We start from the raw sequence: 144,179 nt of genomic DNA, 5'->3' as shown, positions 1-144,179 counted from the left end.
AGGTGTAACACACTTGCATCAGATCACAGAGCAAATGGTTGGGGTCTTCACACTCTGCTGCTTAGCTCAACTCTTCTTCCTGCTCTGTCTGGCACCACAACTGATGTTAACACTGCTGAAACTGCTGCTCTGTATCTTCACAGCTGACTGACAGTGCAGAAGCCCTCTGGACTGAGGGGCTTCTCCACGAGCCTGTGCTAACAACTGGCACAGAGCAGCTGTGGAGTGGTGTTCTGGCTGGGAGCAATATGTACATGTCAAAAAGACTCACAGAATTGGAAGAGGCAGTCAAAGGGAATTTGGGAATTCAGCTTGTTTCCCAGAATTTGAGGTGGGTCTGATGGGCTGATGATGCCCAACCCATCACACCCCATAGGAAGGTGCACAGTCTAGCAGGATCCATTGGAGTATCAAGCTGAGCAGGATTAGCTTTCAAAATGCTTAATGTGGGGAGAAAGTTTCTATTTTGTTAAAATAATAATAGTTGCAGTAGGATACAGCCAGTCTATAGAGACAAAGAATCATGAATTGTTAAATCTGCAATGAATAGTTCATCCAAACACAGTGAAAAGTAAATCTCCTCTGTAAGCAAGACCCCTCAACCTTTCTTTTCCTATCTGAAAAAATAAAAGTTGGTCTTCTAACATTTACCATAATAATGTATCTGTCAGCAAACATTTGGAAAACTCTTAGTACGTGACATGTCATGAGTTTTATCTGTGCATTTTGTTTCGTAAGTTGTTTTGTCACGGAGGTTTTGAAGCACATAGCTGATCTGTCAACTCCAAATGGCTGCTGGCTACTAGGGATGTAAAATTCTGCTTGTGTATTAAAATTTTTACTTCCTACTCAAAAGTCTGCTCCATCATTAATGCTACTGAAATGGCTGTTTAGAATCTGGCTCTTGTGTAAGTTAATGATACAAAAAATAGCTGTTGACATTTAAATAGCCATAATATGCACTTATTACCGAGCAGAGAGACAGAAATGTTTATGTTTGTTAATTATATGGAGCCGCCTTGTCAATTTTTAAAAGATTAATCTCTCTCTAGAAAGGTCCTATAATATTTCTTATTTTATACTCCATTTGTGAGTAGTGTAGCTGAATTGTGATATTGAGTGTCTTGGAGTATCAAGAGCACTATCATATTTGAGAAACCTTTTATTAAAAATTTTTAGAGGGTTTGGCAAATTATCTCTACCATAATGGGGCAAACAAGACTTTAATGATCATCTCCATCCCTCCAGGCCTGGATCTTTTACAGATTTACTAAACAAGTCTGATAAGCCCCATGTTTATAGCTTTTGAATTAGACTAGGTAGATTGACCTTCATACTGTCTGTTGCATTATCACTGCAATAATATGAGATTGTGAGAAGATGCCTCCTTTCTTGTGCTTCTTACCCATTCCCCACCAACAGAAAATTCAAACAAGACCACTTTAATGAACATAGTTATTTGAATAAAAATGTAATAATTTTCCTCTAAAATGATTGTTACTCAGCTAATAAAAAATTGACACAGACCCTAAGAATGTAAACCTCTGGTTATTTTGAAGATGATACCAAGACTCAGAACACATGTCAAGCTTGAAGGAGAGCAGTGTTGTGATTTTTCAGGTGAAGACTTCCCTCATCCTAGAATGCAAACTAAACATTTGCATACCCAAATATTAATTTTACAGATGTATTCTTTCTAGGAGTGATAAAACAAGAAGTGATGAGACACACTTTAAAATACTAATGAGCTTAAGCAGACAGCTTGACACTGGACTGAGTGCAGAATTACTTGCTTTTCTTGGAGCCTCAAATCCATAATTTATTTATTATTTAATCAGATACACTCAAACTCTGAAGAGGAGATTGACTTGTAATATTATCATGCCTTCAAAATACAACATTTCATTACAAAAGAGACTACTGTCAGGGAATATGGAAATTTTTCTCCTCTACTAATCCTAGCAGTTCTCCTTCTTCCTCTTTACCTTTCTAGTCCATTTTGAAAGTGACAGATAACGAAATTATTGCATACTCTTGAACTAAATTCCTCTACATGAGTCCATAAACTTCTGTACTCCATGCATCAACCTCTCTCTACTTGCCTTCATCTCCTCCTTTGATGCCAGAACTTTTGCTTGTTTAATATCCCCACTTTCTCACTGAGCTGTTCCTCTCCTTCTCTTCTGGGACACTCATTTTCTCCATGGCAGATTGGTCTCTGAATTCAGTATAGCTCTTATAAAAGTCATTCATTGCACAGGAGGTCTCCTGTGCAGTGGTCTCACTCTCTGCATCCAGACCTGCCTGTGTGTCCTCACTCTCCCAATCCTGTCCTGCAGTATTCCTTTTCCATTCTTTGTAGTTAATGGAAATTATTTGAGGTTTCTCTAGCTTTAAATTTTAATAGGAAGTAAAGATTGGGCAGGCACAGGAGTTTTGTTTTTTCCCAGAGGTTCATGAACCACAGTCCACTACTTCTTTGGTCAGAAATTAGAGAGGAGGGTGAACCTAGGTACTTTTTCATTGCTTTTCCTCCCCATTTATTTCTTTAATGTTTGCATCTGTCACCAAAAAATCCACTCTGTGATGCCATGAAAACACCATGAAATTTCAGAGTGGATTAGCTACAGCATCCAGCATTTATCATGGTACAAAGAAATGCCAGACAGTTGAATGTGAAACATTACCTCAGTCACCCAAAAGGATGGACATTGCTTTGTTCTCTGGAAGCCTTCCATTAAGGTCATTTGTCTTTGGCTAGCCTGACTCTAGGGGAATATTAAAAGCATACTTTGTGTCTGCAAAGACTGATTGTTATGTGTGTAGATGACATATGTATTGGTGAAAAATCTAGAGTCACCTTTCCCATAACATTTATGGTTCTGCTAAATTAATGTAAGTTAATTTCAAGAGATATGATGAATGATAACAAACTGCAAGTCATGTGTTGATAAAGGTCTCATCCAGTCTGACCTATCTTTGCTAAAACTGTAATTCAAATGAAAGCTTCAAATTTGCTTTACCTATTTATAAAATAAATTAGAGGATAGATGATTAGTGCAAGGTAAACAGAGCTTAAAGATTTAGCAGGTTTATCAATTCTAAATCTTAGCTGGGGGAGTTTTTGTAGGTTATTAAAATGACATCTTCTTATTTAATTAAATACCTGTCAGTAATGAGTGCTTCTCAGTTAGCTTTGTGTGCGTACTGTTCTCATAAAGGCTGCTTTTCTTTTTTTTTTGAAATCCATGGATTATAAGAAAAAACATTAAAAATGTTCAAACCTATTGTTTCCCCTAACAGTTATAATGCAGCCCTCTGAGTATAAATTTTTTTTCTATTTCTGTATTAATGATACATTACCAGTCATAACCACATGTGGTCAAGGGGTGTTAGAACAAACAGTGTCATTGTAGTAGCTGTGAAAAATAAATGCAGTACTAATAAGATAAAAACAACTTCATTCAATGGCAGATTTTGTTTGCAACAGATGAAAGAATGCCTTCATATCTGAAAGAATAGCAAGCCGTACACCAGGTTAGCTGGACTATTAAGGATTACAGGTTCAACTTTTTTTTTTATTTATTTTTTGTCTTGAATGCAGGTCTTTTTGTCATGTGCATTTTTCTCAACTTTGCCTGGATCTTCTATCATAAAACCATGTACAAAAACCAATTCCTGTATACACTTTCTCTAGAACCATAGCATAGACTTCCCCATGTGTCACATGTCAAAAGATTTTTAAGTTTATGGAGGTTTTTCACAAGTTGGCTAAATTTGCGCATTTTATTAAACATTTGATACAGAAAAGTAAAAAAGTGCCAACAACAGCTGAGAATACAAAGCAGCAAAGTGATGTTAATATATAAACAATCTCCAGTGGGTTATATAAAGTTTTAGTGATGTGTTTGGCTACAATATTTGCTTCATAATAGCATTTAGTCTTAGAGTACTTCCAAAATTTACCACTTGTTCTGCCAAAAAGAATCCCCAAAAAAACCATAAATAGATTCTTGTGGTTTAGTTATATCTAGTCACTTTGTCATAATTAATCCTCTAGAAGTTTCTGTTCAATGTTAGACAATATGGATTGCCTTTAAGGTATCTTCAATAACTCAAAAGCTTTTACTTGTTGGAATTACAGTGGAATAGGATACTTCCTAACATGGAACATGAACTCTTGAGTATCAGCATTCTTCTAAAATTTTTCAAGAAGTTTTACAAATTCTAATAAAAGTTCTCAGCTGATAGTCAACTGACACATGTCAACCTAGCAAATGATTCTTGGCAAGTTTTATGACAAAAGAGCACTGGATTGGCAGTGGTCTCCTTTACAGCTGTTTCCAAAAGAATAATATTTCAATACTCTGTTTTAAGCAGAACTGAATATACTGAAAACACAGACATCTGGTTGGTTGCTTTCTTCAAGGGCATCAGTGGATTTAACCATATGTGACCTGTTGGGGACGAGAAATCCATAACAGCATCTTGAGCTACCAGAAACTGATGGGCTATCAAATATTTTGTTAAGTCTTTGTGTGGGGTACACAAGATGTGTTTCAGGTGGGTGGCGCAGCTGCTTTAAGGCACAGTCAGTGAGAAGAGAACAGTTACCTGAGACACCTGGGGATCACCCGGTATTGGAAACCTGTCTGATATACAGGTTTTTTCTCTGTCAATATTACAACCTTGGCTACCTAAACAATAGCAAAATTTCACTTGAAACAATACAGCACTACATCCAGAGAACTTAATCCATGTATTTGATTTGTTTAACTTCAAATAAGTGTCTTTCTAGCAGCTGAACATCTGTTGGCACACAGCCTTGTTACGCGTCCCTCATGGCTTGGAAGTTAAAAGCCAGATGCAAAGCTTTTTCTATTGCTTTTCCTCTTTCAGAAGATCAGGCTTACAGTACCAAGGGATGAGAAATTGATTTACCTGCTCCATTTCTAGTGCATTTATCATTAAGTCTAACCACTAAAATACAGCTCGTGTCTCAGTGTTTTGAACAACTAAACATTATATAAGGAGTGATTTCTACCAAAAAATCTCTTCTGGCTATGTACAAGGCAAGTTCAAGGGAGGAGTTACAAATTTTATATCCTTTTGCTAATAGCTATTAAATAATTACAACGCCTCCCTTTTCAGAATTTTTGCTAGTGGAGTATCTATTTGGGTTTGGATTTTGAAGCCCGTTTATTTCATTGTATTCATCATTCAGGCTGATCCAGTGGCTCAGCAACATACTACAATTCTCCTAGTTGAGGGTTGTTTTTATGGCACTTGGAAAAGGAGGGAAAAAAACAACTTTGTTTGCTAGTACTTTTTTTATTTATTTTTATTTTTTATTTTATTTATTCCAGATTCTTGATTTGGTTTGTATATGCATCCTTGCCATTGGCAGTTTAAGACCTAATTTGCTTTGAGCCACCTGGTCTAGTGAAAGTTGTTCTTGCCTGGGGAGTCAGACCAGATGACCTTTAAAGGTCCCTTCCCACACAAAGCATTCTATGATTTTATGATAAGAGCACTCAGTTTGGGGGATTCTACTATTTTGCTTAGTTAGAAAGAAAATAAGTTTCTGAATTTCAAACTGATTACCAGAATTTAAATAGGGAAGTTGAAGGGGAAAATAAGAACTTGGAAGCATTAAATTTTAAAGGCAACGTATTGCAAGCTGATATAAAAATCACTCAGAGGATGAGGTGTTTGATCAAGAATGCACAATGGAGATAACAATATAATCTGAGAGGGACAGTGCTTCTAGTCTGTGACCTGTTATTTATAAGGAGAAAACATGGTCAGTGTGCAGTCCTCAGTTTCCTAGTAGAAACTACAGCTTCTTTGTTACACAATAAGGACTAAATTGGGTGTTCAAGCTGTGAACAGGGAGCAGGATGTGGCTTGCCTGTTCCAAGAATAAACCCAAGAACTAGACTGTGTTTTGAGGTTCTTACTTTTTTCTGTTTTCTTTTTTGTTCTTTTTTTTTTTAAAGTGTTCTGAGACTCCCTTAGTTTCACATCTTGTGAAATAGAGAAATAGAGAGTGTTTCTTTCTGTGGTATAGCAAATGAGGCTGAAGGCAGATGTGCTATTGTCTCTGTAATTCTAAATCCTCTAAAATGGATGCAGTCCTGCCATGAAGGTGTATCTGTGCATCCAGTTTCTCCAGGTTGGACAGGGGTACAAAGGATAAAAGGATTTCCTCACAGGGCTTTCAGAGTGAGACAAATAATTATAATTGGGAGAAGTAATTTTTTATACAAAAGGCATTTTTTCTCCTAAAAATAATTTGTATTGCATTAGTTACAAGAATTGTGACATCTCAAAGGCCATCTAGAAGAATATTTTAAACTTGTATTAAGTGTTATTTTATCTCTTCCTATCAGAAACTACAAACTGGCCAGTTCAGATATCTTTGCCAGGTATAGCTCCTGTCCAGATTTGTTTTCTTCCTTATTTTAAAGATACACAAAACAAACTTTGACAAGGCTTTGATGTGTGTTTTCAGATTGACTGTCATTGAGCATCAAGGCAACAATACTGGAAGAATTTTATAGGGAGTTTGATAAAGTAGATGCTTCTGGGGTGCAAAATTATGTGTCATATAACAGAAGCCAATGTTGAAAGGAAAATCAGATAAAATATTAGTGCAAGTTAAAAAGCAGAAAAATTGAAATTTAAGTGGAAACACTTCCCTCTTGAACAAATACAACGAAAAAATCTTTGTGAAGAAATTTTAGATATCTTACCAGAGAATGTCTCACTTTCCAAAAGTGTAACCTTTCAGTTTGTTTCAATGTGTTGTGACCTATATAAAGAAAACAGTAAGAAAGAATAATTTTGTCACTTTTGACATCCAGTTATTACAAGAAAAAGCAGAAGTTCATCTCTGCTTCTGTGTAACTACAGAAAAGAACCATGACAAAAAAGCTTGCATTAGGCTAGAGTTTGAAAGCATAAAGGAAGCTGATATGAGCTAAACAATTATGATGTATTCAAACTAAAAAATGTTAAAGCTTTCACTTTAACTTCTGTTATAGTTGGAGGTATTTACATCCATCAGTTTCCGTCCCCACCTTTTTCTAGAGAAATGGAATATTCTAATGGCATACTTTAATGTTAGATTGAAGATGAAGAAGGAAAGTATGGCAAATTTGATGTTAAAATCCTTTCTCTTAAAATAACCATTAGATCTTACAGCAAGTGTAACCCTCCACTTAAATGAAATTTTTGTTATGCACATTGTTTCTTTGCTTGCCACCACACTAAATTCTAGGTTTCATTTCTTCTTTTGCCTTTCCCCCATCTTTCTAAAATCACCATATACTTTTCAAGTCTGTCTCATACTTCACAATTCTTTCATTTGCTTTTGCTGAATTTCCCTTCTCTTATTTAATAGATTACTTCTACCTTTTTTTCCCAGTGATTTCCTTCTTCTGATTCAGTTCAATATATCAGGACAATCTTTTTCTAGGCAAAGAAAAAAACCGTAATGAAGGAGTGATAGGATGTTATATGGCCAATAGCTCTGCTGACTTTCTGATTTTGGGAAAATGAAGCTGGAAGAAATGGTGCAAAATAGGGGCATAAACATATATATATATAAAATTTGAGTACTAGAAAGGTACAAATAGCATGGCAAAGGCAATTCTGAGGGCATATCATAATTATAAGCTTATTAAAGTGACTCAGCTTTGAGTCCAAGGCCACTGTTTCAAGCATTGCCATTGGAAGAAAGTCATGTTCCCACTCTCAGAACATCCCTTGAAAACACTTTCTTTATTTTTGCTTTAACAACTGCAAAGTCACAAGAGAAACTTGCAAACACTAAGACAGACTTGAGATTTGAAAAATAATACCCAAATTGCCTCTAACTAGGACTGCCAAAGGAAATAACAGGTCCTGTTGTCTCACTGCCTAGTAAGTGAAAACTCCCTTCGGGAAAGATGCAGAAAGACTAGCAGCTGGTACCTGGACCTGAATTTGGTTGCAACAGCCAGAGAGAAAGGCAGTACTCCAAGGGAAATTTATTATAGCAAAATTCAATCATGGGGCAAAGGAAAGATCACAGTTTTTTTTGTGTTTCCAGATGCATACCTGGAATAGTTTAAAGAGCTGGAGATAAGAGGAGAGAATCCAAGAAAAGGAATCCATCCTGTGTCTTAAGAGACTAAAAATCAATGTCTACTAAAAAGCAGAAATTCAATACTATGAAAAAGATACAGCAGATAATCCAAACAACCAGTAAGGACTGAGCACTACTAGATGAATCAGGGCATCCTGTTGGCAAATGGCGTGTTGAGTCTTTGATCACAGGAATTAAAGGTGTGCAGGAGTCAGTTAAATCAAGAATTAAACCATCTCTTCAGAAAGAGTTTTGAAAGGTCCTTTGGATCCTCTGGACTCAGATGCATAAAGCGTGTTATGATCTCAGTTATCAGCAGCCCTACATCAGAACAAGAGGAAAGAATGATAAACTCAGGGTGAATGCAAGAGTCTTCATCCTTTCTGAAGAGGTAGATCAGGAATTAGAGAATTCTTATAATTATACTTGCATTAATATTCTGTAGCAACACTATCCTCCTTAAAAAGAAAGGGCTTTTTTTTTTTTTTTTTTTAATGGAGAAATTATGTCAACAGTGTATTTTGGTTTTGTAATAGGCCTGGGTGTCTTTTTGCTAAACAAATTGGTAAGAGAAAGTCCTAATTATTGAGTTTATAATCTAAATGGATGTGTGAAAGAGGCAATGACAAAAGTATTATCTTTCTTTAGCAGGTGATACAAACTGATCAACTGGCTCGTCCACAATTAATAAGCAGTCTGTGGCAGAGCTTTACCACAGATTGTTTTTCCTGAGTATCAAGACAGTGAGTTTGAAGAGAAACTCCAGGCAAACATGGCTGCTCTGTGTGGGAGAACAACTCAGCATGGGAAAAGAGAATTCATAGGCAGAAAAACTAAAACTATTGGATAGAAAATATATCTACATTTTTCTTTTCAGAGTTTGCTAAATTGGGGAGCATCATTCCTAAACCATGACATGGAGCAACCCCAACAATCAACCCCTGATCAAATGCAGAGATTAAGCACACTGTGTATTCACAGAGGAATATTCAGACTTGGTTCAGGGTGGTCCCAAACAGTCTGCCTGGGAGGAAGCATTGAACACTTGTGCTTTTTAGTGCAGAGAAGTGCAAAAGTAATGATAAATGCAAATATGTTTATTGGGATGAAAGGGCTTAAATGAGGAGGTCTTAATTGAGATGGGTTTTGACCTTTCAATAGCAACAGGGAAAGAAGAAAGAAAAAACCCAAAAGAATGAAACCTGGAGCAGATATCAACTAGTTATGAACTGAACTCAGAAGTTAAGACAGAACAACATGAAAGAGACTTGGATTTTAGAATATGAGGAACTAAAATTGTTCAAGATCTATCCTAAATGAGATGGCAAGGGAAGAGTTAATGAAAAAACAATACGAAGAAATAGAAAACTGTCTGCAGAAAAGGTCATGAAGGTGATTGTGGTGGCCACTTTGAGACCTTTTATAAATGTGGTATGACAAGAAGACAGGGTCTGTTTATGCAGGAGCACATCATGTAGGAGAAAACATATTGCCTGTCTCTACAAGTTTGTTGGGAATTTGAGCTGAACTAGTATTATTTTTAGTATTTCAAATACCAAAGATATATGCAGTCTGAGAAAAAAGAACAAAAGCTATTAACTTGATGTCAGGATGGATAACCAAGCAATTGAAACCTTGTTTGGTTAAGTGACTATTGGGATGCTTATTACATTATAATGTTTCAAAGATATTGTGAAGGCTGAAACCCTAAACAAACAGGAGGAATCGCATAGAATGGTACCAGTGATGTAAAGGAAGGGGAAAAATATAGGGTGTGTTTAGACTGAGTTTCCAACTGGAAGATGTTAGGCCAAGCAATGGTTTCTCAGAGCAGAGGAATATAAAAAATAAAAGTTGTAAATTGACTTAATGGAACAAATTCTGGTTTTATGGAGGGGAACTCAAGTTGTATTTTTATTTAATGCATAACATCCTGCTGCTGAATATTATCTCTTGTCCCACAACACATTCAAAATCAATTCAAGTATTTCCAGTTTGTTTGAAACAGTCCTGCATCTCTGCAAGTTGAAGTCTGGCAACAGCTGTTTCGTGGCAAGACAGCTTTCTGCAATTTCAGTCAGTCAGCTGTACTGTGGTTTTTTTACATCTTCAGTTGGTGGTCAGCTTTCTGTCACATTTGTGATTATTTTTCTAATCCCTATTGTGCAGTCCCAGAAAACTCTCTCCAGTTTTCTAAGGCATCTGGTGATGCAGCTGGGCTTCACTCAAGAAAAATTTAAATCTTCTGCAGAGTTACAGTTCTCAAACAGAAGTTGCCAATTGTCTGAATGGAGATATGTTTGGTTGCAATCTTTTTGGGTCAGCCCCATTTTTAGAATTCATGAGTTCCTTCAGTGTAGTTCTTTAGACACCAGATCTATACTTTACTCTCTCCATACTGGTCCTGTTTCTGTTTTCTTGGCAGGATTCTGAGAGCGGCTGAATCTCAGACTAAATTAGCTCCCCTACAATACTGATTCTGGGGATGAAGGAAGCTCTCTATGTTGTTATCAAATTAATGATTTTTGATGCAATAATTTAATTTTCAACTCGGAAAGTGACACACAAGCTGTCCACTCAGATAGGCTCCTCATGCCAGGTATATTGACTTGGTTATTTATGTCAGTCATTAGCAGCACAGTTCGAGTTCAGTAAACAATTTTGTTGACTTTGCCATTACTGCAGATTGTTCCACAGCCAGGTGCAAAATGATGAGGTTTATGACTGAGACTTTGTCAGGCAGACCATTTGCTGGTATTTTGCTGCACAGTACAGTTTAAGCAAGGATGCAGCAGCACAAGATGTCATTGGCTGCTGAGAGATCTACAGACTCAGAATCATAGCACATGTACTCATCCAATGCTTCCTGTTAGAGTCCATACACTCTGCTAAATATCTGACACAACACAATCTGCCAACAGATAAAAGTAAGCTGTTGCTTCTTCAGGGTATGGAAAGTGCATGATCTTACCATAAATGTACAAAGTGGCATATTTTAAATGACTGAGAACGTGACTTGTGAAACCTTACTAAAGAAGAAACATTTTCACTTTGTGACCTTTAACCGTATATTGCCCTTTTTTTAGAATAAGCAAATGCTGCTTTGTGATGCACTAAGTGGTTAATCACTGATTCCAATCGATCTTCATAACATTTTTTTAATGCCTTGAATCTCAGATCTTCCTTCTGCATGCTCTGCATGCCAAGACAGTGGTGATTTATAAAAATACTCAGCTCATTTGAGTGCGAAGTCAATAGAAGATCACTCCCTAACTGCCCCACTATGGGTGTACAGAATGCCAGATTTAATTCCTTAGCATAAACTGCTGCTAGAAAAATCCAGTGCTGTTTGTAATGCCAGACACAGCCACAACACAGTTTGTGTTAGACATAGGAGCATTGATCTTTCAGAAGATTTGCTGTCTGCCCTTGTTTTAGTTTTATGTGTGCTCTGCTCTGCTAGACCAAGAATTTCAGTGCCAACTAAGATATTTCTTTCCCATTGTTACCCATGGAATGAAAACAACAGGACTCAGATAAAGCTTGGATGCCTGCTTTACAATAAGCAGCCATTCTGGACCACTTGGCTACAGATTGATTAGCAGGGCAAGAAAATGAGAAAACAAGAAGCTGTCCTCTTCATCCACAGGTTTCTGTTGTTCAGAGCACTGAAGGGGGAGAGCACAGAGCTCTGCATGGGAGAAAAGGTCCAAAAATGATCCATATTCGTTTTCTTGTTGCTTCAGTGATGCCACTCGAGGAACTAATATAGCTTCCTTATTCATTTAGATACTGTCATCTATCAAGATGCTCTCTTCACAGTTTACTTTCTGAAACACTGCTGAAAGAAGAAAACACTGAAGGCCAGACTGAAATGGGAATAGATAATGAATAAGGAAGACCTTTTGGAATAACTTAGCTTTCACTGCAAACAATTAAGGATGTTTGAAGACCTTTTGGAATAACTTAGATTTCACTGCAAACAATTAGGGATGTTTGAAGACCTTTTGGAATAACTTAGCTTTCACTGTGAACAATTAGGGATGTTTTTTCATGCAGTAGCAAATCAAAATGAAGAACCGGGTTTTGAGATGGCAAAAATGAGCAGTGTATTTCCAAACCCTTCAGATACACTGGAATAAAAATGGAATTTGGATTTAAAATAGTTTAAGTTTAAAATTTTTGCAAAAATAAGACCTAAATAATAAGGTGCTACACAACTTACATCAAAAGCCATCTGACTGTAGCTTTGGCTCAATCAAGTTTCATGACTGCCACATATACATGCATGTCTTAGACAATTTGGCCTTTCCATGCTTAATATATTTTTCTTTTTTTTAAATTTAGAATAAAGGACCAGTATATTTAATTTTGTATAGCGTTTTGAAGAAGGAATGCTATACAGATTAATTATTTTCATATGCATAATCTTTTTAAAAATCATACTGACATGAGCAATACAATTGTTATCTAGAAAGTGGAACAAAGTGGAAAATCATACTGAATTCAGTCTTAGATTAGAATTCAAATAGCATTATTGAAATTCTTCTTTACACCTACCTTTAAATACTATAACTTCCTGCTTGGTAACAAAAATTTAATTCAGACTTTTTTAGGTGTGGAAAAACCCACATACTATATTAAGCACAACATGAAGTAATGTAAATAAGCCTTGTTGGTTTTTTTTTTTCCTATACAATACATTTTTGAGTTATATTCAGACAATAAAAGTAATTGATTTTTACACAAGAACTAGGGTTTGCTCTTGTGAAATCCAGTAGCAAATGTTTTTGAGTTGGAAACATTTCCTGCTATCATTTTAACACTAATAAGAAAGTGGCAAGACCCTATTAATGTACATTGTTACAGAGAAAATACAAATAGGTTATATGTGAGGGTGAATTTCAATCAACAGTTTCATCAGTGTGATGGATATTCTATTAACAGTCTCATTTTCATCTCACTAGTTTTCCAACAGAAAGAATTTACTGACCCTGCATGTACTTGGTTGTAATGAAGCTTCATTTATATTTTCACCATCAAAATACCAGCATGATTAAATTTTAAAATGGAAGGGGAACAAGGTCATTTCTATCAGTAAAGAAAACCTTTAAAAGGAAACAATTTGATCCCACAGAAGTGACTGCAAACTTTTCTTTCTTTCTTTCTTTCTTTCTCTTTCTTTCTTTCTTTCTCTTTCTTTCTTTCTCTCTCTCTCTCTTTCCCTTCCTTCCTTCCTTCCTTCCTTCCTTCCTTCCTTCCTTCCTTCCTTCCTTCCTTCCTTCCTTCCTTCCTTCCTTCCTTCCTTCCTTCCTTCCTTCCTTCCTTCCTTCCTTCCTTCCTTCCTTCCTTCCTTCCTTCCTTCCTTCCTTCCTTCCTTCCTTCCTTCCTTCCTTCCTTCCTTCCTTCCTTCCGAATTCCTTCCTTCCTTCCGAATTCCTTCCTTCCGAATTCCTTCCTTCCGAATTCCTTCCTTCCTTCCTTCCTTTCTTCCGAATTCCTTCCGAATTCCTTCCGAATTCCTTCCTTCCGAATTCCTTCCTTCTGAATTCCTTCCTTCCTTCCTCTCATCCTCTCATCCTCTCTTTCACTTTCTCTTTCCCTCTTTCTCTCTTTCACTTTCTCTTTCCCTCTTTCTCTCTTTTTCTCTTTCTTTCTTTCTCTCTCTCTCTCTCTCTTTAAACCTGCAGTACAGTGCTGTCAAAAGCAAGGAATTGAATACTGGAGCAATGGGATAACATTTTGGGGGACAAGAGTCATCTATTTATCTGTATAAAATCTAGTCTGCCCATTTGTAGTGTTTCTGTTCTGCTTCTCCTGGACAGACGAACAAATTTGCATTAGTAAGTTGTAAACTGCACTTGTGTGCCATCTCTAGGAAGCCTGTTTCAGTGTCTGACCACTGAGCTTTGGTCAGCTGTAGAATGATCAGGCAGCTGGGCTAGTGCCTGCCAACTAGAACTATTCCATGCTATGCTGTGATAAATAAGTATGTGTGAAAGCCATTGAACCAAATGAAACCAGAAATTCAAAACTTTCTGTCCCTGCTGGAGTCCTGGGAAGGCATAGCTGAGGCCTCAGTGACTGGCCTGAAACACTAAAAGTGGAGCACAAGACACAGGGGGATGCAGGGGGCAGTTGTTCTGCAGCAGCCTCAGGCACATGTGCCAAATGCCATGGGTGAGGATGGCCCATTGTGATCTCACACAGTGCTGGATTTTGGTGCCAGACCCAACACCTAGTGTTGGTCTAACAGACCCAACCACCTAGTGAAGCATTATGATGTCTCATAGCTGTGGTGGTTGTCTGGGAGGGGAAACCTTACCCTGAGAAGCTGGGAAGGTTTCCTTCCTGGGGGACCTGAGCGTTTCTTCCACCTGTCCCCAGGCCAGCCAACAACCGTGGCCTCTCTCCCTCTGCTTGCTTGACATCCGCAGCTGCAGCTCTAATGAGAAGGAGCAGCTCAACATCCCAAGCCAGCCCTTCTGCCATACAACTTCCAGCACCTTCCACGTGTCCCTTGGCAGGACATGGCGAGCGGTGCCAAAGAGAGCCCAGGGGAGAGCGGCTCTGCTCCGCTGAAGGCAGCGGTGCGCTCCGAGTGCCCCATCTGCCTGGGAGCCATGAGGAAGCCGGCCTACGTGGCCTACTGCATGCACCAGTTCTGCTTTAGGTGCATCCGGCACTGGGCCCAGGGCAGGGAGGGGTGCCCCGTGTGCCGCCAGGCCCTGGAGCAGGTGCTGCACTCCGTGCGAGGCGACGACGACTACGAGCTGTTTGTGGTGGGCCTGCCCGCCCGCCTGCGCAGGAGGATGGCCATGGACAGGGCCCGCAGACGCTTCCCGCAGCGCCGCTACGACCTGCGCAGGCGGCCGGCCCCCGAGCCTCCCGCGGCTGGCAGGAACGAGCCCATGGGCACTGGCAGCTCCCAGGAGCAGGGAACAGCTCCAGGACCATCCAGGGTCCCAGCCCAAACGGCTCCTGCAACTTGCACTTCTCAGGAGCCAACCTGTGGGACTGGCCCTGATGCTCCTCCGGACCCACGCAATGGCAGAGAGTAGCTGTGGTGTCTCTACGGTTTCAATGAACAGTTTGGTGAATGAAAAGAAATGGGTGACTGTGGCCTCTCTCTCCCCCAGCCCAAAAATCCAGACTTCTTGACCTGTTGAGCAAAGTTGTATATATTAGTCTGAATAAATTCAGATAGCTGTCCTACAAAGGTGAAGCAACATACCCCTGAAAAAACTTCTTAATAAACTATATAATAGCCATGTTCAAAATTCATGTGATTAAGAGAAGAGAAAATAGAAGATGTCTATTCATACCTTGATTTATACGTCATAAATCAAAAGAAAGGCATGATGCTTTTTTTCAGTATTTAGGCCATATTATCCTTTTTAAAAATTGAATCAGAATGTCAAGGAAAAACACATTAGCATAAAAGCAGGGCCGAAAACAAGTGTCAGGAAACACACTTTATATTTGTCTGAATCTGAAAACTAGAAGACATACATATGACATCTAATCTGCATTGAACCACTTGATTTACAGTATGACTCAGATAACACATGATATTTCCTTACTATCAGAATAAAGTCTACCAAGAAATTAGAAAATGTCTTTTGTTTTTTTATGTCTCTCAGTAATAATAACATTGAGCGCTCTGTTTGTTAAGTGCAATTAGTACAGAGTGGAGTTTTAGACAGTAGTAAGTGGTAATATAATTACAGAGGCAAACTGTCTCCTAACACATAGTTAAGTCAAATTTCATATGCAGAAGAGTTTGTATTTTGGTAGATACATATTCATAAGCAGACACACTTGATGTCATCTCTCAGCTAAAAACTAAAGAAACACTAACTGTGCACATCCTTCACAATTACTTAAACTTGCCATGAATCCAAATTGGATATTTGTAGTCCTTTTTTCCAGACTAATAGAACTGTGATCCTTTTAATTCCATGACTGAAGATAGACATCTCTCCATTTTAGTGATTTAAGGTCATTATATATAGCCAAGCTGAAAAGAATTTGTTTTATGAATAACATTGCAAGCAGAGATACATTACATGAGAGAGACTGGTGAAGAACTTGGAAGATCCATTGCAGCCTAGACAAAATAGGTAAACTGCACTGGGGTCAGTTTACCTGGAGCTGTTACTTAGCACCTGGGACAGTATTAGGGCCAGTATCAAGGATGCTTGCCCCACTCTCCAGATATTGGCCAATGGCTGCTGTTCCTACTGATAGTTCTGTCCCTGTTGTCTTCTTCTCATTCTACCTAATTTTATTCTCCAAAAATAAAATAAAAGTGAACAAGAAAAATCCAGGTCAGTTAGGAGATAGCTGATGAAAAAAAGGGAGAAGTGTAAGAGGATAATTAATAAGATGGGAGGGTAACGACAGGTTTTTCTACCTTGACATCTCTTTTCAAAACATCATAAAAATTTATTACATAGGCTAGTTTAAGGGGTGGTGCTGAAAATGAGCAGAAAAAATTCCCTAGTACGTAACTGAGAAAGCAGGGTACAACTGGGACTTACCTTGTCTCTGCTGGTAAATATATCCTTGGGTTTTTGGAGTATATACACAATGAATATGTATGATCAGTGTATGACAGACACATCTATATTACAATAGGAATAGAGAGAAAATTTGATTGTATAGATGGCTAAAGATATTTCTTCTTAGGAGGACAAATCCAATAGGTAGATCTCTTTTGCAGTTTGGGAAACTAACCCCAAAAATAGCAGCTTGGAGGCAGGCAATTTTCTACATTTAAATTCATGCAATGCTTAAAAAGCAATAACAATGCTTAGATTTGTAGGACTCCTTTCTTCATGCTGCCAATGCACTTTTGCCAGAGAACTTTGTTCTGCAGGCATTTGAGCAGCTGAATTCCACATAGCAAATATTTGAAGATTCCTTGTTTCAAGGTAGAACTGGCAAAGAAATAACAGGCATTGATTCTACATCTGTCTGGCTATTCAGATCAAAAATGCTTCTGGGATCATCCTGTTAAAGAAGAAAAGCATTAGCAGAAGATATACCTGCCAACCACAGTTATTCAGCAGTGAGTCAGATCTGTCAGACTGCATCAGATCAGGAGACTTTTTTCTTTGAATTGTTTTACCTTAGTTTTTAAGACTACAGATAATATCATTACACCACTTAACTTGATTGCATGTGATCCATATTATAGGCTGATTTATAGGCTGTTTCAAGGAGAGGTGAATCTAAACCTGAGAGCAGGTTCTCAGGCTAGGACACAAATGGAGATCCTTTTCAAAAGCAATTTGCTTTTTCTTAGTGCAAACATGGTAGGTCAAATTTAGAAACAAAATAAAACTTCAGAAAAGATACCCTAAAAACAGTAAAAGACTTAAAACCAGTGAAAGTAATAAAAGGGATGTTTACAGATCTCACAGAAAAGGTTGTGGAAATACAGCCATGCAAAGACGTAAAATCAAACACAAATAACTGATCTTATTATGATTAGCCCCAATAACATTGTGACAAGCTTTAATATGGCATCTTCTATCCTTGTTTCAGTCTTCTGTTACATCCAACATAGCTACTCCAGCACATGCCCATTTCCCTATCTGTTCATCAGTAGCTCTACTTTTGGGACAGATATTCCACAGTTAGATTAACGTTATAGCTCAGCACAGCATGGCTTGATGCACAACCAGCTTGTGACCCATGCCATGAAGTCTTTGAGCTGGCACATGGCACACACATAACACGTAAGAGCCCCAAGAGCTCCTGAGACTCTTAAAATCTTTCTCTGGAGAGCTAAATGTAACTTCTCATCAACTCTGTGAGCACAAACTTCTAGGGCAGCTATAGTTAAAAGTACAGCAGAAACTTTTTCTTTCACTCTAGGTAAAATTTAAGTACAAATGAATCCTGCATCCTATTAATAGCTATCATGATCTAAGGCAAAACTGTTTCAGGCCAAAGCTCAGCTACAATTACAGCAGCAGAATACACCTGTCTGCTTTGTGCTTAGAAAGCTGCAAATGTCTAAAGACTTTACTGTCCTTTATTGTTTGTATCATCACAAGTGTGGTGCCTGGGACCAAAAATTGAGGTGTTATGAAAACAAAAGGTAAACTTAGTAGTTGACAAAATGGTAAACAAAAAGAGATGTGATGTGTTGGTCATGTGTTAGGAGGAGAGTTGTGAAAGAAAGTTATGTCTCATAAGTCGTCTAGCTGGGGGAGAAATAAAAGGAAGCCTCCAGAGAGAGCCAAATTCTGTCTTTGATGCCCTGTGGTAAGCAGGGGAGGCCAGAGGGCTGGACAGCAGTGCAGGAGTGTGAGGGCATCCTGTAGGACTTAATCTATGGGCTGGAGGACAACCATGAAAGTGTTTTAAACAACCTAAACTAAAGAGAAAGAAGAGAGATAAGAGGAAACTTCTTCTCACAGACAATATGAATTATCAGCAGTTAGATAGGAAGCAAAGAGTAGAAATGATGGTTCAGTTGTTGTAATAGAGAGAAATTACTTACCATGGGGAAAATTGCTCTTACACTGCTGTTTCTCAGCATTCTCCTGAAAAATCCAGAAAGTGGAGACATGCACAGGATATCAAGGTTTGCTAATGATATAATATTACTCAAAGTTGTCAAAACTAAATTGACTGCAAAGAGTTACAGAAGGTTTTTGATTGAGACATAAAGCATCTGATGAAATTTCTATTTAATAAGTGCAAAGTCATGCACACAGGGAAAACACAGACCTAACTTTATACACAAACAGATGATGATAAGCTTGAAATGAAATATTACCAGTTAGGAGTCATTGTAGATAATTCTCTGAAAACAGAGCAAACAAATGCAGAAAAATAGTAGAGCCTTTCTGCTGAATCTTAGGGACAAGGACCACCCTTCAAGAATGAAAAAATTTGTTCACTAAACCTGTGCTAACGAAGACTTAAAAATTCACTTGTATATTCATTTTAATTTATGATAAACCTAGTAAAAAATCATCTGAAATCACAGTTCATGTTCTGGGTAAATGATTGAGTAGTTTAAATTCATGTCTGTGTTGCTTGGGAAATTCAGGAAAAGTATCAAGGAAAAAACTTTATTTCAGTCTAACCTGATAGTGTGAGGTAAGGTGAACCCTGAAGACTCATGAAAAGACCCAAAAAACCAGTGGGCAGGTTGATTGAGAGGGCTCCATACTGGGACATATGGTAGGGCAAAAACTGATGGAAGCTTATTTGACTCTGTTCCTCTGACAAGGCATGCCAGCCAGAGATGCATCTTAAATTCTTTCCTATCAGTTCTTTCACACAGAGCAGTACAAATCTAAATAAATGACCATAATAACTCACTTTAGAAAAAGAAGGGCTGTTTTCTCAAGAACCCTCCCCCATCTTACGAGCACAACACATGCAAGCACATTTTGATTGCTCAAAGTCCAGTCATCTCTTTTTCCATGCGCAGCGTAGAGATACTCCTGTGTACACACTTTGTCCTTGCTCTCTCTCAAACACTGAGCAGAAGCTTGGAGTGCCTGGAATTGTACCTGCATTATTCTTCATCAGGATAAACTAGAGCTTCTGTCCAGTGAGCACAAGTTTTTGCCTATAGAGGTAAAAAAAATAAAAATACATGACTTCATACAGATTTTGGCAGTACCAAAGGCTACCAGAGTTGAATGTTTTTGCATTCATACAAATGCCATTTTGGCTTAAAATAGACTAGCAAAACAAATCCTTCAAACTGATCTCAAATCTGATCTCCATGGTACAACAGGGTCCCATGGAAGAGCAATCAATTCAGAACAAACCTGTTCAGTCCACTCTTGTGGACTGAAGTGAGTGAGTACAAGTGAGGCAAGCGAGTACACAACTTTGGCTAACACAGCTAAGTACTTCCTCTGTGGAGTGATCCTAGATACATTTCTTTTAGCTAAGGAGAAATATGGATCAGAGTCACAATTGGATATGCTGGGCACTACATTGGAAAAATAAGTTAGCTACAATCTGATTTTGAGAAAAGCTACTAAAAACTCTAAAGGTACTCCTAAAAAGCAGGTACTGCAGTGCTTTGGGGGAGATATTGAACTGTGCTTAGCAGTCAGAGCATCAGCAGGAGATACACACCAAAATAACACCTGAGCAGGATCCATTAACACAGCAAGTGAGCTTTCCATACAACCAGGCGATTGACTACCTTGAGAATAGACACAAACCACCACAGCCAGCTCTGTCTTGCTGTCCACTTCCCTTGCCTCTGCCAAGTGGATCCCATGTTCCAGCCCTCACCTGAACCAGGTCTCAATGTTTACCAATAGTTAGATGGACAAATGGGGAGGATGGGGGTGATATCAGAGTTGAGAGTGATTAAGGAATATTGAAAACACCTTTTTTTTGCTGGAGCTGACCAGTATTTCTGAAAAAGGCAGATGCAGCTGAAAATTGGGCTCAAGCACTTATAAGCACAAGTAGCTACAGGCACAGACAGGTAACTAAAATATTAAATGGGAAAAAAAGGAAATATTAGTTTAAATCAGAATCAACAGGCAAGCCAAACAGCATCAGTCCAAATACCACTCAGAAAAAGCTAGAAGCTAAACCAGGCTATCCACTCCAAGTATTAATAGAAATGTTATGTCTTGCCTTTACCTTTGGGCAGAAGAGAAAGCATAAATACAAGCTCTTGATAGCCTGTGACAGCCTGACCCCATCAAAGCCAAGTAACACATACAGCAATTGTACTGCAGGCAGAGCACTTATTTCTGTTGAAACCTGTGTTCAAAACACAGGCCATTACATGCCTGTGGATCACAAAGGTTTTTTTTTGTCAGGCTATAACTGATCTGTTTACGAGTGTATGAATCTGAAACATTCCCTTGCAGGGAAAGACAGGTGTGGGTTTGGGGGAGATCCAGTGGATGGCTGTAAACCAGCAGGCTTTTCAATTCTGTTCTTCACTTTTTGGGTAAGAACATATGGATACCTTGTCTATGTCAGCTGTGCTTTTGTAATTTTACATGCAATATATTTTGCAAACATTTTTAATAATAAAGATTTAATGCTTTTGTGATGCATTTGAACCCAGTCTTCACCTTTCTGCCCTTAGTTACTGCTTTACCCCAGGAGACCAAAGTTTTGTTGCTAGAAAATCATTGTGCAATCAAAATAAAACTTTTCCTTTGAAAATAAAACATTCCTATTAGAAGAGACTTTTACAATTTATTTTATTCAGTACCTGGCTTCCAGAAAATGCCTTTCTACCCTATACTGCTTCCCATGAACTGGTTCTGGCATATCAGACATGCCCACCACTGAGTTGCTCATGAGAGCTAACAAACACAGGATCCATGCAAGCCCTATTGGACACTGAACCTCTCCCTGCAAGAAATTCCTCAGGATGCGAACACTCTAAAAAATGTGATAAAGTGTGGCTTTAAAGTGTTATACCTGTGTTATCTACATGATTATTCCTTACTGAGCATTAATGGTGACATTGTATTCCTTCACTGCAAGATCTGTCTACAATACCTAAGTCTACCTCTCCCACATTTTAAAGAACTTTTTATTGAAAAATTAAGAAAACTCACAGCATCATAATCTGTCGTAAGATTGTCAGAGTTCTCCAACCTGCATTTTTCTCTAAAGAAAAAGCCCCAACCGTTATCTTTTAATTGATGTCATTAGAATTTGTAAAGTCACTACTCAGTTTAAACTGTGTAATTTTGCATTTTCAGTACTTAAAAATTATGACTTTGTGTATTGTTTTTGGTGCAAAATCACTTTCCAATTTCTCAAAGAAATAACTCAAGGACTTTGCAGTCTAAATAAAGAGCATTTCAAATGCTCTTTAAATGCATCTATAAACTTCTTTCTTCATGGACCTTATGCTAAATACACATAAAATCCATGTGGGAATAAATGAGAATTTAAGAGCACTAAGTAGAAGCCATAGCATATAACTACCTCAAATGAAGTAAGAGTATTATACGTGTATTTTCTCTTGCTGTCAGACAAGATGGGAACTCACCTAGCTCAATTTCGCCCTGGAGTTCACAGCCTTATTTTATCTGATTACAGTACCTGCTCAAGGATCATAAAATAATTTGTTGGGGAAAAAAAACCAATCCCCTTACACATGTTGCTGGTGCACGATATCAATAACAAGAACATTTCCAGCTCTCCATGCTGACCCCTCAGAGGCTGCTCTCCAGATTCCCTGCCATACCCAAAGTCACCAGTGTGCAAATCACACCCTGTCCTGCTATGGTCCACCATAGCCTTATGTCTCAACATGGCAGGAGAATGTTGAAGGCAATTGCTAACCTCTAAGTTTTATTTCTGCAGTTAGTTAAAGGGAGTCTGTTTTAGAGCTGGTACAACTAGCATGGGCTCAAATATGGCATTGATGTGGAGGTGGATAAAGCAAGACAACAGTGAGAGTGTTTTCATTGACATATGGACATTTCCATATGTCCTTTTCCCAGGATAAGACTATCTTTCAGATGCTCAGAGATTTGGGGATGACCATTGCCATGCTGTAGAAGCAGCAAATATAAAGATAAGGCCATAATTATATATATAAACTGTAGTGCACTGCTCCATGGAAACTGTCAGTAGGTTTCCAAGGCAGCCAAATCAAGCAAAAAACAAGGTTTTAACAGAGTGAAGTACAAAGAACAGCAGCTAACAGCTTGATGCACTAGGAGGTAAATTCTGGGAAGTGCTTAAGCCCCATTGGAAGTCAATGGCAGTTGTACTCTTAAATCACTGAGGACTTTCTGAAAAGCCCAGCCAGAAGCACTGGGCCTTGATGTGTGTGTCTGATTATTCATTGTCCAACACAGGTCTCCTGTAGCTGCACTTTCATTCTACCCTGTGCTCCGCTCTCCAGCTGCTTCCCTGTCTTCTCTCTCCACAGATGCTGTGCTTCAGGGGACTGTTATTCCTCCTCATCCTCCTCTTCCTCTCCCCAGCCTTCATATCCATCTCCCCAGCTTTATATCCACCAAACAGCCCAACAACTGTATGGCCTTTCTAACAGCTGGGAGTGCGATGCCAAAGCAGTGCCTGCCCTAAGGGCCAATCACCAAAGAAGGTTTGGGCTGGCAGGGAACAGCAGCTTTGATCCACTCCTATCTCACAGATATTTCTGCATATCAGCCTGAGTTGGCAACGAGAGGAGGGAGAACCATGCTGATAAGCTCAGCTAATGTGGTGCCTAACAAGGGCTCTGAGGAAGTCAAGATGCAGAACTCTTTTTTTTCCTGAAAGAAACAATTCAAGTTTGGTAGCTGGTCCTACCAAACTGAACTGACCTTGAGCACTGCATTGCTTTCCAAGCTTTCAGCCTTTCCATTTACATTAGTAGAAAAGAAAACACTGCAGTGTGCCAGGGTACATGACATCTCAGTAGAAGCTGCAAGCAGCCTGAAGGCTCTGGTATTTTTTGGCAAAACAATTGGAAAATGCCAAAGCAATAAGAAGTTTTCTTGAAAAAAGTACAAACCAAGATATAAGTTTAATATGCAGTTAAATCATCTTTGTAACATAAACATGCCCTAGGTGAGATTTATAAGATTATTATACTCTAAAGCAGAAAACAACCCCCAAAATACAACAGTTATTTCATTCATACATGTGGAAGCCTATAAACTATGCAATAGCAATTCTCTTCAAGCCACTTTTTAAGACTTTGGCAATGAAATACAAAAAATAATGCTAAGACAATACATAATCAATTATATGAAGTCTTTTTTACCCACTTTCTGTGTCTGGAAATTTCCAGGCAGTGAAATCTCCTCAGAGATCAAAACGTGATGAGTCTTTTATGGCAGTTGCCAAAGAAAAGTGCAGACCCAACATATTAACTGAAAGTCTTTTGAGCATGGATAGGAAAATTTCCCCTTCCACCTGGAACAGAACTGGAGTTTGGTTTTCAGTGCATTTGCCACTCTAGGTGTAGTCTGAAAACAATGAATATAACCATTTTAAAACTAAATGCTCCCAATAACTATTAAGGAAATAAACATGTCATGTGTTCCTTTAATTTAAAGTATAACTAAGATTTAGTGATTTATGTAGTTGATTTATAGTGAAGTCTTCCAGCTATGAAGAGACTTTTTTTTACTGAGAAAGATAAATATATATTTATATTCTCTGCTTCAGCTGAAAATTGATCTCTCTCTTCACAAAGTTCGTGTGAAGAGAGAATCCTCCTTCAGGAGACTGACCCAGTGAAATCCCCAAGAGAGGCTTTAACTACAGAGACACCATGCAGATTATCTTTCTGTTCTCAGATACGAAGTTCTAAGAATTTAATTAAAATTAATGCAGAAAGTAGCTAAAATTAAGAGGCTTGACTGGGTATCAGTGAGGGACAGTGGCTTCTCTTGTTGCTTTTAGTAGTGAGATTTGCCCTGAACTCTTATTTCAAAAGGATTCAGCCTATTTCCACAGCAGTATTTTCTGAAGCTTTTCTGGGGGAGGGGCTATGCTTCACACATTTATTTCACTGTTACTGAGAGGTTTCTGAGGCAAGTTTTTAGAAAAAAGTCAACAGATACTATTTGGATTTTTATTAATGTTAAAATAATAATGAAACAAGCAGCATCATAAAAACTTGTAGTTAAATCCCATATCTCTAACCCAGGATGATTGTGGCAATGGCTTGTACATCTTTGCAACCTGCTGCACTTTCAGGTCAAGATGATCTGACAAACACATCCACAGTACCAGTGTGTGGAATTCAGCATGCCTGAAAACTCCCTGCACTCTACAGGATCAATGAAACAATCATTTATGTCATAAACTCAGATCATTCCTATCTTTCACAAGGCAGAAATTTTCAGAAGCCGTGTATCCACCACAGCTTTTGTTGCATGGGTGTCAGATTTTCTGGGGACAGAAGGAGGAGGGAAGGGCAGAGACATGGAGGAAGGCGAATCCCCCGTGAGGAAATAGTGGAGCTCCTTGGGACATGCCAAGGGCTGCTGATCCCAGATAGTGGGCAGCAAAGTCCACAGTATTGGAAACCAACAGAATCCTGTCCCCCATTTTAGATACGCAACATTGCCCTCCTGTACCTGTCTGAATGAAAAAGTGTTACCAGACCAAGGGCAGGAAAGCATCCAGACAGCAATGAATGGGAAAAATGGCACTGAGACTACAAGGATGATTTTTCTCCAAAGATGTTGAATGAGATCTCTGTTTATATGATGATTGACCACTGGGCTCCAAGGAAGAAAGGCTTGGACCACCGGAAAGACCAGGCTATGGGTCACCATCCCAGGGGGCCATTCAAATGAGGCAAAGGAGGTGCAGTCCTGAGGGAGTGGGCCAAAGGAGCCTGGTAAAATATGGGCTCCTTTATCACTTCTAAGTCACTCTGGAACAGGCTGTACTTTTCATACCTCTATGTTTCTTTAGGGACTTGACTAATGACATCCTAAAGGTCTTAACACGTGAATAATCCCCAGTCTGGCTTTCTGTGAAGGTCATACTCCCTGTTTTCACACGTTACCCTTGAAGTCTGATAAACTGCAGTGGTCAAGTAAAACTTATTTATGAATCTACTTGTTATTTAAAGTTGTAACTCCCACCAGGCTTTAGCTCACTTTTTATTTTCAATTCCTTGCCCATCTTCAGACATTATCTTTGAGATGTGATGAATTTGCCTGGCAAAGAAAATAGTTTTGTCTAAATTTTTAATACAGTTATTCTGACCTTTTTCTTCAAGCACAGATAAGGCACTTAGAGTTATCTCTTCTGTCATACATTATCATCTTTTCAGAGAAGTAGTTTTGAGAAGCTGTGATAGATGTTTTAGTTTGCATTTTCTTTAATCTATTGAGTATGAGGTGAGGGAATTAGGCCCACTGTAAATGTATACTGAACTATGTAGAAGCTTCATACAGAAAACAAAAATTTGAAAATAGAAGGCTATCAGCCATTATAAAAGAGTCACAAAAGCCAGAAAAAATTGTTGATTTCCAATGTCTCATTAATTTTAGCTCCCTGGCACTTTAGGATAATTTTCAATGGAAATTACAGCTTTTAAAGTGGATTTCTTTTCTATTAATTTTAAAAGAAATAACTAGGGAGGATTTTTAGATTTGTTGAGAACATAATCCACTCCTTTTTCTTCTCAAACTATTTCAACCATTTATCATCTGACTTTTCTCCACGTGCATTGAATTAATTATTTTTTTCACTGCTTTCAGTACATCTGAAAGTCCTGCATCACATTTGTTCTCCTTCATTAAATTCCTCCAAGTGTTGTTGGTTCCTCACTCCTTTCACTCTCACTGTGATCAAAGAAATATCTACATTTGAAACAATATATACACAATATATATTGAATATATATTGAATACAATATACACCACAATAAAATCTCTGATTTTTTTTCCCAACACACAACATTTTCATGTGTTGCTCTCCCTCTTTGGAAACATCCAAAGCAGACTGAGTGCACGCAAGAGAGCAGAAATAGGAATAATATATCCATAAGAAAGCAAAGGGAATCCAGGGAGGCAATCACTTAAATTTACCTTGGTTGTGGTGGCAAAGAAAAAACTACATTTGAAATATACACTGAATAAAGAGGCAAACCCTATTTACTTGGTATAATACAAAATCATGTTGTGTCACTATATTAGGAGTAGGTTGGAGCAGGACTCTGTTCCTGTGGCACTTGTGGGTCCCCCAGGATATCTTTGCTTCTGCCTGCCAGCCTGATCTGACCCTGCTTATTCCCTGGCCCTTCCCCACTGGCAGTGTGCCTGCAAGCAGGATGCTCTGAAAAATTAATTACCTGCTGAAAGAATCAGCTTTGGAAACATGACAGATATAATTCACTTGGAAAACAGGTGGACTGCTACAGCAGGGTTCAGGTCCTTGCTCAGGCAGGGAAGGATCTCAGTTTCATTGCCTACCATCATCATTATGAGGTGGATACCAGGTACTCTGGCTAAGGAGTGTATTGGAAATCTAAAAATAAAAAGTATTTATTTTCTGTAAATTTAAATGGGCAACAGAATATATTTTGTAATTTTGGAGGTATTTGATCTATCAGTGTACAAAGTCTATGACAACCAGATAAATATGCTGGGCGGTGCAACATAAAAATAGATGCTTAAACATACGAATGGATGGATTTTTCCAAAGATTGCATATATTATAATAAAATCAAATATTTCAGCTGTTTAATTTAAAGTTGGATCATTTACATTCTCAGAGGAATAATTAATTTGGAAAATACTCAAATATTCCACCATCAAATGAAGGCTAATATTTTTTCCATAATTGTCATAATGACAGCTGACTTGAAGTATTTTACTTATTTCCCTATATATAACTTTAAGCTGTGGAAGAAATACACTGCATGTAATGTGTCTTGGTTTATAAAATAATTACACCATATTGGAATCAGGACTGAATCTGCTGCAACAGCTTGCAAAGCCTCATTTGGTGTGCAGGGTCTTCTTTGGCTCCTAGAACCTCACCACATTCTTGGGATAAATCCCCGTGGTCTCCAATGCACCACCTAACTCAAGGGCTATATTGCATCATGACTGAAGCATTATTCTCAGGTGGGCAGAATCTGATGGACCCATTACAGCACCAGACTTCTCCCAACACAGCTCATGACCTTTTTCTCAGAAGTTGCCACCTCAAATGTGCTGTATATATGGAGGGACATGGGGAGAGTAAAAAGTTACGAAACAGACACAACAAGCTGCAACGTCCATGTGCTGCAGCAGAAGCAGAAAGCTCATATCTTGCAGAGTGCAACTTCCTGCCAGATGAGCCCACTCACAGTAGGCCCAGATAATCTGACACCTGAAGAGACCCCTTACTTAAGGTCTTTCAAGTTACCAGATGAGCCACAAGAACTGAAGGCTCAGCACAGAAGGACCCAGCTCATGGAAACCTTCATGGGCTTCCTGAGAGGAACACAATTTCCCTCATGAAATCGCAGTGCCGACTGCATGGTTGACAACTACTGTGACCCAGGATGCCCTCAGCACACATAAATGTAGCTACTAATATTGGTAATTTCCACTATTATTAGAGAATATTCTGTTCCATATTTGTCACCCATGGCACCTAGTAAGAGTCTGAGACAAGTGGTTGGGCAGGATGGGCAGTTAGAATTTACTGTGGGGCACTAAGGGGAAGTTCCAGCCTCTTGAGAGAACTTGATATAAATTGTCTTAGTATTTCAAAAATGCCTTCAAACCTCCTCAGCAACAGACTCGTCCAAAATTCCCGTTTGCTACCGATTATTGCAGCCTGCTGGCTGGAAAAAGCTATAGACTCTCAATTACCATATTGTAAAAGGAAAAGGAAGAAACCCAAGAACAGGCATCACTGTCACGAGCAGCTGCTACTTTGCATGAATATTTCCTCCTCTATGTGATGAATAATAAAAATAATGAAAAAATGTGACTCATAAGGGTAAGTCAAAAATGTGTGACATGGCATGTCTGTAATGGCTGTGCTGGCCCAGGAAAGACTGGTCTTCTGGCTTGTCCTTGCATTGAAACCAAACACACCCCAGTCCTAGAAATTCTGGACTTGAAACAAATTAATACACCCAAATATTAAGACATGTTAAAATATATACATATTTTTTTTACTTTGGAGAGAAATGGCTAGAGGGAAAAAATCTTACTGAGTGACTAAAGGAAGACAGCCAAAGGTTGTACTGAAAAGCAATGTCATAGTCATGTAATGTTTTGCTGAAATTTCAGTTCTGACTTCATTTATTGCTTTTCTAAAATGAGAGTAGGAAAATACTTTTGTTTGCTATGTTGATTATCAACTTTTCCATATCTTCTGACTCTGTTCATTGAAACATTTTGCTCCTCTCCATCACTTTTCCCTATCTTGTACAGATCTATCCTTACCTTACCCCCAGCCTGAGCTTAGGAAGGAAAGAAATATTTTTCCTAAGTATAAGTAATCCTGGCAAAAGTAGGTAAGGTGACTAGCAAACCATAAAATAAGTTTATTGTGCTTAGTAAAATGACCATCCTCCACTCATATTCTTATTTCCATTCCTGCAATGTGTTACCTTGAACACAGACCAATTGAATTTCAGAGTATTTTGGTTCTGAAGCTCATGGGACAATTTGTTCTGAATTTTTACAGACTGACTCAGCATACAGCTCAGCAGAGTAAGGACAAAAACTTGTGGTGTTGAATTCATTCAACAAGTTAATTAGATGAAAAAGAGGGATGCTGACTGTTATTCCAGCAGCCTAGAGATAACTATTACGTTTTAAAAAAGCTACCTGCTGTGGTCAATGGTACTGCATTTACCAGCAGAAATTTGGTCTACCCAAGTAATATTCTAGCACATTTTAGTTCAGTCACCTATTTCAAATCTGCATTAGTGCCACTTGCTGAACACTGAATCCCTGCTGCTCCCACCATAGACAGAGGAGGTAAATACAGGCCACAAGTTAAACAAGAAAGGACATAATTTATATTGGCCCAAGGACAGCTACAGTGGCCATGAAAATAGGGAAAGTGCTCTGTTCATATGCAATGCATAAAAACATTTCCTATTTTCCGTGGACACTTGAGGGAGTCAAAGATTTTCATATAGACTTTTGTTGTTTGAATAGCAAAGATTTTTTAAAAATTACTTTTACTTTTCAGTTCATTCCCTCAAGGTTCAGCTGCATCATTGCTGGGACTGCTATCCACTGTGTTAATGAGAATTTCTATTGGCATTGGAAAGCAGTGCTCAGCAGTGCTGTCTGTCTGCCATTGGCATTGTTCTTGCTTGGATATCCACTGCCTGGAACTTACACCTGTCTGATCTCACTAGTTCAACACAGCAGCCACCCAGTTTGGGCTAAAACTTTAATGCATTCAGCTTAGAGCATCTCCAGGGCAGGGCTTGTCTCATTACTTGTTAATTGAGTCTCCTTTGCCGTAATATACGACCTAACAGCAACAGCAAATCTCAAACCTCAGCTTGGTTAATGAATACAGAGTAAACTAAATTGCTTTTTTGTGTTTAATCACCACCAGGAAGTTTTTGGTCCTGTGATATGAAGGCAGCTTCCCTGTTGACTTAACTCCCGGTTGGTTGTGAGGTACCTCACCCTTTTACTTAACCTTGCTAATTATGGAAGCCCTAATGTGCCTCTTTTTCCCCCCTGCAGAGTAGAAATTCCTTTGAACTTGAGCATACTGTTGCAGGAAACAAGCTCTTTTATGGTACCTCTACTCTTTCCCCTGACATCTCATGTTGGAATCACATCTGGAGGTCAAGATGAAGAAAGTCTTAGAGGAGACTCAATTAGCTAGTGCCAAATGGTTTCTCATGATACCAAAGCCTCCACTCTCAAGTAGTAATTTAAAGAACCTGCTTTTCACTCTGTCCAAAGTTATAACTCTAAAACCAGTTGACTTTAATGATATTCCTGCAGCTTTGTTAGCAAATTGTAAGATTTCTGTTTATTTTTGTTCTGGAAGTTTTGAAAACAGGAAAAAATTTTGTATGATATACTCAAATAGAAGTATAATCTATATTTTTTGCTGTGATTTGAAACATTCAGAATGACAGACCACTCTGTCCACCTTTAAACAGGTTGTGTTCTACTTTGTGCTACTCTTCCTCCTCCCTCCTTGAATCTCATACATGGATGAGGAAGAATTTACTAAATTAACATTTCATAGGCTGGGGTAAATGCTAGCTTGGGTTTTAGGAGAGATTGATAAAGAGGATAGATTTAAAAATCTTCTCGGTATAAATAGAGAATATTTTTAGTTTCAGAGCATACACCAGGGGGATTAATTTCATCTTGTGCTACTATATTTTCAGCAAAAATTTAGTATTGTGGTGCACCAGGTGCTGACATTAAATTTACAGAATCTATATTCAGCCAGTGAAAGCCATCTCGAGCTGATAAATATTTACAACCACTTACTCAAAAACTAAGTACAAGAAGTTATATTGTCTTCAACTTTAATTTCAAAGATTTGATCTGGATAAGAACACTCCCTGTGTGTACTTCTCCTTACAAAAGTACATGCAGTATTACATGCAAAAACCCCGAAATGAATTATAGGAAAAATGAGTATTTTTACTCAGTCTGGCAGCTATCTGTGGTGATAAGAGGAGTGAAAAGAGCTTCCTCCTTCCCTGGGAACCTCACCTGGGATGTAGCTCCTGGTCAGTGATGGTCCATGACCAAGTGTCTACCCTTCGTCAGGCAGCTCATCTACTCAGTTTAGCAGAATGCAGGGCAAGGAGCCTAATTCAGTAGCCTTTGTACAGAGGTGTGAAGTTGAGGCAAAAAGACACACTGATACTTTCCACCTTACCCAGAGTAAAAGGCAGATGCAGGTAAATGATGTTATTCCTTTTCTTGTTCGGGCAATGACTCCCTGTGAGCGGTGACACGTTGGCCATTCACAAAACAAAGAGCAATAATGTGTTTCCCTAGTTTGACCATACTCCTTTTCCCAACAGCAATTCAAATGCCATCTGCCAGCTTCTGTTGCCACAAAGTTGTACAAGTCCAAGGTACAGGAATAGGGGAAAGAAAACAGAAACTAGAACGCCACCTCCTACCTCCATGTCTGCTCAGCCTGAACTGTCAGCAGTGGACTTTACAAAGGAAAGAGCTAGCTCAATAAGAGATTAAAAGGTTAAACGATCAGCTTAAATAAAGAGAATGAAACAATCTTTTTTTTTTGTTAATTGAAAAAGCATTGAGTTTCAAGTGTTGCAACTCACTTACAGAAACTCTAGTATTTTAAATGAAATAAGTGAAAATTTAGCAAACACACTTGTCCTTGGCTTTTTTCCAAGACATCTTAGCTGTTGCAGTGAATTTAAAATGTGAAATGAATCACAAATATGAGAATAGATCTTTCATAAGTTATTATTTTCTTCTTTAAATAATGAACAAAACTCCAACTTATCCTGGGAAAATGTTCCATTTTTTCATACAACTTTTAGGAGCCAGCTGTGTCTCCCAGCACAAAAGCCTCCAGCTTTCCAGGTTCAAGTACTCAGCTTTAATTTAGAAATATCTGGACCATGAATGTTCTAGGTGTAAAGGAACAAAATAGGAAGGCTCGAGAAAATGAGGCACTTGAAGAAGCTACCTTCATTTGCAGGCTTGTCTGGGATATTCTCTGCATTAGGCACTGACTGTTGCTGTTTTTGCATGGATACAAAAAATATGTGTTTGGAAAAGTAGACTACATGCATTTGGATCTTTCATTGATGAGGTGATCAATTAATGAAGTATGAAGAGAAATTATTTAGTTTCTTCATTAATTTTTTCACTCCATGTTTTTCAAAGGATGAAGTGAGCACCACAGTGATCAAGAAACCTTTTCCACTACGGTAAACTCAAGCAACAATTGCTGTGCAAAATCAAAAGTTAAATCAGAAGAGGATAAAACCCACAAGGATAAAAAAAGAGATTCTATATGTACTGCCAGACAAATGCTCTCCAAATGAGATAACACAGCATTAAAAATACTTAGTTTTTAGTATGCCCAGGGTTCAGGCTATGTGCATTGTCCAGCATGAAAGTTTATTGAAAACAAATCTTGTTTAAGTCATGGAAATGCTCTGAAACTTCTCTGTGAAGGGATAATAAAAATTGCGCGTATATTGTACCCTAGGGGCAGTTTCAAACTTCATCCCCAGCTTTTGTTGTAGAAAATGTCCTTCCTGCTTTACTAAACTAATTTCAACAAGCCCAAAAGGTATTTAGATATGAGGTCATGAGAGCTGGGAGCCTCAGTAGAGAAAATGATAGATCATGAGGTTGATTTTAAATCAATTGAAAAAACCCAAAACCAAAGCTTACCAACCAACAACAAAAAAAAAAGGACATGTTCTTTAGAGCATCTTCAGAAATTAAATTTTACAATGTGAAAAATATCTAATTTTTTGTTGAACTAAGAAAAGCTTAATTCCAAGATAATTTGTGCTCTACAATCTCATTTATGTCCTTGTTATTATATTTATTAAAGCAGACTGCATCCCATTTTTATATATATACACACAAAACACTAAACACTAATAGGAATTTAACTGATTACAGTAATATTCCTACTCTCTTGTATCTTGGCAAAACTATTTTTCTCTTTCATTGCCTCAGCGTCTCTTCACGGTTGCTGCAGTAACAAAGTAATTTTCTGATAAATTCATCAGGAAAAGTGCACTACAGAGAACATGTACAACTCTAAACCTGTCAGACCATCACAATTGTAAGGCAGTTATTCTCCTGGGGAAAAAAAGGAAAATTACATCATGTAATTGCTCAGAGTGAAAGATAAGTTATCATAATTTTGTGCTACCAAACCCAACCTTTTAGACGTGCTCAGCTTGGGGAGATGCTCCCGTATGGACAATATAGATCATCTCAAGCAATATCAACCACAGTGTCAACTAGGCTGACAAATTAAGATTTCTGGAGCACTTGAACCACTAAAGATTATGGATGAAGGAAAAGTTTTACAATAATGTTCATCTTCCAAGTTGTAGTGAACATTTTGCTGGGCAAAATTAAATACCACAATTTCCTTAACTCAATTATTTCAGGGGTACTCAAAATCTATAGTGTAATTGAAAGTGTAATCACTGTAGTTAAGCTTGATTTATCCTGTCAAACATGAAATCTATAAAACATGAAATTTATAGCAAATCCTGGATAATGGGAATAAGAAAGTGCATTTTAAACATTTTATATGAACCTTCCTTTACTTGTTTAAGGAAATACAGAACATGTTGAAGAATTCTGCAAATACTGATTTCTAGACTGCCTTTCATTGCATCCTCTTCTTCCCCCAATACCATGAGAGGTTCCTAAAATGTCTTTTGGAGTAAATATAGAATAAGTAGTTTTGATTTTCTAAACAAAGAAATACCCACAGGATCTCATATTTTCTGTAAAAAACCAGCATTATCCCTTATTTTGGCATTACATTCTACACAGCTTAGCTGTGTATAAATCTGATCTTTGTGATTTTTTTACATTTGACTGTTTGGTTTACAATTTTTAATTATGATCCAAGACTTTTAAAAGAAATTATTTGTTTAGGATCTCCTGTTCTTAAATAAAAAAGACCTTCTGTATAGTTCAAGACAAGAACTATTTCTCTCAACAGAGAAATCTATTGATGTACTGAAAGTAGATAATTGCACTGAATATTTTATCTGCCAAAGAAAGAAGGTGGCATAAGATATGAGTTTTTCACAATACTAAAGGGGCACTGATTTCATAACATGAAAAAAAAAAAGAGAGAAATTGAGATAGCTGTAGTCAGGTCAGAAGTCCTCTCCCAAGTGTACAAGGATCTTTCTGGCAGTCGTTTGCATGAGACTGAAAGTTTATAATGAATCTGCCTGTGTGGAAGATTGGCACCACATCTGATCTGATGAACCAGCTTTTGACAGTCTTTAACACAGTGTGATGGAAAGTGCCTTAAATTAGGAAAAGCCGCTAGGTGCCTCATAGATTTACTCAACACAAATAGAATTTTCCAGTCAGAGGGGAAAAAAATGGTTGTCCCAAATGTTTATTCTGATTTGATAATTTCACAAGGTCTTCTATCCATATTTCATACTGGTTTTGTGTTTATCCTCAAAGGCATATTTTTTCCATACAAACTGAGACAGAAGGCTTGTCAACACTGCATGTCTTAGTGGAAAAGCATATATTAAAAATTTTGACATGACTTCCTTTACGTCAGTGTCACATTAGTTCTAGATTTCTTCTCTCTGTGTATTGGTTTGTATAGATTCAACAAAATATTAGTTGGAGGAACAAAGACACTTTGGTATTAAATTGTGATTTAATACCAAGTCCTTGCCTCACAAAGATTACTGCTACATTTTAACTTCCTCATTTAAAAAGTTGTCAAATAATCACAACTAAAATTGTTGCATATTCCTGAATTCCCATCTGTATGGTCAATTTCCATAATTTACTTCAGTTTGTTTTAGAAAATACTGTGCTGCAGTGTTAGGCTTTAGATGGAAATTGTATCAAAGTGCTGTTCACTAGTCAATGACCATCTGGAATTTCCAGTACATTGAGAACTGGTGGGTCTTCTGTCTTGCATCAATTGCATCTTCAGGATTTGGATTCTGGCAAAGATTTTGCTTTCTCTTTGGGAGATGTTCAATGCAGTAGAAGTGTAGATGCATCATGTCCATCTATACGGACATGCTTTCATGGACAAACAACATGAAATACCAGTGTGGCAACTGGTCTTCATTCCAAGGATATATTGACACTAGGCAGCTACCTCAATGATGCAAACCTTTCTAACAATCATCCTCAAATAATAGATGCAGGCATTCATACCAGGAATAGGTCTGGGGTTATGCATGCAGTATCTTGTGGTTGACATGTGTTAGCTTCAGTAGGACCTCATCACTTCACATTAGCTGCTCTTCCTTAGAAACAACATTCCTGGAAGACGATAAAGGGGAATGAGTCATGGAATAGTAATTTCAAGATATATACACCTGTCAGTGTTTGAGGAAGGTTTTGGATGCAAGTATGAATATTTGACTTGCAATTCAGATTTGGACTGATTCATTAACAACTTCTGCATATTCTGATGTACTATTTTGACACTTGTGCTGAGCTCTTCACTCACTCACCTCTTCCATCAGTGTCTATGAGACACAATGTTCCAAATGTATCTTATAAATAAAGTATCATCTAAGTGCTGTTCCAATTTGCAAGTCATTAAATGCTTTTCGAGCTCTTCAACTTAGAGGCATCAGCTTCTCACCTGCGGGAGAGTTTAGTGGGAGATGAGCTACCAGCTGTGTCCTGCTCATCTGATTTGAGGAAAGGAAAAGGAGGAATGTAATCAAGAAATGCTCTTGTCACTCCTGCCTGCTCCAGTAGGCTGATTTACTCCAGCCTTGGAGAGGATTAGCCCTTTTGCAAGCCACATCTTATCAACCTCTAAAATTAGGAGACTGAGTGGGAATCTTGAGTTTTAGCAGAAAGTCTCTAGACATCATGTTTGTGGAGTAAAGCTCAAAACTGTGAAGCAAAAACCTCCTAAAAGCTCACAGACCAAAGGCAGCTTACCTCAATAAATAGCTTTTCACTGCCTGAGATTAGCAATACATGTTAGAAACTAGTGATAAAAGATACTGGCGGTGTTATTAGGGAGCACTCCTCTATGAGAAACATTTTTATTTCAGTCAGTCGTGCTTCTGCTCATATCTCTCAGTTTCTGTTAATGTCATTTTGAGAAACACCATTTTTAGAGAGACTGTTTCTGTGGCTGATAACTGTGTGTGGCAAATATCAGATCCTGACCCATATTTAGGTCAGTTTTGGAAATACCACTGGTCTGTAAGGGCTACTGCACTCCAGTGATGAACAAAATGACTTCTCTCTTATTAAAGGAATAATTATCCAAATATGTCAAGGAAGAGGCTGGGTGATAAAAACTTTTCGGAATTCTCCTACAAGCTACAAGACTATGATTCTGAGATATGCTCTAACTTTCTGTTATTAAAGGTAGGATTCATTTGAGTGTTGCTTTTCAGATAACAGTGACATGCTCAGTGAAAACCTATATTTAAAGTAAAAGGAATGTAAGAGAAATGCAAGCATCCTTTTCCAATACCCGTAAGTTCTGATCATACTTGTGCCAGCATAAACACAACTTCAAATATCAACCACAGGCTCTGTTGCTTCTCTGTTACAGACTCAGTAGAAACTACAGCAAATGGTCCCAGAAAATACCTCTGGGTAGCATATGAATTTTTGCTTAATCTTGAACAGAACCTTGGCTTATTTTGTATTATAAACTGCCATAAACTGCACTCAGTTTAGCTAAACTGAAAGTACAATTTGCCATCCAAAATTCGAAAAAGGGATATTAAGGTTAAGAAAGTTAATGAAGTTAGAAATTTGGCAAAATAGAAATACCTGTGCAATGTAATCAATGTTGTTGAGCATTCATGTTTTGAGCTGCTTCATATCCCCCATTAAGAGTGACTGTAGAGAAATGTTAGCACATCTGTATAGATGGATACTGAGTGACATCACTAAAAGTTAGTAATGCCTAGGTGTATTTCCACCATTAAGTTCTGATCCATCAGCTATGCTTCAGCTTGACTCCTTCCACCACATAAGGAATTGAGTATTTAATTAGTATTTAGTTTTGATCATCTGTGATAACTTTACTCAAGATGGAATCACTCTATATCTAAAACAGTGTCCTGGAAATCCCAAGAAATAGGAAAAACAGTGTCATGTCAAGCCTTTCCACGACAAGCAGAAGTATTGGGATGAACATCTGAAGGAACAGAGAAAGGAAAATATGAACAGTACATGGTTATGTCAGCACTCCTAACAGTTCAGAACAGATTGAGAAGAAACAAAGGAGAAATTACTGTAGCACATCTTGCAACCTATTTTGCTCTCTGTGCGTGTTCATGCAGAGCATTTGTTCACTGTGGTAGAGATCTAGATGATACATCTTCAGAATGACAAACTATTCCACTGTTATTCTGTAAAAAAGTGATGCTTCCTTCACTTCCTTTCTCTTCTCTCTTCTTGGATGTCTTTAGAAGTAAAAGTGCTCCAAAGCAGAGTCTGGAACATTAAGGTTTCTGCAGGAAGTTTGTTTAAAAATATTGCAATATGTTTTTCAGTGCTTGAATATTGACAAGCTCAGGTTTCTAACATATAGCTATTTCTGCACAACTTCTTTTGTGATTGAGAAGTCCCATATACTTTAAAAAATGAACACGTGTAACACATCACAGTATGATTTGCAGTAACCTCAAATAAAGAGTGGGATGTACACATTGCAGCTACAGAGTGGGAGTAATGAGGAGGGAAAAGAAAAATAATTGTGTTTGTAGCCTCTTCTTTTCCTTGTATTTATTATTATCACAGTTTTATGTTTTGCACTGATTTAATGCAAGTTCCTTGTCCCTCTGCAACCAAATTCAGGCTATTTAATGTTTATTAAATAGACCATATCAAAGAAATACACAGATTCTGCAGTACTTTAGTATCTTTTATCAAATCTCTTAATTCTGACTATCAGGATGAATAGTCCCGGGTCCAGGACTGTTTTTTTAAAGTCTTGTCTTCTACCCTCTATTCTTGGTGATTGTGGGAGATTGAGGACATGAGACATGCAGAGAATTAATTCTATTCACCTTGTCCTGTGAGCTAAGGAAAAATGTCTTGATCCTTTTTAATCCTTGAAAATGACATTTCCATAAAAGCCAATTCATACAAATCCCAGTAACCGAGTTTACTAATTACAGCCATAGGATATTCACACTTTCAAGAACGTAACTGAAAACCAGGAGAATGTCTGTTTGTTTTTTGTTTAAACAAACTAAACAACCCCCTCTCAGCCTCAGTTGTCTCTAAGGTTTCAGAGAATCAGAGCAGAAAACCAGCAGCACACCAAGTTTTGTTTCCTAGGTGGCTAATTTTCATTCAGCTTGAAAGTAGCCTGGATATGGAATACAGGTATTTTAGTCAATAAAGTACTGACAAGAATCTCAAGAGAAAGCTGAGAAAGAATTACTCCCTATTGCCAAGCAATAAAATCAAATGTGTGTTGTGCTCTTTTTTTGAAGTTGCAAGTGGTATCTCAAAAGATAACATCCTGTCTCTCAAAGAAAGACGTTTCCTTCATGTTTCCAGAATTTGCTCATATCTTCTCTCTTCAAATTAAATTGCTGTCTTTGAACATCCAACGCAAGAGATTGAATGTTGTGCTACTAGAAGACTATGCCTTTAAGTCTTCTAAAGCTACACTAGAATGTCAAAACAACACTTATGAAAAATATGTACAAGTTTTATTTTTGATTGTAGTTAACTTTTGGCCTTCTGATGCTTAAAAGAAATCTAGCAGAAAACACAGAAACCACTATAATATAAAAAACCTGCCAATAAGCCTAATTTCTCCTTCCAGCCCTTCTCCTTCACTCAGGAAAACAAGTAGAAAGTGAAACTTTTGCATGTACTTCCCTGAGCATGCTCTGTTGCTGGTTTGATTCACCTGTTTCAGCATTCTCAGGCTGGGGTGATCAGGCCACTTGTTGAGGTCTGGCAGGAGCCATTTTGGTTTTGAAAGCCACAATGCACACTTATTATGAAAACCATAATTCATCCAAAAAATATGACCGGAGGCATTTAACATTACATTTTTTGTTCAGATGTTTCAATCACATGTCCCAGACATCTTTAGTTACTGTGCTTCTGGTAGCATCACGGAGCAGTTTTAGAGCAGGAGAACTGGGTGATTTTTGGATGACACTAAACCAGGAAATCTGCCTCAAGTTTGCAATTTTCTGCAAACTTCTACTCAGTGCCTGGGAACAGACTGGAGCTAATCTGAAGTAATGCCCCTAAGCCCATACAGCATGGGACACTGGGTTTTCAGCTTCAGATTTTCTCCTAATGCACCCTGCTGGCTGTTAACACACACTTGGTCATTGTGGGGCTCTTGCTCAGTTGCCATCTTGCTCCCACAGAAATCTGGAATCACACCATAATTTCTCGCTGGGCACCCAACAGCTCTCTTTCAGCTCAGCAGGTGGTTGTGGCACCACCTGTTTTCCTTGGCAAACTGAGCTACAGTGCACAGAGAACAGTGATAGTCAGGAAAGTTCAGGATATATGACTTGTGAAGAAAGACTGAAAAAGTGTGCTGCTGAGCCTAGAGCGAAGGAAAGTAAACCAGGGAAACTGTGACAGTCTTAAATACCTGAAAAGAAGACTGCTGAGAATATCTAATACAGAGAAAAACTTTTACTCTGTGTCCATTTTGAATTAGACAAAAAGAATCTCCCAATTTCTGGAAGGAGAGATTTAGGATAAACATTAGAATGACTTTATAATTTTAAGAATAGGGAAGCTTTGGAGAAAGTTATTTGAAGAAATCATGAAATCCTACCCCAAAGTCTTTTAAAAGTAGGTCAGACAGATATCTGACAGGTATGGTTAGTCACATTGTGGGGAAAGGTGCTGGGCAAGAAAACCTTTGAAGCTGCTGTCATCCTCTCTGACATATCAGAAAGACTTCATTTTATAAGAGTGAGTAACTTGGTACCCACTGAGCTTTCTGAGGTCATGGAGAAGTAGAAAATGGATATTGAATGGATAAGGTGTGGCCATAAGTGTGATAAATCTTTAGGAGCTCTTCACTTAGGATGAAGTCAGTGGGAGGCTTACTGGTTAATGAGAGCAAGAAGGGCTCTTTGGTTCAGTATGAATATATTTGTGTGTATGGTCAAAACTTGATGAAACTGGCAAGTCCCAAAAGCAGTGATTGAAAAAGGAGAGGTACAAGTGATACCCTCCACAGGTAACTCTGGGGAACTGAGAAGCTAAAGGCAACATTCCTGACAGCCCAGTGGAAGACGTGGCAGGGGCAGAATGTGGGCTTGGTTTGGTGTGTTCATTCTGCAAGATTATGCAGAATTTCCACTTCATGGCATTAATTTTTTACTCATGCTTTCCTGTTATATAACTGCACTTTGTGCATCCGAGACCCGAAGTTAATAACTCTTAAACAATCTCCACATGAACATTGCTGGGTATTTATTTATTTATGCTGTTGCTGGTCTCCTGTAGAGGCACAAACTACTTTAGTGCATACAGAAGAGAATATTCCAAGTAGGAGGTGGTGGAAGCAGAAAAAGAGGCTGCATTTATGAATGAATTAAGCACTCTAAATTATTTACTGCAATATATTACCTGAATTCCTCTATCGTGCTATTCATGACTATCTGTAATTCTTATCTTGTCTGTGACAGAGGTCTCAATCTTCAAACATGAACTTCTGCAGCTTAAGAAGAAAGCAAAGCCTGAAAACAGCATCTAAGGACAAGCAATTTTCATGGATTGGGGACAGAATGCATAACTGCATAATTGATGAGTAGCTGGAACTCAGAAAATGATGGATGTCTCAGTGACTCAACAAAAAGCCAGAAGGGCGTTATACTGACTACTATTAGAAGAGTGAAACCTTCCCTAAAATTACATTTTTCAGGGATGTGGATAGATTTTTTTTTTTAAAAAAACCTGAAACAGAATGTTTGGATGTATTTCAGATGTTCAGTTATTTCTTTTTTATATAACATTGTTTAACTGTAGTATGCTGTTTTAAAGTGAAGAAATGTTTAATTGCCTTAATGTCAGAATGACAAAAATGAAATTGAAGTTATACACTATTTTCATACAATTTCACTGACATTATTCAGGAGTAAATAATTTCTGATCTATTTTAAAAATGATCCAAACCATCATATCTAATTGCACATAATTTATCATTGCCTAAAATGCCTAGTCATCTGCTTATTTCTTTCCTAATCCACCGAATCTTTAATGTTATATTCTAATATTTATTGCTGCTTATTTATTTTATGTCTCAGAGCAGCAGGGTAATATGGCCAAAGTCAGATTGTCTCTAGTCCTTCCAGAAGTCATTATATCATTCTGTGTAGAAGACATTACACACAGCTTTAGCATACCTAAATACTGCTCACCCAAAGATGATCACAGCAAGAGAAAACAAGATAAAAATGTGGGATTTTCTCAGAGTGTGAATATAGAAAGAACTAATAAGGAGATAAAAGAAAGTAAAACAGTCTGAAGGAGCTTTGAAAATATCCCAGGTAGCCAGTCATGGAAGAAGCACAGAGCTGGACACATTTTCATGACAAATCTTCACCCATAGTCCTTGGATATCAAGCCAATACGTAATCTTGATTGTTCCTCAAAGGATCTATAAGTACTAATACAGAATAGCATTTCTTTATGGGAGTTTTCCCTGGCTTCCTGTAGATCTCAGTGAGCTTTGGGGTGCTGGCTACTAGTGAAGACAGAATTCAATTCAACTGCTTGCGTATAAGAAAGTTCTCACTTCCAGATCAAGCAAAACAAAAATTATACATATTTATTCCAGAAATAATTGAATAATAGACTCCAAAAATACATGCCATTTAGGAAACATAGGGAAATTGCAAATATTATAGAAATTGTAGCTATTACAGAGTTATATTAAAGCTGTTGAAATTGTTAATACTTATCAAGAGACAATGGAAGAATACATAGTCACATTAAAGGAAAAACTAATGTCTGTAGTAAAATTTCTCATCTGTGCATGTATATGAAATGCAAACACAAAGATGATAAAAAGCCTTTAAAATATTTTATTTTTAGGCAAGAAGGAAGGCAAAATAGAACATTTTTTTTCTGCAGATATTAGAATAATCTCCAAAATAAAGCAGTGAAATGTTCTAGTTCTGCCTGTGTAACTCTAGCTGGTGACTTGAAAAGATGTATTTAGAGTTACTCAGGAATTTGTCCTGGTGCACTGAGGACAATTGTCTCAGGCATGGTTATAAGATGGGACCAGGCAGCTAGGACAAAAAATCTTGTGCCAGAGCTCTCCTCTGCTACTAATTAGCTTTCTTACTATCAACAAGACACTCCTGACATGACAAATCCATAACCATCAGAAAATTCTCTACTTTTTCAGTTGTACATACACATACACATGTGTAAATAAAATGATATAAATTTGCATATATGGAGACAGATCTGTACTTATGTATAATTCATGCAGCTGTGGAGAGACCTCATCCATCATATGCAGAGCTTAACAAAACACAGGATGCAGTATCAGAGGCAAGCAGCTGGCATTGATCCCACTGAAGAGGTTATCAGAGAAAAGCAAATATATTTTCCTATGGTGCCAGGGCAGGGTAAGACTCTCACATGCTGTTTCTCATTGACTGCATCTAACAGACCTCATTTATAGACTTGGGACTTCTCTTGACTGGATTACTGAAGTGAAGTAACATGAATATAAAAATGTCCTGCTGAGAGAAGAAAAGATGTATATCAAAGGCTGGTCTCTAAAAAAATGGCTGATTAGTGCTAAAGAAATCAATTTGACTCAAGGAAACTTCATAAAAGCCTATTGACTCTGCAGAAAAGAAGTGTGTTATTCCGTGGGGAAGTAAATGAAAGAAGAAAGTATCTATCCAGACAGCTTCTACAAGATTTTCATTCCCTAAAGGGTCCTTCTGTGTGTAAATTAAACCACTCTACTTGAAAGTGGTTGACTCAAAGAGAGAGTTCTTTGCTTAAAAAAGTGACTTGCTATTATGCACATACCTTTGGGTTCTGTGTTTGAAAGGTGTATTTTATATAAGATGCATATAATATTTATTTCATATATTACACAAATAGTCAAGGAACCTACTGCAATATTGCTGTCTGACTTAAAGAAAAAAAATTAGGGATCTCTTGAAGAAAGTTTGAAACTTTAAATGGGAAACAACAGAAAAGAACTGACAAATCTTGAAAGAACATCAAAATGCCATACATAATAAACAAAAAATGTATAGAATTTGTATATATAAATACTTTATAAATGCCTAAACACTTGGACACAGATTTTTTTTTTTTTGTGTGTGTGTGATTTTGTATTTTATCATTTTTTGCTTCTATCTTAGAAAAGCTGCTGGTTTGTTCAAGGGGAAATATAGATACTTCATGGCATCATATATCCACTATTCCTTGATTTTCAGGTTTTTTGGAAAACATAGGCAATCAAGAACAGCTTTATTGCTGGCAGTAAGTTTTTCTTGGCCTTACCCTGCATAGTATCACTGACTTCAGCTGTGTTTGCATATTTGTTCTGCCAGAGAATCTGGTCAAATAATTGCCAAATGCAGGTCTAAGACAGCAAGGTTAGTATCCACATTTGCACAGTCCAGATCTAGAAATCACTGCCTAATAAAATTTAGACTTTGGCGTTGAGGTCCCTATTTTTCAAAATTTCTTCCCCGTTGCGAGGAAAGCAAAAGAGCAACTCAGGACGTGTTTACCATAAACTTTATCAACTATTTAAGAAAATGACTGTTTCTCATAAAATCTCTACCACACAGCAATCAAAATTTGAAAAAAAAAGTAGAACAGATATCAAAGCAATGGAAGAATGTTTCAGTCTGGCAAGTCAAATTGTAACAGACATGTCTCCGTGTTTTGAAGGTTGAAACTTTGGGTTCTCTTGTGTTAAACTCCAGCTTCTGTCACTCTTTTTTTCAGTGTTTAGTCTTGTTTAGTCTTTATGCAAGCTTTTTGGTTTAGTGATTGATAGCCTAATGAAATAATGTAAAGCATCCTGGAACTATAATTTTTATATATATTCCTTTGAGGTTCAAATTCTCCTTAGGCTTTGCAGAGAAAGCTGAAAACATTCTGGGATGAGTCTGGGGCCTTCTTTTGTCTTTCTCCAAAGATGAGATAAATTTTTATTTTTTACACTTATGTGAGATGGGAAATTGACTTTAAAGACATAAATAAAGGATTAAGGTAAGAAAGGTAAGTCTGTTGGCTTAAATCTTCTGTGTAAAGATGTCCACCTCCAGTGGAAGCCTTTTAGGGCCTGCACCCTGGAACTAAGTAACTGAGAGGATACTTAGAGATACCAGTAGCTAAGAGGACTTAGAGGTGACTGTAAAAAGACAGAAAATTAATGGAGTCCATGTCTGGTAGTTCCCAGACTGGCAAAGTGAATGTTTGTGTGACCATAATGATTAGCACTCTCAAGATGTTAATAAATAAAACAACATTGATAAATATTTTTTCCTTAGATTTTCTGCCCTTCCCTCTCAGTCACTTGTCAGTTTCCAGTCTGGTCAGAGGATTATGTAAAATTCATGTCAATTAAAGCTATTTTTGTCTGAAATCAAACATTATTTATAATGCACCCAAACTGCTAATCATGCAGTTAATTTTCAGATCAGTTGTTTAGTAAATGAATTGTTTGCCCTCTAGCAAAGACATTTTCTGCAGAAGCTGTCAAATGAAAACATTTTAGCTAAGATACATAGTATGTGGTCTTCAACTTTGTGAATTAGATTCTGCCATGACTTCTGGCCAAATGTTCACTGTAGTCAGTGGATTTGAGTTGGCTACGGAATGTAGCTCAGTTTCATGACATTGTTTATAAGTGAAAATGAAAAGCCCAACCCCAAACTCCAGGATTATTTGTAGTCTCACAACAATCTAACAGTAAAACTGACAACACAGAAACCAGAAGAAACTGAAGTCATAAAACTGGTGCTGAGTTTTTATTGTTGCATTGCCATTACCATTTCATTTGAAAGCAAAATAGTAATAAACAGAAAATAAAGGAATTGACAGCAAACCAGCAGGGAAGGATGTTAAAATGTTCCTCATCAATCTGCTAGAGGGGCAAGACTGGACTGGAACTGCTACAATTCAAAATTTTATTAAAAAATTATTACTGGAATTTTTCTCTAGAGAAGAGGAGATGTAGAAACAACTTACTTATGACAGATGTAGAACAACACTGACTTCAAATTATAATTTTAGGGAGGGTCCTCTTGAGGGTCGTCCACTGTCCATGATAAACCTGACTTGCTCATAAGCAAGTCCCCTCTTCCCTGTCAAATTTTGTTTTGGAAAGTTAGCCATGCTGTTCATTAAACCACTCAGGTTGCTGCTGAACTTGGGACAGTGTTGTAGAGTCCCACGAGTGGAGAGGATTCTTCTGTGTCATGAGGTCTGGCAGGGAGATAAATGCTGAGGAGAGGTAGAAAGGCCCTCCTTTGACCAAAGAATTTGGTTAATCTGATTTGGGCACTTCTTTCACATCATGAAAGCCTTCCTATACTACATAGTTGCATTTTACCTATCCATTCTTCTAGGCTCTTTATTTTCCCCCTAATCTCAGTGTTGATTCATATAATTTTTCCTTACAGCTTTCTTGATCTCTTCATTCCTCATTTATTATCATAATTTTTCCTCTCAGTCAAGTCTATACCATGTTTTTGTGGTACACAAAAGAGACTCAGGTATAGGTTGACCTTTTATTTATAAGGATAGGAACAAATCTATGGAAAAGTCAAACACCTCTTCCACTTGAAGGAGGATCAGGTAACATCTGGTAGGACAGTTTCTGCATGCTATGCTAAGTGTTTACAGTGGAGATAGGAAAGACAGACAGGATCTCAGTGCTAACACACTCCGTTTGTACCATTTAGAGACAGCAAGGGCCCAGATTTGCCTGCTAACCAGAACTGCTTTAATTAAACAGAAGTTTATCATAGATAAAACATTGTAGCTCCTTGCCACTCAGTCTCCATCTTCCAAATACACACCAGGGAGTCAGACACTCAAGAACAGGCCAGAGTTTGAGAGGAAAACATGCCTTATCTGCCCCAGTGCTTCTGGTTGCTTTAACATCACTGTGGAGCAAACAAAGATGAGCAGAATTGACTCCCAGAATTTTACACTTGAGCAGCACTTGGATGCAATGAAGGACTTTTTTTGACACATATGGCAATGCATTGGTCCCAAATTCACACAGTGCTGGCTTAGCTCACCACTGACTCACTGGTGCAGTGACTGGCTTTTTCTGAGACATTAGCCTTCATGTAAACACAAAACTTCAGTTCTGCACCGATCAGCCCTCTGCAGAACTTTAGAAGTTATATTCGTGCAAGTTTATTTCTTACCTTTTCCAGTGAATTATAGTCAAGCCAACTATTTGGCTGTGAACAGTCAATTAGCTGGAGCTTATTCTTTCTTTTTCTGTATCTGACAATCACCTTTTTGAAAGTACAAAATGGGAAACTTGCCAGGATGACACTGTAATAAATGAAAGTGCCAAATGTGCCTCTAATGAATTACACCTCTCACGCTGAATGCATGGGACTCACACTTCAAGTTTTCTTGGAACATGTTAACAATGGCAGAAGCGGAAATAACAACCTTCTCTTATTCTGATTGACAACTGTTCATTTACAGGACAAAATACATCAGGGCAATCACACTACAATACCTTTTCTCTCTTTATTCCTTGTTTTTGTGCCTATTAACCCAGCATTTTATTTTTGGAATTCGGGAGCATGAGACAGACACACAGAAATCTGAAGTCTAATTAATTTCAAGTGAACAAGGAACACATCCTATAATCTTTTGGAGGCTTTTTGAATCTTTTCTTTCTCCTTTTTAGCTCTTCTACCATTTTACATTAAAATAAAGATTCCAGGTGAAACAGGAAGGTTTTAAAATGTGGGCTCCTGGGCTGGACACAGGTTTCATTTACTGAGTTTTTGCTGCGCGTCTGTGTGGTCATAACTACCCTGAACTACTGCAGTGGCCTCACTGGCCACTGCTCATGTGGTTTGTAAGGCATGGCAGCTGAATGTGTGACAAAAAAGCAGTGACAAAAGCCATCTCCCACCATTCTTCCCCTCTCCCCCTTGAACCTTAGCATTATGTAGTGCCTTCACTTTTGTGGAGTTTTTCTGGCTATGCTAGACTGCTAGAGCACTGTTAAGCTGTTGGCTACCTGAAGGCAACTCGATGTGCCCAAGGCAAGATGTGCACTATCAACCTATCAGCATGCAGGGTGCGTGGAAGTCACACGAACTTCAAAGAAACACTTCAGAAGACATCTACAGGCTGGTACAGAGGATCTGAGCAACATCAGAGGGGAGTCTGGCTGCAGAGGTGCTAATATTATTAAGAAACAAAGTGCAAAGGTCCTTCCTATCTCAGCATAGAAGCAGAATGAAATGAAGAAAACGATGGAATTTAAAGTAGTACTTTTCTTATGGATAAACATTAAGGCCTTTCTTGGTATGCATGAACAAGACAGAGATGATGTCGGGTCTATGCTAACATTACATCTAAGATAGCTGTCCTTCAAAGCTATTTCAACACCCAGCATACTCCAGATATCTGGCATCTCATGTCCCTGTTGACCTTATTGGCAACAGATGCTCGGTTGGAATTTCAAAGGAATACAGATCCAATTATCTTTTCATCCCTCACCACCATTTTTTTCCAGCAGGAAAGCATGACAGATTGTCTTGTCCACCTGGAGTAGGTCATGGGACATCAGCACACAGACAGAGTTGAGATGGAGGCTGTTGGGGTTAGACAAAGAGTAAAAATCTTTTTGGATATTTTCTACAATGGAGAGTGTTTTCATGTGGACAAGGGGTACCCCTGGGGGTAGATAAAGTGGATAAAAAATTTGGCCTTGCTAGTTTTCTAAAGCAGAAACCTTAAGTAAAGATTGAGCTCTGAGAACTCCGTATTTTTACCTGGAGAAGCAAGGGAGATAGGGAGGAGAGGAAAAACTGTTTTTCAAAGCACAACTAATTTTAGAATCATGGAAGTGCATTGTTTGGAGACAAAAATCTTACCCTGAGCATCTAAAATGATAAACACTAGATATTTCTAGCTAGTTTAGACACAGGAATCTTTATTTTATAGTACTTATAAAAAGTAGGAACTTTTAGGATGACTGTCCCCTGCCGCTGTTTGACATTTGTCCATGTCCTTCCCTGATCCACCTTGCTGCTCCAGCCTTTGGGATGTTTCTTGGTGACACTTGAGCAGTCAGCCATTCAGTTCACCTTCATCCCTACTCACTTGCAAAGTAGTTCTTCAGTTCTCTGAAAGGCCTTCACACAGGTGGACGCAACCTGATGTAGGCAGATCAAGCACTCCCTCTGTTGTGTAAACATTCTCTTTTATGTCAATGGCCTTTGTAAACTCCATAGCATGGACATACCAAAAATGCTTCCAGAAACTGGGCTTATTCTAAATGATTTCTCATTTCTTTATTTCTCTTGAAGACTGTGTTACTCAACTATATTTATACTTATTTAGTCCACATACATGGCTATATAAGCTGTAAAGGTTTTTCCATTTTTTGGGGTTTTTTTTGGCTTGTTTGGTTGGTTTTTTTTACCTACTTAGCAATTGCAAGCACACTGCAAGAAGACAGACCAAGGCATGAAAGATGAGGAAAGAAAAGGTGTTTGCTCTGATCCAGCTGACAGTTGTGCAATTAAACTGCCAGGAAAGAAAACCAACGTGCTTTACTTGTCTAAAGAATGGTTTCAAGCCAAGCACATTTTGTACTGCACATTCAAGGAAGTAATTAGCATATCTGGCATTGTAATAGCCCAGCTGATGGGCAACAAGATATTAGTCACTGCAAATAGCTGCAGTTTGTGACTAAAGTAAATTACACGGATGCTTGACACCGTTTATTTGATGAGAAAAAGCACACAAATGCATCCAAATAAATTAGGATGCAAAATTACATTCCTGACTTCCTTTTGAGAACAGGCTTAAATTTATTGAAATGAATTTTACACACTTGCCTCACATTGGCTTGTGGATTTTTTAGGAATAAATGGGCCAGAGACAGTGGGCAATCAGAGATCCTCTAGCCTGTGAATTAACATACTGGCTCTAAGAGCAGCAGAAGTGGGAATTGTCCTATCTGACTCCATGATTTGCAGTAATGATATGGAAAAATCCAGTAACATCCCATATAATTTTCTTTGTGTAGGACTCTATGTTCCTCAGGTGAGTCAAGAAACAATTTGTCTGAATCAGGTAATCCTGAAAATGCAGGATAATAATACAAGACCGAGTGCAGAGTAATGGTGAGGAAGGAAATTGTTGCAAGGAACTAAACTTGGGTCCAAAATGTCAGAGTCGGATGGGAAGCAAGTCAGCCTCTGTACTCACGCTGGACAGCCTAAGATCAAGGACAGCCATGCTATTTCTTCTGATAGAAGCAAAACAAAACAACAAAAGCCAAACGGTAGAAAAGAAATTTCGTCTTCTTTCCAGGTGTTGCCTCCCATAAAATTTCCACTGAGGGGAGTTATTTGAGTCTTCAAAAAGTCTCTGTGTCCCTGCACACTTGAGGATATCACATGCTCAGCAGACACAATACGAATGGCAGATCTGATACAATAAGTATGTGTCAGCTCACATGTGACAGCAAGTTTAGAATTAAATTATCCATAACCACTCACTAGAGGAGTCTTTGCAAAAGTAAGGTCACAACTGCACAGCAGATCTCTGTGCATTGGGGGTCCTAACAAAAGCCCTTTGCTAAACCAGACTGCTGGTACAGAGGCCTTGTCATTGCTCTGTGGCTGTAAAACCAGCACACCACCTTTTACAAGATGCTAATCTTAGATAAAGCTCTCCATGCACTAAGTGACAGAAAAGACCAATCAAACAATCCGACATATGGAAAGGCAGGGATTATTTTTTTCACCTAGAAAAACATCTGATTTTTGGTACACAGTGAAATGTCAGCTGTGATTATCAAGATTACTACTGTAGGCAGGTATCCATAGGCGAATTGTGGAAAAGAGATAAAGCAGCATATTACCTGCATCTATTATTGATTACATGAGAAACTCTGGGTATATAAGGGGCTCTGAAGAAGGTATCCAAGAGGGATATGTTTACTTCTCTTGAATGCCTCAAAAGGCATCAAATCAGTTTGTTTGTCAGAGGACTCATTTTCATTTTATTGACCAAATCAAATTGAACTTCAATAGTGTTAGATATAGTGTTATTGGAGGAGTCATCTATTGGGAATCTCTCTGTATAGCCCTTGCTGGCACAAATGTTATCATCTTTGGTGGAGAAACACAGACACAGAACTGCAGACTTGCAGGTGGAATTGCAGTTTTTATGTAAGGAGGAACCACAGGGGAAATTTAATACTCTTCAGGGGAAAAATTCTCTTCAGAAAGGATTGCATTCTCTTTTACTTCTCAAGAACTTTTTTCCTTCTGCTGCTTTTGTTTTGACTCTTTTTTGGCTCTTGGCTGCAGTTTATGCTTTTATAAATTGGCAGTGGGAATACTGCATGCTTCCAAATTCTCACTACTGCAAATGTTCTCATTGTACATTCAAGAATTAATCCTGCATCTGGAATACAGTTATACTCCTATTCCTAGCCCAGGTAGCCACTGTAAACTGAATTATTCAGCTTTTTATTAGTGACATATACAAAAGTAAGATTATGACCTGATCTGAATGTTAGGAAATGCACAGCTATATATAGTGCTTGTGTCTGAGGTCTCCTGAAAGAAGTGATTCAACCTGCTTTCCCTGCTGCCTTGTTCCAGGCCCTCTCTGCAACATCCTCTCAGGGTTGACAAAAGATCTTTTTTACTGCAGAGAAGAGTGGACATTTGGCACATGTATAAATGTCTAATACAAGAGCGAGGCAGGCTCAAGGAGTATTTTGCTTTCCCTATTTGTATATATATATTTTGAGCCTTTAGAATTGCTTTAAAACATTTTAAAGTAAGAAAGGAGTAAATATCTTTTATTTTTTTTGTGGTTTAGATGTCATGTTACCAAAACGTGTGTTACGTATGGCTAGTATTAATTTGTGCTGCTTTAAGGTTTTTGGGTTTGTTGTGGGCTTATTTTGAGGTCGCTTTTTTTCTGGTTGGGCTGCCTAAGAAGAGGATCTTATAATTTGTAATTTACACTACTTCTCCACATAGTTTTGGTGCAACTTACCAGGTGAATTTGATCAGTGCTTTTTGAGTTGTTGGAGGTATCACCAGATATACTACCTAGCAACTAGTTCTATACCATGTGCTGTCCACAGGATCTTATGTTTTAGATAGTTTGAATCAATTTTTTTTCAGGATGCATATACGGTGAGAAAATTTAGCAAAAGGCAAGATATTGTATGAAGAAAGGCAGTGAGGAAAAAATATTAATTACTTATGGTGATAATTTGATTTTACAAAAAAATTCTCACAAAAAGAAGGAGTGATTTCTTCATCCTAATTACAGCATGACACAAATTACCTTTACCTACATATGCTTGTTCAGGAGACTGCAGTGCAGGAGGAAATGTACCAGAAAGACATTGTAGTGTTTCAAAGGAAGATGCAGCAAAGGAAAAGGGAAAATCTTCCATTAGCTGTGACAAAAAGGGAAGATACGAAATTTAATTTTAAAATAAATAGGTGTGCAGCAGGTTGAGGTACATGAAGCTGATGCAGCTGAGGGAGGCAGAGGGGGACTGAGGAGGTTTGAAGGCTACCACTATAAGAAATAATTTCACATTCTCAGGGATGAGCAGAACAGGAACTATTTGTCCATGCAGATGGGTAGGACAGGGAATGAATACATAAACGTTGGGTCTGCTCGTACTCTTTACAGCTCAGGGATCTTAACAGTGCCATTCATAAAGAAGGAGCTATCCTGCAAATTCTTGTCCATCTTCACTCCACTAATCCACCCAGGAAATCCTTAGCTTTGGTTGTCAAATGACTTCAAAAGTGAAGGAAACTACAGACTTTTCACAAGTGTAAGTGCCATGCTCCCAGTTCCAATACTCCCAAGTTCACAGGACTATCTAAAACCCTATGTGGTGCTTACTTAGGGGTGGTTTATGTCAACATTTACATGTATCTGAATTTGTAGCCTTCCACATGTGCTTCAGTTGCACTTTTCAAATTTTTGAATTTCAAATTCGGTTACATATATTTAAATTTTTTTTTAACTTAACTCCTAGTACCTTCTCGTGGGGGCAAAGGCTGAAGTTTTGAGAAACAAAAACTCCCAAATCCCTCAGAACAAATACTGTAGGATTCCTAAGGAACCTGAGATACCTGGCAACTCCCTGGTCAAAAGGACCGCATCTGTGTTTGCATTTGTTCCTTATACAGACAAAAGCCCTTTACCAAGATTAAAACCAAGGCTGAAGTAATCTTGAAAGGCAAAAATTAAATCTGTCAATTTGAAAACCCTTTACAGATTGTATACAGCAACCAGTGTGCCAGTGTTCCTCAGAAACAAGAACTGATCAGCATTACCTTGGCCTTAATTTTCACAGAGGGCAAAGGGATTGTTCCAAAAACAGGACTGTGAACTGCAATGAATCCACCTGCATATTCAGAAACTCTGCTTTGGATGCAGGGAGTAAGAACCCTCTTTTTCCTGGGAAAAATACACCTTTCTATGCAGAGACATGCTCTATCCATCTATATATCTCATTTGTTCCTCTGGAATGCATAGTTATATTTGAATTGAAACTTGCAATTTGAATGTATGTTCCAAAGTAAGATTCTTTATTGATGCATTAAATCTAAATAATACAAAGTGACACTGAACACTCAGAGTGATTTGTCTGACTGCTGTCACCAAGCATTGCTTCTGAAGATAGATGATAAAACTCATTGAGTTTTTCTGCTTCCTAGGTAAACAGCTGAAGGAAATGTGTCTGTGCTCCTCTAATCTTGCCCTAGGGCATTTGGATTAATATTGACATCACCAAGCCCTGTGCCAGTGGACCAAAAGAAGAATAGCGCATTCTGGTGACTAATTCAATACCAACAGGAGCAAGCAGCATGAATTCAACATAGAAAAACATTTTAAGTGGATCTCTCATGAGCCTAGGGCTGAAGTCAGCCCTTGGGAAGTGTCATCACTCAGCAGACAATCACCCGGAACTTTGAAAGCTTTTGAAGACATGGAACAATATATTATTACCCTTTAGCATCTCACCTTGCACAAGGAGTTTAAAGATAGCTCCATTTTTTAATTCAACTTCTTTGGACAAAGCAGTTATTTAGATATATCTGGCAAATCTGCAGCGTTGAGCACACTGGGTTGTATAAACAAAACCAAGCCACACCAGACCTGGTACACTTACAGAATCAAAACCACATGACTTTCACTAGAATTTAGTGTGTTCCATTTCCTTCCCTTTCCTATTTTTTGTCAACTCACCAATCTAGTTAGGTTGGAAGTGTTTAACAAGAGCAGCTACTGATGAGCAAGGCAGAGAGTCACCCTTGCAATGAAAATTGTGTTGGTAGGAAACAAGCTGTGCTGGTGGGACTCTGCTTTTGCAGGGAGCAGAGGAGCTGGGTGCAACCAGTTGCTTTGAGGACAGGACATGCTCTTCCTTACACAGTGGAGAAAGATAGAGCAGCATCCCACATTATCTCCTACAACTGCTCTACGTCATGTCTGTAGTCATTAAGAGGAGAATGGGGTGGTTTTTGTGTCAAATTCTTCCTCTTCATGAAGGTGGGGAAGTAGAGAAGGTAGGAAAAGGGCTAAGCTTGGCTTTTTCAAAGTATCATTTCAAATGGAAATGACCTGGATTGAAGAGATAACTTGTTCTCAGAAGAGTCACATGTGCTTTTCTTCCTGAAGCAAAAAGGAGACCCCATCAAGACAGAGAAATGTCACAGATTACACTGCCCCAGGCTGATCCTGGATTTCGCATGTTCTCTGGGAAGAGAAGTGAGGCTCAATCCAGTCACCTAAAAATCATCCATGAAGGGTAAATAGAGCTGATTGGTGCAAGGGGTTTTGGGTGACATGCCTGCAAGGGAACAATACAATTGTTCCTTTCAATCCCACAGCTTGCTGAGGTAGGGTCTCCAGCTGGAACAAAATAGACACTTATATTCATCGGAAAATGGGAAAGAATCTAGATGTGAGTGTCCTAGGCACATATATGGCTCTTGAGCTGGAGAAAAAAAAATAGACTCTTTAAAAGATTTTAATTTCTTAGTATGCTGACTCAGTTATTCATACAGCACACACTTTTAAAACATTACTTGCAGATGTTCAATTAGTTTTCTCAAAGCTCTGCTTGGTATCATTTTACTTGAGTATGCAGCCTGCATTTGTCTGCATAATAGAACTTAAATATCCAAATTCAATAAGAATTCAATGTAAATATTTAAATCTAATTATTACTAGCCGGCAAGCACACAGATAAATATTACCAGACTACAATGTCAGTCAAAATTACACATAATTCAGTGCACTTGCAAAACAATCAGAGTTTATATGAGCTTGTGAGTGCTTTATGCAATTAAATGGATACCAAAATTAGCTTGCATTACCATGCTGCAGGCAGTTATCACAATCCTCTAGCTAAGACCCCATGTGGTGCCATGGCTGGGCAGTGTCTGACAGCTTTCCTTCTCTCATTTGAAAGAATTAGAAACGAAGCTCTACTGCTGTTCAGATAAATGGTTCTATATGCCTGACTGACATTTGTTTTTCTGCTGGAGATATTTATGTAAAATCACTTTAAAATCAGGCCAAGGGAATAATGGGAGCAGCTGAAAGCAACCAAACATTGTGTAGTTTGACAATATATTTTGTTTTCTTTTTCTTATCTACCCTGGATTTCTTCCTTCTGTCTCACCTCAAAAGCTGCTTCTCTGAAACCCCCTGAATAGTGGTTGAATTTATGGTTATGCTGATCTCATTAAGAGCCTTTGTGCCACAGCTAGAGCATGTGACTCAGTTTCTGCTGCCACTGAAAATACTTGTGAGACAACGAGAATGATCCCTTGTGTTATTGCAGAGGATGGTCGTTTTGAATACAAAAGTGATTTCATGGAGCTTGGGAAGAAGATAAGCAAATGTTTCCTCTGATGCTTGCCACTATTGCACGCTTGTGTGATGGGTTCAATTCCCAGCCTTTAACCTTAGTGGATTGATTTTATCAGGTTTCAGGAATAAAGGACTGATCAACACTTTTAGGAATGAAATTTTATACATAAAAAAGATACATACATTTCCAGCAACATCTACTTTCAGTTTTTAGCCAGTAGACACGACTTCTAACCAAAGTTTTGCTTCAACTTTTTCCTGTGAAGAGCTGATTGATTCCCTATCCTAGTGTGCTGCCTGGAGGTGGTGCTCTCCAGCCAGGTGTTTCCCACGCCCACCTTAGCAGTTAGAAAATCTGGCATTGTCTAAACCTCAGCACATTTAAGCCAGAGGCACAAGCTACTGAAGCAAAGGAAGGAATTGCTTGGTGCTGTCCCTCTGGATGCCTTCCAGGTTTGCAAGGTTGGCTGCTGTGCTGGTCAGGGCCTTGGCCTTAAGAACCTGGGCACAGGTACTTCTTTGTTTGGCTGTAGTTTGTGAATGATGAGGAAGGTGCTGGGTGACTAGGACGGTTATCCAGCTTGCTTCAGACTTGGTATCACAGGGATTTTGGGTAGGATGTTTCCTTAACAAAAACTATTTAATGATTATATGATTCAGGGGTGTCCAAAACCAATAGTTACGACGAATTTAACTAGGTGGATTTGACAAATGCATCCTAAAGAACAAGGTTAAAGGCAAGAGAAACTTATTAGGCAGGTTCTTTGTAGGCTTAATGGGCTCAGACCTCGGAAATGAAGGGATGAAAAGTCAAGAATTCCCAAATAGAAATTCTAAGTTAAATAAAATCTGAGTGTAAGTGAGCCATACTTCCATTCTGTTAGTTTCATCTATAATTAAGTACAAAACTATTATTATATTTCAATATTTTTGGGGATTTTTTTTTGGTACTACTAACAAAATTAATATTCAATGAGTGAAACACTATAAATTCTGCATAAAACATGTTTGCACAGTCCCACTATTATTAAGACTTTACAAATAATTTATTTTTATATAACATCACATATAGCACTTAATATGTAAAATCTCAGATATTGACTTGGTTCCTGAATCTCAGTGAGCACATCATAACAGCCAACCTCATAGAAAGTCTTCTGCAGTCACTCCAAAGAAAATTTTGATCCTCAAATGCTCTGGGTTTGAAATTATGTTGGGACATGTAACAAACTCTCATCAGTCTCACTCTTTGGAGGAAGGCAATTGTGTTCACCATTTTTCTTGAGAGACAGCACTAGAGCAAAGAGAATATATACTGAAAAGCTATGAAGGAAATTAAAATGGGAAACTGTGGCTGGTCACCTTAACTGGAAAAGCACTACTCTATGGGATGTATAACACACACAAAAAGAGAATTGCTGTTTTTTGAAGATGTGTAAGGTGAAGGCTGAGGACATAAAATATATTCTGGAGAAGGCAGAAAAAGCACCTGAGTGTGCGTGAGCATGCTCATCACTTCAGCAGAAGAGCTTAGGCTGTGATTGCTGCATTTTAAAATTCCAAAGGGGAGAGTAATAGATCAACTTAAGCACAGTGGGCATGTTAAGAAAAATCAATGCATGTGCAAATCAGAGCACTTGCATTGCTCCCAAAATGCCACTTTTCAGAATGTGACGAGTGATAAAGATTTCTGTCTTTATTCTGCCATAGACTTATTTAAAATAATGTTTTGTGTTACTGTAACCAGCATTGTGATCAACTGAGCTGCATCCAAGCAGCACAGAGAAGGGAGTTCATTCAGGACCTTTTGTTCTGAAAATACCTGTGTCTGTCTTTCGAGTTGAAAAACAGGTTCTGTTATCTACAGCAGAAGCAGCAGGAGGGCTTTTATTCAACTTTCAGAATGATATAGTAAACAATATTGTGAGAAAATCATATTTCTGTCTCCTTATCTGAACCAATGTGTTTTAGCAGGATAAGAGGTTACTATATATATTTTATAAATCATTTGCTACCTCCTTATGCATCACAGCTTTTCCTTTGGGAGACTCCCACATATTCCATGCAAAGTACAAATCCATGTAGAGGAGTGGGAGTTTTGTGGTCTAGAAGATGGGAGATCTGGATTCACTTCTGATCCCTGATTTTCTCTGCATCCCTTTTAAAGGTGTGGTAGTAGTGTGCAGTGACTGAAAGATAGTGCTTTTCTCTGAGTGCAAGCGTACTCAATGACTTGCAAAATTTTATCATGTATGTTTTTTTCTGGGCTTCGTTTGCCTTTCTTTCTTCTCCTCTTTTCCTGACAAATCTTCTACCTTCTGGTTCTTGCACCATTTTAAGATGCACATCCTCCAGCTTCTCTGCAGGCTAGGAAATTTGATTATTGTAAGGAATGAAGATATATTCGGGAGTGACTGAAGCAGAAGGATTAGGACTTCATGCAGAAATTATATTTCACAGACTGCAGTGAAATCTTAGAGATGGTTGTGTTGCTTCTATGCAAATTGCAGACAAGTTTTCAAAATAAACTACAATATTCATAACCCTGAGAACCCATCACTTTAATGAAAATTAGCATTTTATATGTGAAAGAGAGAATATTAAGATTAAAGGCAGTGGCAAACTGGAATGATATTACCCTTGCTAGAGAAGGACAAGCAGTTTTTCAAAGGAAACAGAATCTTTCAATCAGAGATGTGAACCAAGTCCCTGAATTGAAGCAGAGAACTGAATTGCATTTGATATCTTAAACCTGACTTAGGATAGATTAATTTTCAGCCAGCAGAGATCAGAAACAGGATGGGAACCTCAAATATATATATCTAATTTCACTTCAGGAGAATTACATAACTCTGCCAAAGGGCAACTGCTTGTATGCTTTTTCTTACCTCAGGGTTTGTAGTATGGAACTTAAGCATCAGATAGAATGGAAATAGATCACATCCAGATGATACTGAGCACTCACAGCCTCATTTTCCTCTTTAAACAGTCCTTGTAAGTGTCAGCAAAGATCTGACGTGCTTGAACCTGCCTAGTGTGGATCATTGTTGCTTCAGAAGTTGTTGTCATTAACACCAATTCAGTTTAAACATAAGTCCTATTCAAATCTGGCTATTTTTTCCATTTAATGGTGTTAAAGTTCTTGTCTGTTTATCTACATGACTGTGCAACTAGAAGAAAGGAAGGTGGAAATTAAGCTTGTGTCTCTTTAGTGAAATACTTCAATATTCTTAAATACTGTAATAATATTAAATTGAATAGTTAATCCATTATTTAAAACATGGTCTAATGACTTTGGAGATTACGGTAAACAATATCATAGCAGGAAATGGAAGATAATGTGAAAAGAATTGCACAAAGTAATAATGGAACTGCTTGATTTAATTGTTTTCACTCAAAGGCACTCTGTCTTGAACCTTGCAAATCTGGTGGCAAAAATATCCTTTGCTTCTTCATAGTGTAGAATTTTAAAGTAACAGTTTCATGAGAAGAAAACACCTTGGATATAAACAGGGCTGCTAAACTGGAGGCCAGTGTAATCCACTGATCTTTATTTACTTTGGAAAGTTTGGTTTTGTAAGAATGACAGAAAAAGGTGAGTAATTTTAATCACTTTATTTCTTGTTCAAAATACATATGAAACAATTAGAATAAAATTATTTCAAATGAATTATTTTATTTTTCTTGTCTTTTTTAAATATAAAATTATCACAAACTGTACACTTCATAACATCTTTTGAGGTTTCATTGTTACATATTTTTTTCAGAACTGACAAATAGATTCACACTTTCTAGAGGATACATTGTAAAAATACTGAAATGTGTTACAGCTCTCAAAGGCTAGTGCAAAAAAAACCCCATTTACTATCAGTAGTACAATTTATGTTGTCAAGTTTCACAAATGGCCATTTAGCGCATACAAAAAGCCAGTAACACAAGTTCCAAAAGTTTTGTTTTCTTGTCTCTATAACGCAGAAGCCAAGGATATTGACTTGAACAATGTCTAGGTATCAAATCACAGACTTCATTTAAAAAGTCACATCATGAACACTGAATAAAGGGTACTAGAACAGTCAGGTATTTAATATTGGATCTTGGTCAGCCAACACCACATAGCAAGAAGAGACAAAATCTTAGAAGAACTTGCAGTTCTTTGTAAGCTACATAGACTTGGCAACATTTCTGATCTAATCATAAAGATTATTTTAAAGGTAGGGAGTTCTGTTAGAGTTTGGGCCAGTTTGGGCCTAATCCAGAACCCTCGTTGTCAGAGCAAAGATGCTTATCCTGACAGTGTGCTGGGTGCTTTCTTTTAAGATTTCAAGATACTAAATATTTAAATATGAGTAGGTTTTTTTAGCTGTCAATATTTCTTATGGCCAGGAACTCCATTTTAACTTCCTACCTTTTGAAGCATACACTCTGGAGAATGCCTTCCCCACAACAAGCATACACTAGGAAAACATGATGTTCTGTGGCTAATTTCTGTTCTCCTCCCCCTGCTTCAGTTTTCATGAGCATTGCACTGAAGCCAGTCAGCTTGAATGCAGCATGGACTACAAGCTTGTGGAAAGGAAGGAGAAGCTTTTGGGACTCCCCTTGTGGTGGCTGGAGGAGCATCTGGCCGGCTCAGAGGAATCAGTGCTGCAGTCCTGCTGCCTGAGGTGGTGGGGACTGGGCAGAGCTGGGCAAGGAAGAGATGCCGTCTGGCTTTGCCTGCTCCCATCCCAGCCATCAGGGCTATACTGGCATGGAGGGAACTGAGATTAACAGGTCAAAAGTTAAAAAATATTTCACATGGTTTGCTGAACAAACACCCTTGTGATGTCCCTCAGAAAGTGGAGAAAGCACAAGTCAGAAGTGCCTCTCCAAATCAGGACGCCAGCAGTACCTACTTCTAGGATAGAAAGCTAGCCATATCCCATCCTTAGACACATGCATTTAAGTCCAACATATCCTACAAAAACCTAAACAGAGAAGAATAGAAAGAATTTAGACCTACACTTGGAAGAAAGAGAAACAAGGAGCAATACTAAATATATATATATACTTTTTTGTTCTATTGAGAAACAGTTTTCTATTTATTTAACAAAATTAAATTTTGTTCAATATATTCTCCATAGAAATATAGACTGAGAAGAAGTGCTTTATATCTGATGTGCAACAGGACTATCTAAAAGTTCCATATGAAAGGTTTAGTCTATACACACACCCTCTGAGCTTCAAAACAAAATGGCATTTTGTGGAAAACTGCAGGCCACCGTTAAAAAGGAAAAATCTGTAAAAATACATCACCTCCATGTCTGACTACATAGACCAGACATTTTTATTTACCAAGTCAGGCAGCTGAGGCTCATCTTTCCTACCAGTATTAGTAAAATCAGCATTTGCAATAATAGCTCATACCCTAGAGATGCACTGAAGTCTTCTAATATAGTCTGAGTTGTCAGAAAGTGACAAAAATTCATGGTGCATGTAAAAGAAATCATTCTGCTTGCCTTGGGCCTGGGTTCATTTCACGAGAGGCTATGAGACATCATCACGCCCAACCTGATGCGGAGTGAACTGAAATCAAGAGCAGTGGTCCTGCTGGATCTCAGCACTGGGCTGTGCTTTGAGAGGAAAGGCCATATTAAAAAGACCTACAGAATGATTTTGCTGGATACATTTAATGGTCTATTGTCATGATATTAAGAAAATATTTTCATTTGAATTAATACAAGAACAATAGGCATATAAAGTAGCAAGTGATTAGCTTGAAAAGAAAGCTTCTTTTGAAAGCGTGCTAGAATTCTTGTATATTAGAAATAAGGTGATGAATAGATTTTTTTAGCAATGCAAAATATATAAATAAATGTGTATTGTTAATACTACACCTTAAGAGGCTGAACTGAATCACTTTTATTGTGCTATATTGTTTCAATAACTATTAAATCTACATTAGATACATTTACCATTTTGTGTTTTTCTTGAGATAGCCCAAAAAAGGAGGTGGAATATTCTAATTCTAGTCAGAAAAAGTCACATAAAAAAGCAAAATGCCTTTTGACAGCACCTTTATATTTTGCTGCCACAGATATTTTTTGCTGAAAGGCTTTTTTACTTTTTTTTTTTGCATCAATATTAGTTCCAGTGCATGAGTATATTGGTACTTTAGTACCACTTTTTGCCCCACTAGAGATGAAATTATAAAGTATGGTCTTAAGAAAAAGTCAATTTTTAACAACAGTATGTGAAAAAAGACAAAAACTCTAAAAGCCATGTTGGTATAATTTGAATGAAATCTCTTTTCTCAGCACAGATTTCTCAGCCCTCTTTGGGTAGGACTGCTCTTCGACTTCACAGACTGCCCTGTGCCTGGAGGGCAGGCAGAATCAGAGCCAGGATTTTAGGGGCTAATCCTCAGAGCTTCTCTGAAACCTGGCTATGACCTACAATTGTTTGTCTGCTACTGGCAAGAAGCTAAAGTGCAATAGTGCCAGGCTCCCTTTCAGAGGAACACAGAAAAGGTCCAGCTGTGCAGATTTCGGTTGCTGGCTAAAATAAAGCTATACTTTCTCATTAGTGATTTTGATTCCCTAGCCCAAAGTTACCTTTGGGGACTAAGAACTGAAAAGGTCGTAGGTTTAAATAAATGAATGAGGTTCTTGTGCTAAAAATTAAGATCATTAAACACTTATAATACATAAAGCTTGAAAGGAATAAATGTAAGGGTGTGAAGTTCTCTTTGGAGAACTCCTTTTCAATTTTCTGTGGTAGCCAAATCTCCACTTACATGAAGAAGAAAGGTACACCCATCCACACACCTATTTGACAAAAATAATAACAGCTGGCAATTCTCTGTCTTGTTCAGCTATGCAGTTATTTCCCTCATAACTATTATTACACAATTAAGCCTCAGAAAACCACGGTAAGGGAAGTAATGGTCCTCTATTGATCACTCTGATTTTTAATAAGAGGCAGCCACTCCCAGGGTGAAACATTCACAGTACACCCCCTCCTATGTGACAATTTAGGACAAAGGAATAAGAATTCATTATTCAGCCAAACCTCCATGAATACGAAGAACAGGAGGAGAAGGGATTTGGCTGGAACCTCAGGACTCTATTCATACACAAAGACCTGTGGTATATTCAGTGAGAAATACACCATAACTATGACTTCAGATTTTTGAGTCATCAGAGAATTAGTGCCTGCAGCAAACTAATGACTTGTCCACCATTGTGAGGTGTTAGCTGAGGCTTGACTTGAATAGAAAACCAGTACCTTGTGTACCACACCAGCATTTCCAGAGGTGTTTCCTATTGGTGATTCAAGCACTCTTTGTCAGAAGCTTTGATAATGTGAAGAGGTGATATTATATAAAAATGCTTTTTCAACTATTAGAAATTTTCCAACCTATCTCAGGTGCAAATAAGTAGGAGGCCATTACAGCATCTAGAGAGGAATGTGTCGGAGTACGTGCAGGAAATGCCCTTTTTTTGCCTCAACTGTGCTGCGAGAAAAAGATAGGGGGGAAGGACATGCCATGAGCAACTACCAGTGTCCTTTGGACTGTGAATCCACTGAGAGCAAGATCTGTGGGAGGTGAGAGTTTTTTTCTTTTAAGAGCAGACTCAGGTTCTAAAACTGGCTCCCACTACCCTCGTGAGCTCGCAAATGGCCCCACAAGATATGAGGTAGGAGAGTCACATCAAAAATCCCTGTCTATTTGGAAGTATTTGTTACACATATATTTTTCTCTATTGAAAAGACTATTCAACCCCCTTTTATACTCTCCACTTTTCCTCTTAACAGTTTTGTTTTGTTTTTTAATTTTTTTCTTTCTAGAGGGCTCTTTTCATACTCTATAGGCTTTCCTCCTGTTCTCTTGTCTCCTGTTCATGGCTCAGATGTCACAAGAGATTTTAAATGTCTTCTTGTTCAGTCCTCTTCACTTCTGATCCTATTATCAGTCTCAACTCATAGCACATCAAAAAAAGCAACTCGACCCTTTTACTCTCTCCTCTTGCAGACTGTTTTTGTGGGAATGTATCTGCTTCACAAAAACATCCAACAGCCTGCAATTTCTCCTGAAATTAACCTAGAAAGTGTCCCAAAAAAGCAGATTCCTTTTTGTCAGTGCTAATTTAAGTGCCTAAAATTCTTGTCTGTGATGTTGACAAGCATTTGTTGGAACATTTCTGATATTTGAAATTACACAAGGCCAGACAACTGGGAATTCTATACCTGCAGGAAAATATTACTTTTTTAATCAGAAGCACAGTATTTCCTTTTTAACCTAAGAGGTCCGAGGATATCAGGTCTTAAATCTGTACCATTATTCTACACAAAAAAGCAACTTCAAGCATGTTCTAGAGCTTTATTTATTGTACAGAAAGTTTTTATTCCCTGCTCTTTTTAAAATTTTATTTTCCTCATGGGTAGATGCATGGATAGATTTACTTTACTTCAGCAGTTTGAATATTTAAGGTATGAAAATATCCCAAAATGTTTAAAAGCCGTCTCTCAAAAACACATATATGCTTGTTTTTTGAGGGAGAAGAAAATTGAATAAAAGGTATGTTGCTGCCATGAAAACATGTTTCTGGCACTCTTGTCTAATCAATGACTTTGTGAGCCCTGAAGTTGTGATGAAATAGCTGTGGCCTCATCCTTTCCTTGGTCTGTCTTCAGTTCTCTTTTTGTGTCAGGCTTCCCAACTTCATCTCTCCAGGGGAGAGGCAGGATATCACATTTCTTTAATTTTTGCTGGGTGTTGGGACACTGTGTCTGTTGTAACTGTGCCAACCCAGGCAGTCTGAATGGATTTGCAACTTTTCTTTTAGGGAGTCTGTGAATACGCCACTTCATTAAAAATAGAATGGTATTTAAATATTTAATCTTAAATAGGCAAACTTAAATATTTCAAATAAATGGAATTGAAAATAACAGTCTATATGCATATTTGTGCTGCCCCAGGCTTTTCCATCCATTAATGGGAGAGCAACCAAGCCTATTTTCCCTCTGAACTACAGTACCAGCTTGCATCTCCAGCCTGCTCAAACTTAAATCTTGTCTGCTCTGAGTCAGAGCTCTTGATCTTTCCTCTGCCTTTTTTCCTATGCCTGTTTGATTTCACCATTTTAGATGAGATGCATTTTTCAGACTGGCTATAGCATCAGTAGAGTCTCCCAGGCCACCAAGATGGACATTAACATTTTATAAAACTCACTTGCTGCTGAGAGACACTCCCCTGCCAAACATTTTCTGCCCATTTTTTCCCTTAAGTAGACTTACAGAACTCACCTAATTCAAGACCAATAGTCAACTCAACATATTGTATTCATAAATTATTACAGAGCAGCTCCACTTTCATCACAGCAGCTCTATGACTTCCTGCAGATCCAACTTCCAGAACACACTGCCTTGATTTATATTTCAGGGAGTCATCATTTCTTTTCCACAGGAGGGAGCTTTGGTATTCTGGCAACCTGTATAACCTGTATTTATATGTATCAGTTATATTTTGACAATGTTGACACTGAGGATCTTCAGTAGCATTGACGTGGATCAGCAACACAGGCTTAGCCACAGAGTGCTGTAAGAAATGTCCTCCCTTGGATCAGCAGGGCACAAACACTTGTCCTTAGTACCAACAAAGTGAATAGTCCCCATGGTGGCACAGTACCAAATTGATTTTTCCTGTCCTGCAAATTTAACATGCTTTGTGCCCTTCCAGATGACTGAGTCCCATGTAACACGAGTCATGGTCTACACTTGGCTGGAAAAAAATTCACATGGCAATACCAGAGGCATTCTCCTCTCTGAGCCTGTAAAGAGGTTTCCCAGCAACAGCAACATTGTAGAGGTACTATCAGATAAAACATAAAATCACAGCCCTGAGCACCTGCTATCATCAAGCATCCCTTACCACTCAGCACAAGATTGAAGGTGTTAGTTCCATTCTCCTGACCAGATTCCCCTGTGAAATTTAAATCCCACCTGCAGCTTCACTTTCTCTTAGATTTCTAGCTCTTGGTTTCCTGTGCACTGTTAAAAAACTGCCAGCTTCCAGGGTTAAGGAAAAGGGAAAGTGTGCAGGAGATATTATTCACCTGGATGAGTAAACAAAAGACACTTTTTGAAGTTAAGGTTTTATTTGCCTCGGAAAAGGCAAATGGCTGTGATCAGCACCTCAATTAACTCCTATGCCTAATGCTTATGCTTTTTCAGGAATGTGCTCCTTTTGTGCTGTTTTACAGCAGAGAAAAAAAGGACAAGTGATAAAACTACTGAAATTATTATCAGTTTCAGGAGGAAGGTTTCCATTTCAGAGCACTTGCTGTTGCAGTGAACAACTTTGTGTCTACACAATTTCCTTGGTCTTTCCTTGGTCTTTCCTAATTCTGTGGTCACCTCTGTGCCATGATTTAGCTGTTTTCAGAGAGCTCAGTTTAGACTGGCAAGCCTCAGAAGCTAAATGAAGGAGAATCTCGAGTTAAACTGAGTCTCTGCTGTGGTGTGAGTGAGAGAGAAAATGTCCCATCAAATCATGCATTTGTATTTCTGATATATATGGTATATTTTATCCATATTTTGGATGGTCCAATACATATTGCATGAACTTTGTCCAGAAGTCTCCTCCCTGTCTGATTAACTTACACGTCATATTTTAATGCTTACAGAATTTTCAAGCATGTTCATTTGTATGAAATAACATCATAGGAACCTTTCAGGTCAAGGAACTGTCACTCAGTACAGATTTGTGTTTATCATGAACTGAAATGTATTTCTGATTAGGTGTGGGTGTTCTGTTGTAACAGAAGTGCTAAATAATAGCGATTGTACATCCAGCCAGTGCAAGTACTTGTATGTGCAAACCTGGGTTTTTGCGTGGTTGAATAAGGTGATTTTCAAATTTTGCAGGCACATTTATGGATCTCTGAAAAATTTTACATTTTCAGCAGAAGAAGAACTCTATTACTGAGTTCTGAAATACTCTTCTTTTAAATGTTTGCTCACTCAAAAATTACAGTCAAATGATTTCGGGTGTATAAAGCCTATTAAATTAATGGAGTATAATAAAAAGTTAATACATATAAAAGTTTATAAAAAAGAGATAGCAAAATAATCTTGGAACTAGACTGTCATGTATATGTTGTACGTCATCATGTTAAAAATTTTTAAAAAGATTACATTGAATCCAATTAAAAAACTGAGAAAGAGGAGAAAAGGATGGGTTAAATGAGCCTTTTAACTAAATTTTTTCTTAATGTTGCTCCAAAAATGCATCCACAGAAAGAAATTAGGTAAGTAATTGCTTTTCCCCTTAAAAAAAATCAACCCAATGAAAACAGTTATTGTTAGTTCAATATTTTCTTCAAAAATATTGAATGTGGTGCTGATTCTTTAAGAAAAATATATAGTTTTTTTACTTAAACATAAGAAGTCAAAGGAATTCCATTTATAGAAGAGGAAATTTTGCAGGGGAAGTTCCTGGCCACTTTGTCTTTGGCCAATATTCATATTCCTAAGCCCAGCATAGAAAAAAGATGGTGGGGAAAGAGCTCATTGCTTGCTGGGAGGGCGAGGAGAAGAGCCATGTCAGCAGAACTGTATGGTTCTGGGCTGCAAAGCTGAGGCCATGGAGTGCTGCACATGACTTAAATCTTCTTGAGCTTGTGCTCACCTGTGCAGTGTGAAAGTATTAAAAAAAGCTAGGCTGTGCAAAATACAATTCTTGTTAAGTACTGGTGCTGTTTCCAGTAAACTGCTTCAAGAAAAATAACTCAGGCCTTTAGGAAATGAAATTTTTTAACTGTTGTAGAAGTACTACAATATATTTTACACCAGCCTTTTGCCACATTTGTTTCTTCCCAAATTATGCTAATGTATGAGATATGGGAGAAATGTAGATAAGCAGGGAAAAAAATCAGGATGGAAGCAGGGAACTTGCAACTTCTTCAAATTAAAATATCTAAAATTCCTAAATAAAGATATACATTGAGCAACCTATTCCTTGACTTAAACTGTGCTAAGCTCTTCCTTGGTGCTTCTGTGATGTCATTGAGAGTAACTTGTGAGCCAGGCCCTAGAGCTGATGGATGGGTTATATACTAAGTACATATCCTGTCCCTTGAGATGGCTAAAGAAACAATGGGGAAAAAAAATATTTTTTGCTAATTCTATTAATCACTGCTAAGGGAATAAGTATAATTAATTAGGGGATCATTTTTGAAGTTAGACATCCTGATGATTTTGCAGCCTGATTTCTCCTAGATGCAGAGCACCCATCCATCAAGTTTAGACACTGAAGTCATTCACTATTGTTACTAACAATACCAAAAGTAACACAACAAGGGGGCATAAACTGAGCCTTTGGTATTTGACAACAATTAAAATTTAAGAAAATGAATCTCAAAATACCTTACTACCTATGATGAAACATACAGGATACTCATAGAGAACAATAAAATAGGTAAAAATACGTTGCTCATTGCTGAACACCTATGCTACATTTGATCGTGAATTTGTTCGCTTTTTGGATATTAGGTGCAAAAAAGTGCAAAGAATATTTAGTTAACTGTTACAGTACCACATTACAAAAAGTATTTTCTAGGCCACAAAGGCCACTGCAGATATAATTTATATTAAGATAAATGTATACATAAAATAGTTTTTCAATCTCCACATATATATACATATATATCTGTTTCTATATCAGCCTTGCGGAATCACGTTGAAAATGATCTAGGCCACAGAATTTTGTTAGGATAATAATGATGGGAGGAAAAAAAACCTCACAGAGGAGAGTTTGTTCTCCTATTAAAAAAATTACTCATCCAGAGCAAATGGAGGAATGAAATTCTGCAAGGCTGCTCTGTATTTATGGTGATGAAAATACAATCTTAAGCAGGGAGGATCAGTGTTCAGCATTACCAATCCTCTCTGGGAGAAACCATTTCTGCCTAGAGGCTATGAATTACAACCTGAAACAGGCATTCAGAAACTTGGGCTGGAGCCTTTTCTTTTTTCCCCTTTTCCCCTTTTTTCTTTCTTTCTTTTTTTTTTAATTTTTAATTTTTAAACACTGTCTGAAAGATTGATTTTTATATTTATTTGCTTGCTTGCTGTGTTCATAGGCACAGGAGCCAAGGTATAAAATCTACCCCCTTTTTTGACTTAGATACACCTGTAGTGTTAAGACCAGCCCTGCTAGCTTTCCTGGAGCAGTTAAGACACTTCCAGGCATGTTTGACTGTTTTAGAGATTAGTCAGTGGCAAGGAGGGACTGGATCTTCAGGAACATATTCTGTGCCAACCAGGCTAAACCAACCCAAAATGGTTCTTCAGAAGTTTGCGAAAATGACCTTTTGCCTTCATATCTAGATTAATTCTCAAAATTTCTTTCATTATCCTAAATCAATCTTCCACTGACATTTTTCTCCTGCATGATACTTCTGCAAAAATGCTGTCTTGGAAAAAACATGGTCTCCTAATTTTTCTTTATATATATTGTAAAGATACAAAAAGTGCCACCACCACAACTTTTTTGTGATTGCAGTCCAGGTTTCAAAACGTCAGACCCAATCATGCAGTCTTTGCTACACTCTTCACAGAAAGAAAGAAAAAAAAAAAAAGGAAAAGAGAAAGTAATTATCTTATTTATCTGATTGAGGTAAACTGCAGTGTTTAGAGACAAATCCATGAAATATTATGTAGTTCTCTTCTAGTTTTTAAATCATCTGACAACAACCAATAGTTTTTTGCATTTGCTGTCACTGTGTATTCTAATAGATGAGTTAACTTGCTTGTAAAATAGCCACATTTCAATTTCTTTCTTCATGAACTGACAGAAAACACATCTCAAATTCATATTTAGCATATATGTCTAGAGGCATCCAGCCAGCAACCAGAAACTAAATTCCATGTGTGCTGTGCACTCAGTCAAAATAACTTCAAAGAAATCTAAGTCTGTCACATTAAATCAAGAATCACAAAAATGTTGTAGGTAACTGCAATATTTGGTCAATTTTCTGAAGAGATAAATCACATAAAATAAATTCCTTTACTTCTGAGCATTGTCTCCTCTGCAGTTTGACTTGTGTAGAGACGCAGCTGTCATCATGGGTGCTGGAAGGTTATAACTGCATAGATCCAGTTCTCATACCTGTTCCATAAGGGCTGGACTAAAACCTATTGAAGTCAGTAGATCCTTCTCATTGCCTTCAGTGGACTTTAAATCAGCATTTCCTCCCTGCCCAAGGAATGAACTGATTTTCCAGATACTCAAAACATGACAACAGTTGGTTTTTTTTCATGCAACATTCAGTTTGAAGTGCTATCTTGCAAAGTCATAGAGGATTTAGTGCAATTTAGAAGAAATTGACTACATGAGCTGTATATGACTATTTGCTCTCCCTCAAAAGAATTAGGTGTTAAAAGCTGCAGTAGTTTTGAATTGCTTAAGGGATCTTTTTGTTTGATTTCTTTGCCTATGAAAAGATATAGGTCCCGTCAAAACACTGCTTGAATATGACACTGGATATATGCCAGAGATAAAACAGGTGAATGAATTTGCACGAGGCAGGGTTGTATTTGACTCGAGTCAACTTCATTCATACATTAACAAATTATTATAAACTGTCATATAAGACTTGGAATAGGAAAAATGTATTTTGATAAAAAAATATGGATACAGTTCATCTGCGGAAGCCAAACCTTCTGTTTATGTAGATGTGAGCTATGAGGGAGCTTTGGCCACTGACCATGATGAATCCTCTCCTGCTCCCTAGGGTGTAAGCGGTGGTTTGGGTGAGGAACAGGATCCCTGGCTATCAAAACTCGTTGCTCGGCCAGGTAGCTGCAAGAAAAGTGTTATTTTTACAAATGTCATCATACCTGACTGTGCATCATGCTCTTTGCAGAGGATGAGAGACTCCCTCAAAAAAGAATCCAAACCACATCTAGACCCTTTCTAGTCTCTGGATCAAAGTCTCTGGTATCAAAGTCTCCAGCAGAACTAATAATGGAAAGAAAACCTCCTAAGTGACCTTCTTAAAATGCCTCTGGGTTGTTTCACAGGACTGGGTTTATTTCACCAACAGTGGCGTTACCTCTGTCTCCAAACTTACGTAAACCAGACAGAGCCATGAATCTCTAAAAGACACTTCACTGCTGCTTTGACTCAGTTTCCTTGCCCCCACACTCTTGGTGTTTTACTGAAGCCTTGATGTTATGCTTTTTCTACCTGCCACAGGACATGTTGTGCAGCCATGTGCTACAGAATTGGGAAATCAAATGCCTCAGGCAGCAACTCATTTTTCTCCAGATGTTGCTTTTGTGATGGGCTAAACAGTGCCTCTGTGTCCCTACTGCATCCTAAGCCTTCAATATGTATCTTTCTGAGGCCAAAGCTGTGAGGATTTTGTGTACAGAACACCAACAATATGTGGCCACAGCAGATCGAAGAGGGAGTCCAGCCCTGGGAACTTGTAGATATAATCACCCCAACATCTGAATAAGCTTCCCGTAAGCGTTTGTTGAATAACTCTGGAGGGAGCTGCTGGTATGTTGCCACAATTTAGCCTAATTTGCAGGCCAGTTCCAGATTAATGTTTTAGCAACAGCAGTTTATGCCAAAGATTTTTGAATAGGAAATGATTGCTTTTGAAATTTTTGCAAATGATCTCTTCTAAGTAGCTGTAAGCTCTTTATCATAATATCTGGAAATGTTAAATGTCTAAAAGTACTCTTACAATGCTGTCAGAGCATCATGGAAACTGCTGAAAAGGCTCTTTTAAGTGATTCATAAACCCATGCAACTAGATTTAGGTTGTGCTAATGATCTTGTACCTGATCTATAGGTGCTGCACTGATTTTTGTGATTCTCAGAAGCCCATAAATGTGAGGGACAAAAATATTCAAAGTAAAGGAGAAAATTTTGCTACTTCTTACCTCTACTAGAGGATGCCAGTGAGTTATTGGTTTACGTGGGTAAGCCAGCATTTCATTCCAGTGATCTCTTCCAAGCCCTTCAGCATCAATTCCTGTCCGACATACTCCAATGACCTCATTGTGCCCTACTCTGAGAATTGTAGAGAGACAGAATTTATTTTTAATAAAAAATAGTTTTAATAACCTCTGATATACAGTCCTGTTTACCGGTTTAGCGTGGCACAGAATACATGACCAAAGTTTTCACATCATTTATTGCAGATATTAGTTTTAATGGTAGTATCGTAATATTCAATTCTGTAATGGTAACATCAAAAACCTCCAGCCACTACCAGAGTGCTTCTAGCAGCTATAAAAATAGCAATGAAAACACAACCCTTGCCATTAAAAGGTTACAACCCATAAGACACAAGGACAGAAAAGGACCATAATACACAAAGTTATCTGAAGGAGAACATGCTTGAATTTTGTGGGAGAAGAAGGCGAAGGAAAGTGCTGGGGAATACATTTCCTGCTGCAAATCCCTTAGATGTCATTTCATAAACTATTTCTCAGCTCTAGCTGTTGTTATCTTTGGAAGTTCAGTCAAAAATGTGAAAGGTAAGAGTCATAGATGTAATATGCTATACCTTAACACTTCATGTATGTGTGCCATAAACTTGTTGAGGGACCCCAAAAAGTAATTTTCTGTACCTTGAATCTATGTACCTTATAATAATGCTATCCAATTTTCCCTAGTGTGTGCTGAGAAAGGAAGAGCTGAGGAGGACTGAAAGTGTGCAAGTTGCTGTGCTCCTTCCCTGCTAATGGCACCACAGTGCCATTTCATGTCTGACTGAGAAAGCCTTCCTGGCAGAACTTGGAGAGCAGCCAGAAATCTGATGGCAAGGGAAAACAATCTGAAGGGTGATGTTACTTAGTTGGACTTTCACTGTTTATTTGCCCTGCAATCTCAAGAGCTCATTATTAATAGCATTTGAATGAGGCAAACTTGGCTCGAGCAGGATTCTGTCAGTCACTGTCTTGTTCAACCGGCAGTCCTTGAGCCACTCTAGGCAGACTCTCTTCTTGTCAATTCTCCATGAAGCCATAGATAATTGGGACTTAGACACGTTATCAGTGAGGGCTGAACCCAAAGGTTACATGTTGAAGGTTACATATTGAAAGGTTATTTTACTGAATCAACCGAAGAATTAATTACAAACTAATTCAATGAGGTAATTAGCATCTAATTCCTTTTCAGTCATTCAAATTTTCTTTAGTTTCAAATGCCTGCTATTTAAATAAAAATTAGAGGTGTGAAGAGCTTTTTTAAGCTGGAGGACATACCTGATTTATAAAGCTTTTACGCAGTCCAGCCACCAGATATCGACAAGAATGTACGCCAGTGCTAGTGGCCCAAAAGAAGATTGAGCCATATTTCTTCCTCATTCCAGTTATGTACGATGCAGGTAAGTTGCCATGTGCTCTAAAAGGTGTGGGAACTTTAAACCTCTTCAGGAAGAGGTCCCAAGGCTTTATGTTTTGTGACACTGAAGCTGCTTGTAAGCTCAAGGAGGCAGAAAGCAGTCACTTGCAATGATCAGGAATTGTCTCAATGGTCAGAAAGCAAACTGTGCTTACCGGTCATAATCCATCACTGCAATGGAGAGGCTGACCTGGTCCACATTCTCTGGAGGGATATCAAAGATGATGGCCTCGTTATAAATGGGATTCAGCGTGTTCTTCTTCGTGGTCGTTTTCCGCTTTTTCAGTCTCCGTCCCTCGCACATCAGCGACACTTTGACATAGGGATCTGAGTTACAGAGAATCAGTTCGTGCATTAGGACTCAAAGCCATTCACATGTGTAGCATAAGAACAGTATTTGTGGTAGGGATGTTATATTGCTAAGGTAAAAAATTGCAAAGATTTGAGTGACCCTGGCAAACAATGCTTTTATCATGCTGTAAATGCAAAGGAAAGTTACGGGCATTCCAAACAGACACACTGGCTGCCAGACCAAAGATAGGCAGTCCAGCTAAACAGGGTCTGTGTCCATTCTCCTGCTGCTTCCATCCCAGAGCCAAGTTAAACACACAAAACCCAAGGAGTTCTTACTCATCCCCTTCCTGAATAGACTCCGCCTTGTTATTTAGAAGCAGCAGATTCACCTGATGCACCAGTTATATCCATTGCTTTGAGATTCCGACATTTGATGACTGTCAATGTCATTCTCCCAGCAGTAGGCAGATAACAAAGAGAAAACATGATCTCACCCAAATCTATGCTTTCCTGAAACAGAAAAGCAATTATTAGAAACCTGATCATACTGCCAAAATTCAGTTCAGATCATGCAAAACAGTAGTAATTTTTTTAACATGGAGAGAGGCTTCTTTTGCAGCCTCAGATGCTTTTGAAGAGGACACAAGTGACTTTCAAAAATTATTTCCATAAAGTACAGGAGGAATAACAACAAAATAATATTTTAGAGACAGGATCTTCAATTACAAAACTGAGAAATTGAAAAAAAAAATCAGACACAAAACTTTCTGGATTCCTGGTATGTTTGTGTTGAATTCACACAAATGAAAAGGTGCTGAGAGTAGAATGTCAAGTTCTGCTCTTGAAAACACAGCCCCAGTAGAAAGAAACCTGGTGGAATATTTAGACCATACACTTTTATACGCCCTTTAGACACTGGAATTTATGTAGGAGAATAATTTCTGCACATGTATGTACATAAAATGCTAATACTGTGTAAGGGTTTCAAAAAGAAGAACATGCTTGTAAAAGTTGCTCTCTTCACTGCTCTTAATGTGCTTTGAGAGGTTGTTCTGTTTTAGAAGAAAAGCAAAGTAAAGAAGTAGCACTTACAGCCTTCCTGGCTCAGCAGCCACTTTTTGGAGGATAATATATTCAGAAGGATGGATAGGGTCCATATGAATATTAATAATCCTCACAAAGAGACAGGTTCTGTATTGAGACCATGTGCTACATACTCGTGCAACATGAGGTTGCCACAATTTAGATGCCACAATACTTGAGATGTGTAACCTAAGGAAGAGAGTTCCTACCAGTTCTTATTTTTTCCCTTTTCTCACAGTTATACAATTATCCTAACATTGCAAAATTTTAGGTTTTGAGATGTTATGTTCTAAATTGTTCTGTTCTAAATTTTAAACACACCTTTGCTACTTCCCCACCCCCAAAAATTTGCTTATTAAGAACTTATCAAATGAGTTTGTAAGCGGCATGTAAGGCAGTCACTCTCAAGCATGTGATCTCAAAGGCCTTTTTTTTTTGACTAATACTAAAAAGTTTATTTTTAACATCTCAGCTTCAATATTTTATCTGTCAAACCTACACTTACCCTGAGAGTACAAATTTGCTTGAGAGCTGCTGGATTTAGTGTACAGCTGTTCTAGCATCAAAAGGCAAGCATAATACATTTTTGAGTGAAAAATATTAAAATAATGGTTGCTGGGTAGATGACAAATATGTTGTTTACAGTTACAAGGCTAGACTGGGCTTCTTGTTCACATTCTTCAGCTGCTTATGTGAACAGTTTTATTGCCTTCCTTCAGGCTAATACTCTGTCTAAATTGAAACAAGTACTTCACATCTTTCTTGAGTAAAGATGGACTTAATCTCATGTTTCAGGATTTGGGGTTTTTTTTTTTTATTTTGTTTTTTTTATCGGCTTTTTCCCCCTGCATTGCAGACTGGATTGAAAAATACAGTTTTGGAATATCTTTAAAGTTTATGTTGCAGTGGTAATAAAACATTGACTTTTGTGTAGGTTGGTCAGTTAATAAGTTCAGTCATTTTGCTAGGAGTTTGTTTTGACAATTACTGGTTTGATAAGCAGGTGAACATGCACTGTGGGAAAATTCCATGCTTGTCAGAATTTCAGATTTCTCAGAATTTCAAAATTATTTAGCTCATTCAGTCCACACAGAACAAATACATCTGTTTGACCTCTCCCTTTCCTTGCCACGAAGAGTGCAGAATTTCGTGCCACAGAGTGAATGACCAAACTCACTTTCCTGTATCAGAAAACACAAATAAAACTGGAACAAATGAAGGGTAATTCTTTCCACTAATTTGTTAAAGTGGCAAGTGGTCTCCTATATTTTACAGTTCTTGACATATCTGAACACTGTTTCAAGCAGAGTTTCTGTTACTGGCATTACTTCATGAATTCAGAGTGTGATGGTTGTTTCTCATATCCATGTATCAAACAGATCTCACTCTTTTGTATAAAAGAAAATACAGTTCCCTGAGTTTCAGTGCTTCAAAGTTATCTAAGGTCTGTGTTGAGAAAGGTGATGAAAATGGGTTGTATCATGAAACACCATGGGTAGCTCATAAAAAGACCTAATTTTTCCTTCTTCAGAGAGATGACTTGTGTAAGTGAATAGAGAAAAAATAATTTTTGAAGGTGGGAGTATGTACTTGCATGTTCTATTATTTCTTTTTGAAGAGAAATTGGGTAGACTCTCTAAGGTTTGTGTGAGCTCAGCTGATAAAGCAGAATACAGACAGGACTATGTACTATGACTTAAATGCTTTAAAAGAAGCATAGCTCAAAATGCTTGCAAAACTCACCTTGTTGTTACTGTACAGTACATTTTTAAGAAGCAGAGAGAAGCAGTTTCTGCTCTGGATATCTGCCAAGATTGGTGGTCTTTCTTCATACAGGAGTGTGAATGTGTGAAGTTCTAAATGTTCTTTTGAAGAATGAAGATTAAAATTATAAATATAGTATCAGAGACTGGGTATTGGATAAAATGTCTGCGATATCTCCATTTCTACACACACATTTTAGTGTTAATTTGAGCACTAGAGGTTCATAAATTTGGACCTGAAAACACAGATTCAGACCTAGATAATAAACATAGTAACGCTTTGGTTTTTTGATTATTTTTAAACTTCTCATGACAGTCTCAATCCCACTGATTAACATGAGTAACGTTTTTAAATTCCCTGGATCCCTAAGCATTATTGATTTTAATTGAGATTTAAATATAGGATTCAATCTACTTTAGAATCTCAGTGGTATAGAAAATTCATCTTTTTCTTACCTTGTAATACACTAGATAATTAAGTTGACACAAGTAATCTGACAGGAACCCTTCAATACAAGCAAATCTGAAGAAACCAAGACACAGACTGCCCTCAACAGTCACACCTGCATTACAGTGCACCTCAAACAAAACACAACTCAGAAGACACAATCCAGTGGCTGCCATTTGTGCATATTTATAAGTAGTCCTCAGATTGCCTTACATGTGTCACACATTTACCGAAAATTGCATGACTTAGTTAACTCCCATGACACATCATCTCTTTCATAGACCTATTTTGAGTTTTTCTCTTTCTTCTTGAACTAAATTTGGATTTCAATTAACAGCTAGCTTCACAGATGCTTGTAATGATTGCCTCCCACTGGCTTCCAATAACAGGTACAGAAAAACCAGCATCGAGCACAGCTGCACTTATACAAACGGAAGCATTTGTTGACACTTCATGTTTCTTCTTCACTTATTTCCCTTCTGTATCCACAAACCATCACACAGTACTAAGGACCTGAAACAGTGGCTAGCACTATACCAGCTTCAGTTATTTTGATAGCTGCTATTATACCTCTATCCCATCCATTTTCTGGTATGGTGGGTCTAGAACAAAATAAAACAAAGAAAACAATGACCTCATGTGCACATATCAGTTATTCTGATGAACTTTGTGGGTTTTGAGCTACAGAATGCAGATTTTTTTAAATAGCATAATTCTTATCCCACACTAGCAAGCATGTGAATGAATGTGCTAATATTTTTTTTCCATTAGTTCCATTCTCTGCTTTGCGGGCTCTTGGGAAATTAGTCCCGGAGTTGGCACAGTCACAAATAAAAAGTTCCTTTTTCTATTCTATTTGTTATCATACCCAATGGACACCAGTCCTCTCATTTTCACACTTATGCCTGGAGAAATAGCAGCACTTCTACAGAGGCTGGGCTCCCCACTCACAATATGGATAAAAGGGGGGGGATGTGAGGAGAAGTTTGGAGAACTTGTAGGGGAACATCAATTAAACTGATTGAGTTTTTTGAACTGCTGTAGCTGGAAAAAGCCTTGCTGTCACTTGCTCCAATTAATTTTCTCAGTTGTTTCCACTAAATTCAATAAAAGAGACAACTTTTAACTAGGAATCTCCATAAGTTTAGTGGGGAAGGAAACTATAAATCTTTCCATGTTCAGGGTGGTTTCTACTCATGTATCAATCCCCGTAACCCCGAAACTGAACAGGAAAACTGTTTCTTGACTGTACTGACAGTCTAATAACTTTCGTAGTCTCCCTCCTCTGTGCCAGCATCTCAACTGGTTTCTTATGGCAGCAGGAGTAAAAAGCTTATAAGTTGCAGTGAACTGTTGCACTTACAGGGACCTGATATGTGAAAAAGGTGTCATTTTTGAGTCACAAGCTGACTTTTGACCATTTTTTTCACCAATGTTTGTTTCCACTAGACTTTCAAGTTTTGAAATTCAAGCAAAGTCCTAAAAGAGCAACTTGCTGTGTATTCTTACAATGAACGATGTAGATGCTACTGGAACTGGAAAATCGATATGCTTTTATTGTTACTTGTGTGTAATTAATTTCCATGGTTAAAGTAACAAGTATCTTTGTAATAGTGCAGTAGAAATTCGATTCCCTCAAAAATTTACTTGTTGCTACTTTATTTATCATTCAGATTATCATAATTCACAGTAATAATGTCCATTCTTAATCTCAAATTTAATATCTGGAACTAGTTCCCTATTAATTGTAATTGGAATGCTGTTTTAAACACTGTGTGAAAGAGTAGCATAGCAAAAATACTAAGGGCAGCATGAATTTCTTTTGTACTTGATTCCTAAACAAATTATTTGCAAATTTCGTTCTCAGCTTTCCTGCTATATTATGGGCAAGAATCTGTAATAAATAATAATAGTAATTTTCTAGCTACCTAAGAAGGTATTCAGGCATTTAATTTTATAGACTTTTAGCTGGTTTTACCTTTAATAGCACTGAAACCAGTTTTTCTATATAGTATGCAAATTTAAAGAAAATTGAGTTGGCAGAGCTAGACCTTTGGATTACTCGAATATTACAGGAAGATAATTCCTTCATAGGACAGATTTCTCTTTCCCTGTTTAGAAATATATTATATATATTTCTGCTTTCCAGTAAAAGCTACTGACGTAAAGCTTCAAGAATCAGGGATAAAATATAACGATGAATGTTGGGAATTGGATGGAAAGAGAAAGGAAACCTGTCCCCCCAGACAGTTAGCTAAGAATGTGTTAAGGTATTTCTGGTTTTGAGGTATAGATAAAAGGAGTGGTAGTAAAGAACAGAGCAGAAATCTACCAGTCTTTTTTCTCATTTATGCATTTAGAATCTGATGGTATCCTTGCTATCACAGAAATTATTAAAAGTTCTGAGAGGCTCAAACTGCAGAGCTAATTCTACCACCTCTCAAGGGGATTTTCCTTTGGAAACCTTGTCCCCACTGCTAATATTTATTTTTGTCTTCCGTTATTCTTTGCATATCAAACCCAGCTCTTTCCTTCCTCTCAGCACTGGTTACTGATTGAGCTGTTGCCCTGGGAAATGAATCAATTAAGTTTGTGTTTGTTCTTGCCTCTGTGGAAGACAGTATGGAAGCAGTGGGGCCTGTTGCTCTGTAATGACTGTGTCTTCTGCTTGTGGAGGGCTAATGCTTGCCTGAGCCTCACCCTGATTGCTCTGGGTAAGCACTGCTGCTGATTGCAGGCCTGATTGCAGAGGGAGGACTCCCTGAGATTGCAGAATGCCCTCAGTAGCACCCTGGAAGCCTCCTGGGTGCTCCTTGTGTTGCTCCCTCTGCAGGGAACCATCTGTCTTGTGCACCGGGGGATTGTTACATCTTGCCAGGCAGCAAGGAAGCCCATTCCTGCCTCAGAGCAGCTGAGAACAGAGGCACTTCTGTGAACTAACTGTGGCATGAGAATGAACCAAAATGTATATAGCCTCCCACATGAGGATGCTTTTCTGAAGCTGCAGTGCATTGTCTGCAAAGAGACTGTTTGCAGTGGGACACTCAGAGACCTCTCAGGGCACAGCAGGTCAGACAAGCCATGGACCTTAGCAGAGCTGTCACAGCACTGTCTGGATGCAGAGATACTAAAACCCCTTGTGGAAACCATGCCCTTCATTCACCTAATATTTATAATTTTTAAGGTAGACTGAAAGTAGCAGTTTGTCCCTAGCAAATCAAAATATTCAAATAATTTGTCGTTTCAAATGAAAAGAAACATTAAATATAATACTAGAAACCTTCCCTGCCTTCAGTAACTGGACAGAAACCCACTCTTTCTCCATCATCTTTTCTAGTTATCAACCAGACCTAAAGCAGTTCCAAACACAAATGAAGGTCTCCAAAATGTGCCCTCTAAAGACTGATCCAGAGTATTCTCTCACCTGCTCAGCAACAAAAGTGGTCACATGGGTTCTTTTCAGCAATGGCCCTGAGCAGAAGTGACAGGTGCCAGAAATTTTTGGCTTAGAAGGGGCTGTTCCCATGAGAGAGATGATAAATGTTCCTACATTGACAAGCCCTTAGTCTTTCACACCTGTTTAAGACTGTTAGAGCTTTCAGGTACATTTCCAGGAACATTCATAAGTCTAAGTGCATTTTGATGAAGATGGGTTGCTATAGAGCTTAGCCCACTACAGTGCTGGTGAGAAAACATTTCCTCATAGTGCTCCTCTTTGAACACTGAGGAACAGGACAATCCTTAAAACGTGGCCTCAGGGCATGACTGCAAAAGACATCTCTGTCAGCTCTCTGCCACAATTGCCTTACTCAGGGAAAGGTCTTATGCTCTGTCCACTTACAAAACAGGGGATGTGGAGAAAACTAAGCAAAGATAATGCTCTGGGTGGAATTCACAGGTGGGTTTCATTCTTGTTTGATGAGGAAATCAGAAGAATCTCTTTCCATAGCAGAGGCCAGCAGCCAGCAGAATTACCTGTGTGATATCCTACTCTGGCAAGTGTTTGAAATAAATGAACTGAGACAAATGTTACTTTCCTACTTATTTAAAAAAAAATATGTGTTTAAGCACTTCTGTCTTTCCCAGTGATGCTATTCAACTATATTCCAACTGCTTTAAAAGCAGCAATCATGCACCATGGACATCACAGGAGGACTATGTCCTTACAAAACCTGCTTTGACATTCTACTTCACAAAAGAGCAAACTGCAGCACTGGAAAGCCTGGTATTGGAGAACTAAACAACAATCAAGTTCCATCTGTCTGCATGAGATAATTCAAGAGGCTACAAGTTCATGACAATTGGATGACTAAGATCCCCAAGAGACTACCACTGCTGGAAATGGAACTGTCTTACCTCTAAATTCTGTGCATTAATTTTTTTCCCAATTGCATGGTTTCCTATAATTAGTTACTCTAAAAGACTTCACAGGATACCTTCAGAAAAACAATCTTCCTGACAGTTACTTGCCAATTTTTTTAGGCAACAGCATTAGAGGAAGTTTCCAAAGCAGAAGATCGTTTTTAAAAGTATTATAGGAAGTTAATAAATGTTTGCATTCAGAAATTGTTGGAGGCAGTGGACTTTTTCCTAGAAAATTTTAAAACACTGAATATTAGAAGTGCTTGTTAGCAATTCAAATAAATGAGTTTTCCTCTTTTAAAGTATGCAGTGTATTTTGATAGTAACAAAACCTCAGAAATGTATGCAAAAATTACAAGCACTTGACAAAAACAGAAGCCTCACATTTTGATTAAGGTCAACAGAAGCAAATGATGAATTATTTATTGAAAATTCAATCACCCATGTATAAGCAAAATTTGGGGATATATCAGATATCTGAGTTACTTTTTCTACTGATTTTGCACTAAATTTATCTTAATAATCTAACATTAAGAAATAGATATACTTTAGCACTTAAAACAGGTACATGTTACATATTATAAAATGTGGTATGTTTTCAACACAATATATAACAGAGAAACAATAATATAAGTGAAAAGTAAAGGTAAAAATCCAAACTACAAGATGTGAATAAATATCAGCATCTGAAAACAATGAGAATAAAAATGAGTGTGTGTGTGTGAGCCAATCCTGTGCTTCCATAGAACAATTTCAAATGATTATTAGGAGCAAAGAAAGTGTATTAAAACTGTAGATTCACACAGAATCATTGGGTTTACAGCCAAAAAGACTCAGTGCAACTATCCAGTCTGATCTTTCTCAGATTGTATTTCCTGTACCAAATAAAAACTCTTTATGGTTGTGCAAGCAAATCTTTTAAAAATTATGTTAGCTACTGACAAAGGGTTGTTGCATAACAAAGCATCTCCTGATCTCCTGTGGCAATTTCTTTCACAGGCAAAATGTTGCAATCCATTTTCATGGTAAATGTCTCTAATAGTGTTTAAGACTGCAGAGTTTTGTGTCATAAGAATAGATTCTTTTCACACAGGTAATAGGAATTGTTTTTACCCTAATTTTAACTTCTGACTAGAAAATTCTTGACTGTGGAAGAGAGGTAAAAGATTCATGGCTGAGGAGAGGCTGCTTCCACTGATTTTTTAAAGTTTTGGACTAATTTTTTGATCTATTACTTCTATTATTTTCCACCATCTATCATTTAGTGACAGCATGAGTAGACCACTGGGTGTAGGAATCATGTCTGAACAAAGAGATGAGAAACTTCTCAGAACATACAACAAAACAGAGCAAAGGTGAAGAAGAAAAAAGCATGAGAGAAATATATTTGCAGAATGGCATCTGGGTTCCTGGGCTCTACTGGGTGGGTGTGGCCTTTTCCTTTCACACAGCCTTCTTGAGTTTCAAAGATTCTTTATGAAGACCAAAGCATATTGACCTGGACTAGAATTATTTTCCACCAATTGTAGAACAAGCTGGATCTTTCTTTTTCAAGTCTTATCAAAGTTCAGTTGACTCTGGCCAACATTAGTCATTTAACTGCTAGTTAGTGACTTTGGTAAACATTAGATCTGGCGTTTAAGACTGTAAGTACCCATTGATTTACATCTCACACAGTGTTTATTTCTGTGCAGGTTTGGCTCTCTCAACTTACAGTTTCTGAACTGCCAAAACTAGAAGCCTGTGCTAGTATTCCATAAAACATCTCAAGTAAAACACAAGGAAGCCCATTGCACATAGAATTACTGGACATCTTCTAGGAGGGTTTCATTTTTTCAAAAAAAAAAATCAATTTTCAGTTTCTTACATAATTTTCTGAGAATAGGGTAAGGCTTGTGAAAGCTGATGAGGTTACCCAACACTAGAAGATATCACAATCTTATGCACCTATTGTTGATGGTTTAAGTGGAGACGACCTTTTCATACACATGCAGTGCTCTAAACTATAATGACAGAAGGGCTGAAAGCCAAAAACCTCCTGCTTTCTCTTAAGCTTCACACAGACCAAAACATCAACACAGTGAACTAGGCATTATAACTGCATGCACTAACCTTTAGTGAGGAAGAAACTTGGATTAAGATCCAGTGCCAAGTTTAACAACCATCTTCATCCAGAGGTGTACTAGTACCTACTCCAACTGAATAATCTGGTATGACATTTCAATCTGCTCAAACCAGTGATGAACAGTCCAGAGATTCATATTTGCTGAAACCATTCTAGTTATCAGCTAAAAGTCTCACAGACACACCCGCTGCAATTGACCAGTGAGCTTTTAAGTAATTACTACAGTATTAAACACAATATAAATGCTAGAAGAAATTTTTAGAAATGGTTACTTGGACTGTTATTCCAAGACCTTAAACACAGATTCAGTTTCAAGCGTGAGAACACAATTCTTAAATGTACCTGAAATCTGAGCTTGGTCAAACTAAGCATACACAGATTCAGATTTCTGGAGGTGTGCTGAAGGCTGTGCAGAGCAGTTTGGTAGGCACAGCAGTCGAAGTAAATTGCTGCTGTTGTGAATTCATATTTGAAAAATGCCCCCACTATTCTACACTCTCCAGTATTTCTCCTTTCTCAGGAATCACAGTGCTCATGCTCAACTTGGTGAGGACATATGAGCACCCCTTGTCCTTCTAGTCATGCAGACCCAGACCTCTCTGTCTAACAGGTATGAACATCCTGAAAGCCTTTGGTGGAAAAGGCACGGGAAGTCTCTGGCTGTAGAGCAGGGATGGTGTGAAGCTCCTGTCACTTTTCCCTAGTTCTGCTTTGTCCTCTGTTCATCCCCGCGTGGAAATCTGGCCCATGCCGAAACCCTGGGATGAGTCACGCAGATTGGATACACCCACAGAACAAGCAATGGGAAGACTTCTCTATAAATAGCATGCTAGTTAAAAAGAAACTGAAACCAAATCCAAAACCAAAACAAACACTCTACACCTCACAATTTTAACTGCTTGTTTTCCCCCTTCAAATCCTAGCCAGGGAGGATGAGTTTGGAATGTAAGTTAATGAAACAATATCTGGAGACTGCTCTTCTCTGGTAGCCTGTCATTCATCCTGTCATCCATGCACACACCTCCTTTTCTTGCATGCAACAATAAACAAATTAATTTCTATTTCCTAATTCTACTTGCTTGTGTCTCTTGAGTTTTGCTAGGAACCAGCAGCAATGCAGATACAGCTACTGGGGACCCTTATGCACAGTGCAGCCTGCAAAGAACACCTTAGACTTCAAGCACTTTCAGCCTCTTTTCCTTCCCAAGATTTCTAACATACGAAAATTTCCTAACAAGAGCAGGATAGGACAGACCCTTTTTCTTAATAGACGGTCATTTTGCAGGACAAGGTGTTTTGCTAACAGGAAAATGTTATTAGTTCTGGCTAAGCAGTGACTTTCATGATGTAGCATTTAATTAATAAATGTAATTTATATACACACAGTGAGCCATAAAGATGACAGTTTGCTCCCAGAAGATTTTTTGGTAATTAAATTTTATATCTTCCCAAGCATTATTTTCTGTGCTCAAAGCAAATATTGGCAGCTCCTTCTTTTTACTTTTTATTTATTTATTTATTTATTTAAAATTTCAGACTCTGCTGATAAACAGGGTACCCTGCCAAAATCTACAAAAGAGAAATGAAAATATCATGTTAATGCTTTTGGAATACATTACTTACTGTGGTGGCACAGTGGATGTCTTTCCATACATTGGCTTCCCTGGAGAGATCTGAGACTTCAAAAAGGTTATCAAGAATAACTTCCCCAATCATGTCATGTCTAGAAAATCTGTCAAAATCATAAACACTGAAATGCAATTTCCTGTTGCTGAGCTGATCATAGGCTACAGGAAACTGAAAGGTTTCATCAAAGACAGGATTTAATGTCTTTCTGTGAACTCGTGTCTGAAACTTCTTTTTCCTATCTGGAAGCAGATAAATCTTAACGTAGGGGTCGGATGTTCCTGTGAAGTCTTTAGCAGGCAGATCTAAGGCTTTGACAATTGTGACAGCCAGAAGTTCATTCTCATAATCATACCGGAGAGTGAAGTTAAGTTTTCCACATGTTTTCACATCTTCTTGTTGCCCATCAGAATCCACAGACTTCTGTTTGTAGAGTTCTGGTTTTATTCTCCCAATGCTGGTTGTTGTCTCTCCCCTCTGCAAAACCGGGTCTGTCCCCATGTTAAAATCAACACTGGACACTTGCATCTGCCTTGGCAAGTGCCTCCTGAAAGAATTGTGCCTGCACACACAGACGCACAGACACAAAGACACACAAAACAAGCCATGGTTATCTCTGGGAAAAGACCATCACTCAATAGAAAATATAAGAACAAATTAGTGAGGGCTCCTCTCTTTAAATTAATTAAAAAATAATCTTCTCCACACCCCCTTCAGTATTTTGCAAGTGTTAAAGCATCCTTGAGAGGAAAAGATAATTCAGAATTAATTTCTTGGCCCGGGAGACACCCAGTGTCCTGGAAATAAATATATTTATAACTTTGCTTTCAGACTACGCGGCTGAAACTGAACTCATGTTCTTTCACAGAACAAGTTGACAGTTCCAACATTGCATGATCCCACTGTGTTAAGGCCTGAGTAAAGTACAGTCAAACAGAAAAAAAAAAGCACTTGCAGAATTTTCATCAGTACTCCCTGGTTTTTGGAGGCATTCCATGGTGGTTTTCTAATTAAATATTTACCAGCCTTCACACTGATGACTGTAAAAGGCACCTGAAAGGGAAATGTAGAGCTGTGTCTGGAGGTTTTTAGCACAGTGCTTTGCCATCCTACAGCATTTTATATACACCTCCTTGGTATCTGCTACACTGAGTTACAGGCTGCCTTCTCCAAAAGCACTGGGAACATTTTGTTCTGCCTGCAATGCATTTCAGAGTTTTGGTCAACATTTTTCTGCCATTGTTTTGTTATTCCTTTTGTCCTCATGGTCTGCTGTGCAGTGCGTTAGAAAGCTGATTCCTGTACCACTAGAAAGAAACAATATGTTAAATTCCTTGTAATTCTGAATACAATGTTGTATAAACATATGTATTTATGGGTTTATCTTGGCTCATGAACCCAAAAGGAAAGTTGTCCTGTTACTACTCAGAGTGAAATCAAACCCCTGGTGTGCCATACAGCCCTACAGCAGTATGAAAACACTGGTCAAAAAGCTTCCCAGCATTTATCAGCAGCAGATGCCATTATGACTGCGCTATCCAGATCAGATTTTAGGCATTTTCACATTTCCTTGGTGCTTCCCTACCCCAACAATCTGTGCTTCAGAAGCTTACCACCTCCTCCTGTGAGCACACTTAGTTGCCATTAAAGAGCAATCCAATTGTCAGAATTTCCTCTGCTTTTTGCAATCAATTGCTTATTAGTGCCACATGTAGCCTTGCCTTATTGCTTGGTTTCCCTGTGGTGTTGTGTTCTGAAAACAAGAGGTGTCACAGCTGCATGTTTCTTTCTTAAAATCAGAAATGCAAATTGTCCATTTGAAAACAACCAGGACTCATTTCATAGATATTATTTGTATTTTTGCTGTAAGTGAAGAGGTTGCAAAAGGCAAGAAGCACAAAACTGCTGCAGTTCAGCTGAGCAGAGATACAAGAGGGTAATCTGCAGCTATTGAATAATAGACAAGAATGTTTCCCCTTTTCAGCTCTTTCAGTCCTGCTCGGTGCAGGGAGCAGTCTTAGCTCAACAAAAGAACAGGGGAGGGAGAGCTCCATAGCCTAGACTTGAAGCAGCTCAACAAAATCCAAGTGTTTTGATCTCAAATGTAAATGAACAATACACCCCTCTTGTAACACACTTTGCCTTTCTTTACAGATAGACAAGTTGAAAGATTTTCTTCTCTCTTAAATGTTAAACCTCCCTGAATTCATAGTGTATAATGCCCACACTGGAATGGAGTGAGGAATGAAAAGGCCCTGACTGGTCAGAAAAGTAGAATATTGTCCTCGGGGAGCTTCACAGCTGTTCTTGTGCCTTCCAAGAAGTGCAACCGCATAGGTGTGCCAAACATAGGGAAGGAGCTGAGCTCCGCCCAGAATGTAGTATAATAAATGTCTGGGCAGGCAGCAGTTTAGGGACTATCTTTTTAGTATCTTTGACTTGTAATGAGGTCCAGGAAGACCTGTGATACTGCTACTTCTGTCAGTGCTAAGGAAACCTGTGCTCCTCACACCTGCACCTGCACTACTGAGATGCCCAGATGATCACAGAATCATAGAATAGTTTGAGTTGGAAAGGACCTTAAAGATCATCCAGTTCCAATCCCCCTGCCATGGGGGTATCATGTTCCAACCCTGTTGTACATAAGCAGTGGCTAAAACTGCCTTTGCAAGGAAAGAGTGGAGCTCATTGTACGACATCAGTTTGAGTGAAAACAGGTCCACAACAAATTGTCTTTGCTTCAACCTCTCTTGCATTTTTGACAGTGTGGGTTAATGCATGCAAAAGCAATGTATAAAACCTGAAATCTATGATTTCTAAGATACCAGCTTGCTTTTAAATTTTTGGACTTTATGCATTTCAGATCTTCTACTGAATTGTTGTGAGATGTTCCTAAGTAAAAGAATGCATCTGTCTGGCTGTTCCCTGTGGGATTCAGCAGCACTTTTGCTCTAGTAAGCCAGAGTCCTAATTACACAGTGCCTAGTATCTGTTCTGAGTCACGGCATTTCACCAAGATAGCTAATTGGTCTGGTAATAATTAAGATGTTTCATTGTTGTCATGGCAACATATTTATCTTCCTTTGTTCTGCAGTAACAAAGGGATTAATGGCTGGGATAATGAAGTACAAGGATGTCAGAAAACCAGGTTGTGAAAATGTGGCAGACCTACCAACGTGCAAATCCAGGTACTTCGACCTCTACTGACTCTTACACACAGCACTCCTAGAGCAGACTGGCCTTCCCTAATAGAACAAATGCATTTGGAGTGATAGCAAATCTGTATGTAAAGCTAATATAAAACTGTGTTTTCATGGGCATCATGACAGTATGAAGCTGATTTCTAACCCAGTAAGGCTGCCACGTCTGTGACAAAAGGGAGGAATAGGATGCTTGTTTATGATATAACTTGAGATTAATGAGGGGTGACTCTGGTCTAGCTTTCCTAGATGGCATTAGGCCAATCTTTTGGACCAAATCCAGAAAAGTGCATGATCACTGGTGGTATTCAGACAGAACAAAAGCTTCTCTCTTCTTGCAAACACTAAAATCAACAGATATGTTTGTTTTTCTTTAACCTTAACAACCCAAGCCCCTCACTTTTGCCTTTGAGCCTCGTGGGAACTGACTGGCTCAACACATTCCTCTCCAATTAACTCTAAAGAGAAAAACACATGTTCTTGGAAAATACAGGTGAATGTTTGAAGAATGGGTTTTCATAGAAGCAATAAAATATATTGCAAAATACTTTCACAAAGTGTGGGAAAGGGTGGTTCTCAATAATGCAGAGCAAAAATATTTGCAAATGAGCACCACTGCTGCAGTTCTTCTGTAGTGTTCTGGTTAATTGGTATCAAGGACTAAAGAGCTTTTAACAAACAGGTCTTTTCATATTATCAGGGACTGTGAGAATGATATAGTTCTAACCAAGCAGAAATGCATTATTTCCCCATACTAACATGTCTCTTTGTTAAATGTACAGTCTAAAAACTGTGATCAGGCACATTTTATTGTTTCTCTCATTGGCTTATTAAAATTCTTATGCTTCAATTACAATGACTTAGTATGATTTAATTTCTTTTATTAAGAGCTGATGGCTGCATGAACCCATCACAAAACTGGTTACAACCCTTTAATTTGCCCCAGCTCAGGTGAGATCAGTGGACAGGAGACAATCCAGACAGCAAACATTTCTCTTAGATCCTCTGTCAATGGAATACATTTAAGAGATGGTGCACCTGAATCCCTCAGGACTCCTGAGGACAACAAAGCAGTGCTGCATTGAAGATGGTGCAAGAGAAGTTGTGCTACCTTTGTTTGGAGGCCCCCAATTACAGACACCAGAATCAGGTTTCAGTCATTTTTCTGGTACATAGTTGCCAGCTGCGGTTAATACACAATAAGGAATAATTCAGAGAGCTGGTCTAAATGTCCAGCCTTCTGCTTATACATTATATTATTGCCAGCAACAATTAGTATAGGTTGTTACATTAGAACTCCCTTAAGGCAGGCAGGGGTGTAGATAAAATGCATTTACAAACACAAAGATTACCATTTATGGGTAAGTTTTAAGACAAATGTAATTATAAACATGTTTTGTAAAAGGATGCAGAATTTTTCACCAAACTCTAAAAGAAGGTGATGTTTCCAAGCACCCTGCTACTGATTGGCTGTGGTGGGACAATCACTGTTACTCAAAGCAAAGGACTGTCCCTTTCGGAGGAGATTTAACCCTGATAATCTTGAGAAGATAAAAAGAAAACTCCCTTACAAGGTTGCCAACATCTGCAGAAAGAGTAGGATTGATAGCAGGTTTTACTTTTGTAAAACTGTCTTTGGCTTCACAGATACTTCATATGCGTTTAGATCCCAGTCCAAACCACTCTAGAGGTCTGTGAGAATATTTTCACCACCTGAAGTAGATCTGGAGCATATCCCTGGAACTTGTTTCTTCCCCTATAGTACCACTGGGACTATTCAAGTTCATTTTCCAGCCAGCTATTTCTTCTGTCTATTCTGGAGGTCAGACAGTCTGAATACTTGGATTTGATGGATAAAACTCTTTCACTTAATATCCTTTTAGTTAGTAGTGAGCTGGGTAATAGTCTTGTCATGCTAAACTGAACCAATTTTTGTTCCTCTGTGTTTAGTGTAAGAGTTATAAGTTCAGAATTATCATCTGAGTGTTGTGGAAATGTTCCTTGGTGTGGTTTGGATACTGCACTCCTGCTCTGAGCAGACAGATACAGTAGCAGGAAGCAGGCACAGCCCGGGCAGTGTGGCTTCGAGCCAGCTGGACAGTCTCATAATTCAGGAGATGCTTCGGCTGCTAAAGTCAGTCAGACCTCCTCTGGCTGGAGTGCTCTGATTTTGGGAGCCTCCTGTGGCTTACTGTTGGCTGTTCCATGAGGTTGGAATAGCTGAGAAAAAGCACTCGAGCACTCACTGCCCCAACAAGTGCACTGAGCTGGCAAAATATTGTCTTTAGGGCTCCCAGAAGGCCAGCAAAGTATGTGCACACTGAGAGTAAAGCACGTGTCTTCTCCTCCTTGTGCCTCTTATTGTGAATGTGAGACTTTTTGGTTGGTTGGTTGGGTTTGGTTTGGGGGTTTTTTTGTTGGGTAGTTGGTTTTGGGGTTTTTGCCTGTTTGTTTTCTGGTAGCATGTGCTTCTTTAGCAAATGGCATTTTAAGAAAAAAGCTACTTCCCACACAGTATCTATACTGTAACTTATGCCATTACACAATATCCTTAATTTTCCCACTCTTTGTTTATAAAACACTCCCCTTTTTAATGTAGGATTTGAGCTTTGCAATTCATTGTTTGTTTCCATGCATTAAATTTGCTGACAGTATTTGAAGAAAATCCCATTGGAATCTATAGGTCCTGGCATGTCTTCACTGCTTTTCAATATAAAGTGGTACCTAAGGCAAAACTAAAGTTTGTGTCCTCCACTTTAATACAAAAGAAACCACCAAGGAATGCTGGGTGCTTGTCATTTATTTATAGACCTATAGGGAATCTGTACAGCTTTAAGATCAGTCCATAAGGATCTGTATTTTTAGATTGGAATTTTAATTCCTTTGTAATCAGCAAACCATCTCTTAAGGAAATGTGCCATCAACAATGAGTCTATCATTTATTTGGTTGAGAGGGAAACTTTCATCTGCAAAAACAACTGATTTATCTATCTCTGTGAAAAGCTAAACTTGCAGTTCTTTTAAAAACAACATTTAAAACATGTTTTCCTGTAATCAAAACCTGAAAGGGAAACACTTAAAGTAGCAACATGTATCTTTACAAAGTAGTAGAAGATGTAGATTTCACTTTCATATGTTAAAACGATTACGTAACTGAAGGAACACAAAATGTTTCAGAATATTCTGTTCCAAGAACACTGTGGCTTCACCTTCACATGACTGATGTTTCCCCCTTAACTGCTAAGAAACCTGAGAATAATCCAGGATCCTGGAAATTTCAACATTCCTGCTCTACCTATTCCTGGGAACAGTGCCCCAAGTGCGAGTGCCTCTGACTTACCTTGATGAGGATGTGGGCTCAGTGATCTGCCTCTGCATTCGAGCGTGTCTGATCAGGTGCTCCTTCAGCGCGTTCTGGACCTCTGCTGGAATATCAGGTGAAGTGTGGCTAATTTTCAGTGCAGCTTCAAGTACCTTGGTTGTAGGTTTCCCATTTTCTTTAACTTCCTTTTTCTCACTGTTCTCCAAAACCTCTGTAGGAGCGCTGGAGGTGCTCTGTGGGACATTGCTGGCACTGGAGGTGAGAGGTTTGCTCCTCCAGCAAGGCCAACACAACTTCCAAAAGACAAAAAGTGAGACCACCAGCAAGGCGAGCCCACAGAAGCTGACGACAACTGCTAAGAGACTGACTGAGACATCTGCAAGGAGTTAGAAACAAAAATCATCATGACAGACAAACATGCAGAGAAAAAAAATCATTAAAAATGACACCGGCAAGGAGATAGAAGCATTTTTATGACTATTTTTGTGTAGAGGTTTAAAGTCTTATTTAAGGTTGTGAATTTTTCTTCTTTTTTTTTTGATATCTAAGCCTGTATCTTTAAGATGTTATTATTTTCTAATATCTGCTTCACAAACACTCCTTTAATTGTTCAGCCCAAGGGCCAGTAGGTGTACCACCCACCACATACTCAGACACCCTTCTCAGGAAGTAAGAGACTAAGGAAATGATCCCAAAATCTCCCAGCCATTGTTGGCTAAGGACTTTGAGATCAGTAGGTGAAAGAAATATTGACCTACTTTGCTGAAGCAAAGTTATTATAATCAAACAACCAATATCCTCACAGAGATTTAAAGCAAAACAGATGGGAATTCTGTTCCCAAATCTAGAGTTCCAAGTTTGATAACCAGCACCTATGTTGTGGGGAGAGACAGCCTTTTGCCTATAGGTAATGTACGCATCCCTTTGCTTACTGGCTTCAGGGGGAGGACACACCTGAAAGCATCAACAACCTTCATTTCAGTGAGAGGCTGTTGATGCTTAGTTATTTAGAACATATAATTAGAACATCAAGAACATGTCTTGATGAAAAAGTTAAGCCACAGCCAACATTTTCTACCAGTGCACATAAAGACAGATCAGATCTAAACTTCCAGGCTAATGCACAGATTTCTTCAAGATTTGCCAAACTTCTGACTCTGTATGCCAACTGCTTCAGAAACATTTTAAACCCTAACATTTAGGTGTAAATAGGAACTTTATCTTTATTCCTTATCATAAATAAGAAATTTCTGTGGTTAAATCATCAGCTCTGGACCAAGTCTGTGTCAGACCAAGATAGCACAGATAGATAGCAGTATCTAAATAGCAGTATCTAAAATTCTGCTATGAAAATGCAGCTGGCTTCAGAGAACACAGTGAAATGTCCAGAGCTGTTCGGAGATCATGCTGTACACTGAGGTACCCCTGCTGCCCTGTATTTGACTTTTGCTGCCAAAACTGCTTAACATGTCCAATAGTCTGGCCAAAGATAGAAGATAGGAGAACAGATTTCATACCAACAAAATTCCTTGGACACGCTTGTATTTTAGGAGATGGTGGATCATCAGGACTGCCATTTGAGTCCTAATTAGGAGTCCAGTATCCTGTAACATTATAACCAAGAAATCCCTTTCCTTTTCAAAAGAGACTTTTATATGCCTTAAAATTACTCACTAAACCCTGCTTAAATATCCCTCAGTAATGGCTGCTGCTGCTTGTTACAAGTTTTAACAGTTTAACAGCTAATAGTTTGTATCCATAACTCCAGGCTACAGGCTACTAAACTGAATCACCAGAGAAATGCAAAGAGAGTTCGAGCATATTTTTATAGATTTTCACATGAGGAAAAATGTATGGATTAGCTCCATGAAACAGTATGTACCTCACCAGCCCTTATGAGAATGAAGATAGAAAGATGAAGCAGAATGATGAGGATAGAAAGCTGAAGATGAAAATTTGGGGAGGTTTTCTTTATTAATATATAATATCCAGGTGCAATTCTCAGTAACAAACACTGAACTTATGGACCACTCATCACGAAAATGCATGAGAAAAGCAAAAATGTAAAGAAAATGTTGTAGTCTGGAGATTTGATACATATAGTTCTGTTTGCATCACATATGTCCTGGCCAGGGTCATTTGTCATGGGCAAATTGGCAGATGTGCTTCTGGATTTAAGGAGTTTGGCACAAGCTGCTGTTCTGCCCTGAACAGAAGTATGTCTCCTTGGCCATTTCCTGAGAGACCTGAAAAAAATCTTCCTTTTCTACTCATAGGTAAATGTCAAAATGTAGCCCTTGGAATAAGCATGTCAGTTATTGAGACATTTGTATGGCAAATTTTGGATGGAAGATGCTTCTGCAAAATGAATGGGTGCACAGTTATATCTAATAATAATGCAACAAAAGAAGCAAATGATACTTTTACTAATGATTTTTCTAGATAATTTCTCCCCAGAAGGGATTATTAGGCTGTTTGTTTTAATCTATTATTTACCCAAATATCCTTCCAAGCCCACTAATTTTTGTTTGTCTTGTCTGTTCTGCAGCAGACTGTCCTGCCTTGGCAAGGGAAGACATTGAGAGATGCTGAGTTTACAGCCTCTTTCAATGGTTAGTCACTCTGTTGCAAATTTGTATTTCTGTAGCTGTAATTTACAGTCATTGCTTCTTTCATATTTCTGCATGATGGACTAGAAGATATGCTATGCTTCATAAGACACCCTATACAAAATGCAAATAAACTCTGCCAGGAAACAAACCCAGGACTCAAAACTAAGTTGCTTTTACCACTCCCTGGAATGGTTTTAAACTGGGCTAGTTCATACCCTCCCAGTCAATTCCTAGCCATGGATCAGGAATTAGAATAGGACATTGTTAGTGGGTGGTTTGGATGTGGTCCCTCTGTTTCAGCAGACAACAGACATTAATAGCAAGGAGAGAGGCTCTTGCATGACCTCAGTGACAAGAAATGGTCTGTAGTGAGTTGATTGACAGATCCCAGAGGCTCATCAAAGCTGCTCTATCACTCCCCTCCTCAGATGGACAGGGAAAAAAAATATAACAAAAAAAACCTTGTGGATCAAGATAAGGACAGGGAGAGATCACTCAGCAATTATTGCTATGGGCAAAACAGATTTAACTTGGGGAAATAAATTTATTACCAAATCAGAGCAGAATGATGGCAAATAAAACCAAATCATAAAACACCTTTCCCCACTCCTCCCTTCTTCTGGGGCTGAACTTCATTCTTGCTTCCTCTACCTCCCCCCTCCAGTGGCACAGGGGGATGGGCAATGAGGCTGCATCAGTTCATCACACATTGTCTCTGCTGCTTCGTCCTCTTCAGGGCAGGACTCCTCACACTCTTCCCTGGTCCTCTTCTCCAGTGCGTGGTCCCTCCCACAGGAGACAGTTCTGACAAACTCCAGTGTGAGTCCTTCTCAGGCACCTCTCCAGTGTGTGTCCCTTCCACAGGGTGCAGACCTTTGGGAGCAGACTGCTCCAGCAGAGTCTACCATGGGGTCATGAGCCCTGACAGCAAACCTGCTCCAGCAAGGGATCCTCCCTCTTTCCACAGGTCCACAGATCCTTCCAGGAGCCTTCTGCAGGGTCGGCTCCTCACAGGGTCACGGCCTCCTTTGGGAATTCACCTGCTTTGGGGTTGGGATGTTCCATGAGCTGCAGTAGTGAAGATCTGCAGTGGGAGGCAAATCACTGTGGCACCTGGAGCTCCTCTTCCCCTCCTTCACTGACCTCAGCATTGCAGAGTGGGTCCTCACATATTGGGACTCCCCTCTTCCAGCTGCTGATGCATTGCAGATTTTTTTCTCCCTTCTTAAAAATATTTTCCTGCAACCATTTTGTGGTGGGCTCAGCCTAGGCCAGGGTGGGTCCATCCTGGAGCCAGCTGGCCTTGGCTCTGTTGGACATGGGGAAAGCCTTCAGCAGCTTCTCACAGAAACCCCACCGAAGCTCCTCCTGCTACCAAAACCTGGCCAGGCAAACCCAATACACAGTCAAAAGTGAATTTAATATATTCATACAGAGGTATGCCTCAATGAAGGACTAGTTTTGATAGATTGAACTGGCAGGCAACCTGGCCAAATTTTTTCCCGCTCTTAAAGCCTGATGCAAAGAAGAACTCTTGAAAATGTTGATGGTTTACCAGAAATAAATAAATTAAAAAATAAAAAAAAAGAAATAAAAAAGAGAAAAACAAAAAGAAATTCAATTTTGGGTGATCTACAATATTTCCAGCTCAGTTTAGGGATGGTTGGCATAATTAGGTTATATTTTGAGAGGAAGACTTTTAGAGCTGAAAATTGTAGGGTTTTTTTCATTTGGAAAATGTTGAAGGAGAATGTTTTAACAACTTTGAAACTGCTGGAAATATTTCAAAACCAGAAATATGAAAATTGATCCCTTCCAGCGGGGCTTCAATTTGATGAATAGATATTATCAGCTGAAAAACATTGCATCAAAGCATTTCTAGCCAATTCTAATTTAAGTTTTTCACTGCAAGACATTTTTCAAGCCTTCAAATAACTTGTTGTCTCCTTTCAACACCTACTCCTATACTTCAACTTTCTCTAAGCTCTTTTTCTGTATTTCCATTAAACTACTTCAAAGTTGAAAAAGCTTCCAAAATCTTTACAGAAAATATATGCTTTATAGTCATAAAACGATCCCATGAAACATTTAAAGTGTCAAGAGCAGAGATAAGGAACTAATTCTGCAAACAGTTGCAGTCTCAATTTTTGCTATTTTATTAATGAATTAAGCAACTTCACATATTGAATTTCATAATGCAGAAAATACATGAAATATTTGAATTGCAAAAAAATTGACCAAAAATAGTTCAAAACAAAAACCTATTTAGTTACATTTATTGCCACAATTACTAAAAAGCAATTAATATGCCATAAAAATAGACATAGAAAGTAAATTGTTTCATGTCCTTCCTTCTGTCAGTCACTCAGTGGAGCAATTATGAGAGATTTGTTGTTATGTGAAGACTGAAATCATCTGAAAAGCAGTCAAACCCTTCGTGTGTTAGGCTGGATATGTCTCCTATTAACTTTTTATAGAAAGTTTGGTTAAAGACTGTAAAACATTAACATTAAGAGACAGTTGTGCAGACTTGGAACTTCTTCACACCCTTGCCAAGGAAACCTGGTTGGGAAGAAAAATGGGTACTGAAGGATGGATTTGTCATCAGACCAGGGCTGCACTTCACATACATAAGTATTATTTAAAGATATAGGACTGCTGACAAATTCAAAGACTGCCTAAGTTTTTAGGGGCAAAAGGAGAAATAGACACTCTGCTAGGACAGCATTAATTGTCAGCATTGTGAACAATGTTCTCACTGGTCTCTGGTCCAAAAGAAAACAAAAACCATCTCAAACTACTCTCTGAACTGGTAACTGCAGCTTGTCTGCAATGATTTAGATTTGCACAGAACGGGACATCCTTCTGAATGTTCAGGGATATTACAGAATTATGCATTTCCCACTCTTGTTCTCACGCTTGGTACACCCAGGAATGCCAAGATCTTTTTTCTCACACCATCCCCTTCTGGTCAGTGGGAGGTCTTCCAATGACTTCAGTGAAATTACTACTTCACTCCTGGTGAACTCCCTTTACTGACTTCTGTCCTTATTGTCATATTCCTAGTCTTGATAAAATTTAGTAAATAAAAGCATCCTGTTTCCTCATGGCCTTATATTTAAAACAACTCTTTCAAGGTATGGAATTCTGGACAATTTTTTATTTCTCATTTGAGAAAGGCATGTCTATTGAGAAGCCTCAAAAATTCTCCGTATTTTTGTAAATATCCTCTGATACATTTGTACCATAAAAGTCTGCTTGATAGCAAGTCTTTTGTATCAGGCAAGTACTTCAGAAAAATCCCCATGTGTTGGGGTGTTTGTTTTTTTTTTTTTTATTTTTATTTTTATTTTTTTTTTATTTTCTTGTCTGGATTCTGGGTAATGTCTTGAGCATAGTTTCTGTACTACGGTTTCCAAAAATTTTTTGTTTGGAACTTGCCTCAGAAAAGTTCTGCCCATGAATCCGTTTGCAAACATGCACATTGGTAGACTTCCATTTCAAAACCAGATTAGGGTCGCTTACGTTTTAGACAACATATGCCTCTTGAGGCTGAACTTTGGAAAAACATGCTCCACAAACCCATGATCTTGACTGGAGACAGAAACACCCCATAGTGCTGTGATGTAGATGCCCAGGTGTATGAGGGTCAGGCACATCTGATGTGAACCACACTAAAGAGAATGGATTCTTGCCAGAAAAGGAGCAGGGATGAAAGGAACACCTGGGGAAAGGGGAGGGGGGGGGTGGTTCTAGTCTCTTTTGACACATTTCTTTGTCTATATCTGGTCTTGGTTCTCTTAAATATTTAATGCTCAATGTCTGTAACCTGTCTTCAAATATTTTTTTCTTTAACTTTGAATTTGTTTGCTTGTTCATCAAGAGATAAAAAACTTCACTCTTTCCATAATAAAGGAAATCTTGTGTATGTAATACCAGGATTCAGCTCAATCAGATAAATTAATGTCTCTGATTTTCTAGGATTTGAAGGGAAGCAGGGCCCTTATAAATTATAAAAGGTCTAGGGCAAATAAATCTCTCTTATCCCCATGTAGATGAACTAGTTGGTACAATGCATCATTTCTGCTGTTCTGTTTCCCTTGGGGAAATTTTAAGCACACAAAATGTTGCTGGTATTAACTTTTACTCTGCATTAGCAGATCTTCCACAATTACCTCTGTCTCATCCAAATCCCTTCAGATGGGGACATGATGCTCTAGCGTGCCTCAGAAAGTGGCAGGTGCAGAGTCTTGTATTTTCTCTCTTAACGTGAACCTGTCAAAACACCTGACTTAGATATCAAATGGCATAAAAAACCTTTCACTTGAAAGAGTAGGTGTGACCTCCTCTCCTGTTCTCATGGAGCAGCATCCTTTGAGGATCTTCCTCAAACCTTTACTCTGGGCCTATTGTCAATGTGTTCCCTCCCTGTTAATTCATTCTGGTGTCTGAGTTTGTCCCACACCCACCACCATCTTCTGGCTGGCAGATAATTTCTTAATGTTAGCAGAGCTCTATGGTAGCTTGTTTCCTGACAGAAAGGGAACCACATGAAGTCAGGTATCACTGTGATTTACACAAAGAATTATTAATCTCTTGTCAAAATCAATTTATCTAAGCTATATTAGAGATGACGGCTCTCACTTTTGTCTGGCTGGGTCTTTTTTTTTTTTTTTTTTTGGCTAAGTGTAGGAAGAAAAAGATGTTGCACATTGTCCTCTCAGCTGTAACACACCACATGTAAATTATTGGTCTTCACTTCCAAGGCTTTCTCTGGCTGACATGCTTTTCTGCTTGTTGACCCTCACTTAATCTCAACAGGAGAGGCTCTCCACTTGACCCATACCTGCCCATTTAGCTTTTCATTAAACAAAAAACTCCCAGCCTTAGGCTTGGTCCCACACAGTTCTCACACTTGAGAGGATTTCTTTGTGTCTACAAGAAGCCCTCACTATCCTCTTTCAGCTGAGACAAGAAAATGAGAACTGATCTTAAGATCACTGGACTGCTGTTCACTGTAAGCCTACCGTAAGCTGTAAGGAGGTTCATGCAGCCCAAGTGTCATCTTTCAATTGTCATGGTTATGTTTATTCTTACCCAGCATTATATAACAAACACCTCACACATATGACAGGACCCAGGAAAACACTATGTCTCTTTATCATTACGGATTTGTCCTCCAGATGGTATAAATCTTTCTGTATTCCCCCCCTGTATTTCTTTGTGAAATGCGTATAGAGGAAGATTCTTTTGTAAACCTCTTGTTCTTACTGTGTATTGCTGCTGTCTGCATTGTTGTGACTGCCTTCACATTTGCTGTAAATAAATCTGGTCTCAGTAGTACGTTTACCCCTCTGTTTTGCCTTTACACTGCTAAATCAGATTAATTTCTGAGTTTCACAGCTTGCTAACACTGATTTTATAAGTTATGTTTTTCTGTAACCCTGCTCTTTTTACCCACCAAGCCTTATTTCTCTGGTAGCAACATTGATCTAACCAGGTGATGAACTGTATGCTAAATAATTTGGTCGGTCTGTTAACTGCTAAAATGTTTCTTTTAGCAGAAATACTCAGTTTCATTTCTCTGTAACAGAATGCTCACTTGTTTCACACAGCAGTTACTTTATCGGGAAGAAAAATGCCCCTTTCTTATCCTACACGGATCGCGGTAGCCTTCATATTTGTTCATGCCATTTCTTGTGCCCTTCTTTACTTACTTTGGCACTGCTGAGAAGAATTTACAAGCACTCTATGGGGTAAATCTGTTCTTCCCCCTCCCCAAAATATATCCAGGCAGTGTAAGCATAGCCACAGCTTACCCTGTTTGTGGGCGTGGATGTGTGTGCACTGTGTGCATGAACACACAGGCGTGTTCAAAGAAACCAGGACTAAATGTAAACCATCAGCTGCCATCCAGCAGGTTGGGAGCTGTCAGGGAAGCTTCTGACAGCCAACAGGAGGCTCATGCCAGCTACAGCAGGAGGACACAAGGCATTGCTCTTGGTGGAAGAGTGATTACAGTGATTACAGCCTGTGTTACAGACTGGCCATGTGCAGGATGCTCCAGTGTGTTCCTACTCCCTCTGTACTTCCATAGCAAATTGTCAGTCAGGGGTAGGGTTAAAAACTTGGTAGGTTAAACTGTTATGTTAATAAAATAACTGTGAGTAGAATATTTAGATTAATAACAAATGATCCCCTAGAAGCTGATGTTCTTTGCATGGTCAACTTTCAAAAATCAATTGTTTGACAAGCAAAGGAGCAAGAGTAAACATAACTCTCAAGATATTCTCTACTCACTCTAGTGGGCTAAAATATGCCCTCCTGCCAGGGAAGCAGCTGGGTTTCCAGCTCTGTAATAAACATTTGTCACCCATGGGAACTAATAATGAGAGAGGAAAGTTTTGCATGACCAGCAGGCCTAAAAAAGGCAAAGACAGCACAAAGTACCCACCATTTGCAGAGGACATAAAATGAATTTTAAACACGCGCCCCTAGAGCAGAATGTCCCAACTCCTCTCATTATGCTGTATGCAATTGGCTTAATCTTCAGAAATGCTCACAACTGGGACCTTTGATGTGCTTGGTTCCATTGAAAATGAGGAGGGATGCTTAGCTGGAAAAAATTAATTAGAGTCCTTTATTAATGAGATAACCTGAGACAAGATAGCAGTATAACCACACTGCATATATGAGTTTGGGACAGTTATAGAAAATTAATAATTTACTAAGTTTAGAGATAAATTTTATTATGTAAAATGCTGCACATCCAGCTCCCATTTATTTTCCACTTGAACTCTTATAATTGACATCATAATTATTTTGCCCAAATATACTGGAGGTGTAAAATAAAAACAAAACATCTGCACATATAATTGAGCATTTTGCCAAAATGCTGTAAGTTTCAGAAGAAAGCTCACAGCTATCTAATCATCCAAAGGTACCATAAACGTAAACAGCTTCCTAATCTTTTCACTTGAGCATTCCCCTGAGATGAGCAAATTAATAGTTCTTGTAATTACTGGGGCAGAAAATATAACAACAGATGTCTATATTCACTTGTCTAAAGTTCTTAGAAATTTAAAAAATTATCTGTCTCATGAAGATTATTTGCATGACTTCTGTAGATTAATTATTCATTACACTGAATATGATTACCCCTTCTTGATCCAAGTAGTGAGCAGTAATTGAGGGTCCTAAGGCGCTGGTGGTGTCACTGAGAGGAAAAATTGTAGAATAATCAGTCATTTCTTTGATCTAATCCTGTCTGTTCTCTCATTGGCAGGAAACCTGAATATCTCCCCTTTCTACTTTGTTGCTTTATTTTGTTATACTCTGCCTTCCCAGAGCCATACTCACCATTTTTTGTTCTGCGTCTCCGGCTCCCTCTTCTTTGTGTTTGTGTTATCTTTTTTATGCTTCTTTCTCCAATCTAGGCATCTACATTAAAAAAAAATCACTGCCCAGCCTCTCTGCTTCCCTCTGAAAGTTCTTGTGTCATGGGGTCAATATCATCTCGTATTTTGCTTTGAGCCTGTGATAGGGTGATGCATCTTCTGCCTCAAGTAGCTGATTCCTCTGAGAAGCTTGGCTGCTTTTCATGGTCTAGCTGAACAGAAAGCTATTATCACACTCACTAACATAACATATCAATGCAGTTCTAGTTGCTTTTCACAGTGTTTTCAACTTCCAGAACATGTTTTTATTCTTGTATTAAATAGAAATGGTCTGCTTTCCTTTTTATCATCTACTCTTCTACTTTCTGAAAGGTTGCTTGCGCCGCTCTTTCCTTTCCAAATATGTGTCTCCTCATGGTTTACAGAATCACAGCATATTATGAGTTGAAGGTATCCACAAGGATCATCAAATCCAACTCCTGGCCCTGCACAGGATCATCCCCAAGAATCCCACCATGTGCCTGAGAGCATTGTCCAAACGCTTCTTGAGCTCTGTCAGGCTTGGTACTGTTTAGACTTCTTTCCTTTAGTGACATCTTGTTAGTGATTTTTGCCTATGCTAGCTTTGTGACACTTTTAGGCATCTTTTTGGGATGAGGAAAACTGAATGAACTTAACATTTCTACCTCTAATGAGGAGGATCTATGGTTGTTCAAGGCTCTGGGCAACATTATCCATAGAGATGACAAGGAACTCTATGTCCATTTGAAGAGGAGATATGGTGGGGCTTGCTTTTCAGTGACACCACTTCTCTCAACCTAAACCATATTTAGAATCTTTCTGCTCATAAAACTGATGCAAGTTATGTTTACATCTTGTCTACCCAAGTGTTTACATATTAAAATATTGTCAATTATCAACAATGACAGCACGTCTGTTCCTTCTCTGGAGACAGAATATTAATATACGTTCATTAGCAGTGTTATTAATGACACAATGCTCAATATACTGTGCATCTCAATAAAGTTGACACCCATCATCTAATATTGGTTTCTTTTTAAGGAAGAAAAAGTGAGATTCAGGAATTCAGCTGAGATGAACCCAGTGGTCTGTTAACTATATTTTTTTCCTAATCCAACAACTGTAAGGTAGTTAGGGTTTGCCAATGAAAACCTAAGAAGATCGTTGGCTTTCAAGGAATGTTTAAAAAGCAGCTCCTCTTATTATACACAATGCAAAATCCCACCTGTTTATACAACAACTCTGCAGAGCCCAATTTTCCAGGCTCCATAGGGCAATGCTATTTTCATTCAACCTTCTACCATTCAGACCATGAAGACTAACACAGTGCATGATCAGAATATTCATGACCCGTGCTGGGGGAGAGGCTGAAGCCCCCTCGCCCCCCTCACCTTGCTGCCCTGCCCCGGCGGCTGTGTAGGGCTGGGCTGAGTAGGGCAGGGTCAGACAACAGCGATTTTGATCTGAGATACTACAAATAACCCGAGATTTGTGGTAAAATCTGTGGGTATTAAAAGAAAAGAAAACAACAACAAAAAGCCCATCAGCTGCGGCGGCAGCAACAGCGCAGCTGGGGCACACACTGAGAACCTGCTGCTTTACATGACCCGGTGTTAATTTATTTAATTTGCACTGTTACACTTGGCATTTTCTGGCCATAATGCAAGCTGTTCATCTGCATTCATGGACAGACAGTAGAGGCTATCAATCCCTTCTGGCAGAAGTTAAACACAGAACTTCGACTGATTTTCAAGCCCCATCCTAAAAATAAGTGCCAAGGAAAGCAAGGTGTCCACAGAGCACTGCACAGGATAGTGCAAAAGTGCAGAGTCGGTTCCAAAAGCTGCAGAAAATCCAGAAGACCAAAGACACCACTGTTACGACTCAAAATCTTAGTTTCAGTATGACAATTTTTCTAGTGACGGAATGTTTAAATTAACCCGGATTTTCTCCTTCCACCCTACTCAAATTTTCCTAGGCAAATGTCCTGGGCCGGTGCGAAGTTCTGCCCTGACTCCACAGGTTCCCACCGGCTCTCAGACAGCTCTCCTGTCGCCCCCAGCGATGAGCGGAGAGGATGCAAAACACTCAAACCCCACTCAGAAAGGGGAGACTGCGAGCCGGGGCTTGGCGACCTGCGCCCCGATCCCCGGCTACGCTCCCCGGCTGCCCGCACTCCCCTCAGCCCAACCTGTTGCCCGGGCCCCCAGCGCCACACGCCAAACCCAGAGGGACGGCCGGGGACCCGAGAGAGCGAGCGAGCGCATCCCACGCGTGCCGCGCCTGGAGCACGGAACCGCTGCCCACCCGTGACAAGAGCATCGAACGCAGCCCTCTGCCCCGCTCCCAGCCCGCACGGCCCCGCAAACACATGCAGCAGCAGCCCGGGACAGAGCTTTCCATACAGAGAAACTCCCGTCGTGGGGAAAACCTTGCCGGAGCGGAGCTGCGGGCGGCAAACGAGCGAGCTGCGGGGGTACGGGACCGTCTCCGGCGGCGGGGCTCCAGCCGGCGGCGATGTCCGTCCCCTCGGCACCTGTCCGTGCTCCCCGTCCCCACGCCCGCACCCTCGCCCGCTGCCCCACATTTCCCCGCAGCGCTGGTCCCCGCCCCAGCGCTCCCGGCGCTCCGCTCAGCGCTCCTCGGCAGCCTCGGCGGGCTGCGAGAGGGAGCGGATTTTAAAGCGGGCTGCGTGCCTGCTCCCCCCCTCCGCCCCCTCCGTACGCAGGGAAAGCAAAGGAAAAAAGTTGCGCTCTCCGGCCGCCCACGCCTCGCTGTCCGCCCCGCGGCGGCGGCAGGACGAGCCCGGCGGCGGCGGGGCGGGGGTCGGTACCTGCGCCGCCGATGCCCTGCCGGGCGCTCTCCAAGGGGAAGATGCCGGCGCACTTCTCCCGCTCCACCTGCCCGCCCAGGCATAGCTCCGAGATGATCTGCAGCGCCTTGTGGCAGAGGCTGCCCACGCCGTTCTCCGCCGGGAAACTCATCTTGCGCTTCGGCCGCCGCCGCTAGGCCATGGCCGGCGCGGGACGGCTCCGCTCCCGACCCGCGCTGCCTCCCGCGGGGAGCGGAGCGGGGCGGAGCGGCGGCGGCGGCGGGAGCGGCGCGAGTGAACCGAAGAAGTAGTGAAGGAGCGGGGGGAGGCAAAAAAAAAAAAAAAAAGGGGGGGGGGGGAGGGAAAAAAAATAAAAAGAGGGGAAAAAATAAACATCCACTTAGCAACGCCTTTTGTGGCTCCGGGCTCCGGCAGGCGGCTCGGCCAATGGCAGCCCGGCGCGGGGGGCGGGGGGCCCTCGCATCCCCCGGGAAACTTTTCCTTCCCCCGCTCCGCGGCCCCGCTCGGGCGCGGTGCGGTGCGGTGGGCGGCGCGGGGGGCGGCGGGCGGAGCGCTGTCCCCTCCCCGCCGCAGGACCCCCGGCCCCGCGGGGCAGCGGCGGCTGCGGGGCGCTCCGGGCCGAGCATCCGCGGCCGCTCATCGCGCTGCGAGCACGGAGCAGAGCTGGCTCCCCGCCGCTCCGCTCGTTCTTCCCCCGGCGTTAATTCCGAGGTGACCTCGGCAGGGTGATGTTCAGCACGGGCTACCGAGCCGCGTCAAGTAACTTCACTGACCAAATCATCGTCTCCACTCCGCTTCTCTGCAGCGGAAGGAGGGGGACGAGTTGACTTTGCCTATTTCTTTAACTTCTAAAGGAGTTAGAGGAAGCTTACGGTTGTCTGGTCTGTTTCCCCAACAAATTCTGTAAAGTTGGGTTATTTTATAGGTAAAAAAGTTGCAGGTACGGCGTGTGTTTGAACATACTTCTAGAAATCAGCAGAGCATATAACACTAGTGGTTGTTTCAGTTACTGACTGTGGAGCTGAAGAAGATTTTAGCTGTTAATTTGTTCATCTACTTACTGAAATTCTGATACAATTTTATATTTGTGAGGGAAAAATCCTCTAGTTCGATGGCATGCATGTATTGAAATACTTAATTCTGACTAGGCACAGCTAGAAGGATGTCTGCTAGCGGTTTACTTAGCAGCAGGACATGTAGTCTGCTGCTTGGGTGTCTTTCATAGGCAAGAAAGCAAAGTTAACTTCTGTGCTGCTGTGCTTTTTTCCCCTCTGGATTTTGATTTTTTTTTTTTTTTATATGTCACCTGTAAAACAATATCTCTAACAAACTGTAAAGTTTAGCAGTTGAAAACTTTATAACTATCCTTCAATAACTGAATTACGGAATGATAAAATGAATGATTATTCCAGTTTTAATTCTGAGGTTCTGTACTTTATATGGCATAGATACCTGTTAAAAACACAGGACAATACTTCTGAACCCCAGCCTTTTGGTGTTTTGAAGGATCATGCATTTATACAGATCAATTCATACACATGCACTTTTCAAGATCTTGGGAAAGTAATAGACCGAGTTGTACACAAACTGTAACATCAACACAAAATCTGTTCCACAGAGCTTTTTTTCACAGATATAACACATATTTCAGAAATATCAGATGCGACTAAAGAAATTGTTCTCCATTCAACGCCTTTCCAGAGACCAGCTTTGTCAAAACCCTGTGTTAATGCTGCAAAATGTTCTGTCAAATCTTAGAATGTTTAGACTGTAACTAGTCAGGGCACAGAACTGTATGGGTCTATTTGAAGACTCCTTTCACCCTCATAGGGACCTAAATTTGTGTAATTATTAAAATAGGCTTGCTAGCAATAAAAAAGTATGTAGATATTTTCATTACAGTGAAGGCAACTGCTGCCTACTTACAAACTTCAAAATATGAACATATTTACTGTCTGTGTGACATTTACAGTCCTGTTCCCAAAATTCTGTCATGCATCACCAACTAATAATTAAGCAGTCTGTTTATCTTTCAGACATACCCAGAACTCTAGCAAAAGCTAACAGGAGACACATATACTTCCTAATTAAGAAAGGATCTTAATCAGAAATTGGTTTTCATGAGGGTAAGGACTGCATTGAAAGGCTGAGACCAAAGCTCCTCCACGTCTGAACTTTTCTACAGACTGTGCCTATGGATGTGCCACACAGTCCATGAATGAAATTTTCTGTCTCTGAAGTGAATTGCCACTGATTGCAGTAATGTTTCACACATAGACCAGTTTGTTATCCTGCTTGTTTATTTATCTAGTGAGACTTTGGTGCATTTCTATATTGCTCGTCTTCACACACAAGAACTTCATTTCAGTGAAGATTGTTGTTGTTACTGATAGTACTGATATATACATAGATGCAGAAATCACAAACAGGTAGATTCTACATCAGTAAATTAAAAAAAAAAAAAAACACCCCACCATTTGAAGATTTTCAGGTAGGTATCTGGAAGTGGATACCCAACTCACCTCTCTTAACTGTCCTAAATATTTTAAAAGATCCTTTTAGGCATACAGAAAACACCAGCCACACTAGCTAGTGTTACTGTACCTTTATCAGAGGCATCTAAAGGATCTAAATCCTGTTCTTCGCTAAGTAGCGTGGATATAAACTTAAATTAATCAATAGAATAATTTTTCTCAATCTAAGTACTATGAGATTAGTTTCACTCGGAGATGCATGATTCTTCTGGTGAGATATGCTGACTGACTTGTCCTAAACCAGTTCCAGAAGCAACTTTTGTTGCTGGAGTTAAGTTATTGATGAGGAAATGCTTCACTTTTCTATTGAGGATTTTAATCTTAAATGTAAATTCAGATTACCAATCATGGCATTTTTCTCCAATATGTTCTTTCAGTGGAAAACTACTTTTTCTGCATATGAAAGGACATAACAGCTTGTTTTCTAGCTACAACTCCCACTGCTTTGATTTTCAATAGCCTGGCAGTTTTTAAATTAATATGCAGCTGCATTGTGTGCCCTTGGATCCACAAAAACCATTAATTTCCCCTTTGGAAGTGTTCTCACATGGTGTTTTAGGACACAATAACCTCTTGCCTCATGGGTTCCAGTCAGTGAGACCAGACCAGACCAGACCATATCAACTCTTGCTGTACTGGCTGCTGGTCATTACCAGGTTCATACTGGCTCAAGCTTCCTGTTGACTAATGGAGAAAATTTCTCTTTTTTCAAATAAATTGCACATATTCACATCTTCATGTTGTCCATGAACTATCCAACCAGTGGTTAGGGTATTAAGTTCTGGACAGGAAAAACATGGCAGAACTGCTCAGTTTTGTAAGATGTACCCTTTAATGAAGATTGTGTTGGGAGTTTTGAAGTTTAGGCAATATAGGTAGCCTACATATAAAGGCAGATAAAAATTTTGGCCTTGGTCTCTTGATTTGGAATCCAACAAGGATGCCAAAAAAGCATTGGGACTGGGGGAAAAGAAACGTTTCAACATTTTCTTCTACTAGAAAAGATTGAAACCATAGGTTACAAACACAGTTACAAATACATTTTTTTCCCTGATAGCATCTCGGTAACTTTAAAATTCCTTGTAAACACCAAAATAAACCCTGAAACATTAAAGATTGCTTTACTCTATCTACTTATTTTTAACCTTCTACTTTTGAGTAAGAAGTGAAGAAAAAAAAAAGGCATACAGCAGTCCAGGAGACAGTCAAAGCTGAATGTTCCTTACCTGTGAATTAGAAAGGAAGGGTGCCGTGAGCGCATATGAACAGGGACCCTATGTTAGTTTTAGCAATAATACAAAAAAAATTTTTTTTTTCTACCCTTCTTGTCAATTTGTTCTTCTTGCTTCCACACTTTCATAATATCTGGCACTACAACCCCTCCTCTGGGCTGCTTTTTCCAACTTCTAGTTCACTGTGAATAAAAGCCATAATCATGAAGAGACCTTCCCATGTTTTCTTGAAACAGATGCTTCTTCAATTTTCAAAATGCTGAGCAACTGTTACTTTATTTCTTTTCCACTTGATTTGGTGCAGTTGGTACTTGAGACTACAAATCTGAGCAAAGTCCTTCAGGACCTGCACAAAGAGATGAAGCCACTTCTGAGAGCCAGCAGCTAACAATGTTGGCAGTTTTGTGAACACATTTTTTACAAGATATGTGGCATGGAATAATTTATGAAGATTTAAGATAAGTCCTGCAGAATAATTGGTCAGAGGGCAAGGGGAAAAAGTGGTTATTACCCTACTTTATTTCAAATCATGCTTTGTAAGTGATACACGGCATAGACAAGTTTTTGGTGTCTTGGAGCCCTGCATCCACTGCGAGTTGTTTGCTTTTTACCTTCTGGCAAGTAATTACATAAAATCCTTTTTTTTACTGCTATGTCCTAAGCATGGGGAATGGTGTTTTTTATGGCTATTTGAGCAGGAGGAAGAGCAGAGCAATTAACTGGGAAGCCAGCAGATCGCTAGAGCTCATCCTGGCTGAGGGGGAGAACGGATGCAGTTGGTCCTCACTTGGTGGACAGACTGTTGGAAGAGGCAAGAAGGGCAGACTGAAGGCAGTTTCCTTCTCTGATAGTTTTGCTTTTTGTTTTTAAACAAATGAAGTATTTCTGGCTCTAATTAAACTTTTATGTTTTCCATTTCTCAGTGGAAGGGCTTCCTTGTCTCCTCTCTGTGGCTCTGTCACCTGCACCACACAAGCTCTCATTTCTATCATTTTCACCTTATTTTTGAAGAAGAAGAAAAGCAAGGTCACACAGAAGCAACCTGTTTGAGCACGTATGGGTGACATGGTGCCTTAAAAGGACATATTCCATTGAATCATAGCATTTTAACAATCTCTGTTGCCTTGTTTCTTCCTGTTGCCTTCCCTTCTTTCTGAGTTGCACTTACTGAGGAAAGAGGTTGGGACTGCCATTAGTAAGCTTTCTTCAGCTGTGGACAAGATACCATACTAAAATAATATTCTCATGATTTGCAAAGTTGTTTGGTTTGAAGAACTCATAGAATAATAGAAAAAAATATTTTTCTTCTCTCAGCATACTTTTCAAAGTTTCTCCTGAAAACCAACTTTCTTAAAATACTGTCTTTTAATACAAGCCAACCATAAACTTTGGTGAAATAAGGTATTTTTTGCTACTGGAATTGTTCAGTGCAGCCAGGTTTTGCTGATTAATTTGGGCTATTCTTCTGTACCTAACGAATTTCTGTCTCTGTGTGCCTTCTAGTGAGATGGCTGTGAGCATGCTCCTTAATGATTTTCAAGCTCTATTATCAACCTGAACCCAGACACAAGAAGTTTGTTGGGTGAATATAATTTTTGTTACGGTTTTGTTCCTCTGTACTTGATTTTCATGGTAGAGTGCCTCCTATAACAGCTCCACATTTATTTTGCTTAAAAAATATTTAATTAAAAGTCCTGATAAATTAAGGATATTGTAGCCTATTTTGTTGCATCCTGCTCTCACAGCAACACTATTTAGTGAATGTATGATTAGGTCCAAATGAAACAGCACAAACCTCACTGAAATAATTTGTGGTAGTGCAGATACAGCAAAAACCTTTGCTGTGAAGGACAGCACTTTTGCTGCAATACATTTAATTCATATCCTAAAGTAACTAAAATAAAATAGATCAGCTCTTATGAAATAAACACCTATTCACCTACACTATCAATAGTCACTGTAGAGATAATAAATTACATCTATAGATATATAGATAATAAAATTATTACATCTATATAAATCATTTAGCTCCACATAAATAATTACTACTCAGCATCATCAAAAGAGTAAAGCTCCATGCTTTTAGAAGATAGCAGCTCTGCCTCGACATTCATTCATGATAAATGAACCTCATTTCAGCATTTGTTGAGTGCAGGAGACCTTTATCCTGTGACATTGTTCTATTCCACTGTCATTATTTCTTAATTAGCTCTGTCATAACTAGTTTGGAGTTTGGTATATGTTACTGGCCAAATTCAGCTCTGACTTAAGTGGGTACAGTGTCATTTACTCATAGCAGAAATTATGTTCATTTGTGTCAGGACTTTGCTTAATTCTCAGCTCTTAACCAGTGGCTCGTGATTCACTTTCCTTGTTCACAAGAGATGCTGGAAAATAAACAGAGCAAACTAACTTTTAGAATGAGAAGATGCCATTCACATATATGTGGATGAGTGTCACCCTGCTCTCTTCCTCCCATCCTTGTCACATTCTGCTGGGGGACAGGCAGAGCTGCCTGACAGGGTTTCTGACATGTCCTGCAAGCCAGGTCTGCCATTTGCACAGTGAGAGGTGTTCTTGGAAGGTCTGATAGTGGCAGCAAAGAATGCAGTTCTCCTTGACCATCCTCAGCCAGAGCAGTTCTCTTAGGTAATTGAGAACTAATCAGATTCTCCCAGCTGTGCCTTTTTTAACTTAAAACTCCTGTTGCTTTATACTTTGGCTGGACCCTGGTCCCTTAGCAATGTGCCCAGACATAAAGTGATATCTCATGTTCTGGTTCTCAGAGAGCCTGTTTCCCATCTGAATTATGGTAAATAAATTCTGTTAGGTTTAAAGTGATGTTTTCCATTCTCTAATAATTTGTAATTTAATTTTTTTTCAGTGAGAGAGAGGAACTAATCCCTGGTAATTGTGATTAACACAACTCCAATTTTGCATAATCATTCATTTCAGGGATTTCTTCCTAGCCCTGAATCACTGCTCTCTCTTTTGTTTGTAGTCAGAGGAATAAGTCAGACACAATACCCAAAGACAATGCATGAGTACTATGCAGAGAACTGTTTATGGGGTCTTCCATCAGCAGAGTGTGGCTGCTACTGACTGGGTCTTGGGAAGGGGTGGGGACTCCAGTGTACAAAGCTTCCCAGAAGGGACAGGAAGGGAGCACAAGGCCATGGCATCAGTTTTTTTTTCCAGCACAGGCTGACAAAATGAGCAAGTCTGGCTCGCTGGAAAAAGTGTGCTGCAAGTATTTGCACTCAGCCTGAAGAGAGCAAGATTTCCTGGTGGAGAGCTGCAACTCTGGTTTTGCAAATGGCACAAATAAATGGTGGGAATGTTGATGCCTTCCACGCCACCTCAAGTCTGGTTACTCATCTTGAATTAGTTATCACATCACAAAGTACAACAATTACAAATTTCTTGATCTGGTGTGTGAACACTGGGGAGACTGACAGCAGCAGAACCTGCCTAAAGGTCACAGCAATTAATGACTGTGAAGGCTGTACCAGGGCTATTTATTTTATGCACAATTTTTTTTTTTTTTTTTGTGTTTATGGAAAGAAAATATTTTTTCAGCTTGTTTGAATATGCTGTCAGATTGCCCCACCACATTGATAAGAGTCCTGGGATGGATATGCAGACGTCAGAAAGGATAAGGATATAGGGAAGTACACCCACAGGAACAACTCACACATGTAAAAATCATGTCTCAAATGTGGCTGAATCATGACTGTTTTCATAAAGATTTCATATCATGGCCTCTAACTTGTCATTCAATCATGATTTATATATATGAACAGTATCTAAATGAATAAATTCTGGTGACACACAAAGTGAAAGGTGTGGAAGCGGCTTCAATCATTCTTGGTAGGACAACTGAGTCTCTAAAACATGTGGTTCACTAAATTGCACAGGCAGCTTGTCCTGATATCTGGTCTCTGTGTCCTTACAGGGAGGTGTTATAGTGTTTATTTAATTCCAGAAATACCTATCTGAGAAGGAACATGATAGTATTGTAGCGGGTACTTTACCATTTCAAAAGAAAATCTATACCTGCAAAATGGCACTGCTACATTTGTTTTTCAGAATTAGTACTTTTTCTATTAAAAGATGTTTTTCCTGAATGGTTTACAATGCACATAGTCAAAAGCAAAAAATATAATAATAAAATAATATAGTGATGCTTTGAATTAACCATATATTACCTGACTGAGCAAACTTCCAGAGCACTGAAATTTCAGCATCTTCCATTTAGTGTAAAATTCAGAAATCAAGAGACAGTTTTAGGGGACAATCACTGCCAAATAACTGTGAACATGGAGTGTTTCATATTCCTAACTGTGAATGATACACTTAAGGAGAAAACTTGGAGAGGAACTTTAAAAATGCAGGTTTTAAAGCAAAAGTGGAAAAAAAACAAAAGCAAGCTTTTTGTGTAAACTTAAAAGCTTTTGCATAAATTCTGAGTCAGGCACTGCAGACAGCAGCTTCATCTGTGCAAAAAGGATAAATATATGGCTGCACTCTTCTCCATCTCATGTTGTCATTTGATTTAATGGAAAGTAGCTCACAGAGAAGGCCACTTGTAGGTCTAGCTGTGAGACTGGTACTATATTCATGTTTTGATGAAGATTTGATATTTTGCTCTATTTCAGAGCAGCCTAAAAGCTTTTTTTAATATATATTAATAGATAGTGAATCCATTGTGCCTATCCATCAGCTTAAAATCATTTAGCAATCAGAGCTCATGAGTGCTGAAGGCCTTAGCCTCTAACAGAAGAGTGCACAAGGATTTATTTGTCTTCCCCTATGTTTAGCTATCTGCAGTGCAGATGTGTTATCTGTCACCTGTTCTTAGCTTATTGACAGAAGTGGGTACTGTACTGTGCATTATCTGAGCCCTCTTGTTACCTTAAGATGAGACAAATTTTTCTTTTAGTATACCTATTCTCCATCAACTTTGGAGGAATGGCCAGCTCTAACAGACACATGAATCACAGTGCAGGACAATAAATCCAACTCTGAGATCTAGAATTTCAGTCTTCTAAGGCAGTGGCATCAAGAAAGCATCAAGATGTTGCAATATTCCACACAACTAAGGAAGTGAGAGGTTCTAGGGAAAGTGATTTCCCTTTCACTAGCCTTCCAGTACTCACACAGACTGATCTCATGAGAGTTTTTGGATTTTTTTCCATAATGAACATCATCTGTGATGGAAGACACAGACCAAAACAGTTTTGGAGTCTCCTTGCACAGATTTCTCCTTCAGCTACTCATCTTCTGGGAAGCCAGAACCCTTCCACTGACCTTGTGCACATGGTGGCTGCTTTGGCAGCCTGCTACAGAGAGCCAGAGGGACAGCTGCTAGTGGTAGGGCTGGAAAACGGGTGGGAATGGGACTGATTCGGGAGGGAGAACTGAAAATTTTATGTTTGCCCTGCCTAACTTCCCTTCCCTTGGAGTAACCAGTGCTGGGGAGTGTCACTGGAACTTGAAGGAACACACAGAGCCTACACTGATTGTTATAAATATATATAAATATAAATATCATAAGATTGTTACAAAACATTTAGAAAAACTTGCAGTGCACAATATTTATATGGTATTTGGTGAACATATCTAAAGAAAATAAAGTGTGAAATAGAAAAAAGACTGACATGATATGAGTAGTATATGTCAGTATGTGAGCTACTTGAGTGGTGAGAATTAGCAACAAAAATTCTTCAGAGGAACTAAGGAAACACACTGGAGAAGGTAAAATCAAAGAAAATACTAGTAAACTGGGGAAATAAAAGATAAGTGAATTTATAAAATTATGCCTGCTCTGACTAGGAAAAGAAAAAAAAAGACCAAATAAGCAGAAAATTTTGTTTAAACGGTAAGAGAGGAGATGAAGAAGAAAAGCAGGCTGGAACAGGAGGTGAGAATGACACCAAAATATCAGTGAACAGTGCATTGTGTCCGGAGAGAATTGGTGAAGGTGGCCAATAAAGTTCAGAGGCACTTAGCTGTGATTCAAGAGCAGGTGACACATCCTATTTATTACACTGTGCTGGAGACAGCTCTATTGGCAGAGGATCTCTAGCTCATACATTTTGGTTGGCAGTACCAGATAGCAATCCCTTACCCACAGTTAACGAACAGTATGCTGAGGAAGCATCATTTGCTGGTTTTATCAACCAGAAAATTATACTTTTTTTTTTTTTTTTTTTTAATTTCAACCAAAAATCTGTTTGGCTGGGAGTAATCAGAGATGACTTTGTTTTTTAAAAATATATGCCAATATGCCAACCCCTTCCCCCCCCAAAAAATATAATAACGCAGCTCTTTAAAGTATGAATTCTGTCCAATCTCTATTGAGTAAAACCATGAGGGTTCACAGTGGATGGGAAGCTTGTTGAACAGTAGGAATTCAATTAGCATTCAAGATGAACATTTCATTTAGCTGTTTAGAGAGAGATTTGGATATTTATATAGATGTATATGCATAACATACATCTAAAGCTGGTTTCTTGGTGTCCAAATTTCAGCCACCTGCTGCTTTTGCTTCCTCTAATTTATTATTGTCCTACAGTAGCACAACAGTCCTGAAGTTGTCTGTGTAACTGATTAATATCATACAATACCTACTCAGGGCCAATCCAGAGCCACTTGAACTAATGAGCAGATTCTTGTTGAGTTCCAGGGGTTTTGGAGCAAGCTCTCAAGAGATGCCTGTTACTCAACAAATGCACTGGATTTCTGCTGTTATACAATCTTAGACAATAATAAAAAAACATGCTCAGAGAGTTGGAAGCAGAAGGCACAAATACAGCATATTTTAATATATATATAAACACATTTATCTCCGAAGCAGTAAATTTGCTCTAAAGGCTTTCGTGTATCAATACATATGTCTTTTAAGAATGTACGACTCTCTACTGTTTCTTGTTAGCATTATATCTTTGGCTACTAAATAATTAATCACTTCATCTTACTTTTCAGTAGAGGGCACTCAGAACAAATCATAGATCAAAATAATGTATAAAAGACACTAAACATAATGCAAAGTATTCATTAAAAAATTTCCTGTGGCTTAAACAAGGCTACTATATATTTACATCTGTTTCATATGATAAGCAGCTCTATGAAAAGATAAAACTTTTCAAAACTTGAGCTGTCTCTTGTGCACATTCTTACGTGTTTCACAGCGTGATGTAAGCAAGCTATTAAACTTTGAGAAAAAGCAGTTTGTTCCATTTAATGGATTAACTAGCCAGGGTCTAATAAAAAATTTAACAGCTTTGTAATGAACTAAGCCTGTCCTCTCTTTCCAGATATAATGAATGGTGTGCATGGGTCTTGGAAATAGACATCATTCCCTTTTTTGGTACAGATAATTTAAAATATGCAAAGTTGAAAACATGCAGGTTTTGTTTCCAGCAGAAACCGATCTGTAGGTGAGAAGAAAAGGGTCCTGATTCCTTACTAGATTTATCTAGCTTTTATACCAGTATAATCCTAATGAATGCACCTATCACACCATTATAAAAAGAGCAGTGCTGTGTAAATCTGGATAAGCAATTTGATTATGTTAACTTATAAAGAGAAACTGCCGATTCAAAAGAACCTTATTTTAAATAAAATTCAAGAAAAGAATCAACCTGTGTCACTTAGAAGACTTTTATGAGGCGATGTAAGAAGTCAAGGTAAAAAATTTAAGGCATGAAATCTTGTGATATTTTTCATAGTTATGTAAGAGCTCTGCTTTGCTCAATAAATGGAAAGAAACTATATTTCTTGGGTTTGGGGTTGTTGTTTTTCCCATACAAGTGTCTAAACTTAGATTATGTATCTGTAGTTTATAAAATGGGTGCTTTTTGAGTTAATACTTAGTAACATGAGCCCACAAATTTTGTACACACAAAAGTGTTCCATGAACACTTAGCTTTTGTTCGTGAAGGGCTTCTAGGCCTACATGGAAATGTGCGTCCATCATCTATTACGTCTGGATTAAAGCCAGAAAATGGAAGTGTGTTCATCTGTATCTCATTGAAAGAAACATCAGTCACAGACTTTCACTTATTTCTTCCAAAGATAATTTTATACCTTTTTATACACTTTCAAACAATTTTTTTTAATCCTTGTGAAATGCTAAAACTGCTGTTTATCTACAGATTATGTACACCAAGACAGCAAATTTTCTTACAGCTTTCCCAGTGGGTGATTCAAATTTGATTTGCTGGAGAAGAAGGAAATTTCATCTGCTTGCTAATTCTTCACTGGGCATAATTTATTGAAAACTGGCCATGCTGAAGTTAATCTCCAGCACACTGTTTGTGAGGCCAAGGGACGAGGAGCACTGATATTTGGTGTGTCACTAATATGGCACTCCCCCTGCTATGCTAGTGATAAGGTTCTTTAAAACTAGCGCTGGTAATCATCTGGAACCAGGCACCAGTTCTCTGGAGCTAACCACTGGGTATAAGCAGGCAAACTGCAAGCTTGTTTCTGAGCTAAATTGGCACCAGGATGTGAGGCTGCTTTTGAAGAGGTGAAAAGCCAGAAAACTAATCTACCAAACTGCTAACTCTAAAGGTTTAGCCAGTCCTGTATCACTGTGTGACATAATTCAAGGCTTTTATTTTTTGAAATATATAACCCTGGTGGTTTAGGTATTGACTTTAAAGATCACCGTAGAAGAAAGTTTATTATATTATCTCTCCTCCATGTCAGACAAGTACATACTGTGAAATTAAAGTAACACACCATTTCTCATAAAAGGAAGCTAGTCTGTGCTCTGGATTGATTAGGGGGAAAAAAAATCTTTATCACAAAGTCATTTAAACGTGTTTCATAAAATTATGTGTTATGTTTGAGGACTGTGACCCAAAAAGGAATACATACACATGCTTATGCTCTTTGAAGCATCCATGTGTGTATAGTATTTTATGTTCATGTGCAGGTATTTTAGACTCCTACAATAATACTTGGGACTGCTTCAGAAATAGAAACGCTGAATAGAAACATTGAGTGATTTTTTCCATATTGCATGGAAGTACCTTGCAGTATAAATTCTGACTCAAAGAACTGTACACACAGGGCACACCTACAGCCCTGGTTCTGTTTCAGATCATGTGTGCAATTCCAGCTCTTCCCTTGTCCCATGCTTTGCTTTGCATCTTGGGGTGGGCTCAGAGTTAGGAACTGAATTCCTTTCTTAGGGAAAGAACCTTGAAGAAGAGATCCAGAGATGTTATGTGCCTAACATCCCATATCCACTATTGAGTTTTCATTAGTCATTCATTCATTCATTCATTCATTCATCAGGGGACCACCTTAAACTTCATTAAATGTGTGACAGGGGTATTGGGCTCTCAGCACCAATGGTTTCATCCTGCACAACTCTTCTTTTGTGCTCTACTGCTTGTAACACAGGCAATGCTGAAACAACCCAAAATAGATATGCTTTAGATATCTTAACAATTCTCATTAGTATTTCTTGGTCCATAAACCACGCAGAGGCAGCTTATCACATACATTCAAAAGCTGAAATCTGCACTGTGTTGGTTGATTTAAAATGTGTATTCAGATCAGATGGGAAGCTTCATATCCTGATTAACTGAAGATGGGAATGGAATATTTATGTTTATAAATTCAGTTTGTTTTCTGCAAATATTCTCCAGTGATCACTTAAAGTTTAATGCTTTATATATTTCTGCCAAAAGGAATTTTGCTGTAAAAGTCAAACACAAAAAGGTTCATGATTATAAGCATTGTAAGAGCAAATTAATCTTCTTAGAAATGGTTTTACACTCTTTGCTCAGGATTAATTTGTTCTGCATCTCTTTCAACAATAGACAACATAGTTTTTGATTGTTTTAATACACATTTATAATGTTAAAATATTAATAACTACAGGGAACTTAATTATCATCCCTTGAAAAATAAAATGTTAATGATGGCTGGAGGAATCATTGTTGTTTTACATAATAACATCTACTGTAGCCACACAATAAAATACCAAAAGAGAAGACTATTATCCATTTTTTACTAACACAACACGTTTTACATTATTGAAAACATGATTTTTTGCAATGTGTATCCCTATTTAAATATCTAAGTCATTGCCCTCATCCAAACACAGCTGTAAACTCTCTCATGTGGATTTTTATACCAAGATGCCACACCTGCTTAGATAAATGACAAAGCGGGAATGCAGAAGAAACTGTACCTGACAGCTACATTAAAACAAGTTTCTGAATGTGCACAAGCTTTGATAGATGCCTCAACAGCACGGGCTTTTTAGGCTTCACAAGGAATTATAAGCAAACAGCACTCTATTTTATTTTAACCTTAATTCTTAAACAAAATATGTTAGTGAAAGAGCAAAAATTTTACCCTGCAAATTTTTCTATATGATCTCTGTTGCTGGGTCTCCGTGTAGGTATAGAAGATTCTCAGCACAAAGCCATCTCTAGAACTGTGGTCTTTGCACTGTTTTATCTGATCTCTATTCAGGACATTTAGAGATTTAATGGCTCAGTTTTTATGGTAAGCATAAAGCAGAACAATTACCAAGCTATGGTAAATTAGTCGTGTGTTGTTTGGCATGAAACTTTTGTAACACCAACTCTGTGCTCACATTTACCTCAAGAAAATACATGCCTTAAGTTCTTGAGTAATGAATGAGCATGTTCATTACCCATTCACATATTTTTTTTTATCTTCTCTTTTATAATTCTATTTAGAGCTTACTTTGAAAAAACACTTTATGGAAGAAACATTTTTAGGACATTTTCACTTGTTAGAAACATTAGATTTCAAATCAGATGTATCCCAATAAACAGTTTATTTTCAATTTTATCTGACAGTTACATGGGAAAGCAGTTTTCCCATTTCCTAATTTCTAGAAGAGTATTAAAGGAACATTGGTCCTAAAAAATCTTATGCTTTTTCCTGGCTGTGGAGAAGAGAGAATGAATTCTTTACTGTGAGGGTGGTGAGGCACTGGAACAGGTTGCCCAGAAAGGTTTGGATGTTCCATCCTTGGAAGGTTTCAAGGCCAGGCTGGATGGGCTCTGAGCAACCTATGGAAGAAGTCCCTGCCCATGCCAGGGGATTGGAACAACAAGGCCTTTAAAGCTTCCAACCCAAACCATTCAATGATTCAATGGTTTTGAGCTCACTAAGGGTTTTTATGCCTCCAGAGTAGCTATTAGGCATTTGTAATCTTTGCTCTGCTTGAATTAGATTTGGCTATGGTGTAACATTGCATGTCTTCACTGCCACAGATCACTGCAAATATTTCAGCAGAAAAAAAGCCCCAAACCCCACATTCTTTTGTGCATATTCATATTAGCCTAATGATGCCAGCACAGGCATGATAAGGATAACAAAAGAGTGCAGTCACAGTGCAGTCAAACTGTTTAATGCCAGTGTCTGTCTAGCTCCTTGTCTACTTTCGGACAGCAGCCAGTATTTGGTGCTTTTGGAAAGAGTGCAAGAAATATGGTGAGATCTTTGCACTTTCTTCAGGAAAAGACTGCAAGATCCTTCTCCATCCACCACCTTCTAATGACCTTTCTGGTTTACAGCCAATTAATTGTGTTAATACCTGCCAAAGGACCTCTCTCTCCTGAACTTTTCTTTCCTGATCTAGAGCCAGGATTCTTCAGACCGGTAGGACCATACCTCTAATTAAAAAAAAAAAAAAAAAAAAATCAAGACCTTATTCTCCAGAAGATCATATTTTAGGCCAAGAATCAGAATCTATAATATATACATATTTTTATGCATTTCCTAAATAAAACTTTAAATCACAGCACCAAACAATGTGCTGCAGCCTTTTACAGGTGCAGAGCAAGGTCACCCTGCTCTTGTATGTTCACAGCCTGGCCCCTTTGTTTCACAGTCTGGTGGCACAGAGCAAGCCCACTCTCAGTGCTGATGCTAAACAATGACTGGAAGAATATGAATCATGGCCAGCCCCCTGCCATTTTTGCTGGAAGGCTAGAAAGCAGTAACTTTGAGAGAAGAGACTGAAAGAAATATTTAGGCATTGTCATGCCTTAAACTAGTGCAGCAAGTTCTTCCAAAGCTCACCCATCCTTTCTGCTGCTGAGAATTGTAGTCAAATGCCTGCTACTGGCTCTGGGTTGATGAGGCAACAACATTATTATGCACACAGGCAAGATAGAATGAGATTTTCCTTTTAAAGGAAACAGCAAGATTTTCTACATGAGTTCCAGAATTCGTTTTTCTGTTTGAGACAGGAACAAAGCACTCTGCTTAAAAGAATGAAAAATGGAATGTGCCCTTCTAGGTGAGGTACTTGTTATTCCTAATGATCAGGTGGATGCCACCCTGATCATGCTGCGGAAAAGAAGAGAGAAGAATGGTGTGCACCTGCATGGGTAAATCCCTGTTATAGATGCAAGGGCACATTCTGAGCCAGGCACTGCTAGTAGGAGGTTAATTTTTCCCAAAGCCCGGACAAAAAATTTTTCAGGGCTTCTGCTCTTGAAACTTCTTTTTACTTTATCTGGAGGCTTCCAGCTCTATTAATATTGCATTCCTCCAATATCTTCGAAGTGTGGGCATATACAGGAGTCTAGTGTTTCTAGTTCAGAAACATGAAGAAAGCAAAACTGTCCTAGAAATGTAGCACTTTAAAATTTAATTTTCTTTTAGTTCCCGCTCTTTCACAGAAGATTTTATTCCTATGAAACAGGCCTATAATATAAATGTGTCACAAAAAGGAAAATTAAGATTTTCCTTACATACATTGTAAAAGTATCATTTTTATGATTTAAATTTGAGTTATTATGGTTGATTCCCTTTTTCTGTTAAAGTTGAACTCAGGGGCATAAGTAAAGATTGTTGATCCTTCGCTGTAGACCAAGTCCCCAAATAATGAGAGTATTGAGCCTTGCAATGATCAGGACTCTTTGTAGCTCTGTCTCCTTTTGCAAAGGGTTATTAACAAGGAGAGGACAATGACTGATAGAAAGGGAGTAGCTTTCAAGGGCTTCTTAACCTCCAGTTAAACCAATTTCTTAATTTTGGTGTTGCAGCAAATTATTTCCTTGCCCATTTTTGGCACAAAGAAGAAATCATGTAAGGGATTTTGCAGCTGAAATACTGGAGGGGACTGGCAACACGGTGATTTCATGAGCTCTCTACCTATCCTAACAGCAGTTTAGCAAAACAATTAAACCAGCAATCATTGGTGGCTAGAAAAGAGAACATTGTTACAATACTTCAGTTAGGGAACAGAGAGTGTATTGAAGTGAATAAATCAGTTAAAAATATGTAATACCAATCAAGTAAGGTAGTAAAAATCTAAGCCTGTCATCACCTTTTTGAAAGGCAGTTGCGTGCCCTAATGCCGGGAGCAGGGACTGCAATGAGCTTTGAGACCAGCTCCAGGGAGCCCAGCAGAGACCTTGGTGCCCTGTTATTTCTGATTTGGGACTAGGATTGCCTTTCCCAGGGCAGTGATATAAATCCTTGTACAAATTCTGGACAAATGTACAAATTTTGCCACAAACTTAGGTCCATCCTGATGCAATGTCTGCTAAATAACACTACTAAATCAATCATGAATCTATTAAGCAGCATCAGCTTTCCACTGCTGATCTTCCACACCAATGTTTTGTTCCAGACCGGAGGAATAAAATTATTCCATTCTGCAGGATTTCTACAAAACCTATTTCTGATCACTCATATGAAGCACTACATTCTGTAGCACCTTAAGCACAGATTTGGCCATGAGGAAATAGATGTGGCCATTTTAAGAGTAATGACATATTCTAGTGAAAATGAGGTTGCCAAAATCTGCCAACACTTGCAGCATTTGGAAGGAAATTACAGGACAACATACACCAAACAAATGGGAGAAAATGCAGGGTAAACTTGGATATTTCTCTCTCCTGTCCTGAGCAGAGGAAGGGAAGTGATAGAGTGACTCCGGTGGGCAACTGGTATCCAGTCAGGATCAACCCATCACACCATGTTGCTTGTGACTAGCAGTGGGAAAAGGAACTATTACAGACAGGACATGCTGGTAGATTGAGAGCATCAGTAAGAAGTATTTGGAAACAAAATTAGAATTGGCAAAGGTGGATTTAACTTGTTCCTATAATTTCTGTACGAAGACCTGGTGTGGCTACATTTTTCTTCAGACATTTTGGCAACTGCAGGATGAAATTGCATATCTGAGCTAAATCCCTTTGACTGGAAATAGCAAATAATTATGCTCAGTGTATGCATGATGACAGGAAAAAGAGGAGTTGGGATCTTTTCTGCATCTAAGGCTTTCTACAAGTGACGAGTGGTCAGCACAGATTTGCCCAAAATCCCAGGTGCAGGTATTACATAATCTGTTATATGGTATCACTTTATTTGAAGTTGCTGTGATATTGCTGATGAAAAGATTATACATAAATGGTAATTCATAATGTCTGTCACAATCAACTGAAACAAAAAATATTCTCTCTGTTGCTATAGATTCTACAAAATGACTACTGAAGTGACAGCTTTAAAAAATGTTCCTGTTAGATTTGTAATGAAAGAACTGCAGGGTAATCTGTATTTTGCTGTACAGGAAAGAATAGAATATAATGTATTATCAGAGATGGGAAAAGAAGACCTAAGAGGTTGTGTAGGGCATTAAACACAGGAATTAAATGAATTTTGGATGGTGTTAAGCCGTCCTAACAGTCCAGGCATAACATGTCAGACTGCCTTTTAATAAAGAAATGATGCTTCTACTATTTAATTTCTTCAAAGCTGGAAAATTTTAAATATTAAAATATAAATAGATTTGATAAACAACCAAATAATTTTCACTGAACTAAAGAGAATTCTTTCTAAAATTTTAGAAAAAATGGTGAAGAAGCAAAGTTTGAGTGCAAAAAACCACAGAGAGCAGCAATATTAGGTGGTCAAGGACCTGATCTTTGACTTTGCTGGGAATGATTGTGGTGAAACAAAGAACCTGGGAAGTCAGGGTAACTACTCATCTGGAGATTTCCCAGAAGATGCCTAAATGCTGGAGATTTCGAAGTTCATCACAGAAAGATGATCTTTGTGGCAGAAAAATTGCTCACACTGAGGCAATCTGCAGGATCTGAAGGAGAGTTCTTAGCAAGCAAGAGTAGTCAACAATTTCCAACAGCCAGGAAGACACATTAACCATATTAACCTTTAAAGTGCAGCCCAGCAAGCAAGGGCACTTCTTCAGGGTCCTGATTGGCTTTGAGAGCCACCTGCAGGGATCCAAAGATATTCTGTGGTAAGTCTGTGCCTTAGTTACTGTCTTTTCAGTCTGTGCTGAGTGACACAGAAGGTCAGGGTCATCACCTTGGAAAGCTGGTTACCAATCTACCCAGTAACGGAGAGCACTTTGCAGACTTGTTTTATGTGTCTACACATAAAACTTTTCATCTGACAGCTCCAAGTTGAAGAAAGGAAGGTGTCCTTAGGCTGCCATTTGCTCTTGTGTGATTTCTTTTCCTGAGAACCACAGGCAGCTGAGTTGTATGTTATCTGCTAATTGTCACACTTATCAGAAGAGTTCGCATTGATCTGCCACTGCTTTTTATGTACAGTGGTATATAGGTGATGTCCCAAAATTCAGGTAATACACAATGGGTTAAATTTGGGTGCAAGTGTAGGCTACAGAAGGTTACAAACCCAACCATTATCTGAATAATTTCAATTTTTTTAAAAAATGGCTGCTTTTAGTGTATTTTGAAGGTGAAGAAAATGGGGAGGGGAGAGGAGCAGCCACTCTTCAGAAGCAGCACCTTTTTTGGGTTTTTACTGGTTTTGCATTGCGCAAAAACTCAGTTGGTTGTTCTGAAATGACAGCTTTTTTATACTTTAAGAAGTATGCACTAAAACAGAGGTAAATTTTCAATTTAGAAATTAAAATTTTCAAAATTAAGTTTTTTAATGTGTTTCCTGACCTTCAGAGTCTACCTGCTTTCCTAGATCTGTTCAGTACCATGCCATGTTTTGGTTGGACTGGGATTTATTTCCTTTTATCTCCTTTTGTTCACAGAGGTCTTTGATTTCATGGTTTTTTTTCATTTGAAGCAAAGATGTTGTCAGTGTGTAGTGGTCTTTTTTATGTTCTGGACAGTTCAGCACTTTTAAATGTTTGTTGACATAGGTTGTTTTTGTTTTGTTTTGTTTCTGGATCAGTTGCCCACTCATTTATGTTTTCTTCAAGAAGGTCCACAGGTCGTTGTAGTTTGCTGTGTGTTCATGAGGGTGTAGCTCTGAGTGCTATGTTAGGTTACCTTTGATATACTGGGTCAGTTTTTAATTTTGTGTCTTTATAAATTTAAAATTATTCCTTTCACTCAATATTTCAGTTTATGACACTTTTAGTGAGATTAGAATTTGAGAACTGCGTCTTCCATGATTAGCATTTAGAGCCATTTGAACAAGGGAGAGGACTAAAGAAGCAATCACATCATTAATAATAAATAGCCTTGATCACAGTGAGGACTATTCCATTAAGGAACTCCATAGAAATGAGAATCATAGAGTAACCAAGGAAATAATAAAAACCTGGAGCGTATCCTTGTTGGGTATGAACAGTGCTCCCTGCACCTCTTTCCACTATGACTGGTTATTAATAAGTAAATGTGGGGGTTTGTTAGATTTCCTGATTCCCTGTTGAATAGTTAAGGCCATAATGAGTTAAGGCTCAGTCAATTTGATTCAATGCACATCTTCCTATTAAGATCATGTAAGTCTAAGGGTTTAACTCTTGCCTCTTAGGAAATCACTATTTTCTCCCCTTCTGTTATCTGTTATCAGTATGGAAATGTTCATAAGCACCTGCACTAACATGCTGAATAGCATAGCTTCACAGACAACTGTTCTAAGTGAAAGAGCTGTCAAATTTTCCTTTTCATTCCTGATTTCTCCATTACAAGCTCAGAAATATCACACTGATTTTCTAAACAGAAGGATCAAAGCACAACTTTCAGGAATTCGGCGACAGATTTGTTTGGCATAACCAAAGAGTGAGACCATTCTGGAGGGTAAATGCTCTGAAAACTGTTGAGTTGGACCTTTGATTTGTGTTCTGTGTTCAGTCCTGGCACATTATTTGAGGAATTGCTTGTGTGCTGCTTTGCTAGCCCAGTGGAAAACAGTTTTAAATCCCATTAATGATAGAATCTAAATTAAGTCTGGGTTTTGGCTAGATTCCTCTAGGTACTCTGCTAAAAACCAAGTCTTTGCAATCCTATGGTGAGCATTTGGGTATTCAAGGTTATGATTCACCAGGTTCAGCAAATAGAGTGCAATCTGAGAAATAACTGGCACTTTAGAGGTAAAGACAAGAAAACTTCACTCCTCCAATTTTCTTGCCTTTTATCCACTGAATGCCATTTTAGAGACGTAAGTGCTTTTCAGAATTTAAGCAGATAGAAGTTTAAATAAGGTGAACTTGTTCAGCTTTCCCCCTTAAAATCCTAGCAACACTTTATACTGCTAGAAGCACAAAGAAGGGCCTTATTTTTCCCTTGACAGGTAATTTTCATGCAGAGAAATAGAAATTATGAGTTTGAACTAATGATGGTTTATCTTACTACTCCACTGGAGAATTTTCCTCCTATTAAATAGGCTCAGAATTCAGCATTCTCTATACACGTTGTCATGATCTGGAGAGGTCAAGGTCATGAGCAGAGCATAAGGTCCCATTCAAACCTCAACCCACCTCCACTACTTCGTTTATTTGATACCTTTTGTGGTGGCTGCAATAATGCTATTCCTAAAGGCCACTACAGAGAGGGAAAAACAGGAGTGATGTTCCATTCTACTGCACAGAAAAGATGAGGGAATCTCTAGAACACTTAACTCCCCAACACGTTTAGGAAATACTTCCCATTTGCTCAGGCAAGTGGAGCTGCAGCTCCTTCCTGAGCATGTGGGTTCTTCAGGAGTTTACATCAGGCTAAGCTGACTGTTCTTTCCTTAGCTTCTTCAGTGGGTTGGGACACTGCATCAACCTACATATCCTCGTGGTGACCCTGTGTGTTTTTATTGCCTTAAATAAAACAAATTATTTAGATACTATTTATGTCATGGTTGATATGCAGGGACTGTTCTTTGACAAAAGGATGTTTAAAATCAGCATGTGGGCTGCAGATACATCTGAGTTATCATTTGCATTTTCACATTTACACTAATTTTTCATGAGCTTCTTCTTCAACTGCAAATGTCAGACTGTCATGTAGGAATGATGTTGTAGATACGTATGTTAGGACTTCATCAAATATAAAGAAAATATTAATTCTGTAATGCTGTTATTTAGACTGTGTTTTTCAATTCATTGTGCTTGCAGTAGAAGCAATGTGTTACACTTAGCTTCAATATAAAATTAGCCAATATTTAAATTCCTTAAAACATGTACTTCTGTAGAATTACTCAGAGTCAGTACGTAATTTCTCAGTAGCCATGCTAAATAAATTAAGCACTCAAGGAATATTTTAAAACTCTTAAAACCTATCCTGAAAATGCTTTTGAGGAAAATGTGTTTTGCAAAATTCTCTCAGCTCATAGTTACACTTTAGACATCTTGGAAATAAAAATTCCAGTTACATAATTGTGGAAAGACAAGGATTAAGAAGACTTTACAGACAGATATATCACCAAATAAGGCAAAGGAATGCTTTAGAGCTGTTAAGGATCTGGCCTTGGCATTCACTGTAATTGTGCATTCACTGTAAATGCTGACTGAACCTATCTGGAAAACTGAATGGAAGAGAAAGGAGAATATAAACTGCTGCTCCCAGTCTCACAGATTATCTAAAGGCAAATATTACCTTCCCTAACAGTGGTGAGAAACTGCAATGTTGTGTTTAGTGCTTGCTGTGTGTTTGTAGGGAAAGCAGCTGCCCTTAATTTCTAAAATAGTTTAAATACTTCTGTGCTTTTAAAAACTGTAACAATTTAATTCACTTGAAAAAAAGAAGTGTTCCTAAAATTGCCATAATTTTACAGTTAGATGTTCCATGAGTATTCCCATGAGTGTGCACATGCACAGGTTCCGGAGCACTACCAGCAGGCTGGGCTACAAAATACCAGAACCTGTGTCCCTCTAAGCAGACATTTTTCCTACTGTCTTGCCATCAGTTTTCTGGAGGCAATGCAGGCTCATTAAACCACTGAGAATGAAACAAGTAAATAAATAAGTAAAAGTGTAATACAGCAACACTCCTTTGACAGCAACCCTACAGGTACAGTGCCAAAACCCAAATGGAATCAATCATTAATTGCAAGTTTTGCTGGACTTAATGAAATCTGAAAACAATCTAAAGTGCACAGGGCATGGTAAACAGTGATGAATGTCAGGATAATGGGAAAAATTTAGCTTTCAGACATATCTACTGCACATGAACTCTGATTTGTCTTTAGATCAAACAAAGAGGACAATTTTGGGGACTACAGGCCATGCCCAACTCACATAAATGAATACACTGCCTATTGAGCTATTGGAGCATTGCTGGTATAGATAAAGAGCAGATAATATTCCCATATTATCTGTTCATCCTTAAGAGCAAAGTTTTGCCAAGAAAGAGAGGGAGCTATAACTTTCTAAAAACACACAAAGTGCATATAAATCAGTTGAGCAGGACATGAGGCTAGAGTCATTCAAAGTGTTCACAGACCAGAGAGCTGTTCTGAAGGAAGATCTTGCAGGCAGTATTGATGTACATTTAATTTCTGGGTAGAGATTAATATCACTGTATTTATTTCATAAAGCCATAAATGATTTTTAGTTCTGGCTGTATTAAAAAACCAGTCAACTTTCACTTTTCTAGTACAAACCTATTTGAAATGGTAATGGGAAGAATTTCTCCAATCAGTGGTCTTTGGATCAAAAGGTGAGACAAGATAAGGACACATACAAATTACTAATTGCTGGTATGCAGAATGGTGTTGTAAATAGTATTTTTAAAGGCAGAACCAGAACATCATAGATTCATTTTTAAACTGACATGTTCATCATGATTTCTAACAGCTTCAAATACACTTCCTTTTAACCCATAATTGAATTTTTTTCCCGAAGAAATTGCTATGACACTCTTACTTAAATTAGTTAGAGAATGGAATCAGTATTATACCATCATAGATTTACAGAATATTTTGGGCTGGAAGGGACCTTTAAAGGCCACCTAATCCAAGACCTGCAATGAGCAGGGACATCTTCTACTGAATTGGTTTGCTCAGATCCCTGTCCAACCTGCCCCTGAATGTTCAGGATGTATTTATTCAGGTCCTCACCCTCTTCCATATGCTGGTGAAGGAATGTTCACCCACTTGTGGGATTTTACATTTCTAGGGGAAATAATGCTTTTTCAGCATTATATGTTCTCAGGAGAGAAAAAATGAGGTTGGGAAAGAAAGAGTCATAGTTTAATCTTTTACATTGAAGTCCTTGGTGTAATCACTTAGGAAAATATTAGTTTGAGCCAGCAGTGTTGAGGGGGTATGTTGTGCAAGGGTCTTCATGCATTATTCTGCCATTTCTTAAAAGCTTGACTAAAAAACTTAAAAGCTTGGCTACCTCAGCCCTTGTGAATGGCACAGAGATGCTATCAGGTATACCTTCTATCTTCATGTAAGTGGAGCAATTGGAGATAAACCCTGATGAGATTTACCAATAACTCATTCAGGATTGCGGAGGTTAAAATTCATTGAACTTCTGCCTGAGCTGGGTTACAGGCAAAGAAGGAATTCTGTATGGTGGCCCGTGGAATGGTGTATTTGGAGGTCTGAAACACACAGATATGTATGAATATGTATGAATTCATTCAGTAACTGCAAATTATGTATACTAATCTCTGTTTATTTCATCTGGACGCCTCCATGATTCTATGTAGAAACCAATTTTCCAAATGAATATAAAACTTGGGTTGTTAGCCAGATTCTGTATCCTTGTGGAATTGATTTTGATGATGCTTACGAATGGAATTTTTAACTTTAGAAAAAAGACCCTTTAAAAGTGACTTTAAATGAATGCAATTGCCTAAAAAGAAACTGTTCCTCCCTTGTTTCTTAATGGAGGACAGTATTGTTTCAAGCCTCCATAACTAACTAAAGGCTTGAGTACCTGTGCTATCTGTTAAAGAAAGAATAATGATGCCAATTTCTTTCTGTAGAGATTCTTAAAAATTGCTATTTAGCAATTTGTTATTTAGAAAGCTAAACAGAAATTTTATGAATTTAGAATATTCTCACAGAGAACTGCTAGTCCTAAATTACTTTGTTTTTCTCTAGGTAAAGGTGCTTGTATTGTCATTAGTTTCATCTTCCTTTGTCAGGGAAAGAAAACGTGTTTTCTAACTTTATAGTTGCTTAAACTGAATATTTCCATCTTTATGTTCTGTGGTTCTCAGCTACAATTACAGGGAGTTGCTGAGATGGAAAGTATTAAATAATTTAATGCTATTCTTTTTTTCCTCATTGTCTAAGCTTAAAAACTAGGGGGTGATTCTGGCTAATGGCAACTAACAAGGCTCCTATTGATGCCAGACTGCCTATCAACCTCCTCTCACTTACCACAAACTGGTTTCCAGAGGCTGGATGGGGGAAGAGATACCCAAAATTATGCATATATATTGCATGATTTTCCCAGCTGGAGTGTGGAATGCTGCTGCATTTCTCCCCGCCCCCCCCTTTTCCTTTTCCTTATAAAAATGGCACCACTTAGTATTTAAAAATCTGCATTTTAGGACATTGAAAACGATGCTTAGGACTCATTACTTTATATTCCTCAAAAGAGTATTTTAGTTTTTTCTTCAGTTTTGCTGAATGGGATCTGAATGATATGCTGAACATCAGAAATTATGAGCTGTTTATGGTGTGTCCTTGTTCCTTTCTTATGGGCTAGAGAAGGTGGTTCCCATCTGCTTTGAACTGTGGCATTATGAGAACATATGAATTTCTCCACAAATGAGAGAAAATGTGAGTTGTTAGTGTGAAAATTTTGTTTAAATTCCTAGTGTTCAGGTGGAGCTCAAATTCCTGACAAGTACAAATAGGTCTAGACTGGTTTATACACAAACAAAAAGCTATAAATATGAAAAATGGAAAGAGCAGAAGAGAAGGAAGACTGATAGGAATTTCTTAATTCAGATTTTTGTAACAAGAACCAAAAGTTAAAGGGAGATTCAAAACATTTGCAAGCTACAGGGGAAAGGAAAGTTTTAACAAGAGAGTGAACTTTTATGTTACATTAATTGACCAAATTCTAGCATAAATTAAAAGGAATAGTTTAGTGGCTTTCTTGTCTCTTCTGGTGTGGGATCTGCTGTTGAAAAGACAGACTGTTGGGTTAGACAGACCTCAAAACTACCCTGAGGACAAGTCTTAATTCGTTAAGAATGTTCTTGAAATAAACAGATTAGGATGGGGGAAAAAATGAAAATAAAAAGTAAAAAAACTTTGCAAAGAAATCAGATGTGGGAAAAGCTGCCTCTCTTAGCACTGGAATCTTTTTATGTCAGTCTGAGACAGTGTAGCTTTAGCTTCACATACAAGTTCCAAAGCCCCAGAGGAATCTGAACCTGCTGGAAAACTTGATCCTTGAAGATGGTCTCTAAAAAAATTGCTAATAAATGCAGATAGAGACAATCAGAAAAACAGAACAATACTCTGGCTTTAATAGGTGGCTTCCCAGAATTTCTTTGTTGCTGTCTCACAGCTCTCCATGGTATCTGAGTCCTGTGGTTTGGCCTGAGGCTCTTTGAGGAGGAAGAAGTCTAACCCAATCTCTTGTTATATTAGTCTTTGAACAAACTTAAATTTCGTGTGTATCTATTTTAACAACATTTACCTGTCATGAGGACAAGAAACATGCCTGGGTAGTTGTGCCTGTGTTCTGATCACTAAAGATCTTTCTAAAAGGAAAGGTACTAAGAAGGAAAAGCTTGGTTTGTGATTAAAGTCTGAGAGTAGGATAGTGGGTCTTGAATCTGTCCATGGTTCTGTAACACTTTTCCTCCATGGATTTAGAAAAACCATTATGTTTTCTGAGCATCTCTACCTCAAAAAATATATGCATACACACACAAAAGGCTCAGGGGAGGAAATTATTTATTTCTATCTATTCTTTTATCCATCTTTGATAAATAGTTTGAGTTAGGATCTGTTCCTTTCAAGTTCTACCCACTACCTTTCAAACAGCCCCAGTTTCAAAGCAGTACATGGAAATATTATCAACTCTAAATACTAAAAATAAATAAAAATAGGAGTGGGTGGGGGAGAAAAAGCAGACAATACTGTTAAGAACTCTTTTGCTTGTCAGCCTGACCTTAAATAGAAATAATACAAATGGGATGATGAAAGAAGTAAAAGGGAACCTCAACTTTATTATTCTGTAAGAACCCGTGAAAACACCAGTCAGTTTTCACAGTATTTCATCCAGCTCTCAGCTGTCCAGGGCAAAGCCTCTTTTGGGGGAGCTTTGCTGGATTTTGCCATATGGTTTGCTGGGTGGAAAATTCCATCTATTGACAATGTAGTTTATTGTCTTTGCTAGTTTATCCAACTAAAACCAAAACAAGGAAAAACACAGCCTTGGTTAATACAACTTTTTTCTACTCTTTCTGTTGGAAAGAGTAAGTAATTATGTGAGACAAGTGTGCATTTTTGGGCAACTTGTTTTCATGTAGGACACAGCAAAAAGCCAGAGGCTCCTCCCCACCAGGCAGCTGATGCAGGTACAGCCACGAAACACTGCTGGGGTTTGTGATGTTCGATACCAGCCTTGGCCTGTGTTAGCCCCGGGCCTCTGCCTCAGTGAACAGCATGGACTCATCTGCTCTTGGCTGTCAGCAGCTCTGCTACTGTCAGCTCAGCTCTGCTAAACCAAGAACTCTACCCTTGAAACAAGGTCGGATTACTTCATAAATGTTGCAAGACAAAATACCGAAAAATACACAAAAAAGAAGTGAGCAATATGATAGTAAGATACATCCAAAATACTGATTAAAATGTTTATATGTGCAGATGAAAAATATATGCATATTTTATATGTACCTACATACATTTAAATAAATTTTTAATACAAACATATCTACCTATATATTTGTCTAAGCAAACATCCAAACAGGAAACCGCTTTCTAATTTCTGGCTTTTTTTTTTAAACCAGGATTCAGAAAATAAAAATCTTAACTTACATAAGGTGTGCATTCAGCAGTTAAGAAATGATAAAAACTTGACATAACTCTCAGAATCAATATCAGTCCTTTAGAGGTTTCTCCTTATGTAGTTAAGCTGAGAAGTGTTGCTGGTAAACTACTAGACTCAGTACAGGGACAGGAAGAAGAGGCTCTTAAAAACAGTGTTGATATTTCAATTATAATCTAGGGATTTGCAAAGAGGGGCAGAGAAATGTACTCCTACTCATGTGAAACTGAAAATATAAATAGTCATTAGCTGGTGTTTGTTTCCCAAAGATCCACGTTTGCCTACCTGTGGCACTGCATGTGGCTGATTCAGCTGCAGAGAGGCAGACCTTGGCTGCAGGCAGCCCACGGTGCAGCTCATCAGAGGGAGCTCGTGGGAGACTGGCCCAGAGAAAGCTCAATGAATTTCCTTAAAAATAATAAACACTGAGGCCAGCAGGCAAAGTCTGAGAGTCTTCAGTGAGTTTCGGAAAGTCACTACTCTTATTCATGCAGCAAACTGTTTTCAAGGTTCCATCATGAGTAGGTGGATGCCAGCTGGGTGTCTCAGATTCATCCCAGTGACCTGCTCCCAGCAACAAGCAGTCATAGGTGCTGGGGAGTTTTCTCTCCCAAGAACTGATAGTGGCAGTGTGCTCTGGGGACATGTGGCACAGCTACTACAGCTTGGTGTGCAGGCCTGAGGACAGGATGACAGGATGACCACAGATATGCTCACTGTCTGATACTGAATTTCCCAATTTTAGATCACTGTGGGGTCCCTATTTACTTGTGGATGTTTAGGGGGAAACTCTGTGAAGACTTTTGGCATCTGTTCTTAGCTAGAAGGGTGTAGGTCTTGTATTCAAATAAGAAAGGAATTGGAGAGATTATCATAGTTTCAGCATTATTTGGAAGATGCTAATTTATGAAGAATTCAGGTAGCTGATTTTCTACTTCTTCTATATTAATAATTATTAAAATGGCATGGAATACCATGCTGTGGGTGCTACTGGATATATCTTAGCCTAGAGCATATAAAAGTATAAATATCATGGTCCATAAATATCAATCTGGGGAAAAAATCCTGATGATAGAAGTATTTTTAATCTAGCAGACCCATATCATATTCATGAAAAAATGCAAATACTGTCTTTTAAAAATTATTATTAATAGAAGGGGCAATTAATCATCAGAGTAATTTGTCCAAGGGGTGTTTTAGCTTCTCTGTCACTTGGAGTTTTAAAGTGAAGATTAAAATGTCATCCTGAAAGATTTGCTCTAATCAACCAGAGGTTATTGGACTTGATACCATAATTAACAGACAAACATCTCTGACTGTGATGAACAGGGAGCTTGGCTAGAAGACCCTATCTCTTCCTTTTGACCTTGCCACATCTGGCTTTATGTTATAAGTCAGAGTGAACTTCTGAGGACTCAAGAAATTTTTGAAAAGAGTAAAAGCTATGGACTAGAGTTCCTCTGAGATAAGGACTGGACAATGTGCTGGACACCATGTTCTAGCTGACAGTCTGAGAGATGGAATTGGACTAGACAATTGCTGGAGGTCTCTTCCCATCTCAATTGTTAAGTAGTTCTTTAGCACAACACATTTTCTTCCAGGCTCATGTAATCTTTAACCTTGGGGACCAGCACACCTCTACCCATCCTCAAAACAAGTAGAACTGGGAATGTTGTAAAGATCTTCACAGATGCTCACTGTTTTCCAAACTGGATTTTGACAGCCCTGGTAATAACCTGTGATGTGATTAGACTGGCAGGCAAAAACACCATTGAGTCTATCTGGGCATTTATGTCACTTATTAGTTGTTTAGCATTTATTAGTTACTAAAGAATTGAACTTTGCTGGCTTGACAAGTGCACAGGCACAGGATTAAACCTACAAGTAACATGGTAGAACAGCTGAGAAGAAAATAACAGAGGTCCCATCCAGCCCTGGCAGAGATTTAACAAGGTCTACCTGTTCAGCAGATACTGCTTCAGTCAGTCTGTGGGTGTTGGCACAGAGAGCTGCGTGGGTCAGGGCTCATGCATGCAGAAACTCCCACCAAGCCCTCAGGCTGCTGTGTGGTGCTGTGTCTGCCCTTGGGAGAGGAGGCTGGTGCAGTGCCTGGTGGTTGTCACAGCTGCAGGCAGCAACATGTGGTCTGGGTTGGAGTTTAAATGCTTTGGAAGGCCTCCTGAGGCCAAAATGTGGAGGACCTTATGCCCAAACTGTTTGCCAAAGCAGCTGGCTGCCTTGCTGGGGAGGGACTCTCAGCAAGCAGCTGGAAGCAGGTTATTTTCCCATGGCAGCTATCTAGAGAGTTCCAATGGAATTTAATTTAATTCTGCAGTGGTTTACTGAAGGCAGCCTCCAATGATATATTGGTTTCAAAGCATTCCCTTTTCAGCTTTGTCTCTCAGGTAGCAATTCTTCTAGATCTGCTAGGCTCCTTCAATAAAATATATCTTCTCTATAATTCTTCCCTGTCCTCTAAAAAGAAGTAGGAACAGGCATATGCCTGACGCAATACTTTTTATGCCACAAGTATTGTTACCAAGCAACCATCCCATGCAGCTTTGGCAGAACACAAACTTCTTCAGTCACTAACCCTTCAAACACCTGAACCAAGATGTGCCAGCAGAAAACATCAGAGAGCTAGGTGAAGAAATGCAGTAGCAAATGATTTTTCTGAATCAACAAATGATTAAGGGCAATTACAGTGCATTAGGACTGTGGTTATCGTGAATGTTTTCCAAAATGTTGCCACAAATGAGTGATGCTTACCTGCATGTGAAGAAAAATAATATCTATTTGTGAGAGAAGGCAACCTCAGTAATCAGTAATTGAAATATTTTTATTATGGCAGGTTCAACGCATTCTATATGAAATTGAATAAAACATTCACAAATTCCACCCTAAACTAGAATAAAGGGAGAGATGAGACACTTGTCAGTTCCAACCAAATGCTCTCCCATCAAGCACTACAGGTAGTAATTTGTGTCAGGACAAAGCTAGCATAAAATTTATCTTACCTTACAGTGGCATCACTGAAAGGTCTTCCTTTTCACAGCCATTAGAATAAAATTTCTGTACTTTGCTCAGCTTCCAGATTTGTGGCTGCAAGGCTTTTTGGAGTCTATGCAAGTGCATAAGCAAAGGTGAAGGATCAACAGATCCAAGTTATCATGACTCAGTTGGCTGCAGCCAGCTGAGAGCTGCTGGGGACTGGCGGTAGAGAGTACTTATTTTTGCCCAGTGGGTTAAAGGAGCAGAAAAAGAAGTAGGTGGAGACACAGTCCATGGGTATAGATACAGCAGCATTCCAGCTGGAGGACATGACCATTGCCCAAAGTAGGCCAGCCAGGTAAGAAGTTTCAAAATGGATTCCCACTACCTGGAAAGAGGAAATTTCCACGTAATCAGCCTTCCCTTTGTTTCTCTGCTGGTCGAAGGAGTTGACATTCTACAGCAGCACAGCGTGGTTCCTCACAAGAAAAGGTCTTATAGTCCATCAAATTTCCTCTAGTCAATAAATAGAAACAGAAGTTAGAGACCTTTGAAAATGGGAACATAACTTTGTACAGTGCATTCATCTGGCTAAAAAAGTAGTGGTGGAAAGCCGCGGGTAGATGATGAAATTACTGGTACTCAAGGTCAGGTATTTGCTCAGCACTGGTATCTGCTTTGAAAATGTAAATGTTATGAAGTTCATCTCTAAATTATAGCATGCAGAAACTTGCATAAGGCCAAGTTTGTCCTTTCTCATGCAAATAAATATCCGAGAGCTAAGAACAACAGTGCCTGAGGTCCATTCGACAGCTCTGTGATTGAATAGGTTTGACAGATCCTGTCCCTCACATGCTGTAGATGCAACATTCAAAAGTGTTTGAAGACTTCACAGCACATTGAAAAAGCCAGAAGACTGATGCTGGCCAAATGACTGACTCAAAGGCACAAATTTCTCTTTCTCTTTGATTTCTTGGAGGTGATTCCAGGTAAAAAGTTCCTACAAAATAGTGCAAACTTCCAAAATGTATCAGTACTCAGAAAGAAAGACATTTGAGATATCATTATAAATTTTGCCCTTTGTGTTTTGTGAGGAAAAGGAATCAATAAGTAGCTCATTCTATTTTGATCTTTCATGCAGAATTTCTTTGAATGATCTCTCAGTGAATGCAAAAGTGCAGGAAGAAAACAATCTATGTTATTTCCTTCAGCATTTTTGTGGTTCTAGGGCTGCCTCCTGTCATCACAAATCATGTCGTAATGTGTGATTTACACTTGGCTTGCGGACCCTGGTATTTGGAGACTTTTTGTTTTGTATCAATTTTTTTTTTTTTTTTTTTTTTTTGTAATAAAAATGTAAAATTTAATCAATGGAACTGTACAAATAACCATGACTAAAATAAGTGCTCTGTTTTTTCAGGATCCTACAAAAGCAGGTTCACATAATACTAAAGGTATTGATGCAGAGGTTTCATGAAACTTTCTGTGCTGTTTTCAATCTATACATGACATATGTGTTCCCATTTTTTATTTAAAATCTTGCAAATTTATGAATCTCTTTTTCTGATTATATGCCAGGGTTCCCTGTTGCCAAGACAAACAAAACAAATGACAAGATTTTCTAATCCTTTTCTATTTCCTTCCAGAACAAAAGAGATCATTACAATCTGGCTTGTTCACATAACATGGCTATAGATATTTTTCTTGAATTCTCCTTTGAATGCATTGTTTTAAATATGATTTTTCATGCAGAAATACTTGCTTCTAAGTGCTCTTCCCGTGGCATGAAAATGAATACTAAATGTTCTTTAAAGGTGGACCACTGACAAGTTTAATGTTTCTTTGAAGAATTGCCTTGTTTTAACATAAGTTATGGTAGCACTGATGCCTGCTAATCTGGACACTGTGCTGTTCCTGCTCATTACTGCAAACAGGGCCATAAAACTCATCTAATAAAATGTTCTACTGCAGAGATGAAATATTGCCAAAGTCCAGTCTTTCTTCCTTTTTTTTTCTTTCTTTTTTTTCCTGTGTGTCTGTCAATCCTAGAACTACATGCTTATCTTTGCTATTTCTATTTTTTTTAGGTATCATTTGTCTTCAGAGGAAATAACTTTTTTTTCATGTCCTAGTTTTAACTAATTTCTACTGATATGATATTAAAACATTGTAATACACAATTATTCATTGCATTTAGTAGCTGTATGTAGAAGTAACATTTTGAGACCTAATAAAACCCTTCTGAAAATTAAGGGAACTATTAGAATATCATGCCTCAGTCTCCTGGACAATATACACAGAGGTAATTTTTAATTTTTGAGTTTATTTGGTACCTTCATGACTTTATCTTTTCAAGTTATAGGGTGAATATGCATGGTGATTGCATTTGCAAAATCTGAATTAAACTCTTTCCTGTCAACGAACATCAAAGCCAAAAAAAAAAACAAACCAAAAAGGGCTAGTCTGCTCAGTAGGTGAAGAAATTTCACAGGTGGCTAAAAGTAACTTTTCATAAATTAAAAAGTAAAGTTTAGTATATAAAAAGTGTAAATATTTTTGTAGAATTCAGAGATCCTAATCAAATCTTTTTTATATGCTTGCATAAACATATGTGCATTACTAATCAGAACTTCTAAAGTTGAAAATATGTTTCCATTTCCATTTCCATATTTTGATGAGTGGATTCCAAATTTTTTTCACAATTTTTATCCAAAAAAAAGTGCAATAACATGACATATGGATAAAGGTTTTATTCACAGTAACAAGAATTTGCTTATTTTTAGTGAGTTCTTTTCCAGTTCAAGTTGAATAAGCGAGTCCAACAACAGTGTGACAGCTTTTTCTACTGATGAGCACACCACTTCCATCCATCTCCAAGCTTTCCTGTGGAATTGTGTATTTAATATTCTCCTGGGAGGTAAATGCAAAACCCCAATGAATCACCATGGAATGCCAGTGTCCACTCAGCACTGTTTTGTCATACGGTATCTCAGTTCTTGTGGATAATGGAAAGGTAATCAGATATTTCACTTTCTGTTTCATTTTGGCATACATGCTTTCCAACTTGTCAAGTATAATAAAGATATGACATGTGCAATAACCTTTTCTTTCATTGTGAATCAAAATGTGTTATAATAAAATAGGCTGGCAGAGTTCCATCAACCAGAACACTTTAACAAGTAACTTGCTGCAATTAAAAAGTAAGTGGAGGAGGAGAAGAATGTCAGTTTGTCTTTGAAACCAGGAACAGGCAGGGTCTCATGACACAAATTAATTTTTTTTATAATTTCAAGCCACAATAAATCAGCTAATAAATTCATTATTTATCTAATTTGCATTTCAGAGATTTTCTTAATTAATTTTTGAGCCTTCTTTGACAATGCATGACTCTATATATCGCATTAACATGTGGTTAATTCTGCTGGTATCAATCAGCTGTCAAGAAAAGCAACGTGAATTTCCTAGAGAACTCCACCTCCAGAGAGTCCATGCTCTGCAGAACTTCCATCTTCCAGCAAAAGTCAGATTTAGATCTGCCTATTGCATGTCTCTCACTTTAATCAAAGAGGACACTTTCTTTATATATTTTTCAAGCATGCATTTCCCTACTGTCTCGTTTCACCAGAGGTGATTTTATGAACATCTAATGCTTTTGCCCAATTCTGGTTAAATTATAGCAATAATAATTATTAATGCTACTATTAATAACATTTTAGGGGCTTTTTAACCTGCATATATGGTGGGAAAACAACTTCCTCTGTCTTCCTGTGAATTAACTCTTATAATGATGATTATCCTCTCTCGGTCCTCTGAGACAACACTCTGCATTGTATCAAAACACTAATCATGGGAATCCTGTAGCTTGGCTCTTCTATTTATTAATTCAACTGCTTCTTTCTCCGTCTGTCTTGCATTTCTCCACTTGATCTCTTCGTTTTCTTTCTATTGCCACTCTTAGTCTTTAGGTACTTGTACAGGAAAATTGCTGAAGAGCAATTAACAGTGACAGAAGCGCCCTGCATTTCTGCAAGCTATCTTCATCTCTGTAAAATATTTTATTTCACGTTCTTGCAAACGGAATTCATGAACATTTTTTAGGCTTGGAACTGGCAAAGATAAGTGCTTGTTTGCTTCTCAAAATATATTTTCAAAAATAATGATTGTTGTTCAGAAAATAAAATTACTTTGATATGTAAATATTAAAATGGGGGAAAAAATCAACCTGTGCTGTGCTATACTCTCTAAGAGAAAAACAGGTAACTTCATGGGTGCTTACAACACCCATAATATTACATGAAGTCTCAATGACATCAAGTTGCAAGAGACATCCAAATGGATTTTGCAACAGACTCTTCATCCTTTGTGTGATTATCAAAGAAAACTTTTCATATGAAAGCAGGTGACTGTATAATTACAGGAGCCCCTTAAGCACTCTGATTCATTGGTGTCTCAAAGAAGTATGATTCAGTGGGTGGGACGTTACATTGGTTATTCTGAGAACCAGGTAATTTTCTCAACTTTGATTGCAGTGAATCTTAGACACTTAATGTTTGAGGTTATTAATTTGTAAAATCAGTTTGATAATGCCTGTCCCGACTCATATATCTATGACAGAGAACTTTTAGCTATGGTACCTTCAAATACAGAGGAGGACCACAGATTTTTTTTTTTTTTTTTGTAGGAAGGATATAAACCAGCGAAAAGAATGAGAGTTGAGAATGTGGAGAGTACTCCCAGGAGTACTCATCAAGAGAGTGCAAGCATGGTGGTCTAAAGCATATAAAGATCATGTTGCCTTAATGTTTTATTATCTGGCTTGAAAGAGGAAGATGGTTTCATTGATGATGATTTTTTTTCTTGCCTGTTACAGAATTAAAATTTGTTTTGCTGGGATTCATTTAAATTTCATATTATAAACCAGGATTTATATTACATATTGTAAATCTGGGCCATCACCTACAATCACTTCCACAAACAGGTGGTTGCTGATTGTCAGCTCTAATATTAACGACTCATTTCCTTGTGCAGAAATGTGTCTCTGCAGCCCTATGTACCACACTTCATGCCATTAAAATGCTTAGATCAACCCTCTGCTCCATTGTCCTGTTGAGGAATGAATTGCATTTTTTGTCCTTGTTCAGGGCAGGTGGACACAACTTGTCTACTGGGACTTCAACATGAGAGAGAACAACTCCCCTAAACTCTGCACAAATTGTACACATTCACTGCAGCAATAAATTTGCCCTTAAAATAATCTCTGAAGCTCACCAGGGCAGGAAGAGAATTGACTTCATTAACAACAGCCTGTGCCTTATTGCCTGAGACTCAAATTTGTTTGCCAGTTGAGATTTTTCAGTTAGGTGAGTGCTCAGAAGTTATAATGGAAAATAAAATCTGATCTACAATTGTCCCCTTGAAAAGTATCACTGCCTGCTTAGAAACCAATACTCAATTCCTTTAAAGGCAGAAGCAACACACAATCCTCCATAGCCTTGCTGCAAGTATTGTGTTTGACCAAAGGAGAAGGGATTCAGGGACAGCAGGGATCTGGGAAGGCAAAGGAGGCAGCTAAAACAGACAAGGATTGCATGATAATGAGATATGCCAACACTGGAGGTACCTGGGAAAGATATTAAGGATTTTGATTTTTTTTTTCCCCAAAGATGAAGGAAACAGAAGTTTAATATAACCAATAATTTAGTGTAAATTACTTATCAATTGTTTTAGTTTCACTCAGCTAAGTATGTTAGTTATTTTCCTCCCCTTCCTGTTGGATGTCTCTGCTATTTTCAGTAGATAAAAGATGTTTCACTCCAAAGAAATGGAAGCCTTTTTATTATTATTTGGAACTGTAGATAAGAGAAGTCCATGAAAATGATTCCAGAGCCAGACTACATTGAAATTTATGTGACAGAACTCATGAAACATCTATATCAAAATCTTCATAAATCACAGCCTCTGTCTACTCCTAGACTGAGAAAAAACAGAGATATCAATTAACTTTTTAAGAAGTTGCCTGCTTCCTCACAGTTTTAGGAGTCCTGGGGAAGCATATGGTGAGGCACAGGATTTTAGTTTCACTTATAATCTGGATTTTTGTAGTGCTTCATTTCAGTAGATTGTTCTGTCAATCCTTCTTTAAGGATTGTTGCTGTATTGTTTTTTTTTGCCATGTCTGGTAAAACTGCAAAAAGATAAAACTTATCACAAGGAAGATATTTTTAAAAGAAAAAAACAACAAATTCAATAGGTATAATTTTGGAAAGTGACAATTTAATGAAAATCGGGATGCTTTTCAGTTTATATTTACACTGTAACAATACCTGTGCACATATTTTATAGAAGATATGGACACATAAAGAGTGAATTTATGGCTTTGTAGTTTAAAATATGCCGTTCCCAATGACTTACATACTTTTCCTATGAAGTAAAGCAGAAAAATCTAATTAACTACTAAGAAAAAATGTATCTGTGAATTTTTGTCTTCTTTTAAACAAATAAACTTCTACTAATATTTCATGCAAATAAAATGAAACCCATCAGAATCCAAACAGGAAAGACTTCTGTCTGATGTGTTGGTAGCCTTCAAAATATTATATTACTTCTTTTTTAGAAAACTTTTCTGATATTCAAGTTCACTATTTGAGGGTGAAGAAACAGCATCCAGAAGAAAAGAGCAGAAGGATTTTGGAGACCCACTAAAGACCAGATATTGGCAGAAACAGTGACTAAAATGCCTCTGTGAGATGAACTAAATCATGTCTTAGCCAGAAAAGACTTCCTAAACAACATTTAATCAGGTAGATAATGGGATGTGTTTTGTATTAGTACCATACAAGAGCCTTTATGGCAAAACTTGCTATACATATAAAGGGAAGACAAGGATTATATATCCCTTTAAGGGATATAAAGTGAGGAGCATAAAAGAAGTTGAGTATTTATTTTCCTGCATGGGACTAAATTGGAGCTGATGGACTCTACTCAACTTTTTTATAGTTGTAATAAATACTTATGTGGTTAATTCAGATTGTGGACACCTGTAAGGATACCAAACACCAAATATGGAAAACAGAAATAAGTATGAGACCATCCACATCTAGTTATGAGGATGCAAGCAAAACAAAAAAAATATGTTAGGATAAAAAGAAAATATGGCTTTTTTTCAAACAGCAAGCAATAATCTGTGCAGAGAGGTTTCCTTAACGCCTGCAACATGCAAACACCTCTTAGCTGATAATGGAGAAGCAATGATCTCCCTGCTCCACACTGTGGTGGGCATGAGCTGAGTCTATCAGTTTAAAGGGAAGATTGAACGTGCCGAGTATTGCAGGAAGAAAACGAAAAACTGGACTTGGCAGAGAAATGGTGAACATAAAGCTAAGTCCCTGTTATGTGTTCAGTGGTGCAGCAAGCAGCCAGGCCTCTGAATTTCAGCCGAATGAACTGTAAAATCAGGGAATTATTCAATGAAGTTCAATTCATTTGGGTGTATTCCCTAGAGCAATTAGAAATGTTATAATTGTGAATAGCATTAAATCATTAAAAGGTTCTAACCAGAAGTGGATCTTTATTTAGTCCCCTAATGAAAAATTACATCAGAAAAGAGATAAGGAGATGGAGTTTCCTGAACTGAACCTGTCCTACACCTGTGAGCAGGAAGCACGAACTGGGCCAGGAAAGCTCCTGAGAGTGAACACAACGTACCCATCCAGCTGTAAAAGGCAGAGAAACCAGGTAATCTTTCTGAACTTCAGAGAATAATGGAGGAAGAAAACGAGGGGGTAAATGATGGCTGCTCTTTGTAAAGACAACAGAGGAATCTCCCCAGAACACTGTAAAAAGCGGAGGGAAACAGAGCTCCTACAGGAGCAGAAGCTTTAAGCACTGCTTGGGGAGCTTGGAGGAAGAGGGTATAACTACATTTCATGAACACCAATCCAGGAATACTCGCTTGAGTACAGGTCATGTGTCACAGTTCAAATGTTGGAACCATAAATGAGGATTTGGCAGCAGACAGGTGTCATGGTTTAACCCCAGCTAGCAACTGAGCCCCCACAGGCACTCACTCCCCTCTAGTGGGGAGAGCACAGGACGGGTAAAAATGAGAAAATTAATAGGTTGAGGTAAAGACAATTCAACAAATAAAGCAACTTGTACCATTCTGCTTGCAACTCTCTAAGAAATTGTAAGGACAGTGCAGTTCTGTACCTGCAGGATCTTTTCCTGCTGATCCTCCTGTGACAGCAAAGGAAGACTTGAGAAACAAGGAAAAGCTTTATTGCATATAAGATACTTTATGCACTTTTGAGGCAAAAAAAAGCCCACCCAAAGAATAAATTTTGTTTTACTAGCACAGAAAACTCAAGTTAACTCCTAGAATGACTGTTTTCTGGAAGAATTCAAGTAATAATAACAAAGCATTTGTTAGGAAGGTAACTCAGGATTTTATGAGTAGCATCGAGGTGCAGTAATGAAAGCATGGAAAACCAAGAGTTATTTCCTCTGGCCAGCTGGCCACAAAATGCAAGTGTTGGACTTGAGTTATGAAGGAATTATGCCTAAAGAAACACCTGAGATCCATACCAAAGTGCTGCAGAGAAAGAAGAAGCAGCAGGAATTCGGCTATGCAGGGAAGAAGTTAAAAATAATAAAGAAAAGCATCAAAAAGACACTAAGTTGTGGCTGAGATCTATTCCCCATAGCCAGAAGTGGTGCATGTAATAACAACCTCTGCTATGAAAACATCTAAAGCCTGGTGAGCCATACATGCTGCACAACTCAGTATAACACTGGAGACGTACTGTCTATCACCCAAACTATTCTAAGCTGGGAGAATGTTTGGGGAAAACATTGGCAGAAGCTCTGGTCAAAACTGAAACAAGACATTGAAATGAAAATATCCCATCTCTGCATAAATTTACTCTGCAAACAGTGGCAGTGGGATTGCCTTTAAAATGCCAGCTGTAGAGTAGATTTAATTGCTAAGATCTGGGTTGCCAAGAGTCCTGGAACATGAATAAGTAGGAATTAAAATCTCCAAATACTGAAAAAATGAGGATATATATTTAATACAATTCCTGCACAAGCCAGGCAGTGCTGCCATACCTTGCAAAGAAAGAACAGAGGAAATAACTGTTAGATCACAGTGTTACTTTTAATCTATTAAGCAGAGATCAAAGGCAAAGATACTGGAGAGTTGTGTTACTCAGTTACAATCAGATAGAGATTTGCAGAGGTTATGGGATGAGGTTTCTCTGGCATGTAACAGGGGTTACAACTTTTGTTCACTTAAGGAGGAAGAAAAGGTGGTATCAGAAAATGATTGACAAGAACAAAAA

The 144,179-nt window shown here is 38.5% G+C and overlaps 1 protein-coding gene and 1 long non-coding RNA gene across 2 annotated transcripts; both read right to left on the bottom strand.

The window, feature by feature from the left end:
- Positions 1-58,986: 58,986 nt before the first annotated feature.
- Positions 58,987-104,143, bottom strand: SYT10 (synaptotagmin 10). The gene is made up of 7 exons (XM_032106743.1): positions 103,880-104,143; positions 91,035-91,392; positions 84,492-85,056; positions 73,477-73,597; positions 72,949-73,120; positions 71,326-71,455; positions 58,987-70,231 (listed from the first exon to the last, which is right to left on the bottom strand). Exons 1-7 carry the CDS (start codon positions 104,028-104,030, stop codon positions 70,160-70,162), a joined length of 1,569 nt encoding a protein of 522 aa, XP_031962634.1. The 5' UTR covers positions 104,031-104,143; the 3' UTR covers positions 58,987-70,159.
- Positions 94,156-101,484, bottom strand: LOC116442990. Its single transcript, XR_004239713.1, has 2 exons — positions 97,804-101,484; positions 94,156-96,190 (listed from the first exon to the last, which is right to left on the bottom strand). It is a non-coding gene; the product is annotated as an uncharacterized LOC116442990 (long non-coding RNA).
- Positions 104,144-144,179: the final 40,036 nt, after the last annotated feature.

Source organism: Corvus moneduloides, chromosome 4 (genome assembly GCF_009650955.1).
Source record: "Corvus moneduloides isolate bCorMon1 chromosome 4, bCorMon1.pri, whole genome shotgun sequence".
Classification (NCBI taxonomy): Eukaryota; Metazoa; Chordata; class Aves; order Passeriformes; family Corvidae; genus Corvus; species Corvus moneduloides.
This window is presented reverse-complemented; position numbering and strand designations above follow the sequence as displayed.

Bases quoted from the DNA above. Each gene is read 5' to 3' on its own strand.
- SYT10 (XM_032106743.1), bottom strand. From the start codon at position 104,030: ATGAGTTTCCCGGCGGAGAACGGCGTGGGCAGCCTCTGCCACAAGGCG. The intron at 91,393-103,879 runs GTACCGACCCCC...AACTCCTTGCAG, and splicing joins GCAGGGCATCGGCGGCGCAG to ATGTCTCAGTCAGTCTCTTA. The intron at 85,057-91,034 runs GTAAGTCAGAGG...CTGTGTGTGCAG, and splicing joins GAGCCCACATCCTCATCAAG to GCACAATTCTTTCAGGAGGC.